The sequence below is a fragment of the Rhamphochromis sp. 'chilingali' genome (genome assembly GCF_963969265.1).
Source record: "Rhamphochromis sp. 'chilingali' genome assembly, chromosome: 5".
NCBI classification, from domain to species: Eukaryota; Metazoa; Chordata; class Actinopteri; order Cichliformes; family Cichlidae; genus Rhamphochromis; species Rhamphochromis sp. 'chilingali'.
In genome coordinates this window covers 18,510,335-18,619,268 of record NC_137932.1, presented here as the reverse complement: position 1 = coordinate 18,619,268, position 108,934 = coordinate 18,510,335, and the positions used below count along the sequence as shown (strand labels likewise).

The 108,934-nt window shown below is 40.1% G+C and overlaps 6 protein-coding genes and 1 pseudogene across 11 annotated transcripts; 3 read left to right on the top strand and 4 right to left on the bottom strand.

Annotated features, from left to right (window-relative positions):
• Window positions 1-2,703: 2,703 nt before the first annotated feature.
• Window positions 2,704-5,443, top strand: LOC308397234 (toll-like receptor 5; annotated as a pseudogene). Its single transcript has 2 exons — window positions 2,704-2,911; window positions 3,566-5,443. The product of its transcript is annotated as a toll-like receptor 5 (transcript).
• A 10,999-nt stretch (window positions 5,444-16,442) lies between these two features.
• kif3ca (kinesin family member 3Ca) lies at window positions 16,443-42,763 on the bottom strand. 2 transcript variants are annotated; one of them, XM_080882280.1, is made up of 10 exons: window positions 42,428-42,763; window positions 40,802-42,220; window positions 23,035-23,136; window positions 22,692-22,814; window positions 20,481-20,599; window positions 19,161-19,277; window positions 18,830-18,938; window positions 17,786-17,931; window positions 17,328-17,411; window positions 16,443-17,232 (listed from the first exon to the last, which is right to left on the bottom strand). In XM_080882280.1, exons 2-10 carry the CDS (start codon window positions 42,209-42,211, stop codon window positions 17,163-17,165), a joined length of 2,280 nt encoding a protein of 759 aa, XP_080738406.1. In that variant the 5' UTR covers window positions 42,212-42,220; window positions 42,428-42,763; the 3' UTR covers window positions 16,443-17,162. The 2 variants fall into 2 exon arrangements, with proteins under 2 accessions (XP_080738406.1, XP_080738405.1); XM_080882279.1 differs by having other exon boundaries at window positions 40,802-42,763.
• A 3,529-nt stretch (window positions 42,764-46,292) lies between these two features.
• rab10 (RAB10, member RAS oncogene family) lies at window positions 46,293-66,649 on the top strand. Its single transcript, XM_080883047.1, has 6 exons — window positions 46,293-47,004; window positions 53,720-53,780; window positions 57,130-57,268; window positions 63,546-63,635; window positions 65,008-65,109; window positions 65,545-66,649. The coding sequence occupies exons 1-6, from the start codon at window positions 46,878-46,880 to the stop codon at window positions 65,629-65,631; spliced, it is 606 nt and encodes a 201-aa protein (XP_080739173.1). The 5' UTR covers window positions 46,293-46,877; the 3' UTR covers window positions 65,632-66,649.
• Window positions 66,650-68,679: 2,030 nt separating this feature from the next.
• lats1 (large tumor suppressor kinase 1) lies at window positions 68,680-80,376 on the bottom strand. The gene is made up of 8 exons (XM_080883714.1): window positions 79,509-80,376; window positions 78,560-79,000; window positions 77,552-77,639; window positions 75,281-76,626; window positions 74,182-74,764; window positions 73,359-73,541; window positions 72,202-72,308; window positions 68,680-72,118 (listed from the first exon to the last, which is right to left on the bottom strand). Exons 2-8 carry the CDS (start codon window positions 78,887-78,889, stop codon window positions 71,609-71,611), a joined length of 3,147 nt encoding a protein of 1,048 aa, XP_080739840.1. The 5' UTR covers window positions 78,890-79,000; window positions 79,509-80,376; the 3' UTR covers window positions 68,680-71,608.
• A 150-nt stretch (window positions 80,377-80,526) lies between these two features.
• nup43 (nucleoporin 43) lies at window positions 80,527-84,728 on the bottom strand. The gene is made up of 8 exons (XM_080883715.1): window positions 84,502-84,728; window positions 84,050-84,172; window positions 83,714-83,791; window positions 82,171-82,333; window positions 81,950-82,085; window positions 81,697-81,848; window positions 81,477-81,593; window positions 80,527-80,963 (listed from the first exon to the last, which is right to left on the bottom strand). The coding sequence occupies exons 1-8, from the start codon at window positions 84,619-84,621 to the stop codon at window positions 80,734-80,736; spliced, it is 1,119 nt and encodes a 372-aa protein (XP_080739841.1). The 5' UTR covers window positions 84,622-84,728; the 3' UTR covers window positions 80,527-80,733.
• An 811-nt stretch (window positions 84,729-85,539) lies between these two features.
• pcmt (protein-L-isoaspartate (D-aspartate) O-methyltransferase) lies at window positions 85,540-94,979 on the top strand. 4 transcript variants are annotated; one of them, XM_080882174.1, is made up of 8 exons: window positions 85,540-85,683; window positions 90,538-90,642; window positions 90,734-90,765; window positions 91,512-91,616; window positions 91,811-91,931; window positions 92,976-93,061; window positions 93,268-93,437; window positions 93,972-94,979. In XM_080882174.1, exons 1-8 carry the CDS (start codon window positions 85,629-85,631, stop codon window positions 93,982-93,984), a joined length of 687 nt encoding a protein of 228 aa, XP_080738300.1. In that variant the 5' UTR covers window positions 85,540-85,628; the 3' UTR covers window positions 93,985-94,979. The 4 variants fall into 4 exon arrangements, with proteins under 4 accessions (XP_080738300.1, XP_080738301.1, XP_080738299.1 ...); XM_080882175.1 differs by having other exon boundaries at window positions 93,268-93,495; XM_080882173.1 differs by having other exon boundaries at window positions 85,586-85,740; window positions 93,268-93,495.
• Window positions 94,980-96,679: 1,700 nt separating this feature from the next.
• lrp11 (low density lipoprotein receptor-related protein 11) lies at window positions 96,680-106,378 on the bottom strand. The gene is made up of 9 exons (XM_080883003.1): window positions 105,604-106,378; window positions 104,674-104,831; window positions 103,001-103,142; window positions 102,727-102,852; window positions 102,075-102,266; window positions 98,574-98,741; window positions 98,438-98,494; window positions 98,257-98,349; window positions 96,680-98,168 (listed from the first exon to the last, which is right to left on the bottom strand). Exons 1-9 carry the CDS (start codon window positions 106,169-106,171, stop codon window positions 98,014-98,016), a joined length of 1,659 nt encoding a protein of 552 aa, XP_080739129.1. The 5' UTR covers window positions 106,172-106,378; the 3' UTR covers window positions 96,680-98,013.
• Between the last annotated feature and the right edge of the window lie 2,556 nt (window positions 106,379-108,934).

The following is a 108,934-nucleotide window of genomic DNA, read 5'->3' as shown; positions in this document are numbered from 1 at the left end:
GTGAATATTTGCTAGTTTCCAAATCTGCTGTGAAATTTAACTGAGATTTGTTCATTTTTTTGGTTTTCCACAGCTGATTAGATAAAGCCATTGGAATAAAGACATTCAGTATGTCCAGGAAGAATACTTGAAATGTCCAGGCAACTTTTTAGTACTGAAAATAATGACTGACACGGCACTGTAGCCTTACAATATTGTTATCATGGATTGTTGTGACCTTCATCGTCAGCTTCTGTGTGTTAATTACTGCTGTAGCATTACTGGCACAATGCCGGGCCACCTCTGTGTCTCTTCCTTTCACGCAACCTTTACTCTCCCAAGGTTGTGAAATTCAACAGCGCTGTGTGATCACACCACACACACGCACACACACACTTATCTACACTGGAGTGTTTCATTAGAGTAGATGATCTTACAATGAAAATTAAAATTTGATCGTATTATGACAGCTACTTGTCTTTCTGATTAAGTAATTACGCACACTCCAGTAAACACCTCTTCTTCCCACACTGAGAGCTGTTGCATTATAAACACCTCTTCACTGATTATGCAGCTAAAATATTGGAAATCATTATTTGACTCTTTACTTTAGAGTGCAAACTGACTTGTTAAGCAGTTTCAGATGGCTTACTCATCACTTTGAGACATACAGTACACCTCTGTGCCGAACTTCCCTAGGTGAGTACCAAAAGGATTAATCAACACGTGACAAAGAAACCAGAAAAGGATTGATGCGTGAAAGAGCAAGAGTGCTGTTGGGAAACTGTGAGAGGAAAGAGAGTAACTCAGTGACATAATGTACAAATTGATTGCATAACAGGAAAAAAAAATAAGAACAAACGTGACTAAAACGGTTTCCTGTTACAGGTACATCCAGATGTGTCCAAATATGTTCAGCACATAAGAGAACTTCACATCTAACATCAACACCTGCAGATGAACTGAGCTATTCATATCTACAGGCTATTAAAAAGCTATCACATCAAAATCTAAATGTGGTGGGAGAGATCAATTCCAGAAGTTCAGAGATAAATATGTTGTAGCAGGCAAAAAGACTGAACACACCTAACAGCAGCATAGCTTAAATAGAGTACAATAGGACAAAAAAAAGCTCAGTTGAAAATAAAAAATAAAAATGAGGCCAAAATGTGCAAAACAGACAGAAGACATAAGAAGTTATACAGATATCTGAAAACATGGACAAGAGAAGTAGAAACAAGAACACTAATAAACTCTAAATAAAGGTTTTTATTTATTTAATGTCACAATAGTTGAATAGCAAACATGTCAATAATAACATTAATTATAATAACAACAAGAAAAAGTAAAAGAATAAAACATTTTAAAAAAAGGTTACGGGCAGTAAAAAGCTTTAAGAGTTCAGAGCAAAGCCACAGCATGATGTCATGTTAAAGTAATCAATGAAATATGAAAAGGATACTGTCAAAAAAGGCCTTTTAAAGGTAAATGCATCTACAACAAGCTAATAACAAATAACTATTGATTGTCTATATACTGTAATGCTAAACCATGCCAATTGCAGACTATTTGGCTACAAAAATATCTACAATGCTGTTCAGGGACACTAATATGTCTATTAGTGCCTACAGTTGAAAGCTTTTTAAAGGCTGTAACATGATTGCACATCCTGAGAATCACTGAGAAAAATCCAAAGCAGAATTCAAGGGGAGCAAACAGAAATCCCAGCCAGAAAGAAAAGAACATGGGAGCCAGGTCAAAAAGCAAAGTCCAAAAGGAAGAATGAATAAATACAGAAATGAGCATAAAGGAAACCCAACAAAAAAAAAAAGCAAAACAAAGATGCAACTTTAGGCTTTTCCCATTTCTCTAATTTGTGCTACCTTGTCTCCTTTGTCCTCCTTCCTCCTGCCTGTGACCTAGAAATCAAACTCACTGTGATTTGTTGTAGGATTTTCAGATCCTAGAAAACATCCAGAGGATGTATAATCTAGGATGCACCCTTTACAGAAGGGTTCTTACCTTCAGTGTGTAAAAGAGGAATATTCAAACTGTAAGACAATGTCATTCATACCCACTGTTACACATGAAGTCATTAAAAACGTTTTTTTAATAAGAGAAAACAATTTATGAAGCATTATATTTAACCGACATCGCTTCACAGTGATGATGCCCCATTCTGGCCTGCTGCCTTGATTCCTTTATGCTTGAATCTCCTTCCTCATGTCTTCCGGGGGCATCTGAAGGAATAAGACATAAGGAAAGGAGCTAAGAGGACTGAAGGACGTGTAGTTGGGAAAAATGACAAAGGCTTTCAGGCAGAACGGAAGGAAAATCCAAAACAAGAGCAGGAAATGACCAAAAGACAAATCGTAAACATGGAGACAGGAGCAAACACAGTAAACACAGACTGGAAACATCACAAAAGCAAAACAGGATCCCAGATCCCAACAGCATCACAAAAACTCAGAGTCACCAAACAACAGTGTAATCAAAACCAGAACCATGGTCTTCAAACATAAACCTTTAGATAATATCATGAAGGCTGATGGTAACTTGCATAATTAAAAACCTGCAACATATGTTTTTGGACCAGTTGTGCAACCTGGTGTACTGGACTAGCCCCAGGACGTAAACAAGGTACTTCCCTTCATGTTGTAAAGCTGGACTTTGCAGAAGAAAATAGGAAATCCCTTTCAGCGTCATGGTTACGCTGTGGGGTCGATGTACCTCCCAGCACATGTCACGCAAACACTCACAGATAAAAACGCTGCGGTAAAGTCTTCTGCAGAATTCAGATTTTTGCTTTCGACAGGCCGCATCGGGGGGTTGTTTTTCATCGAAGACCGAAGATTCAAAGAGGATTTCTTTAAGAAACAGGATGATGTGGACGGTGGGACTTCAGGCGGTTGCCATCTGTGTTTTCCTGCAGGTTAGTAATGTAAACTTATCATACATGTGAATTTTTATATAGTGTGTGAGATGTAAATTATATACAAAGCAGCTCTGAATGTGTGGAGGGAAACTACTCTAACTGAGAGAGGTCAAAAATGATTTACATGTTTTAAAAAGAATAGTTTGTTTTGGGGTTGCTTCTGCTCGTCAGCTTTCATTTGCACTTGATTTATTTCTTTTGTCTGTGGTGCTCAGTGTTATCACTGTATTCTGATATAGTTCAAATCTTTGAGAGGACTCTGAAATTATTCAGATATTAGCGGTAAATTTCTCACAGTAGGAGAATGATACAATTTAGAGTCTAATTTTTGCCATTAAAACAAACATAAAGTCCTTAACAACTACAAAAAAGAATAAATACTTGATAAATACTTAAAGTTTTGAGAAATCCTACTATTATAGATCCAGAATAATTACAGTGATAAAAAAAAATAACATCAATGATAACAATAATAGCAAAACAATAAGAAGAAGTAAAATAAAGGATTTCAAAAACAACAAAGCAACACAGAGATGTATTATGATAACTCATGTGTGGTATGAAAGAGCTTCTGTATCTGTGTTTGTGGAAGCTGACTGATTCACTCTGATGACTGACTGCTTCGACTATATTTCTATGTGCAACTTCCAGGTGCCGGGCTGTTTCCCATCATGCCTCATAAAGGGCTCCATAGCATACTGTGGTTTCCAGAACCTCCGCTCGGTTCCTCCTCTCCCTCCTGACATCACCCATTTGTACCTGGAGATGAACCACATCAGTGAGATCAACTCCACCTCCCTGTCAGGCCTTGAGGAGCTGCAGGTGCTGGACCTCGGACGACAGCATGCACAGCTTGTGATCAGGAACCACGCCTTCAGCAGACAAAAACATCTGAGGAGGCTTTCACTCGACTTTAACGTCGGGCTTCAACTGGAGCCGCAGGCCTTTGATGGGTTGGCAAGTCTACAGATTCTCAACCTGGATTACTGCTCACTTAAAGAATCTATACTTAGGGACAAATATCTAGAACCGCTGCTGTCCCTACAAACTCTGAGCCTCTTTGGTAACGACATAAAAAGACTCCAGCCTTCTCCCTTCTTTGTCAACATGACTCATTTGAAAGACCTAAATCTCAAGCTGAACAAAATTGATAAAATTTGTGAGTCTGATCTTGCTGCCTTTCAGGGAAAAACCTTCACAGTTCTGAACTTAAACTCAGTGTACCTGAGAGAGATGTCCAGCAGTAAGTTTGACTGGAACAAATGTGGGAATCCTTTCAGAGATCTGACCTTTCAGACACTCGATTTGTCAAGCAACGGGTTTGGTGTGGGCCAGTGCACGCAGTTCTTCAAAGCCATCGAGGGGACAAAAATCTCCCATCTGAAAATGTCAGGGCACATGGGCAGAGGATTTTCATTCAACAATCTTCCTGATCCAGATCGCAGCACATTTGAAGGCTTGCACAACAGTTCAGTCCTCTCTTTGGATCTGTCTAAAAGCAGAATATTTGCATTGCAACAGGGGGTGTTTAGTTCACTGAAAGAAGTCACAATCATTGATATATCCCAAAACAAAGTGAATCAAATACACAGAAATGCCTTTGAAGGTCTTCAGGATCATTTAAAAGTGCTCAACCTGTCACACAACCTGCTTGGGGAAATCTATTCTTACACATTTGCTTCTCTGACAAACCTCCAGGTATTAGATTTGTCTCATAATCACATTGGTGCATTGGGTTATCAGTCATTTAGTCGACTTCCCAACCTGAAATTATTATATCTAACAGGAAACTCTCTGAGAGATTTAGGCTTCCCTGCTCCTCTACCAAGTTTAGATTTTCTTTTACTAAATGACAACAAGTTAGCACCCTCATCAGTGAGAAGCATCTCTCAGTTTGCCAGTAACCTCATGCATCTAGACCTTCAGGACAACAGATTAACAGACTTGGAGGATGTCTCCACCATTTTGACCGGTTTAAAACGGCTGAGGCATCTCTTTTATGGAGGAAACAGAATCAGGAGTTGCTCCTTCAGCAGACGAGTCAGTCTGAATAATCTCACAGTTCTTGATCTTCACAGCAGCTCCCTGCAGTCTGTTTGGGCTCAGGGTAAATGTCTCAATCTGTTTGACAATTTTGGGCATGTTGCTGGTCTCAATTTGAGCTTCAATGCGCTGCAGTCGCTCCCTCAAGGTGTTTTCAAGGGCCTCACTTCAGTAAGAGAGATGGACCTCTCGTACAACGCCTTAACATATATCCAGCCTGACGTATTTCCAACAAGTCTAAAAGCACTCTACCTTTCCAACAACTTCATAGCCTCGCCTAACCCTGCCACTTTCCGCTCTCTGAGCTTCCTCGATCTCCGGATGAACCGATTCCACTGCAACGCTGATCTGAAGAGCTTCCTGACTTGGTTGAATGAGACCAACGTGACGCTGCTGAGTCCTGTTGAAGAGCTCAGATGTGAATTTCCTGCTAGTGTCTATAATGTTCCTCTGATAGAGTTTTCTGCTAGGGTCTCACAGCAGTGAAAGCAGCTAAAAAAGAGCAGAAATGTATTTCTCAGCTGAAAAATCATGATGAAATAATCGCTGGAGGAGTGTACCAGTGTCATGTATCATTGATTAAAGTTGTGCATGTGAACTGAATTTGAAACCAACCCAGATGTAATAAAAAAAAAATCCAGTTAAAGCTATGGTCTCTTCTCATGAAAAGCTGGGGGTGAATTCAGGATGTTTAAAAACTCAGGGGCCATTAAGGGGCCGCATAATATTGTGGCATGTTACTTACTTTTTGTTGAGTAAAAGTCCAGACAAGCTCAGTACTGCAATTTTAAGTCTTGTTCTTTTAGCTGCTTCCTTTAGGGGTCGCTGCAGCAGATCACCTGCCAACATCTCGCCCTATGGTCTTCATGCCTTTTGCCTGGAGGTCCATCTTCACCAGTCGTCGTCCAGCATATCCTCCATTCCTCGTCGGCACACGTCCAGAGCATGTCAACCTTACTTCTCTAACTTTGTGTGCAAACTGCTCAACCTGAGCTTTCCTTCTGAAGTACTCATTTCTAAACCTTCCACAAAAGCGATGCATGTTATTCTATGATATCAACAGCAGATGGAGCTCCAGAACAATCACTTGCTGTCCTGTCCAGGACCCCTGTGGATGCTGGAAGAGGCTCTACTTAACTTAAACAAGAAGAGGATCCATATAGGAGACAAACAGATGGATGAACATTCTCCAGTAGATTCAGGCTGATTTGAAGCTGCCAGAAATTCAGGGGGTTTTAAACAGATTCATCCACAACAGCACCCTATGTAGAGGTCGAGGCAAATTAAGTAGTCCATGCAAAATCTGATAGGGGTCAGGGAACGATTAAAGGGATATGAAGTGAATCCTTTAAAAGGAAAAAAAGAAAAGAAAAACAAGCACAAATTTGAGGGAAGAGAGAAAAGACTAATTGCACTTGCTGATCTATTAAACCTTTTTCAGACTGACTCGATCACACAGATATCTGCAAGTACACATTGAACATCATCCACTAAAACTACAAAACTAACCCCAGTTACAAATATGGAGGTAAACATATTTAACATTAATTAGTTGCTTTAAATATTTTGTTTATTAGTCAAGAGCCAACATGTTAGTACTAAATATGTACTTAAGGACATGACGAGGCTGACGATATTCAAAGTTTTTGCACAATCTCCTTTTTCCAAACATTTCTTTTCTGAAACTAAACACCACCTGAGGAAAATGAAGGGGAGTTTAAAGGTACATCCCATACTACAATGTTGTCTCTCCCTGTTGTCTTAATCAGTTTCCTCTTCTGCAATTAATGGCACAGTAACTTAAGACGAGTAAAAATAGAACAAACTTAAACTTTTTAAAAGAAATGTAGACATAATGTGACTTACTGCCACAAAAGGCACAGTGTGTTGTAGCACTGCAACATCTGCTTGGGTGAATCATTTACAGTTTATTCAAATCGACGTCATATTTTGCATGCATGTTGGTGAAGCTGTAAATTTGCACATCAATCGAACGTGCTATCATTGAAAGTGTAATACCGGCTCACTTATAAGCACTTTATAGCCCAACAAAGACTGCAAGAGTATTTGTTTCTTGCATGTATTTTACTTTAGGTAGAGATTTTATATAGCGGTTTTAGAGCTCAAAAGGAGCTGTGTGTCCTTCAAGTAAGTTCAGAAATTTTATGATAAGGCGGCTGGTTTCACTGGCATCTTACAGCAGAGCCAGCCTCAGTTTGGTCATTAACTTCCTAGCTTTTCAGTACAGTATGGTCACCTCTAAAACAACACCAGCAGGTCTTTTCGCTGGTGGGATTTCTTGCACCATTGCAACAGTCAAACGTTTGATTAGTTAAATATAAACATTGAAGCTGCTTCCAGCTTGTTGCTTTAAATATTCACTCTGGTGTGATTATATAACATATAAATTCAACTGATAACCGCTGTGGAAAATAAGTAGGGAAAGAAGTCAACAACAACAATAATGTTCATTTGATTCATTTGTAATGAACGTGTTTTTAACCAAAAACAAGGGAGATCATACAAGCACATCTTGTTCATTTATGAAGTTGCACATCTGGAAAATCCACAAGAAAAGTCCAAATCAACAACCAGAGTCCAAGGGGAACAAACAGAACGGGACCCCCTACCAGAAAAGGACACATGAGCCGAGTCAAAAGGCAAAGTCCAGCAGGAGGAAAACATACACACCAGCAGAGGACTGCAGAACATGCAAGGTATTTCCCCTCATCATGTAAACCTGGATTCTGCAAAAGAAAAAGGGGAATGCCGTTCAGCATTATATTTATCCTGCAGTGACTGATGTAACACCTAACACATGTGAACACCCACAGATAAAAACCCAGCCACAGAATCCTCTGTAGAATTTATCTTTTCACTTTGGACAGGCAACATCATTTTTTTTAACCCAAGAACAAAGATTTAAACTTCTTTTTTTAAGGAACGCGGTGATGTGGACGATGGGCCTTCAGGTGGTTGCCATCTGTGTTTCCCTGCAGGTTTGTAAGCATAAACCTATCATAAACTAGAATGTGTTAGATATAAAGAACTTCTGCAGAGGTGGGAAGTAACAAAGTACAAATACTTAGTTACTGTACTTAAGTAGAATTTTCAGGTATATGTACTTTACCTGAGTAAAGTGACTTGAGTACTTTTGGTTTAACATTTGAGGGGAGTTATTATTTTACTGCGAGCCTTCAAACATCAAACTGATTTGAGCCTGAACTGGAACACATGAAAGTTGATCATGCTTGTGTATTAATCACCACGGGATGGTGCGTAAAAACAGATAGAAGAGGCGAAATAAACATTGTCTATAGTCAGGGTTTAAAGTGGAGGAAGAAGAGAGGTTAGGCTACGTTCACACTGCAGGCGAAAGCGCATCAAATCCGATTTTTTTGACCCTATGCGACCCATATCCGATCATGCTATGACAGTGTGAACGGCGCAAATCCGATATTTTCAAATCCGATCTGGGTCACTTTCGTATGTGGTACTAAATCCGATGTTTTAGAAAGCGACTGCTGTGTGAATGGTCAAGTCGCATTAAATCCGCCTTTTACGTCACCGACACAAGACTGAAGCCAATTATCAGCGCCAGAGAAGCGCCCGAGAAGACATCGCGAACGCTTCCTGGCCATCCAGTGTAGATGTCAGTGAAACTGTTGGGAAGACAACGTGAACATTTTATTTGTACTGTATAATCTGCAGATTCTGACAGAAATCTGCAGCTATCCTTTGAAGCACCGCTCCTCTCTTAAACAGCAATAAGGATCATTATTAGGTTATTTACATTATTATGTAAATAACAAAATAACTTAAAGCAAAAATTGGGAAACGTGAAGTCCGAAGTCTTTTTATTAAGGGCCATCAGTCAAACAATACTGTTGCTCTGGGTCTAAACAGAGCGCGTTGTGTGTGACGTCTTCTTTTGCGCATGCGGGCCGCTTTGAGCGTTCACACTAGAGCGCGTTTGCTGTCGCATTTTATTTGTAGTGTGAACGAGCAGACAAAAAAATCGGATTTGATCAAAAAATCGGAATTGAGCATTAAGACCTGCAGTGTGAACGTAGCCTTAGAGAAGGCTACGTAAAGGTAAGGACTGCTCAATGCTGTTTGATAAACTGGAAATTTAAAGCTTACATGTAAATTCTCATGTTTTTAAATGTGACGTGTATGTATGTTTTTTCATATTATACAAATCAAACTGAGGTAGACTAACTGTGCTATTTAATGGTTGCATGAAAATGCTTAAACAGGTTAGTTAGGTCAGGGCACATGGGCAGAGGATTTTCATTCAACAATCTTTCCTGATCCAGATCGCAGCACATTTGAAGGCTTGCACAACAGTTCAGTCCTCTCTTTGGATCTGTCTAAAAGCAGAATATTTGCATTGCAACAGGGGGTGTTTAGTTCACTGAAAGAAGTCACAATCATTGATATATCCCAAAACAAAGTGAATCAAATACACAGAAATGCCTTTGAAGGTCTTCAGGATCCTTTAAAAGTGCTTACCAGAAATCTTTGCAGTGTGTCTTTAAAAAGAGGAAATTGGGGGAAATGTTACACAAAAAAAGAAGTTATGTGCCTAAAAACCACCTACAGCAAATAAACAGTATCTCTAAAAACAACTGTCCTTAAGAAATAGGGAAAGAAATCCAGAAAAGGCCAGACAAAGGACTTGAGCGCGAGGAGAAAAGGCTGATTTATGCCACAGTAAACAAAAACTGGACTAAAAATCAGTTGGAGCAGGTCTTTTGGTTCAAATTGTCATTTGAAGTTCGATCACAGACTTGTCTCACAGTCTCTTCTGTCCTGTGGTCTTGGACATTAGATGGGCAAAAAAGAGGACAAACTTAGATTCCTGCCACAAAAGTCACCTTTTTGTCGGTCTATACAACAGAAGGAAACTTGGGAGAATCATTTATATATTCACAGTCATATTTTACACGAGCGCTGGTGCTACTGTAAATTTGCAGTCAAATCAAACTTGTTTTCACTAGAACCATTAATTTAAAGGGACTTTCTAACTCATGTGAAGACTGTTTGTTTGTTTGGTTTTTTGCAGGTATTTTATTTTAGCCTGATGTGATATACTGATGTATTTTACATGTAAAAATGAGCTGTGTCCTTTCATGCTAAAGCAGCTGTTTTTGCTGACATCTTACAGCAGAGGGCAGCCTCAGCTCAGTCAATAATCACTGACCTCCATGATGCTTTTCAGTACAGTAAGGCCATGTCTGAAAACACACCAGCAGGTCTTTTCAGTGCTGGGATTTTTGTGCAGCAATGCAGCGATCAGATGTCTGATCGGTTAGATATAAACAGTGAAGCTGCTTCCATCCAGCTAAAAAAAATAAATCAAGGAGTTCACAAGAGATAAAATGAACTCTGCTGCATTAGCGGGTAAATTAGGTCTGGTAACTGCTGAGGCGAGATAAGTAGAGAACGAGGTCAACAAAAATAATGCTCATTTGACTGTAACTGAAGCGTTTTTAGAAACTACACAAAAACACATCATGGTGTAACAGCTAAACCGGGACTCCAAAATGAACGTCAGCAGAGCTCATTCTCTGTTTTCTGTGTTTCCATTTGTTATAATCTGCTTGTAACTGCATAAATTATTGAACCAAATGTGCTTCTACCATCCTAATAAAGCAGCTCTCGCCTCTCTTCATTAAATATTAAAGATCAAGAGCAGGAGGACTGAGGGCAGACTGCTGATAAGACTCAGATTTATAGACCTGTGCATGTGTGCGTGTGTGTCGCGGAATCATATCTAACATGATTGTGTAATTATATATTCATATAAACACTTATATATCATTGGAAGACTTATAACTAAGCAAATCAATAATCTAATTTAGGTTTGAAACATTTAATACATGTGATTTTAATTTAAGATATAAGTGTTCTTTTATGACTTGATAATAATGTAGTACTAGTGAGGTAATAAAGTGTTAACAAGAAGCTAATAAAATGAAAATAGCAAGCTATTACCAGTTAAACACCAAGGTAACAACCAATTACCCATAGTATACTAAAATATTGATAACATATTGGTATTGTAGCTTATTACACATTAATAATCTATTGACTCAAATGACAAGAAGTGTGATGATTACCTGGAAACTTGTGTGCTAGTTTTCGAGTAATAACCAGCAATCAGGGCTGCAAAATTCAAAACTACATGATTCTAATAAATTCTGTAACAGCATTTCTTATAGCTGAAAATCTAGAACTACTAAAACATGTCAGTGATGGCTATTATGGTTTTTTTTTTTTATATCACAGCAAAGGGAATTAAACAGTGTATATGTAGCTGAATGATGCCCTGACTTCAATTCATAGTTCACTAAATACTTATTGACGTGCAAATACAAGATCCGTGGCTATGCAAACCCCATAAGACCAATAAAAGAATCATGGCTGACCTGCCACATGGTCTCTCATGGTTTCTCTGAAAAGTAATTAGAATTTATATTGATAATAACTGAATAAATCTATTCGGCTTAACGTGAAGTTAGAAAACAAACATTGTTGATGTAAAGTTACCCTTACAGGAAGAGTAATCAGGACGATGAAATCAAGTGCGAAATATAGCATTATAACCCGTTGGATTTAATCTATTTGAGCCTACAACATCATCTCAGTCACAAAATGCTAATCTGATAGGCTGGACACAGTTTCACATTGAAAATCTATTAGAAATCTTATATTGTTATTCAATCCTTTTCACAGGATGAAATAAATGATGACGAACCTTTTGCTTGTGATTCTACTTTCCTGTCACCTTTTGTCCTTCCCTCCTCCTTTTCTTCTGCTATCACTTTCTCCTTTCACAATAAAAGCATCAGACATCACAAGCCTTTAATGGCCCATCAAAAGATGAAAACATTTCTCTCACCTTGTTTGCTGTTACAGATTCTCTCCCACAGATACTGTTCTCGGATTTTCACAGTGCTATGTGTCCTCCTCATATTATGTCACTCATTTTAGACAGTATGAGCAAACTATTCTTCATGCAAAGCAAAGGTCAGTATTAAAACCTTCATTTGCCTTTATTTTACTGTTTTATCTCATTTTTGTTTCAGCACTTTTAAAATGGCGTAACTTTTAGCAAATTTTAATATTTTGTGTCCTAACATGACGTGTTAACTGTTTCTACCTTTATGTTGATTGATTAATGCCATCATGTGATAGATTTTTTGCGCAAAGTATGTCTACAAGTAGCTGAAGAACATTTGTTTTCTTTGTTGTGATCAGTTTTCATCTTCAAGAGCACCTTCAGACCTCCTGTACTCACAGCAGGTGTAACACTGTTGGATTCACAGTCCATTCATTTTTGTATTTTAGAGCCGGCGTTCTTCTTGGTGAACTTGTTTGTGTTTTAGTATTGGCTGTCTTAACAAGGCTAATGGCCTCATAACTAATAAGATTAAGTGAGAGCAAATAAAGTGAAATGTTATTGCTCACCTTTGCCCAGAAAAAACACGCATGAAAATGAAACTGCCTAAAACAAATCAATGCTAAATTTATTGATTTGAGGATGAAAATGGATGAGAAGGAGGCTGTGATCTTTTTTTTTATTTCCGTCAATGCCATCTGATCCACCATGTTACATTCATATACATCAACACACAAACCCCCATCGATGCCATCCCCATCCCCTTCACCCTCTACTGGCAGGTTACCATGGAAACAGGCTCAGTATCCACCTCCTCCACAGTTATTCCTCACTTCCTGATTGTCTTTGGATGCCTGCATCCATCCACCCCTCCTCCTCTCTTCCATCCGTGTCCTCGCCTCCCTCCTCCCCGCCCCCACAGCCACAGCTAAAATGTCTATAAATTAGCAGCACTCAGAGGGAAATTGTTTACGTTACGTCATACCTTTGTTCCTACATTATTCAAAAAATCACGCTCATGCTCGCATCGCTGTCTGCCCTAGAAATTAAAACATGATTCATGAGTGTTTTGGGGGCAGGACTGATGCTGCAGATTAAACAGCATACACAAATTAAGATAAGATAAGATAAGATAAGATAAGATAAGATAAGATAAGATAAGATAAGATAAGATAAGATAACCTTTATTAGTCCCACACGTGGGAAATTTGTTTTGTCACAACAGGAAGTGGACAGTGCAAAAGTTATGAGGCAAAAATTAGAATACAAATTAGCATTTAAATGAGGTCTTTCAGAATCATAAACAACATTCTGTGTGAATTTTTTTTCTTAAATCTCTATATTTTTGTTTGTGTTTTGAGCACTTATCTGTAACCAGAAAGAAATTCCAAGTTCTGAACTCAAAATATGGACTGATGTCCCATTTTTTGGAGGCTTGAGGTTGTCTTAGGTACGAAAAATCAAACACTAGCACGAGGAAAATCTCATTGCAGAACTGAGGGACACTGCACCCTCATATGCTAAAGACTTTAAACTTATGATCTAACTCTAACTGCCAGCATAAATTCACCAGGATAGTATTTAGTGATTTCTCTTATATACAGATTTTCTTTTGCATCTTATAGTGCTTCCGCAGTGGCGTCACACCTGTAAGCTACATCCATTTTCCATTTTCAGTTATTGATTGTAAGGAAGATTTATGCTGATCTTCTACCACTTAGCAAAGGACGATACATGTGCAACACGGTCTGAATACCTCAAGGAGTTTTACATTGTAAGGTAAAGACCATACAATGGTAATCTGTGAAGCTCACAGAGATTACTTCCACAAACACAGACCTCATTATTTGTAACCTTGTCCATGTTTAATACGAGCATCCAAATAAATGCACAAAATATTGTATCAGAAGTATCAGCAATAAAGCAGTTGAATGGATTTAACCTCCATTATACAATATGAACACAAGAAGCTTCAGAGCAGTTAAAGTCTATTTTTAGATATTTATATATACACATTAAAAACTGGGTCAGCTGCAGGCTGAGATACTGATAACTAAACATATAAAATGCTCCGTGTGTGTTTCTAAATGGCTTTAACCATTCCAAAAGCATCTGATATTAATTTGTAACTAGAAAATTGTTTCTTTTTGCCATTTCAAACCTTTACGTCTAACATAACTGAGTATTAAAGTGGCATGAGTGTTTACTCTGCTCCCTTAACTAAAACAATTCTAAAACCAGAATGTCAAGTTGTATTCGGCTCCAGTATCCTAAGGCTTCATTTTTGTAAACTAAATATTTCTGGGTTTTGGACTTCTGTTCGTATTTGCAGCCCCAGTGAGAGCTCAAGCATGCATTGAAAATGCCAAGAAATCTCAGGAATGTCCAAGTTTCCATTTGATTTGATGTGTGGAGATGTGCTGCACATTGGTGATATACACTTTACTTTTACACGGGTCAATGACTCTTCTTTGCTGTTGTACACTCACTGAGGGGGTTTAGCTGCGGTTCCTCCTTTCACATCAATAATACATTGATGGTTAGTCAGTCTGGCCCCCTGCTGTTTCCTCCTTTTACCCTTTAGGAAGTAATGAACCCAGTGACACTAAATTGTGCACACCTGACTGCACACAGCCTGCTAAATTTCTTTTTTATTTACTGTACAATTTGATAGAAACCACATGTCAAAGAAGAAGAAAAATGTGTTCAGTGAACATATGTTCGTGTTGATTCCTGGGTACAACAGGTGCTCCATCCTTGAGATGGCAACCTCTGGTTCTCATTTCTTTACTTGATCATGGGTTTAAAGAAGCTGCTGCTGGTGAAGCTCTTTGACAGACGACTGAATGAAGGAATGTTTGACTGAAGCCAGCTTGTGTGGCTTCAGCAGCACATGAGACATGTTTTTGAGTCCAAAAACAACCCGTGTGTCCAAGTTTCCATTGTTTAGAAGAAGCTTAATTTATCATTTTGATTCACAACGACAGGCAGAAGTCAGATTGTTTTTTACTTCCAAGACATTTTCAGACTCAGGGTGTGATTTCTCTGACTTTAGATGAGGAAAAATTTAAACACCGCCTCTTATTTTCACTTTTTAAGTCCCAAAGAAAGTGCCAACCAGGATTTCTAATGGTCACTTCCAAATTCCAGTGACCATTATTGGGTTTAAACCATATGTTGATGTGTCCAGGCCATTCTTGCCGTCTCCTCATTGGTGAAAGTGTTTGTTGTAAATATTGTTTATATATTTTACTCCTTACATATGCTGTTTAAACTGCTGCCTGTAAAATGTTTTTATCGTATAACTGTTGAAGGCAATGTGGCAAATAGTGTCAGTCGACCATAGGAGTTGCACTGTGTTCCACGGATGTTGCTGGAAGTTCGTTTCAACGCAGTTTTCTTTCATATCATATAGCACCAAATCACAACCACAGTTGCCTCCAGGCAAATGCATCCTCCTGTGAGTTTAGGCAGCAGCAGCTGTTTTTATAGGTTCCACCACGTTAAGACTATTTCTTGCACTTTCAGTGAAGCAGTTTTTCTAATAAAATAACCTTTTGTTTGGAAAACTGAAGCTAAATACTGTCACACTGGTGCACATGACCACCAGTATAAATATTCCACGAGGATTAATATAAAATTATTTATATGTATGTAAGTTAAGGTTAATTATTTACTTAACCTTAACTTAATAAACAATTGCTTAAGTTTCATTTTTACTTCATGTCTTCTTAATAAAATGTGTCTTTGTGAGGCACCAGTCTTTTTGAAAAAAGTGCCACCTAAAAAAAACACTAATTCACCTCAGTGGAGGCCAGATTTTAGTCTGCAGTATCAACTGGTTCACCCCATCCTGATGCATGAACTGCATTTTCATAGATGCCAAATGGCACAATGAGATGCATTAGTTGAAAGTTGTTTTGTGTTAAACTATCTTCATGGCAAAGCTTAAACTTACATGGTATTATTTATTTAATGAACTCTACACCGCTCTAAAAAGGTCACATTTTTGACACAAACTATTCATAATTCATGAATCTAATATGAATCCAGGATGATCAGATGTCCCTCTTCATGTGTGACTGCACAGCATTTTTATTTATTGTCCCCTTGTCCTGAGACAATGGCTGACGTTTTGACTCTGCAGAACATGTGCTTTTCTAAATTCTGTGAAGAGAAGGCTTTGTTTTGTATTTAAATAAAGATTAGCCTGTCTTAAGATGTGACCATCAGTGAAAGTTCCAAGTCACCAAAAAGCAACAAGCTTTGTAGATTTTGCTAAATATCATGGAAACTGCCACAAAGAAAATTAAGATGCAGTTTATACTGAGAAATAGAGCGTTTGGCTGTTGTGTTAGAGTTTTGCACAGTATATTTATGTCATCATGGGCAAAAAATTGCAAACAAATTGTTAAAATGGATGCATCTCTACTGAAACACTAAGACTATTACCACACAGAGGAGGCGCTGAAATAACAGAGGATACAGGAGCATATAAAGACTATTATATTAGACCACTTCGGCCTTGTTTAATTCTTATTTACTTGACAAAAGACCTGGAATATTTGCACGTTAATGTAATATATTTGACGTCCTGCCAGCATTGTTTGTCCCAGACAAAACGTCATGTTTGTCCCACATTTAGTTTGCTGGGATCTGGTCACCATCCGCCCATCCGTGTTTGTTTGTTGAATTAAAATCCCAGTAAAATAATTCTGACAGTGTGACATGCCTCGTGTTCTTCATTTTAATTACATTAGTTTTTAAGACATTTCATTTAAATTAGACACTGCAGGGGGACAGATAAATGATGGGAGGCAACAGGAATGACAACGGTCATCATTCAGGTCTTGAGCACCTCGTCTGACCAACAACAGTACACATCGTATATTCTTATTTTTGTGTGTGTACTCATTTCAAAAAGCCAACACTGACATAAACTCTCTGACGATGAAGTCCAACTTCTACATAGAAAACAGACCAAACCTGCTTTGAAAAATCCAGAATACATGAAACCTTCACCTTTAAATCTGCAGTGGTCATGACTAGAAACACAAACAGGCAATCATACGGCGCTTTGTACACAACAGACACACACAAACACACAGACACACACACACAACAGTCTGGGCAGTTCAGCACTGCAGCCAGCTGTTTTCAGAGATGATCTGACATGCAAAAGAGGAAAGGGCTCTGCCGGAGGAGGAACTGGAGGAACTGATTTATACAGAGTTTCTGAGGTTCATATGGTCATGTAGTTTCCTGCCAGAAGATCATTTCCATGAAGTCTGTCAGCTTTCAGCAGAGGTGGTGGTGGTGTGTTTGTGTCCCAGCAGTGGGCCTCACTGAGAAGTCTGTAAGGCGGCCACTGGCCAAAAGAGGAAGTTGATGTTGAGAGATCAAATAAATAATAATAATAATAATAATGGCAATAAAAAAAAGCTCTCTTCATTAAAGCTTTACTGTGCCGCTGCGGGTGTGGCAGTGTGACATGCTGCCAAGGACACATTAGAAGGGGAGGAAGTCATGGATTTTGGAGTCTGACACCTGAAAAAACAAAAAACAAAAGTTGTATAATATATGTATAATATGTACAATCACAGATTATTGAGATTATGCAGCTGAGAAAATGACAGATAAACCATCAGATTAGGGCAAGAGGGTGTGGCTAATCCTGAATAATCCCATTTACTGTAGAGATGCTCTGATGCTAAACCATTTACAGTTCACAGGTCACATGCACAGGCTGAACAGTGGAAGCGGGTTTCAAACACAAATATGACAAAGTATTCTCAGCTCTATTTCCAGATGTAGAAACATCTGAGCAGCAGCAGCAGCAACGTGCAGTAAGTGTATGCCAATAAAGAAAGACAACATCTGTTTTATTTATATGAGAAGAGGCTGCATTAATTTGACCTCACCAAGACTGGGACTTTCGAACGCCTTTCTCCTTGGTGGGCGAGCTGTCCACCGAGGGACTTTGGTTCGGTTCTCCATCCTTTGAGCAATCGACTGAGGCGGTGTTTGGAGGAGTCATGTCCAGCTCCAGAAACATGATGTTCTCAGCCTGAAAACATTATGAAAACATTACCTACAGTTAGTAACACATTATATGGATCAAAGTATTGAAAAAAAGTGTTTTCAGCCCCTTAACAACAGGTGTATAAAATCAAGAAACTAGCCGTTCAATCTGCCTTTATAAACATTTGTTATTGCAAAGAAACTTTGACCATGGTACTTTAATAGGATGCCCCCACTGCAACAAGTCAGTACTTAATTGCAGAGAAAGCTGCTCTGGCATTAACATCAGCACAAAAACTGCTTGCTGGGAGGTTCATTCAATGGCTAAGTAGCTCTCGGTCGCTTTTACTGAATGCTGTGTTACTCTAGTAAAAGCTGAGTCCATTAATTTCATAGCAAATGCTTTAATAAAGTATGGTGCATTTTTATAGTTAAGGGTTTTTTATAAGCAAAGCAACAAAAAAAAAGAAAGTAATGTCATGATCCTGAGATCGTCATGATATTTTTGCCACTTGGATTCTAGTTCCTTCAATTTCCAGTGCCTTAAGATTCCAGTATGTTTTTTATTGTTCATGTTTAGTGTTGGTTTTTATATTTCAATGAGTCTTAAGTCTGACTTTGACCTTGACAGATGGTAAAAATACCATTACTAGGAAATATTCAAAACTATAAGAGTAAATCACGCCTGAAATCTTTAAAACTGAAAAACTGATATTTAGTCTTTCAGGATCCAAAAGGACAAATTAAACAGAATATAAACTGACTGACCTATAATGGAAATAAAAATTTACATAATTAATTAAATAACATTCAGAATAAAGATTTATGAAAAAACAAAAAAAACAAAACCATACTTCTTTACATTAAAATTTAATGATTTATATTTGTGGGCTTGTTTTATGTCCTCAAAAGGATGCCAAGTCATCACACACACAGACACTTACCCTGTATCTGGAATGACCTCCCATTGCTATGGCAACCCTGGCATACTGGCTGATGGGTCGTTTGTATCCGACTGCAGATGCTGGCCTTTTCTTCATCTGCGAGGATTTACTGAACGGAAGAAAAGTCGGGATCAATGAGACACACAAAAACCCAATCTGGAATCAATTCTCAAAACACCAAAAAAGCCAGAAAAAGGAGGATGCCACTCAAACAGCAGCGGAAGAAGATGAAAAGAAGAGATAATCATATGATGCACGGCGCCCAGAGATCTAAACTAAAGCCTGACTAAATTTAAGAGTTTATTCTTTTACATCGAAAACAGACGCTGACCTTTCAGCAGGAACAAGTGACTGGAACTTCCACTGGTCTTCCTCAGGGTCAAAGACCAGCCTGTTCATTATCTTATTCTTCTCCTCGGGCGGGATGAAGTTCTCTATGATCAGATACCTGCGTGTTCACAACACAGAGTGATGCAAGAAGTAATGGTTTATATCATATACAAGTCTGGAGTCATGTGGTTGTAATAGCAAATGCACTATGAGTAAGATTTTAGGGGTTTATTTGTATACTTTTCACATTTTAAACAGAAAAAATGATTTTCTTTGAATTTGTAAAGTCTTTTTTACTCATAAACACTAAACCTCCTGATAAATGAACTCTTGATTAGAAGCTTTTTTATGGGTTTAGCTGTTTCTTCAAATCAACATAACTTAGCTATTTAACTGGCTGCACAAAAACAAGTTTAAAAGAAAAGATTAACAAATATTTTATGGTCTTATTACAATACTATTACAAAGCACTTTCACTGCTTAGAGAAATTTTAAAAAAGGAAAAGAAGAAAGAGCATCTGGCTATCACAGCTGCTAGCAGGGCTCTTTTTGAAAAGCATAATGAGACATGTAGACTTCTGACAATGAAGAAAGGTTTACGCAGCAGGGGAGCAAACAAAAAGAAGAAAAAAACTGTTAACAAAACTGTAAAAGTACTGAGTTTGGCAAAAAAAACAGACCCCTACCTCTGCAAGAACAGATTTCAAGTAAAAGCATTTTTTAACTGCTTACCTTGCAGCCGTACTTTTGCATAGAATAAAAGACAACCGGTAAAAGCCTAACACAATTTTTTATTTAGTGTAAACACTCAGTCTGCAAAGGAAGTAACTATTTAAATGAGGGATGTCACAGTCATTTTACATCAATGGCCACGTACAGCCCATTTTGATGATGAGACGAGTGAAACTGCCATTTCTATCACTCTAAAGATGTTTAATTATACGTTTAATCCCTGAGATATTTTTAACATAAGATAAAGAGGCGCAATTTCTACATGATACATGTATAAAATTACTGTCCTGTAGTTAGGGGTTTTTTTTGATGATGAATGAAAATTTTCTTTTTGTTTTTTAACCAAAATTTTCATATTGCAGAGTAAAAAACAGGAACTTTTCTGTCATTTAATTGTTTATCTATTACTTAACTATTTTGGTGTATTATGAGTGACTGTGAAGTCTGCGGACCAGAATGGGGTCTTTGCCAGGCCAATGCTGGCCCCCTGGCCTTATGTTTGATCTTTAAATGGGGCGTATTGCTTTGAAGAATCCCGTACTGTATGTGGCGATTTTTGAGCACTCTTTGTGATTTGTGGTTGACTCACTTGAACTTGAGCTCTCTGGTGAGCTCGTTCTGAGTTTGCTCGAGCTCCTGTCTGCTCCTCACGTGCTCGTCGTTCACGTCCTTGATCTCTACTTTGATTGCCTGGAGCTTGGCGTACAGCTGGAAGAAACGACAAAGACATGCAAGCGAGAGGAGCAATCAGGCCTGAGGTTCCCAGTGAAGATGGACTGGTCTACAACTTGCTGCAGCTCGGTTGCCCATAGCAACAGCACTGGAGGCGCTGGTGTCTGGTGAACAGGCCAGCCAATGGGAGCTCTCCTCCTCTAATTCCTCCTCCTGGTTCCTCCTGAGATTTCACACTGTTCATTCTTTGACTTCACCCGAGGCTTCAAACATAAAGGCGAATCCTGACTTCAGCTGTGAATCATGACACTGCAGGCTCTGCAGCTCGGACACGCAGAGCAACCCCCCCCCCCCCCCCCCCCCCCCCCCCCAAAAAAAAAGTCAAATCAATAAGAAGCATCTGGGGCAAATCTCAATTTTAGGACAGATTTTCACAGATGCTAGCTTAAAAAATTTAAATACCTTTAAAAACCGCCAGAAATTGGATTTGACAGTTAAATTTAGACTTCAAAGCTGAAGCCTTAATGTTACATTACAGAAAGGTACTCTCACTCTCTTCTTATGCTAAGAAAAATGTGGCTAAAAGTGCTTTTATCACTGAATTCTGGTCCCTGTTGGTTTTGCAGTGTTTCTGTCTTTCCCAGTCTCCATCCTGATTTTTAGTGTTAGCTGTAATATCCCCGGAAGTTTGTTTTTCCTGCTGTTCCTCTAGCCTTTTTGCTTCAGTGCTAACTTGGTTTCACCTTTTATCATTTAGTTTTGTTGACTTATCAGCTTTGGAGTAAAGCTTGCTCTTTGCTTTATGTCATGCACTTGTATGCAGTTGCTTCCACCTCTCTGCTAAACCATGATAATATGTCCTTTTGTCCCTGAAAATCTCTTTAAGCTTGAAATTACTTTGATTTCAGTGAATTGCTTCAGTTAACACAACAAACTGTGACACATGTTCCTAAGGAAAAATGTGTATTCCTCATCCAGTGAATGCTCAGGTCGCTAGCATATTGCTACTGTTTGAACAGCAGTGAGAGCACTGTCCAGCTACTCTCCAAGCTGCAGTTAAATTAAGAACATGGAGAACGTTCACCTTCAAAATAAATGCTGTGCCTCAACGCTACAGCCAGCATTTTTAAAAAGGCAAACCTTTTTACTTTTTCAAGTTTTACTACTGCTGGGTGAGTATCAGCGAGTATTTGTAGACAAACATGAAAAACTACAGGTAACCGTGGCAATCTTTTTTTCTTTTTTTTTACATTAGCTACAATCATTACTCCAACTTAACATTTAACATGATCAACTTCTCAGTTGATCATTAAATAATGACTTTGGAAGGAAAAAAAATTATCATTGGCTATTTTAAGAAATAGAATTCTGCAGTAGTGTTTTTTTTTTTCTTTTCCAGCAAACAAGGTGTCAGTGACATTTTTGTAGTCACTGAGCTTTACGGACTGCCCACTGAGTTTTGAATGCACAGCGTGAAAAACACCCCCTCTTTTCTTCAGACTGACGGCATCATGCAGTGTGAGAGGAGTAGATGGACCCACGTTTGGGAATCAGGGCAGCAAAGATCAGCAAAGGATCATTAGTTACATTGTCGCCCGCACTCGCACAACGGGCCACTCGGTGTTAGTCCTGCTGGTCGCATCCGTGCAGCGAGATAGGGACGCGGAAAGAGAGGGGAAGGATGTAATAGGTTCGGTGTTTGCACTGGTGAGGGAGAGGTTTAGTGAGTTACTGGGGGATTTGAAGTGAAGGAAGACTGAGGTTAGTGCAGAAAGCATGAATACGTAAAAATGGCAGATAGGGAGGGAGGGAGGGAGGGAAAGGGACGGCAGGACAAACCTTGAGGTACTGAAATTTAAGTGTGTGTCCGAACGAAGCGAGTGTCCAAGTCAAGGGGTCATTTGTGATCCAGGTCAAAGGTCAAAGGGAAAGAAGGGGGTAAAGAGGGACATTCTCACATTAGGAACAAAAAGGGAAGGTCTGTAAGTGTGTGCACGTTAAAACACACCTATACTACTATGTCTATTACCTCTTTTGCAAAAGTGTGTGCGAGAGTAGAAATGAGGATATCTACTGTATTTCTACTTGTGTGCATCAGATTTTTTTCTGCATCATCAGGATATTTTACCTTCTTGAGTTTCTTTGTCTTGGCTTCAACCTCCTGCTGCAGAGAAGTGAAAGTCTCTCTCAGTTCCAGCGTCTCTTCATCCTGAATCAACACTTGCTGCTGGATCTCGCGCTCCTTACGCGTCTGAAAGCAGAATGCAAATATCACCCTGTTCCTTTGTGGATTCTCCACAGCTCTGGAGTGTTTTTATCAATTCAGGCTGCAGAAAACACTAATTACTGTAAATGTTAAACAAACTGCTGCAGAAAAGATTTCTCCTAAGGTTTTAAATGTATGCCTGAAGTATGAACTGTGCAGCTGTACTGAGTAAATTAGTGTACTACTGCAAAAAAAAACGCTTTACCTGCTCTGCTATCTCCTGCCGTTTTATCTCCAGCATCTTCTGCTGCTCATTGGTGTGATCTATGATGTTCTTTCCACCGACCAGCAGCTTGCTCTCCATCGCCTGAAAAAACAAACAACATTTTGATTAATATTTCTGAAGCTACTTTATTATATGCTTTATATTCTCCGTCAAATGCCACACATCCTGCAGGGTTCTGTATTTAATGTCACATCAAAAAGTCACTATACAGCTAAAGTTTAAACAAGCAAACTGTTAAAAATGAAAGTGGAAAAACAGTTTTTGCTATTAAACATCATTAGAAAAACATCCTCAATAGTAATAAATAATGTGTATTTATTACTATAAATACAGCAGCGTGGCGGTTAGCACTGTTGCCTCATAGCAAGAAGGTCCTGAGTTCAACACCACCATTTGAAGCCTTTCAGTGTGGAGTTTGCACGTTCTCCCTCTGTTCACGTGGTTTCTCTCCAGGTACTCCAGCTTTCGCCCACAGTTTCCATAGGTTAATCTAAATCATAGGTGTGAATTTGAAGGTAAATGATTCACTGTCTCTATGTGTTGGCTTGGTGACAACTAGTAACCTTTCCAGGGTGTACTTTTCCTCCCTCCCTATGGTGGCTGAAAGTTGCTCAAGCCCCCTGCGACACTGAAGAGGATGGATAAATAATGTGTTCAAAAGGGGTAAGAAGCTTACATTTAAGCAGCATTTAATGTGCCTCTAGATCACTGTTTATACTCAGTAACAGCTAATGCCAACTACTAATTATGTTAATTGCTTGCTGTAAATTGATACTAACTGGATCACAGTAGATCTGTGTTTTCCTTATTATTACTTTTGTGGTGCTCTTTTAACATTTGCCCAAACAATACAACACAAAACAATAGTGTATATTAGCAGGTATAAACCCCGTTATTAATATAAATCAAAGGCTTAATATAGAAATTTCAGCTGACGTCAACCCTTGCTGACAAAAATTGAACGCTAATGGAAAAGAAGAACTAGAGAGTTTTACTTCTTTGCTTTTGAACCTCTGCGAGGTCAAGATAAGTTCATCTGGACATTAAACAATTGGGTCTTTGTGCGTGTTCGTCAGTGCAGACTTTGTGCTGATGAGGCAGACGGACGCTGGCAGCTTAGCATCGACATGACGACACGCGACAACAAGCTGAGCTCTGCTGAAACTCTGCAGAATCACAAACCGTGTCAAAGTAAAGCAGTGCAAAGTTACAGTGTAAAATATGTTGGCACCTTCTTGTTGATTTTCTAAAGGTAATGATGAGCGATAACCACTTTAATGTATTTAGCAAAGACATTCATTGAGATTAACATCTCCTTTTCAGGGGTTACCTGGCCAAGAAAGCACAATAAAGCTGACTTTGACTATCCTCTAGTGCCATTGATGGTTACATGTCCTCCTACAATTGCACACATATTGAGCTTCTCCCAGTCAGACTAACGCTTCTTTTGGAGTCTTGTTTCCAACCCAAACAACCACAGTGACTCGTTTGCAGACCTGTGAAAGCCTTTGAGACAAGAAATAAGGTGAACATGCCAAATCTGTCTTCATTTTAGTTCAATGTTGTGCAAATGCCAGAATGCAATGCAAAGCATGAATGCGTCAGATCTAGTTTTTCAACCACAGATGGATGGACTTGATATTTTGTGCACATACTCATACCCCCATTAGGATTCATTGTAATAGCTCTGTTGATCTCTTAAGCTTTGATCTTAACCAACAATAATTAATAATGCCTGCACACTGCTTTGTTGTAACGTTTGTACAGGGACAGTGTCATGGCCCTGGTATTCTGTAGTTTTTGTTGTTGTTCCTAGTTGATCCAGGAGTCGGTGCTCCCCGGTCTCTGGTGTTATTCTTACTTCAGTGTATTCTTCATGTTGCAGCGTCAGTTATGTCTTTTAGTTACTTCTTATTTTACTTTGAAGGTTTTTTTCTCTTGTGTCTTCTTTTGGTTTTATTTCCTGCTCCTTTCCTTGCCCTCCTTACTTTTATTGCTTTAATTTCTACTTTTTCTTATATGAGAATATGTAAGTTACAAGTATCATGTATGTCTTTACTTGACTGTCCCAAACTCAATATCATTTCGAGCCTCTGATTACAGCTTTTCTAGTTACTGCAGAGATTAAAGGTCTGGAGTCACAGTGATGCAATTTTCAAGTTATGAAAATTGCACATGTTCTTGTCATTATCTGCCTCCTTGCTCTAAAGGACGATTTAAGTAACAAGGAAATACAGGAAGAGAGGAAAACGGAAATAAGCTCCCACAGACAGACAATGCATTGGTCACATTCCAGATTACAAAAAGACAGTGTGTGCATGTGGCAACTCTGTGCAGGCTATATGGTTTTCGCTCTCCAATGGGTTGTATGGGTGAGCACGAAAACACACTCTTACACCCAAGCAGAGGACAGTGGAGTCCTTCAGAGGGGATGCGTCTGCAGCAGGTTTCCACAGAAAGCCTCTTTGTTTTGAGCTGTCTTTGTGTTTGCTGCGTGAATGTGTCCGTGAGCGACCGGTTCGCTGTGCTTTGTGTTCTGTCATATTCTTTCAGCTTCATTAAAGGGCTGATTCATGTCAGGGATTTTCCCTCTCATGCATTCTATGTCTGCCCTCCCTGACAGGCTAGCTGGATCCCTTACACACAGTCTTTACGATGTGAAACGTCGGTGACTTAAACGGCCACTTGACATTTTGGATTTAACTCAAAGTTTGAGTCTGTCTCATTCATCACGCACTAATCTTGTAAAGCAAAATCACGTTTTAGCTTGATTCAAAATTGCAAAAACATTTAAATCTAAATCCAGAACCGTCAAAGTGCTTCCCACGGGTGCTTGCACATTTCATTCATCCGCAGTTCACACTGATATATTACATACTTGCCCAGGCAGCATTTCTCTCCATTAGCAACCCTTCTCCTCTCCCAATAATTACACACTAAGCCTTCTTAACTTTAACAAATACAGCTGGTGGCAACAAATTTTAGAGCCACCTTACTAACAATTAAAAAAATACTGGTGCCAGTGTTCAGTCTCCTAGCAGATGCACCTGTGGTATGGATTTGAAAACTCTGCGTCACCTCATTCTCGAGTTATTGCATTCACAAAGTCAAGACAAAAATAGAAATTACTGTGCTCTGTACAGACACGTGACAAGCACTGATGAAAGTGTTTAATGTGTTCCTCTTTATGCCTGAGCAGAGACTAATCACACGCTGGCCCTCATTCATAAATATTTTTCAGTAAAATCTCCATTTAAAATGGTTCATTATAATCGTCCCTTTAATTGTGCCAGTTGTTTCTAACAGTTTTTAAAATCTCCCAGAAAACTTGAAACTCAGTTTACTGCAGTAACTGACAAAAGAAAAGGAGTAAATTAATGAGACTGGATGGTGAGGGCTGCAGGACTTGAGAGGGTTCAGAAGTTACCGTCAGATAATTAAGTAACAAAAGCTACCTGTTTTCTGCTTATTAGCCCAATACAAGTGAGTTTTTCACACTGGAAGGCACGCTTTACAATTGGGCGCTGGGGGGAGGGGTTTGTGGCAAATTGTTGTCTGCTGATTATAAAAAGCTCCACTGTGAGCCTCAGTGGGTTCATAAAACTGTGTCAAACCCCAATTACACCCACAACATCCAATTAAATTGGAACAATGTTGGTGTATACTGCGCATAAATGCTGGTTAGTCTAAATACAAACAGCAGGCAAACAAGAGTGTAGCTTCTGCACTGATTTCCAGCCTTAAATCAAAATAACATTTAAAGCGCAGAAAAAAATGAGTGTCGCACTGGGACGAGAACAATATTTCCATCAGCTGTTATGATGAAAATGAAGAAAACAGTGCAGCGGCATCCTTTATGTGAACTTAAGAAAGCATTTCTACCAATAAGACCTACAGTGCTGTGAAAAAGTATTTGGTCTCTTCCTGATTTTTTAGTTCTTTTGCATTTTTCTCACATTTAAGTTTCAGATCATCAAACTAACTTTAATACTAGACAGAAATAAATCTAAAATGCAGTTTTTAAATGATTAATGATGAATTCAATGTGGTTAACCACATGTTTTAGTTCAGTTTTACGAGCCACACTCAGGACTGATTACTGCCAGACCTGCTGAATCAAGAAGTCACTTCAATAGAACTTGTCTGACAAAGTAAAGTCAGACAGACATCATGCAACAATCCAGAGAAACTCAAGAACAGATGACAAACAAAGTTACTGACATCTATCAGTCTGGAAAGGGCTACAAAGCCATTTCTAAGGCTTTAGAACTCCAGTAAAAACTGGTGAGAGCCATTATCCACAAATGGAGAAAACAGTGGTGAACGTTCCCAGGAGTGACCGGCCTAAGAAAACCAAAGGTGATGCTGTCTTCACTTTTGTCACAAGCAGGTGACCTGTAGAGACTTGAAAGCAAAACAATCCCGTCATTATCTTCTGACCAAACTTTTCAATCTTTGCAATATACATGTTCAATAAATAAATTCAATACATTTAAACGCTAAGAAAGAAAAGTCATGGTTATGGTTAAAAGGACTTTTAAATCTTCGAGTTAACTTTTCTGATTAAAGCTGATACAAAGAAGGCAGGAAAACAGGAAGAGGTCGTGGGGAGGAGGACGATGACTCAGGGTGGAAGCCAAATGACCTTCACTCAGATGACTGTCGACTCACTGGAGTCATGATTCTGTTTCCAGACATCCAGGCAGATCAAGGTTTCAGTCTCACACACAAAGCCTTTCCATCACTTTAAAGGACATCATTTTGACTTACACTCCTTTTATGATTTATCCAAACCATAATCAATAACAATATGTGCCAAACCTTAGTCACAACCTAACCTTATACTAATCTTGAGTCAAATCTTGGTCCTAAAATTAAATGATGATAAACAAAGATTCCGATTTTTGTCCCTGCAACACGAGTAGTACAAGTAAACACACGCAGCTCAGTTAAGGTTAATGTAAGCATGCTATGTTGGCTAACAAGATACGACTATAAATGACTTTTATCATAAATAGCTAGTGCTAAACAAGGCTTAAGCAAAATATACTGGAGAAACTGAACAGCAGCTCGATACAGTAGACTCTCTTTCAGTACAATTTAATGCTAAACAAGACAAAACATCACTCACGTCTCACTTTAAGCCTTAACATAATTTATACCACAGCAACACTCGGGGAAACAGCAGGTGTGATTGTGTGCAATAAACTTGTAATTTCAGCAGCCAGAAGTTTATAGATAGTGTGATAGTTGCTGCAAGAATGGCAGTCTAACTGCAAAATAACACAGGCACAGGGTGACCTTGCTTTTCTATATGAATATAACCAGAATGCCAGCTAAGTCGAGTCCCCTTTTGCAAAGAGACAAGCTGCACTCATCTGTGCAGACAGACTCAAATTTATTGCATTGTGTTGGCTGCCTGTGTTTATAAACTGGGCAGCAGTAATTAGCAAAGCTTTGCCAATCAACCTGGAAGTGAATGCAGTTAATCCAAGTTGGACTGCAACTGTTTGGAGACAGGTTGCTTTCAATCGCAGTGACAAGCTATCACAGTGCCGATAGCTGGTTGTTTATCTCACAGCAAAATTACCAGAAACTGCAAAGTTTAAAGAAACATTGTGGGAAGCAGCGGAGTCTGCAGGAGGATGCCGAAGAAGAAAACTGAAGCATTTAGAAATGTATTTGAGAGCGCATATGAGTGCCAGCCTGCATACTTATTTATGGATATATGATCTGCCCATAAGTGTCTGCTCAGATTCTTCTGGCTGTGACTGATCCACTTGCTGATGGGAAAGTGAAGAGAATGGGAAGTGTTGCACATTGAGCTGGCTCATCAGCATCAGCCAGCCAATGACAGCGAGGCCGGGGCCCGCTGGGAGCCTGGGCTATAAATATAATGTGACGACAACAGGTCTGTGCAGCAGAAAGACAGAAATCCTAGTGGGCAGACACACACGCAGAAGAAAAGAGAAGTAAAAAGAAGAAGACAATTGAGTATGAAAAACAGCGAGCAGCGTAGGCCGGGACATATCGAAGAATCTGTTTCACATTAGTCCCGGTCGATGCAAAAACCACTTAAACTGCCACGACTTGAAGCCTCAAATCCTATTACAGTTTGACATCCATCCCTCATCAACTGCATCCTTCAAAGACAGGACACAGATTCAGTAAATGCCTTACAATCAGCAGGACATCTGTCTATTTTGCTGGAATACAAACACAAGCAGAAACAAATACAAATTTATTTTGTGATTTGACCTGTCTTTCTGTTTAGGCCATACATTTTCACAATAAAAGACACAGATATTCATATTTGACAATAATTTTCCTCAAAGGTTCCTATTTGTTGATACATATTAATGTAGATGATAAAAAAAAAACACTGTACACTGTCAATCCAAGCTTTTAAATCTATACTTTATCAGGAGAAAAGAGGGTGATGATAAAAATATTTGAGCTGTAAAATTGTGCAGCATGTACCTGCCACCTTATATCAAGAGGAGTACAACAAATTTACTGTGGCATTTCTTTCATGCTCAAACCTGCAGCAGATTTTTGCAGGAAGATTTAAGCAAGACTTCAACATTTTGAGAAAAATGCAGCTGCTTGAAGAAAAGACAGCAAATCAGTCCTGAAAGCGATGTGCTTTGGCCCGAGTTCTTGAGAGCTGGATTACAAATTGGTCTGTCTGTAAAGGGCTTTGGGTCTATTTGTGTGTTTTCAAATGTGCTGTATAAATAAAACTCACTTGACTTATTCCTGCCTAGGGTCAAGATCTCTCTTAAGCTCTAGTTCAGCTTTCTGTAGTTTCTTCTTTAGTAAATCTACTAAAATTATCTAAATAATAAGTTCATTTGCGAGTTTTAGTTACTTTCTGTTACTCTTAACTACGCTAACTGATATCTGGAAAGCAAATATAAAACTTCAAAATGCCTAAAAAGTCTTTAAAGATTTGAGCGTGTGTAGTGATATTTGTACCACTGGGACTAAAGCTTACAAATAAAGAGATTATGTCTCTTCTGGTACATCTATATGAAAGAGAACCATTTATAGTAACACTGTAAACATACTTTAAGTGACCCAAGGGACATTACAGATTATAATGTAGGTACAATCACATGTAGAATCATAAAGAAGCTCACAAAATAGTGTAATTTCTTTATTTTATATTATAACCCCTCATAAATCCTGTTCATTGCTGTGTATTCACCAATATAAGTAAAACTATTTTACATTAAAAACAACAAAACAGAAACATTGAAAAACACTTTTTGGCAGACAACCAGTCACAACGGCGACTACAGTGAGCAAAAAGTAGGTGCAACTGTAAAACAGGTTGCTCCGCAGGCTTGATTTGGGAGTTTTTACCTCCGATGCACCTCCTGACAAAACTCAGTTTTTGGGAAACAAACCAGCAACCTTCCACCTGCCAACCAAGTGTGTTAACCACTAAACTATGCACTGACACTAGCATAAGCTAACTGCTGTCTTTAAAATAAAGCAAATGCATGTAGAGGTACGTTTTGGACTAATTTTGACCCAACATGTCTTTAAGTGCTTAAATTCATTATTTAATATCTATGGAATTCATACAACATCATATTAGCAAAATATTACATTACTTGTACCTCTTAAAATCCAATTTTCACTTTCTGTGCCGTGTGAGATAACATATATTTAATATTTGATGTGTACGTGCAGACATTTCTCTCTCTCGGTGAATGTTTTCTCTAGCGACACACATGCCGCCTTCGCGTAGCCAAACAGACACACATGAAAACAGACATGGACACACACAGTTGGTTCATCAATATTTCAGTGATGCTGCCTTCCATGCTGAAAGATGTAGAGCAGAGATGAGCTTGTGCAGTTATCAGCCTCCTACACACACACACACACACACACACACACACACACACACACACACACACAGGCCTCTGTAAGTCTGTTCAGGCCTTTCCTCTAATTTAACAGGAAGGCAGCTATGCAAACAGGATACGCCATTATTCTATCCATAAAGCTGCATGTGTGGTATCTGTGTGTGTGTGTGTGTTTGTGCGCATGTTTGTAAAATAAATTTTTGATCCCTAAACGGATACTGTGGAAAGCTGATATGCACATACAGTGTGTGCATGCACATGTATGTGTGTATCTATAGTTCCCATGAGGCCGCTGGTATTGTTGGTGACCACGCGCTCTGATTGGCTGAACTTCAGCTGGCAGGATGGAGGACCAAACTTAATGCACATCAATTTCCTGTGATAACAAAGAACAGAGTAGAAAGCTGCAGTGGGATAAATTAGTTCACGCTTATGCGAAATGAGCTACAAAGTATAAGCACGAGGTACGAGTTTCAGTTATTACCCTGCTCCGGGCTAGGTTGTCCTCCACTGTTTCTCACAATGCCTGACGATGCAAAGTCTATTTTAAGTTTCCTACAAAAGGGATCAAAAGATCAAGAGTGCCAACAGAGAAAGAGCCCAGTGTTTCCCAACACAGACTTTATCTGGGCATCTTGCCATGGACAAGTTTTTATTCTTAGATTCCACTTGGTGGATTCACACTCTTGAGATCAGACTGTGCTAATAAAATGTTCTGTTAACACAAGCAAAAACTCCAGTTTGCTCTAAATTTGCAGTTACTGGTGGTGATTTCTTTAATTTCACACATTTACAATGGAGATGTGTGAAATTGTCCAATTTGCAGCGCTGCTTTTCAGAGAAAGCAGCATGCATAAAATTACCAGCTGTACTAGCAGATGAGACAGTCTGCAATAATCACTGCTGTATTAACTTGCTCTGAGGTCTAATCCATCAAAGGGGGAGGTCTGAAACTTACCTTACTGCATGTGTGTTGAGGAAATAAAATATATTTATTTATAGGGGGAAAAGGAAATAGTTTTTGATGAATGTTAGTTTGAAGGTTACTTTGAACATCACATATTGTGAAAGGATGGGTTCATGGGTTAGGATTTTAGTAGGTTTTTTCAGGGAAGACGAGGCTATAGAAAGAACCTAAAGAGAAGGAAAGATTTAAGTTCGCAAGACTTGCAAAACCTTAAATTTCCAATTTGAAGCAAGAAGAAAAAAATATAAACATGAGAGAATCGTGACTCGAGAAGAGCAGCTTAAATGCCCGGTGGGGTGAAACAACAGACAGTATAAAAGGCGGCTGTAGCTTCCTGGTCTGAAAAGTGACCTTCAAGATGGTGATGATGGAAGAATCATCTTCAGCCTTGAAAACAGAACAAACAAATGGTGGCATCAAGGTCTATCTGTAATGCTATCTACAGGCGAGACTGCTTCTTCTGAAGACGAAACAACCTGAACTTTTTTTTAAACATCAATTTAAAGCTGGTTCAGGTAGATTTAATATATTTCAAAAACTAACAGAAACATGAAACCAGAAGGGCAGAAAAAATTACGAGAGCACCGATGAAAGAGGCGGTAGGTAGAGGAGAGACTCTGCAGTTTTGACCCAGAAAACTGGATCTAAGAATAGTTCACATGAGGGTCAATCACAGCAGCCTCCTGAAGAGAAGCTGCTGCATGATGCCATGAAGCTCTCGACAGCAGCTCACTGTTTTATAACAGCATGAATCCAAAGCTGCACTCTGCTTAGGCAGGTAAAAAATATCAGAGTAATGTGAACCTAACTGGAGGTAAAGGGAGAGAAAACAGCCACTTTATTAGACACATTATGACGGTCAAATGTTAGAGGGAAAGGTGATGTATGATAAGAGGACTCAATGAGCGCCTAAGGTCCTGTCCTAGAGACCAGTCTGCAACCAGACTGCATCCTGAACACTTTTATTCCTCATTTTTAATAACATTACACACTGATGATATTTTCTTATTAATGCCAAGCGAGATAACATTAAACTCGAGGCATAAATGATACATTTAGTCATTTGCTATATTTGATATATAATCAAAATTCATTCAATCAAATATGCACATCTGGCTAATTGTTGTGACAAAGCAGCTTAGACACAGAAAGCGATGACTTCCTGTTAAAATGCTAAAGATGCAGCTGTGAGGCACAGGTGCCCGTTCACACTTCAGAGGCTGTTGTACCAAATAAAACAAGCCCATAAAATGTGGGTGAATACTGTTATAAAAACCTTTTTAAGTTAATTCATTTTAAAGAATTTAAACAGTTTTGAAGTTGCCCTACTGGCTAAAAAACTAATTGGGTAACCAGGTCTCTTGGTTAAAGAATAAAGACTAAAAGAGAGGTAAATTAGTGAATGATAATCACATATATATCCAAAAAACACTAATGTAGCAGACACAGGTTCACCTTCACACCCAGCTCTTTACCAGGACAGCGTTAGCCCTGTGATAGAGTGGTGACCAGCCCAATGAAAACAACATGTCTAACTGGATCTGTAGGTTTGTGACTCTGGTCTGGACTTCAGTATTCAGGATTTTTGTGTAATATTCAAGAGCAAAGCTGCATTTGACTGCTTCTTGAATGAAGCTGAATGCTTTTAATTGGAAATCACTCTAGGAAACCTTCACAGGGGACCTTTACGCTTGCTTTTCTACCAGGACATGCAGATGACTTCTCAGAAAAGTCTCTATATAAAAGATACACTAAGGCTGGTGACTCTCATCTTTTCATCTGCCTGTGGATGGGGTTACATGCACCTATTAGGGTAGCTTTATCCTCCCGCGCAATGTGTGGCCTGAACACAAATCGTAAATGGACTTGTACTTATACTGTGCTTTTCTACGCTGTTTGAGGACTCAAAACACTTTCTTACTAACAGCATAATTCACCCAAGTTAAAAAATTCACACAGTCACATTCCATTGCAGGGCAGCTGGGGGTTCTTGCCCCAATACTACAATCAACCCCCCAAAAAACCCTTTAGTGTTGAGAGTGAAGCAAAGAAGACAAGAAGTTTCTTACTTCCAGCATAAAGAGAAAGGTCGGCTATCATAGGCGAGTTTAGACTCTTTTTGGGAGTGCTCAAGCGCCCTTTCCCCCTTTTTTTTCTATTTATGCCTGTTGTTCTTCTAACTAATTGTTGTTTAGTCTCACTGTGCACACCCAGACACACAGCAGAGTCGCTCACCGATGGTGGAAAAACGTTCAGCAAAGAAGATAATCTAGCATCACCACAAATGCAGAGTTAACCTCTAATTTTGCCCATAATTAAACCATGACTGAATAATGAAGTGAAAATAAAATAGATTTATAGACCATTTCTTCCTGATTTCTCGTGGTTTTGACAGATCATAAAGTTGAATATTTTTCTCGTGCCTTTGGCGAGTCTGTCAGTTCAGTCCCACCTCAGCTTTTCTCCCAGCACAAGAGGAAAATGGTGAAAACAAGAGCATGACGTGGACACACATCCTCATATCATGACCTGCAGACCTAACAGGATGTCACACATTAAATATGACCACGTAAATTAAACCTGGCAGCACCTCCAGCAGGGCACAAAAAAGTTCTACAACAGTTGCACCAACGTCACAGCACAATCCACAGATGGAGCGCTGTACCTTGGAGGCCAGTTAGCTAACAGCACCCTGCAGAAGCACCAGCTGACCCAACACAAGGCTGGTTTCTGACCTACTTCTTTTTGTTGTGTGTGTTTTAACTGGGCGGACGAGAGTGTGCGAGGGAGGCAGAGACACAAGCAGAGAGGAACTCTATTGCATTACCATCTCATTTTATCTATAATTGGCTATTCCAGAGCACATTTCCACTGCTCCATCTCTAGTCTGTTGCCTTTTCTCTCTGTCTCTCTGCCTAGTAACCTGTCTCTCATTGAACCGGAGAGCAGAAGGAAAAAAAGAACACTTCAGGCAACCTTCTGCGATTGGCAGGTTAATGTCAGCCTCAGCCAATAAAAAGGAAGCTGGGCCAGGGTACTTAGGTGGGTAAGGAGCAAGGGGATCATATAAAAAAATGCATGATAAATTCTAGTTTCTACAAAATTTAGAGCAACAGAAACATTTGCTATTTATATTTTTTATGATTTTATTTTATTTGTTTTTATTATTTTAAATGAGACTAAATTAGATAAAGAGGTCAACATCATCTATATTTTATCTATGATAGGGAACATTAGAGTTGTGCTCTTGTGCAAATAATACAAAGACTGCTCTGTCTGATGTAGCTACTGGAAACAATAACCATAAACACAACAAACACCACCATATTTATTCTCTATAATAACATCCACTCAGCTGCTTTACAGCTGAAAGAGCTGGTTATTGTCAGTGCCGAATAACATCTTAAGTGTGGAGGAACCCCCGGGGAGACCGAGGACAAACTGGGGAGATTACATCTCTCGGCTCGGCTGACCTGCGAACGCCTCAGCCTCAGCCTCAGCTGGAGAAAATGGATCCACGGATCTTTCCTTGAATCATGACAGATTTTTGTGTTATTGTGGATATTTTCACATTGGCACATTGTGCAATCTGCTCGTGTTTATAGAGACTGTTCAGACCTGATGTCGCAAAAGTCATGCCTTTGGATGAAAATTAACAGGAGTAGCAATAAAAAGCCCATCTGTGGTGTATATTAATGAACTTTAAATTATTGTTTTTTGACCATGCATGAGACATCTGCAAGGGCTGAACTACATCATAAATTAATGTAACCTCATGAGCTCTCAAGCTCAGCGCAGAGAAAAGATTAGACTAACTAGTGGTGTAAAGTCACATAATTTAATTTACTTTTAAATTGAGTCATGAACTGATGGCGTAAAACTTGTCAACAGTGTTCATGTTTCTGCTCATGGTATTAACAAAACCATGTGACCGAGTGGAGCGGTGTCGTTTATATGTTTTTTTGTTTTTTACTATTTTTGGACAACAATGGAGCTCTTTTTTCAGGTTTTATCTACCGCCACAGTTATCTGTTAGATTTTACCATTTGTTGGAGCAAACAAATTACCCTTCATCTTGTTTGCTGTGGGGTATATCAGGTTTCCTTCTTTCTGATGCATCAAAGGCAGGAAATACTTCTTACCCTTAATCATCTTCCTCCCCAAGGGGAGTTTCTCATTCTCATCACTCGGCAACCACCCAGTCACCATCAAGCATACAGAAAGAGCCAATGACAATCTAAACTGTGTACACAGACAGAAAATTTCATACAATTTAGCACTAAACAGATTTCATCTCATGGCTGTTTGGAGAACAGCAAGGAGAAATATGAGAAGCCTCATGCGGAGATTCAAATGAAAGTGCTGTGATCAGCAGACAAATATACATTTGGCTATGTCTCGTGGGACTTCCTACACCTCAGACCTTCAATCACAAACTGCCAAACAGTAGAAACGAGGCAAAAATGAACATGTTTACTCTGCTCGTAAAAGTGGAGTATAAGCACTCTGGCTGTTTCAAGGATTTTTCGTTTTGAGCTTGTGCAGCTGAGTCCATGAAATAAAACTCTGGAAATACATTCTGCTTCAAATTTGCATAAGTGCTGAGATGTTTTCCACATGAAAAAACATTAAAAGATTTCATTAGCAACTCAACAAGATGAAATCTTGGGCTGTATGGATAGGATAATTTATATTAGAACACATTTACACCGTTTCCTTTTTGCTAGCTGTCTTTTGGGCTTGATGTGCAATAATTTGAGTCACTAAACTGCACATCTTGACTGTTTTTGTGCTGTTGGTGCTTTTCATTGCATTGCAATGGATTTACAATAATATGGCTAATTAAGCTAGCCCCACCCTCTTATCCAAGAATGGTTTCACTCCAAAAACTCAGATGGAAATGGCCATAATGTACAGTGATCCTGAGCAACAATAACAGATAATAACGGGACGGAACAGCTGTGGAAGTGACAGAAGCCAAAACATGCGAAGGAATGCACTGAGATGCCTAAAAGAAGCAGACGATCTGTGTTGTGAGGGCAGGGGTGCCTCCAGAATGTTTTCATAGGGGTGGCTATATAGAGGGCACTAAAATGTTGGGGTGTGCTCTTCTGTCTGTGCGTGTGAGCGCACTTGCATATCTTCTGTATATAGTCTATGGTTTACTGGACAATAATACAAACCCTTTGGTTCAAAAAAATCTTTCACTCAATAAGATTTTCTTTAATTTAAGAGCCACCACTGCACGACGATGTTCGGCAGCAACTATTCAAAATTATTGTTTGCCTGTATTCCAATATATTAGCAACTTTTTATGTTTTTTTTTTTTTGCAACAATATGGCTATTGGGTTGTCATATATTGACTTTAGCTGCTTTGCCTACATGGAAGAAATCCACATATAGGTAAAATGGATCAATTTGTCCATGCACATCAGTTTTGTTTGGATTCTTGGGGATAATTATAACCTTTGTAAATCTGTAAAAACCCTTTCTTTCTCTGTTATTACACTTCTCCAATTGCTGCTACCGCTCTTACTGCTCTCTTTCCGCCTACACTGAATATTTTTTAACCCACTGCTGAATGCATCAAGTTAACACCCCTGCTGTGAGAGCTTTTAGAGGATCGCTTGTAGGCTGAGAGAAAGTGGAAACATCAAAAATTCAAACTACACCATTAATATTACTCCTAGAATACACAGAATCTCACAAACTGATAACAGTCGAGAAAGGTTTTTCCTTCAAATGCAAACCTACATCATACTGCCCTTCTATTGCTCGCCTAGAAGAAACACTGAAAATGTCTCTGCCCTCCTCTCGTCTCCTCACTCCATGCCCTCGGGCTGATCAGTAAGCTGATCTGGCAGTGTCTCGTGTTGGATGGTCGAGAGACTGCAGCTAAAGTATTATAGAGCGAGTCATTCAGTCATTCTGCACGAGTGACTTATTGACTGGATATGCCCATGAATCAGAGCAACTAATTAATGCAGCTCTGACTCAGTCTTGATTGCAGGCTGTGTGATGGCGTGTGTGATTATAGCAAAGAGAGAGCTGACATTTTAAGCTTCAGTGGCTCCAGTGCCTGTCGGGACATATGAGAGACATCAGACCAAACTGTGGATACAGGGCGCTATGTGGGAAAACACATCTATGCACAGCTATTAATAGTCCTAAATGAAGATTTAAAGAGATCTGACTGGTTTAATAAGTGTAATCTGAGAAGGAAAAGACTATAGTAACAGCAGCTATAGCTATAGGAGTCTAATCAGCAATATCAGAGCAAATATTTGTAGAAATGTTTGTATTTCAAGTGAAACCATCATACTGGCACATTCTAAATACAGACTGCAGAGTATGAGTACACTAATCTGTGTCTTTGAAGGTCACATTGAGGCGTTAACAAGCTGACTGTGTACTCAGACTACAAAACAGCTTTTACAATGCAGCATACAGAGCAGCAGAGTCCTAGCAGCTCAGTCTCATCACAAAATTGAAATAATCACAAAAAAAAACCCCAACCCGTTTGTATCTGTGCACTGACAGACAATCTGACAGACATTCATTTTTTTGTGACAGTCAGCACTATTTTGAAAGTGTTCATCCATCAGTCTTCTTAACCACCAATCCAACTCAGGGTCATGAAAGGGCCTATTCGAGCTGTCATTGACAGGAAGGCAGCGGGGTACAGTGCTAAGACAGACAGACAACCAGTCACACTCACAACCACCAGTTAACTAAACATGTGTCTTTTGACTGTGGGAGGAAGCAGGAGTACCTGTTTCTGTGTGCAGCACATGTGTTGACACATTAGAGGGTATGCATCACCATTGCAACCGAAAAAATGTAGCTTTGAAAGAGGGTAACAACCGTATTTAAACCCAAACCATGATTGTTTTCTAAACCCAAAACAGTATTTTTATTGCCTAACCAAACTGTAGTCTGCAGTGTATGAGCAGTGAAATGATTCACCACAATACCAACCCTTCCGCATCCAAACCTTTAGCCTTTTAAAAGTATAAAATATTAATTTTAATGACTATTTCATAAACTGCTGTGAGACTGTGCTGGTTCTATACATTGTTCTAAGCAATCAGATTAGCAGTAAATGTTTAAAACAAACCTGAGGATAATAAACACAAACTATGGAAGAGTACAGCAATACAGGAAGCTGATAGTGCAGCAATTAAACAGACTGGGCTTAATTAGGTCCTTTAATTACAAAAAAAAAAAATACAATGACAAATTTATTTGATATTCATGTTTTTATATATTACTCAATTAATCTAATTTAACTCTAATAGAACGCTCAAACCAGTAGCAGTAGTAGTGACGACATTTGTAGAAGAAGAGATGGCCTTCCTGATGCAACGCCAAAGGGAACTGGATCCTTTGCTTGTTAGGCAAAGGTGTAAAATGCTACACTACAGAATCAGAACCAGAATCAGAATATTTTATTGATCCCTAGGGGGAAATTTGGACTACACTAAATTATGTACTATGTACTGAATTATATACTATACTACAGGGCCACTAATAAGAACACTTAGTAAAGGTTAGCAAAGGGGTGTAGAACTCCAGGCCTCGAGAGCCGGCGTTTTAGATCTCACCCTGGGTCAACACACCTGAATCAAATGATTAGTTCATTACCAGACCTTGGAGAACTTAAAGACATGTTGAGGAGGTCATTTAGCCATTTGAATCAGCTGTGTTGGATCAAGGACACATCTAAAACCTGCAGGACACCGGCCCTCAAGGCCAGGAGTTCGACACCTGTGGGTTAGCACATTTACTCCGGTTCTAACTCTGAAGCACAGCTGCAGATGGATGTTTGTTTGGTTAAAACTTTCGGATTAAATTTTAGTGTATGTTAAGGTCAGAGTTTGGCCTTGTGTTATGATATTTGGGATTAGAGAAAGGGTCAAAGGAGACGTGGGCAAAATACGACCCTCAGTCCGAATCAGCCCACGGACCATCTCAATCCAACAACCACAGAGAAAAATCAATCAAATCCAACACTGTGTTAATGAATCTCAAGAAGTGTGTCTCCAGCGAGTCTTTGGATATTCAGGCCTGTAAAACAATCTGTCATGTCCATCAAATTTACCGATTACCACACTTCAGCACCATGTGTGTCATGTTTGACTTTAGATGTCCTTTTTCTGAGAGAGTATGGCCCTCTGAAATACAACGTCAAACCTAAAATAAGCGGATTCTTTTCTTCTATTTTAAAACAAACATTAAGATGACATTCAAAAAGAGGGGTTAACATTTATTCAAATAAATCGTAAAACTGTTAAATCATCGATCAACGCATTTTCTTAACCGCTTATCCACTTAAGAGTCACGGGGACACTGGAGCCTAGCCCAGCTGTTATTGAGGCATACACCCTGGGCAAGTCGCCAGTATACTCTCAGAAATCATCACTGTGCAATATCAAAGAGCTTCTGCTAACATTATCAGGGAGAAAAGATCAATTACATGTATATTTTAACAAAATAGATCTTAAAGTCCAAAATAAATGAATAGAAAGTGTTTTATTAAACGTCTTTTTTGTGATTTGTAATTCTTTAACCACTAACTTTTCCAATAAATTTGTTGTATTTCTATTACTTTTTATTTAATTTAATGCAGAGAATTTCTGCACCAATACAATGCGTAGCACCATCTAACATCATCTGTGGACTTTTGGCATCTCTCCACACTTTCACCATTTGTTTCTAGTTTTTGTTTTCACTGTTTTATCTCCTGCTCTGTTCCTTTATGGCCTCAGAATTTACTATTCGATTTGTCTTTTGTGTGTGTTTGTCTGGAATGAATAAAAGAAGAAAGAAAGCAAATAAGGAACAAAGAAAGACAGGAAGAATTTAACAAAAAGAAGCAAACCACCTGGCTGGACTCACCTTGTACTTGGCGGTCAGCTGTTCTGTGGCTTCCTGTTCCTTCCTCAGATCCACCATCATCCTCTCTTTCTCTCCCAGCAGTTTCTGCTTCTCGTCAGGAATCAAGTCCTGGTCTCCTCTAATGGCCTCCTTCTCCCTCTCTAGCCGCTGCTCCTCCAGCTTCATGTAGTCCTCTCCCTCCTTCTCGACCTCTTCGTCCTCTTCATCCTCAATCTCTTTCTCCTGGTCTCCGTCCCAGCTCTCGTCCTCCACCTGCTCACTCTTCTGTTTGCTCCTCCACTTCCTGTGGTTGAGCTGGGCCCTGAGGCGAGCAATCTCTCTCTGGAACTCCCGCAACAGAGCATCCTTGGGGTCCTCGTTGACTCTGGGCTGGTTCTGGATGTTCTTGGCCCGGTTGGCGTACCGAAGGGTTGTGAGAGTCTCGTCGTAGTGCTGAGGGGCCGGGCCAAGTGTGGCAACCATAACAGTCTTAGCATTCCCGCCCAAAGAGTCCTGTAACAGCCGGGTAAGCTTGGAGTCCCGGTACGGCACATGTCCGCTGCGCCCATCTGCCAAAGCGGAGATAACATTTCCCAGTGCTGACAGGGAAAGGTTGATCTTGGCGGCCTCTTTCAGGCGCTCGCCCTGGACACCGGTCTTGGCCTGCCGCTCGCTGCCAGCCAGGTCCACCAAGTTAAGGCGTCCAACCCGTATATGTTTCCTCCCATCTGGCCCAGGCTGACTGCACTCCACAGTGATCAAAAACAAAGCGTGGGACCTGGACGAATGTTCATTCATGTCTGTTGCCCCAACCGCCCTCGCCTGATTGCCCACATTCATCACCTCCTCGATCTCCTTGATGCTCTTGCAGACACAGGATGTGAGATCTTGAACATACACACCAGTGTCTGGATTTTCTCTGAGCTCCAGGGCTCTAGCATTGCCATGATTGGGGTCAAGAAGATCCCGAACCTCCTCTCGGTAGATCTCGAGGTAGGACGCCCGCACTAGGTATTGCTTGTCAGATTGGGAGCGGGAGATGTGTGTGAAGATATGGTCAAAGGCATTGGGAATCACACCTCGTCTCTCTGGATCCAGCCACGCTCCCTGCATGGTGTATGTCTTCCCAGTTCCTGTCTGCCCATAGGCAAATATGGTGCCATTAAACCCTCCCAGCACTGAATCTATCAGCGGCCGCACGCTCTCGTCATACAGCTCTCGCTGTTTGGAGTTTGCATCATACACTGCATCAAATGTGAATGTTTTCTGGGGCTCGCTTGGTGGTGCACGAGGGTTTCTGAGGATTACTTGTCCCAGCCGTAGGTCCATCTGCACTATTCCCCCTGCAGGCCCATTGGACTCCTCTTTCCGGCTCAAAGGGCGGCATCGAACTACCACCTTCACTGACTCACTGCTCTTGTTCTTTGACATGACTGGCTTCTGTTACTCGTTGCAAACAACAAAAAAGGAAAATGTGTATTATCTAAGTCCACAAAGCCCTCTGAAGTCCTTAATGAGCATATATCCCGTCTGTTAACTGCATGTGTTTCTTTAAATCATTCATTTAAAAAAAATCATTATGGCTTCTTGGTCATATCACAATGGAAAACAGCCACAGTGCCAAATAGCATAGACACAGATATTTACCAATACAGATGATGAATTGCCACTGTGTGTAACAGCCAGTTTCCTTGGCTTATTGTGCGTGAATGAGCCTATAAGCAGACGGACGACCAGCACCTCTCACGCTTTGGATCGACGCTCCATTGCAGTCCTATGAAAAAAGAAAAGATCCAACAACGCCGGTAATGACACAAATCAGTTCAGACATCACACGCATATCGTCCTTGGCGTGCAGCTCCGCCGCAGACCGCTGTCCGCATCCTCCCGTACTCCGCGCAGAGATGCTCCGAGGTGGATTTGCAGCTCTCGGTCCGTCCGGAGAGACAGAGCTTCCTTCTTGCACACCCCCCTCACCCCCACATACACAGTCATTCAACCATCACCACACCCCACATCACTGCGGACTGGAACAAAGAATCATGGGAAATCGAGTTTTGCCTCGCCAAAGACTCGATTCTTGTCCAAGGCTGCCACCAACTCGTTAAATGGTCACGGATGGTTTGTACAGCTGGGAATTGAAACTGGACCGTTTGCGTGTGTGTTTACACAGTGGATGTCCCCATAATTTGAAACATTTTCTTAAAATTATAGTTCATATGTATTATTATAGCCTCACACCGACATTTAGCCCACACAGCTTCCCATTTAAGTGCATTAAGCTTGGGAAAATTTATACATAACCCTCTCATTACACACTGGATGTTGTCATAAAGAAAAGTTCATCTAGCTGTTTATTTTCGAACTATAAAAAAAACAAATAAACATGGGATCTCCTCTAAAATTAAAATAAAGCTTTGGCCCTTGAAGAGTTCTTGGGTACCCAGCAGGAGTCTGTATTTACTGGTTCACTGAAGGGTCAGCTGGGTTATTTCCTGCTTTTGTGTAATTACCTCAGTTACCTCTATTCTCACAATAATAGAGACTGAAAATATTCAAGAAGCCATACTGTCACTACATAAAAACACAATAAAAAGGTGATGTGATCAAACAGGACTGGCGCTGGATACTTTATTGGAAATAGATTTGTTGCAAGAAAAATACAGAGAATATTATTGTAGTTTATTTTTGATTGATTGATTTTGCTCCAAAAGGAAAATAAAAGCACCATCCCTCCTCTAATGATCCATGTATTGTCAAGTCAACACTGTGTGACAGACGCTTTTCTTAAAATCTGGCTTTTGTCCAGTGGTTTTAAAGAAAAACAATAGATGCATCTGTCAAGGGGATTATGCAGAATTTTTCAGAATGCAACATTAACTACAGCAAAGACACTGCAAAGGTCCACAGCTACAGTAAAGACTGGGATCTGTTGGAAAGTGGTTTTCAGTTTTCAGACAGTTTGATAGTGACATCATAAAAAAAATTAACTAAAGAGTATAAAGAATTATGATCGAATCCTGTACAGTATCAATAAAAAATAATTAAAACAGGACCCATATGTGCAGAAATTATCTAAAAAAATAATAAAAAAAATTAATGTGCCAGAAAGGTGACTCTGCGCTGTGTAAGTATAGTCACTAGATCCTCGAGTTATGTCAAAGAAAAAACTATTTCCTTCTAATTTGGATGAATCCAGGAAGTATAACTCATATTTAATTGGCTACACAAGAAACGGAGTAATTTCCCACATTCATGACTCCTCTGTTGAAGGGAGAACCCCAGTTTGTATACAACTGTTGTCCCAAAGCAACAAAAATTTAGGGCAAGGAGGAAAAATGTAAAATGAATCATTTTAAGACTCATCTAAGAGCATTCAAATGCAACACATTAGCGCCCTCTGCTGGATCAAGTGTGTCGTTAAAAGCCACCTAAGTAGGTCGGGAGGATTCACGTGAGTAGTCTTTCCAGGTGTAATGGAGGAGGTGACGCTGTAGTGTAGGTGATTTCTGAGCGATTCTCTGGGAAACTACCGAAGCTTACATTCAACTACTTCCCCCAACCCCTGTGTTCGCTGACAAAAAGGTGAAAATCTCAGCCACATGGGGAATTCAACACACGGTGGGAAAGCTAATGGACACAAATGACTCAACACCTCACTGAGCACTGAGATGTGTTTAATGTGCCCGGGGAAGCAATAATAAGTAAATGTACTGGACTGATGAAAATAACACAGCGAAAATTCCCCGGCTTAGGTGTCACCTTTTATGAGTCACTCACAGCCAAGTGACTCAAGCTCACCACAGACTATCCAGCTATGTGTGAAGTAAATATCTGGATATGATTGCGGGTAATTTGTATTATTTGTATTTTATAAAATGCTAAGCAGGTAATTTAAAAGTATGGTGCGAAATATCAAGAATTTATGGGTTTCTACTGAAATAAATGAGCTTTCTGAAGTTTATTGTTGGACCAAAATAGGTCAACCAAGTAGTTGTTTCAGCCCCAGTGCACAAAAAAATCAAAGTGCTCCAAGCCAAACAGTTTGAGGCCCGAATCAGCTTGCATATCTTCTTCATATAAGCTACAAAATAAATACGTCCCCAATGGACCGTTTTCTTTTTCTTTAATCACAGGCAGAAGGAAGAAATTTGAGAGTTGCTGTTCCTGCGAGGCAAACCCCAAAGGCCCCCCGAAAGAATTTCTATGTTGATTTATTAGAGTGAAAAGATTTCCTAACAGTGGAGGAAGAATGCAGTGATTCATTTAGGATTAAAAAAAATGTTCTAATTGAGCAAGTGACACATAAAGAAAATATGAGATAAATGATTCCCCATTTCCGGACAGGAAAAATCATGGATCCTGTAACTGTGCAGGCATTCGTGGATTTAAGTAAACACAGCATAACAACGTGTGTATTCACTGGATCACTTAAAGTATATAAGCTTTCATTATAGTCCCTATACTTTATCACTTTAATGAATCACTTTGTGACTTATTGACTGCAGGTTTGAGCATGTGTGTCTTTTCTTAATTTTCCATATAGTGGATAACTCTTTTCTTTCCCGTAGGTGTTTGCCTGGGGAAGATCTGTGGTTGGTTGGCTCATAAAAAGTAAAGGGACCGATGAAGCTTTGTTGACTTTGGTCCACTGCAATGTGGCGAGGAACTTTTAACTCCTGGCTTTTCATCTAGCACCACAATGTGGTCATATTTCAGTTTGTTCAGTACTCTGGTGGCATTGTGACAGCTCTCTGTAGCAGACGGAGAGTTGCTGGAGTGGCAGTATAGACTATTTAGCCCTGTTCAAACTTTCTTTTTCTCCGACTTCTTTTTCTCTCTTCATATCTTTCTTCCTCAGTTTGCATCAAGTCTGTACTTGGCAGTGGAAAGCAGGGCATACTCAGCATTCCTAAGGAGTGTCTGAGAGTCAAACAACTCTGACAGGCGGAAGAAGGAAAGAGTCCCTGTCCTTTCTCACAAACACACAAAGCCAACTCTAAAAGGCCCTACAGCAGTTACGTGTACATGCAGACTGTCTTTCGGTGTGTATACTTATTACAAGACTTTAGAGGATCAGTGACCTTGCACTTCACAGAGCAGAGGATGTGGGAAACGCCCGTAACAAGCACAGAAGAACTTACATATGACATCACTTTGCCTGACTCACAGCTGGGATAGTCACCGCACCAACTGCCAGCTTGCCATGAAAGCTGAAACACCCCGGCTACTAGAGATCCGCATGAAACTCGTCGCCATTTTGGTTCACTAGCGGCATTTCACAGTGAGATATGAGCGGCGCTTTGAGCCTAAATGTCAGCGTATGTTACAGAGTAACATTTGCCCTTTCTGTCAGGCTAAGACACGCCCACTTTTTACCGCTACAATGCCTGCTTGGATAGCCATTCAGATTAGGGCGCTTGAAGGAGCAACAGCTGAAATGGCCAATCAGAGCCGTGAATTTTGACAGAAGGGGCGGGAGTAGGCGTGCCAAAAGGTCTAGGGTGTCGCCGCGGTGGCTCCCATTCGAAGGCGACGGCGGTCGTCTGTATTTCGGTCTAATCTCTACAGAAAAAAAAAAGTGAAATTACTTGGAACAGACAGCAGATTCGGCGCACTTTCATGTCTTGATTTTTCCCAGTTTCTTCTCGGTCGAGCTTGTCCCAGGGCTCTGGAATGACGGGGTGTGCCGAGAATCTGAATTAGCTCGCCGTTAGTTTGAAGAAAGAGTGAATCGGGGTAGAGTGCGAGAGAGGAGCCATTTTGTCCCGACTGTGTGGGAGAAAAGAAAGAGTGAAAAAGAGGTATCACACAGAAGGAGATTCTATTTTTGCTCTCATGCTGTAAGGGGGGGTACCACGGTCGGGTTTGGGAATCTAGAACTTCTAGGACGACTCTACAGACACATTATTTTGGGTGGTGTTTAGCCAACTAGCTTGCCAAAGCTAATCAACAAATCCACAGTTTGTTAACTGTTAACAGCCAAGAGGACAGTTGTTGGTCAGGTTGGCCAAGGAGCTGGCTTTAGACTTCACATAGGCGTACTCTAGGGTATCGTTTTTTGTATCTATCGGGGTGAACACAAACTGATTCTTCAATGGCGAAGAAGACGTACGACTTGCTGTTCAAGCTGCTTCTGATCGGCGACTCGGGCGTGGGGAAGACCTGTGTGCTGTTCCGCTTCTCTGACGACGCCTTCAACACAACCTTCATCTCCACCATAGGTAAGAAGATCACGGGCGTTGTAACAGGTGATTTCGTTGACCCTTCTGCATCCACCGGAGGTAGTGTGACAGCTGTGAGGCTCGCCTGCCTCTACCCTGCAGCTGGAGGTTGTATGCAGGACGGATTTGTTGGCGGCTAGTGTGGCATGAGCATGCAGCAGCTCTCTCTAGGGCCTGTACAGGTTAGCTGGAAAGCTAGTTGCGCAGCCTTTATGAGCTCTTACTAAACCATCACTTGCTCATAAACGATTGCGACGTTAATAACAAAACGCTATCATTATATCTTGGTTTGGTTTAACTGGGCAGCAACAATTATAGCCCGTTAAGTCTCCAAATTTGCTGTCAGTTTACTTGACCCAGCGGCTAAGAAGCTAGCAAGGCTAGTAGCACCACAGGGCCGTGCTGCACTAGAAAAATCGCCTGTGCATTTAAGTGACAGGTGTTTACTTCTCAGTATCAGCCTATATAGGTTTATTGCACAGTCCTTGTCAGGAATTACACGTTAAAGGCAACAACTGTATGAGTGTTTTGATTTGAAGCAACAAAAAATACTTGATTGTAAAAGCAAAATTTTACTTGATTATCACAAGTTGAAGGAGTGATTATTCACGGGTTCATGGTTTCATGGATATCAGAATCAGAAAGACTTTATTTATCCCCAAGGGGTAAATAAGATACAACAGAGCAGCATGACGTTGAAGATAAGGACAGGGTTCATGCTTCAGATTGTTGTCACCGCTAATAGTAATGGAGGTGAAGCTGTTTAAGCGACTTGGATATTCTAGCATTGGGAACTTGATTATATGATGTAAGAAATTAACTTTTTAGGTGAAAACTTTGACTATAGTGAATCTAATTGTATAAAAGCAGCTGAAAATTGCATTTTCTTTCTAAAATTAGAAGCGCTTATAGTTTGTATTCTAAGTACTTGAGTAAATATTGTATACTTATTTACTTTGCTCAAGTGCGCCAGTGAGAACCATTAAACAATTCATCATGATGGCATCATCATCCCCTCCCCATCCGTCCTATTCACGCATGCGCCAAACATCACGCTCACATGAGTCAAGTGTCAAACTATGTCAAGTCCCTGCATAACCCAAGTGAAGGCTCCATTTACTCCTCTTGCTTAAGATTAGTGATGAGTAATAATGTAATATAAAACGTGCTTTGCTTGACTGCAATGTGCTGGTGTTATGTGCTCGATTCATGGACTGAGCTTTCTTCTGAAGCCGTGCTCTTTGTCACTACATAGCCGAAAGCACACAACTGGAAAGGGAAAATGTATTCTCACTGGCATCCAGGCTAGATTAGATTTGTTCAGCTAGAGCACTGACCTGTCACTCTGTTGTAACTCTTCATGTCACATGTACTCATTTTATTGTTTTTGTCATTCCTTTAGTTTTGCTTTGACTTGCAGGGTGTTTGTTTTATTACACCCCATGTCGTTTCTCAGCATGCAGTCAATTAGATTTAGGCCTATGTGTTTTATTTGAGTCAAAGCCACCACATCAGATCTGTGTCACTTAAGGGAAGAAATGTGTAGTGTTAGTTGGAAGAAGGGGAAAATTGGTCCAGACTAACAGGTTCTTCAGCACGTAGAGATCGGTAGTGACCTTTGCTCCTTGCATACGTGCTTTCCTGGCAAGATGGGTAGTAAGTCAGTACTTTTATGTTTTTAAATCAGCTACAGGTGCTTTATTTGCTTTGTTAAATATATTCTATATACTCTGTGTACTCTCCTCCATGTGAAGCAGCTGAGGATAATGTGTTAAAATGGTGCTGGAGGTATTCACACCGTAAACACAAGGGATTTTCCTCCAAATTAAAAATAAATGTGGTATCATCATCCAGACTAAAAATCAACAGGGTTGGAATGAAAGTACCGTTCAGTTTATTTATGTGGTGTTTCTTTTACTCAAGCATAAAATACATATTTGTTTATCAAATGGCCATAACTAAATGGGAATGTAAATACAGACTTGATGCTTTAACTGTGTGCAGATGTAGTCATCGCCCCTAAAGGTCCCTTTTGAGGCAGGAAACCCCGAAACATACCCAGTTTCTGTGTAGTCCATAAAAACAGAGTAGCGTTATCTGGCACAGCTTCACCTACTTCTAAGGTGCATGGATAAGAACAAAAAGTCAGAATGTGTTGTCACTCATGAAGGTCTAAGTTCACAAGCCAAAATGCATCAGTCAGATAATAAAGTAGTTCTGTATATTGCAAGTGTTGCTGGAGCTTTAACCTCTGTGTAGTTACGTGGGAACAAATTATGTTGGTTATGAAGGTATTTAAAGTATCAACGTGATCAGTCACAAGTGCTTGAAAAGAAAGTGTTGACAACACTCACTGTGGTCAGTTTAGTTTAGGAAGTGATCGTTTTAGAGTGTTCAGTTTGTTATGATCTGTCAACTTGAAACCTAAGAAGAAATACTTGGAAATCAAGGAACAGAAATGATCTCAAGTTGTTGTTTTTTTGCTGGCTCCTTTGTAGAGTGTCCTCTATAAAACTGCAGCATAGTTCGTGCACTTGAAAGCTCCTGGCTCGTCTCTTGTCTTTGTTCTACATCTGTATTCAAAACAAAGCCGCGTGCAATGTGATAAGCTGTAAAAATTGTATGTAGAACATGTCATCTTTCTCCAGTCACGTAATCTGTATGTAGATTGGTGTATATGGTTATCAAAGCAAATCTGTAAAACTATACTTTTAAGATTATTTCAATCAGTACAGTTAATAATGTTCTAGCGAATTGTATAATTACAAGATACCAATAACTTGTATGTAAAGGTTGAATACATACTGGATACTGTAAAAAATACTGTATTTTTAAGCTTAGAAACCCAGACATTGTTAACAAGAATTTGTTGGGTTTTTTGTTTTTAAAAAGTTGCAGGCAAAATGGGGGGAAAAAAGATAAATCAGTGCTAAGACAGTTAAAAGAAGACAATGGTAGATGGATACCTTTATTTTTAAATAAATAAATAAATACATACATAAATCTTGTCTTGTCTGCAGTGATACATCAAAACTGTGCAGTATAAATGTCTCTGGAATATATATCTATGTAGGCACATTTATACATATCTAATCCAACAAAGACTTGCAAATGTTTAAAGAGTAGGTGTGTAACCAAAACAATGGTTCAGTCTGTGCCTCGGGTTTTATAAGGAAGGTATGAACAACAAGGAAAGCACAATCACTTGAACAAAAATGAAACTGTATTATTCGATTTAGACTCTGTTATTTGCAATTCACTCATCACCTGAACAATCGGTACTGCTTTCACCAGACTAGTATGCTTTATCAGTTTCACATGGATATCACAGTACAGAAAGCCACAATATTAAATTGTGGATGTTTGTATATGATTTCAGTCTCATTTTCAGAACTGTCATGCCTCTAGTCAAGAGGCTAGGTTTGAACATGAAAATGGGGTCCAATGAAACCACTAGCATGTGATAACCCTGCCACAACTGTGAGTGGTTTGAGGTTGGAGATGAGCTTATCAAGCAGAAATACTTTTTAGTATTCACTAGAAACTGTCAGTCTCTTGCTCAGGACCAGTGCCACTGTGGCAGACCTGACATGCTAGCTTTACCTGGTGGCTTATGCACCGCACCTAATTCTTGAAGAAGTTTTACACATTTTTTTTCCTTTTTTTCTCCTTGTACAATATCATCTATTCTCACTGTGCCACACATACTTTACCAGCCTGACCTGTGGTTGTCAGTAGTGCATTCTTCTGTTTTTGTTGTTTAAGTGGTTGGTGGGAGACAACTTTACATTAGATCCACAGCTTTTAACCTATCAGACAGTGGTCAAAAACTATTGAAGGATCTAGTCACCAGGATGTTACTCTCTAGTTTTGGACTTAGTGTTTTGAAGCTTTGTGTTAGTGTTTTGGCTGCCACCATGTTGTTCTTTTAGAACCAGGAGTTAATTAGTTTGATAGCTCAGTTACCTAACATATCAGCTAATGCCTAGCAAGCTTGGTTGGAAAGCTACATGTGTTAACTGTACCTGTGCAACATCTCATTAGCACAAAGAAACGGGCTAATTAAATACTAGAATTTGATTTCTCGCGATCTTTGAAAAATAGTGATGTTTATTTATTTATTTATTTATTTTTAAACCGTATCACTACATTAAGCAACAGATAAAATGGCCTTTCATTTGAGATAATGCTTACAAGATATGCTTCTGTCATGAGGTTGACAGAAGCTTTCCCATAGTAGCTTTATATATAACATCCCAGAGAAGCCATAAAATTTCTCTCGGTTACATTTAGGAAATCCTCCACAAAAGGGGGCCAGATTTACTAGTTAATAAACACCTAAACTACAAAGCTGAAAGGCACAAAACTCCCAACGGCAGAAGCAGGACATGAAACAGGAATGTGTTCTTCCTGTGACACAGGACTCATACCATTGGAGACACAGATTCACAGCTGTTTCTCAAAATACCCCCACTGGGAACCCCCCCCCCCTGCTCTCATCCATCTCTTATTCCTGCTTCCAGCCCGTCTCTCAGCCCCTCTCCCTTACAGATTACACTTATTAAGTGAGTGAATATGCATAGTATCGGCTGAAATCTTTTTCCATTTAATGAATTTTGCACGGAAACTGGCAGAAGCAGACAGTGGCTTTCATACTTGTGGAAGGAATGGTTCCTCTGGTATTAAGAAGAAAGCCGACTATAAACTGCTTGCATCCAGCTCAACATTCACATCTCATGGAAAGTGTCATTCTTTACGGGATAGGTATAACTGTTTTTCCACTGATTGGATAAATGATCCGTGATTGCACAATGCGCATAACTTGTTTCTTTCTCTTTTTTTTCCCTTCACAGAGTAAAAAGAGTGAACCTCTGCGTTTACTCTCCTCAATAGTAACACGTCATCCCTGTTGAGGCTGACTTCAAGAGCTTAACTTTTGTTGTGTAGAAAACTCTCCGTCTTTTACCAGCGTTAAATCCTAGCTTTTCTTTCTGTCCAACTCTATCTTTCTCTCCATGGGATGTGCATAATATTTTGTGACTCAGGCTTTGGCAGGCAATTTCCTCATTATTCTATAAACTTGCCCCACCTAGAGCACAGCTGTTTCTTGGACTTTTTAACCAACCACAACGTCTGACCAAGAGCAGAACTGACAGCTCGGTGTTTAGCAGGAAAACACCACTTGTTGGCTAAAAATGAAACTGATGAGTCACCTACCCTTCACATTTAAAGTATAAGAGGATAATAATCTAGTGTGTTTTACTTTCAAGTGGGAAGTTGATGGTTGAATTGCCTTCTTATGTTTTCTAGCTTTTTCAAAGAGAAAGAAGTTAGTGGTTTGAGTCAAAAAATCCCCTACTTTTATTTAGTTCATTATAGTTTTGAAATGCAGAAATCCTACATATGCCCAGGTGAGGGGTTTAACAGTTACTGTAATATCATGAGTCATTGGCTGTTTGTTGTAGCACAGATTTAAAAGGACATAAATAGGTTATACTAAGTGAAAGAAAAACATGAGGGAAGTTGGCCCCCTGTTTAATAAGTAACCCCTCTACCCTTAACTGTAGCTCTACACCCTTTTTTCCCAAATGATAAAATTCAAATTCCATTGAATGTGAAAAAGAAGCGTCAGTAACTTTCCACTGCTTGACAGTTATTTGTAAATCTTGAAAACATCGACATTGGAAAGATTGCACACTGCAGCACCACAAAACTTCTCCCCCGAGTTCAATCTCCAACCAAAAAGGAAAAAAACAACTTTAGGCTGAAACCTCAGATATTACAAAAACACTTAAAGCACTAGTTTAAAAAAAATCTTATTTGAGATCACCGAAGTTTTACAGTTGTGAGAGTAGTGCCTGAGAGCATGTGAGGGTCCTCCTGGGTTCAAGTGACGTAAATTTGATAATCAAAGCAAAAATATGGTTCAGTTTTCACTTAACTATGGACTTTGGTAGCAGTGCATTCATCTTATATTTTAGTTTTTAACGGTGAATGGCAAATATCCTGTAGGTGTTAGTAATAGTAGCCAAAAGGTGACAATTAAACAAACAAAACAGAAAATATAATGTTTTAAGATGAGAAACAGTACCAGTAAGTACAGTTATTCCACATATGGTTAAAGCAGTATGATGAGCCTATGTTTGCTTACTTATCATAAATTTATAGAAATTTTTCTTTTTTTTTCTATTTCATAATGCAAAATGTAAAAAAACAACCCTGGTGACTGTCCTTCGAGGGGAAGCCCGAAACCTTTTTGGGGTGCACCAGAGTACAAGTTCAGTATTTACTGGCTCATATGGTCTAGTGCGCTTTAGTTGTAGTAGCTTTATTTTTCAACCTTGCTAGGATCAAATGCACTACAAGGTGCAACCTATATGTATGTTATATATATTAAAAAAATACTCACAGCTGTCTGAAAACAAGTATAATTTTGACCTCAGTGACCTGGTTTGTGTGCACCCGTTGTTGCCCAGCTGCTGATCCCAGCTGTCTGCTGAGAATGACACTGCAGAATCAGGAAGAGATAATGCTATTGTTTCTATGATGGCAACAGTTGTTGCTAAACCGCTGCCGTTGATTTATCTGTTTCTGACCTTCACTTTCTCTTTGTCACAGTGCTGGAGCCGTTCATCTCTCTTCTTATTCACGACAGCTTATGTTCTACAACTGATGGATATTGGTTAAGCTGACATGTTTGTTTTTTGTTTTGCAGGAATAGACTTCAAGATCAAAACTGTTGAATTACAAGGAAAGAAGATAAAACTACAGATCTGGTGAGTCAGTTATAGATGTGAGTTTTTGTTTGCATGCCAGTGTTGTGGAGATACGAAAAACACACCAAGCTTGTGAGAATCGTGTTTCAGCGTAGCCTCTTTTGTGAATCATTATGTCATAATGAAACATCTGTTTGACATACCTCCCTTAAGCACTGAAATATGCAGGAACAGGAAATGATCATCAGTCCATTAGGTCTGCTGTAGGGTTATCGTTGTCTGTACCAGATGAGTAATTATTTCTTCTTTCTTTTTTTTCCCACATGAGTAGCGCCCATTGAGTAAGGCCCAAATGCTCAAGGAATGCATAAATCTTCATATTTTGGAGCCTTTAATTGGTTAAGTTTGGCAAAAATTGATTAGATTTGAATTACAAATTGTCTCTAAGTATTACGGAGAGAAACAGGATGAATTAAAAGAAAAAATGCATTTGTACAGCAGATTGTCCATAGTATTTGGTCTAATTCTTATGAGTCTATAGGATGAAAGCATTTGGGATTGGTTAAAAAAACAAATACTGTTCTGTTAATTTTCCTGTGGAATCCTTTTTCTGACTTGGAAATTAAAAAAAAAAAATCCCATAATTAGCTTAATTTGCAAATTGAAGTTGTTGGAGAATCAAGTTCAAGTAATGAAGATAAAAAATGATTAATGTAAGAGAAAGGCATTATTTGTGCTTTTGTAATGAACAGAGTTGCAACTAAAGGTTTTGGTAGTCCAGTTGAGGCAGTCTTTTTTTTTAGGAATGACAGTTCAAGAAGAAATTAACTATAGCAACCAGAATAAAAAGATATGAGACATGAGCAGTTTGGTTTGAAGCTACAAGATGACAAAGAGCCTGTTATTTAAAGGTGACTGATAATGGTGAACGATATGGACATTTTTTTTAGTAACATTGAAAATAAATGAATCAGAGCTTTGTGATGCATAACCTGAAGTAGAAAACATGATAACTACAAAGGTACAAATACATTGTAGCACAATACAAGAAGACAGTTTCAGGTCAATACAGAACCTGTAACGGATATTGCGCTTCTCTGAATACAGTCCGTTCATTCAAAGATAATCTTTTCATGTTATCTCAGAGACGGACACCTGCACAGCCACACCCACTGTTACTCTAGAAAACAAGCACAATGGACAAAAACGTTATTTTGAGTAACTTGTCAGCTTAGGTTCTTGGGATCTTGCAATTGGGAAGTTGGGATCTACTGTCTGGAAATGTAAGTTAAACAGCTGAAATATTAAAAACAAACTATAATAAAAAACTCAAATTATTGAGGTAGTACAGAGAAATTTGATTTGCCACTGGAAGGTGAAACTCTAATTGAATAAAACCATAAATGCAGTACTGAATAGGGGACAAACAATAGTGGGCAAATATTTAATAAAGAAGCTGATTACTGTCAAATTAATGATCGTACTTCGTATTCTTAAACTCAGTGGTTGAAGACATTACTTTATTCGTTGTCAGGATATGTTTTCATTTCTTGAGCAAAGCTTTTGCCCAAAGAAAGGACAAAGAAAGGACGATAGACGGACAATTGAAGAGTAAAAATATGTCTTTCATTATTAAAATGCATCATTTTACTTTTTGGTATTTGTTTGTTAATAAGTGGATAGCGATGAGCGAGTATGAAGTCATGAAAGATATCTTGCAAGACTTTAATAACTTGCACATGCATAAAATTTGTGTCAGATCATGTGCATTTCAGGCTCAGATCAGATTTTCCCTTCATCCTGTCCAAGCACATTGTGTCTTGATTAACACTCGTATCTAGTTAAACACCCTCTTTAAGTGTAGCTCTGATTTGCTTTGGTGCCTGGTGCTCCTGGGCTTCCTCTCTTTCCCTTGTCAGCGGTGATAGATGGATGTTGGCAGAGTTTCCACAGAAAGCAAGAAGTGACTGCTGAGGCTGATGCTAGTGCAGACATGCGAGGAAACCTGCAGTGGATTTAAATGTATTTGTACCTGGGTCAACCCGCCTGCTACGGCTTTGCCGTTTGTTTTTCTTCCAAGAAGTGTTAAAATTAAATAACATTGTTCCTGTAGGCCTTAAAGCAGTATCTTTTTTTTTTCTTCTTCTTTTTCTTTTTGTCTCTGCATCGAGTTTGAAGTGTGCATTAACTAAATATTTTATCATCGAAGTCAGCCTCTGTTGGTGACCAAAAGAATAGCCTCACATAAGCAGGTTCACATGTCTGGCACGCCTTCTACTGAACTGTAACTGGGACAAATAATGAAGTTTTTACGGTTAAGAAGACTGACATAAATAAGTGGCACGAATTCATTTTTAATGCTACATAATAAAGTGCTAATTATCTTTAATCACTCTATATGTGGGGCTTTCTTCAAATCGTATTCAACTAAATGTTTAAATACTCACTTGTTTTGATTGTTTGACTTTGCTGCGTTTGAGCTGAGCAGCACACATACATTAAAATATTCCTTTAGCTTAAAACAGTGAAATTTATATTACTGGCTGATGTGGAAAAACTTTTTATGTTGATGAAACACAGCTGTTGCAGATGGTTTGCTAGATGAGAGGCTGCTTCTTCATCACACTTTCTTGGTTTAAATTGCTGTCATGTTTTTAATCTAGTCTAGCTCATAATCCAGTAACCTCAATGGTTTGGATCGTACTGTTTCAGTTTTGCATTTAGGACCTTTATATTTGTATGGCAGCAATGAGGTATTCAACATTTTAGATAGCTGCTGTTCTAAATTGTAGGCATATCTACAAACTTTATGGCTGATTATTTTAACTTAATCACTAAGAATCTTCTCACAGACACATACATAGAGAGTCTGGTCTCAATGCTTCCCACAACAGACTGACTGATGTCACTGCAAAAATCATAATTACTGTTTTGGTCAAAATTGACATAACAATGAATTAACTTTTCAAATGTTATACAACCTTTTTTTTTTTTTTTCATCAAAAAAATGTTTGGACCTTCCCTCTGGAACTGTATTGTTGGTGAATTTTAGCCCCACATTATACATGAGTGCTTACAAGCCCTTAGGGTTCAGCTTCTCTTAACTAACAAATGTCTTGATTGTCTTTAATCTTATTTGGAGGGATTTTCTTAAATCAGCTTCCTCAGTCTAACAGCAACTCAAAGAAAGAGTCTTCGCTGAGTTTGGACTCTTCAGAGTTATTTGCTTATTTACTCTTCTGTTTTGAACAAAGCATTTGTAGCTGATAAATGTGTGAAATCTCAGCGTATTATGAAGAAATTTAAGCAATTCTTTGGTCAAATTTTATTTGTGAAGCACCTTTCATGCAGGTCACTGCAGTTCAAACCCAAGAAAACACATGCAAATAAAAACATGTTCTCTGTGCAGGGACACAGCAGGGCAGGAACGGTTCCACACCATCACCACCTCCTACTACAGAGGAGCCATGGGCATCATGCTGGTCTATGACATCACCAACGCCAAGAGCTTCGAAAACATCAGCAAATGGCTGCGCAACATTGATGAGGTGAGGCAAATAAACACCAACACAAAGTATCCAAACTCTGTATCATTTTTATTTTTATGGAATGAATCGTTGACACTGATTTTGCATTTATTTCTTTATGTCTTTGGAACAAAAACATGGCGATAAACACTTCACGGGAATGCGGCCAACATGACTAACGGGCTAGTTAAACTGTGTGCAGCGAGCTGTGGAACAGGAGTGTGTGACTAAAATGAATCAGATGAGCCAGTTGTCTGTATGCATCTGTCTCACTGCAGAAGTAGTTGTACAGTTTTACCAAGCAGTACCACAAACAGTCTGACACAACAAGGGCGGGTTTACTTGTTTCAGCCTGTTTTTAACATTATAAAAGCTGAGTAACAGTGAACACATTCAAGGTGAGACAGCTGTAACGTCTTGTTAAGACCACTGGCTGAATAAAAGATGGCTGTATCTGCTGTGAAACCCCGAGCTGATCATTGCCAATGCCATCTTGGTGTTTTGAAACCTGACATGCTGTTACTGAGGTCACAGAGAAGAGGAGCTGAGGGCTATTTTTCCTATAAACTTCTATGTAACCTGAAGTGCTGTTGGAACCACAGGAGTTTCCACCTGCTGGTTATTGAAAAGCGTGCAGGTTTCAGCAGTCTGATTTTTCAGATCTTGATGTTGTGTCCGTCTTTTATGCCGTGTATGGTTAACGGTCTGATTATGGCCTGAATCAGATGACGATGGGTGTTGCTTTGTGCTGGGAAAAAAAACTGGAATCGGGTGCTTGTTTTGTCATCTAGTGGTTTTTGTGGCGATCACAAGCTTATGCCTCATTCCCAGTGACCTTCTCACATGTTGTGATGTAGAGCAGGGCGATATGACCAAAAATATTTATCACGATATACATTTGAAAATCTGCAATAACGATATAATTGACACTAGACAAAATACTTTGCAACTCCTGAACTTTATTAGTGCAAAAAAAAAAAATCAATGTATTTTCACTTAAACAAGCAGCTTTTTAAAGTGCATTAAAGTTATATAAAAAATTAACACTGCAAATGCAAATTCCTTGCTGACAGTTTAACCAAAAGGCATTTCCAGTGGAAACTGGCCGACATATCCTCAGCATAACAATGTATAATATACACAAAACTTAAAAAGAGGTTATATACACACACAACTAGAGATGGCACGATACCACTTTTTTATGTCCGATACCGATATCATAAATTTGGATATCTGCCGATACCGATATGAATCCGATATAGTGTTTTTTAATCAACAAAACTGTTTTTTAAATATCTTGCTGCATTTTGCATAAGTTCATACTCAAGTTTAAAACAACAACTACACTAAAGCTATTCTGTTATACCTGTATGCAAAAAAAAAATATTTCATAGTTCAGCAATACTGATCAATCTAATAAACTTAAACCTACACCATCCTCCCTATTCTGGTATTTTAAAGAGTACTTAGCATAAATATTAAGCAATATATGAATGGAGTTCAATATTCTGCTTGGATGTGGTTGTAACTTTGACACAATCCAAGCCAACTAAACATGGCTGTGGTTCTAAAGACATGCCCCCACAAGCCTCCCACAAGCACTTGCAGTGCAAGACCCCTTCAGAAACCACTCAAGGAACACAAGACAGTGCCACAGGTGATGATCCAGCCTACAAAGGCCAAAGATCCTAGTCTCATCTGTAGGGTGACACCTGATTGAGCCTGATCTACAGAGGTCCTACTGGCAAACCCAGAAGAACTAAAGGATGCCAGTCCAAGATCAACGGTGTCCGCACCTTCCCACATCCTAACTATTTTTCTAGCAGAGAGACTAACCAGTATTATGCAACTGGTTTTAATGCTGTGGCTGCTTAGTATTTGAAATGTCAGTTTAGTTGGAGACAGATGTCAGACTGTTGCAAAGTTCTGTGATTATAAGCCAAACTGCAACATATGGCAACTTTGTCTTCTCTGTGTGCCTCCGCCCTTTCATTTTTTTTTTTTAGGGTCTCTTCCGCTGTTTTTAGTATTGAATACATCTTGTGTCTCACATGATCTCGCTAGTAATTATTGCATTACACGAGTAATCCTGAGGATTCATTCCAGATCAGATTAGACCTGAGAAGTTAATATGACTGTTTGGATATTGGATGTCTCGTGTTAGCTGTCTGCATTATTTTCTGGTGCAATAACACACTGTAGGTGTTTGAATTTAAGCCAGGTGGATTAGATGAGACTGTGTCTCGTATCATTTTTCTCACCCTTACCTTTAGAACCTTCAATTTGGTCAGAGGAAGGAAACGATGCATTTGCCTGTAGTAGCTCTGCCTTTCTAATCCTGCATCTCTGTCTATAGAAGTTCATACACTCCTAATAATGTATTTTCACTTAAACAAGCAGCTTTTTAAAGTGCATTAAAGTTATATAAAAAATTAACAGTGCAAATGCAAATTCCTTGCTGACAGTTTAACCAAAAGGCATTTCCAGTGGAAACTGGCCGACATATCCTCAGCATAACAATGTATAATATACACAAAACTTAAAAAGAGGTTATATACACACACAACTAGAGATGGCACGATACCACTTTTTTATGTCCGATACCGATATCATAAATTTGGATATCTGCCGATACCGATATGAATCCGATAGTGTTTTTTAATCAACAAAACTGTTTTTTAAATATCTTGCTGCATTTTGTATAAGTTCATACTAAAGTTTAAAACAACAACTACACTAAAGCTATTCTGTTATACCTGTATGCAAAAAAAAAAAATTTCATAGTTCAGCAATACTGATCAATCTAATAAACTTAAACCTACACCATCCTCCCTATTCTGGTATTTTAAAGAGTACTTAGCATAAATATTAAGCAACCTAACTAATAGGGTTCCAACTCCCAGCAACAACAAAAATAAATAAATAAAAAATAGGGAACCACCCCTCACGCTCCACCTCATGATGCTTAATCGACGTAATCAACCTTAATTTGATGCAGTGTGAAAAAAAAATGCACAGAAATCAATTATTTTTCAAGAAATATTAAATAGATTCAACATCTTTCTTCAACAAAATTGCAGACTGCACAGATGGTACCTTCCCAAAGGAAAAAGTACTATAGCTTACTAGGGTATATATATTAGACTTAATAGTTACTATATACAGTAATGCACTTCTATTCATTTTACATCAAATTAAAACTTTGGGTGTCAGATAATTATTTATTAAAAGCTAGACATTTTAAATGAGAATAAGAAAGAAAAGTATGTCTTTGAGCCCCCTTTTCCCTGTTAATGCCCTATCGGCCCCCCTGGCTAAACTTTGCTAGATCCGCCCCTGCACAGTTACCAGCGTCAGCTACGTAGAAAAAGATCCTCGAGTAGAAAGTAATATTAAATACATTCTAACAACAGCTGATCAAGCTTAAACGTGCTGCTGTTGTTCAGCCGCTGGTTTCCTCTTTCTGGTGCAAAGTGGGCCAAAAGCAAACTAGAGACACGGACTCGCGACAGAAAAGCCGATCAGCTGATCGTTAAGCAGTTTCATGATTGAAGTAGCAGCAGGAGAGGCAGTCGCTTGTTAAGCTTAACGCAGGAATGCTTTACAAACATTCAGAGATGGACTTACACACTTGCTTTACTTCTCTCGGGATAACTTTGTCGGAGATGAAATGCCGGGTTGCTAGCGAAGCTCCAAATGCTATCCAGACCACCGACAGGTCCCGCATGCCACAGCCGCTCTATCACGTGATGCATACTGCTCCGACGTGCTAACGTTCTGAGGTGAGTTACGGCGTGTTGCAAGTTTTGTGAGGTGCTTTCGTGATATTTAATGGATCGGATTACATTTTTTTATTTTTCTCCGATATCCGATCCAGTAATTTAGGTCAGTATCGGACCGATACGTAATATCGGATCGGTCCATCTCTACACACAACACGGTAATATTATGTTGAAGCACAGTACGTATCACTCCGCGAGCCTCCTGCCTATGATAGCCGTAATGCTCCGACAATCCATCAAGCGGTGCGGGTTCGTAGCTTAGCAAAGTCGTACTGAAACATTTGACAGATTTTCGAGCGCCGTGTACGACATAAAATCGTTTCGAGGTCAGTAAACACAACCAGAATTCATACATAAGACACACGGGATTATAAGGGGCACTGTTGATTTTCAGAAAAATCAAAGGATTGATTTTAAGTGTGCCGTATTTTCCAAAAAACACGGTACTAACGCCGGCCCGCTAGCATGCGCTACCAAAAATAGTGCTTTGTTGTGTATCTGACGGACGAAAGCTAAACCAGTTCCACACCACTGAAGTTGCAGTATTTTTACAAACCAATTCTGGTTCATCCGTTTCATTCAACGATCCAGTTTCGCTCTTCTCATTCTGCGTCGCCGCCATGTGCTTATGTAAACATAGGCACTGCGCATGCGCGTTTTACCCATATTCTATCGCGATATTTCATTTTCCTATCGTTGCCCAACATTATACCGGTATTACCGTGAACGGTATGATATAGCCCAGCCCTATTGTGCTGTCTTTTTTTTTTTTTTTTTTTTTTTTTTAAGGAAATGGCCACAAGTAGCATAATGGATGGACTTTTGTTAACTACTAATGAAAAAGGAGGCCCTTTGCCTTAATCATTTACAGAGCAGTTGTGCTGAGGATTATCATGGCCTGAAGAGGTGAGGATTATGGGAAGGTGGAGGGAGACTGTAACCTAAACTGTGCAAAAGCTTACAAAAAGAACAGTTTTTTAGAATCGGAGTACTGTGAAAATGTTGTTCGTATTTAATTTTTTTTAAGTATCACATTTTGAGCCAAGACAAAGCCTGATCAGGTGCATCCAACTTTAATCCAGCCCCTTCAAGATCTTTCACAGTGGTGTTAAAATATTAGAATTTATTTTGTTTAAATTTCGCTTGTTTATTATTGAATCTGCAGTGCTGTGTTTTGTCAGTATAAACAGCATTCTTCTTGGGTCAGAAAAAGGACTTTGTTTGTGCATCTGTGTTTTATCAGAATAGATGAAGCCACAAGGATGAGACCTAATGTACACTGATCAGCCACAACATTAAAACCACTGATGTATGAATGGAGTTCAATATTCTGCTTGGATGTGGTTGTAACTTTGACACAATCCAAGCCAACTAAACATGGCTGTGGTTCTAAAGACATGCCCCCACAAGCCTCCCACAAGCACTTGCAGTGCAAGACCCCTTCAGAAACCACTCAAGGAACACAAGACAGTGCCACAGGTGATGATCCAGCCTACAAAGGCCAAAGATCCTAGTCTCATCTGTAGGGTGACACCTGATTGAGCCTGATCTACAGAGGTCCTACTGGCAAACCCAGAAGAACTAAAGGATGCCAGTCCAAGATCAACGGTGTCCGCACCTTCCCACATCCTAACTATTTTTCTAGCAGAGAGACTAACCAGTATTATGCAACTGGTTTTAATGCTGTGGCTGCTTAGTATTTGAAATGTCAGTTTAGTTGGAGACAGATGTCAGACTGTTGCAAAGTTCTGTGATTATAAGCCAAACTGCAACATATGGCAACTTTGTCTTCTCTGTGTGCCTCCGCCCTTTCATTTTTTTTTTTTAGTGTCTCTTCCGCTGTTTTTAGTATTGAATACATCTTGTGTCTCACATGATCTCGCTAGTAATTATTGCATTACACGAGTAATCCTGAGGATTCATTCCAGATCAGATTAGACCTGAGAAGTTAATATGACTGTTTGGATATTGGATGTCTCGTGTTAGCTGTCTGCATTATTTTCTGGTGCAATAACACACTGTAGGTGTTTGAATTTAAGCCAGGTGGATTAGATGAGACTGTGTCTCGTATCATTTTTCTCACCCTTACCTTTAGAACCTTCAATTTGGTCAGAGGAAGGAAACGTGATGCATTTGCCTGTAGTAGCTCTGCCTTTCTAATCCTGCATCTCTGTCTATAGAAGTTCATACACTCCTAATAATATCTCAAACTTCAAAAGTGTTATTAGAGACCACTTGTGTTTTACTTTTTTCTCTGAGTATGAACTGGACATGTGTCCTTTTGCAATAATGAAATGCCCCTTATTCTGGAAAATAACTCATTTGTCCACTCGCTCTACCTACTAGTGGTAATTAGACAGCACTAGAAATTGGTTCTTTTAGAAAAGGGCCTGAATCATGGGCTCGATTGGCCAGCTTGGATTATCTAAGCAATAAATCCTTTAAAAAGCTTAATGTAGATGAAGTTTGGCAAATGTGATCTAATAATCTCCTCATTTGTGTTTTATTTTTTTCAGCATGCAAATGAGGACGTTGAGCGAATGCTGCTAGGCAACAAGTGTGACATGGATGACAAGAGGGTCGTACCAAAAGCCAAGGGAGAGCAGGTGAGGTGGTGCGGTCCTGTGCAGCTGGGAAGGGCCATTCGTCAATGAGGTCCTGCAAGGCTGCAGCAACGATTGGTTGATTTGTTGCTGCAGCCTTGCACTTTGAGTTTGCAGCCACTCATAAAGTCTTCTGTAGTTAATTGTGGCTCATTTGTGCCCATCTGACATTTCCATGAGGTTACTTTCTGCTGAAGTTAATAGGAGTTAAATGCCGTGCTAGAACAGGTGATAGTAGCTTTGTTTGTGTATTTACAGCTCAAACGTTCCACTACAATCTGTACCTCTCTACAGAGCTGCTGTTTGTCTTTCTGCACAAACTGAACTTGTTACCATTGTTTAGCATTTTTAGTAATAATAACTAACAGTGGAGAGATGAACTAAAAGGAAAGAAATGAGATGCTTTATTTTCTCATGAACTGTAGTTAAGGTTCCCTTGTGGAAAGACAAAGAAACAATAACCTAGTTTTCTCAGTTTCTTTCGCAGTTCAAATGCCAAAGATTGAATTATTTGTACTAAGTAGGTAAGCAAGCCATTTAAACTATTGTGAAATTTCATTTAGCTTCCAAACATGAGACTAAAACTGTAGGTAAAAAAAATAGTGTTCAGTTGCATTCATTCTTTAAACAGAAAATTGTTGTTGAATATGAAAAAAACCCTCAATAACCTGATATTCTTAGTATAACAGCTTGGTATCTACACTCATTTTAACTGCCCGTATGCCATCACTTCACAATTTTAATGCGGGAAATCAATAAAATTGTAACTTTTTTCCAATAGAAAATAAATCTGTCCATGTGACTGTGTCTTATGTGTCCATAGTTCTTAACTTACTTTCTGACAGATACCACCTGTATCATGTAAAAGTCTGAAATTTATAATAGCCACAATTAAACACTTTTAGACAGTAAAAATAAATTAATACAATCAAACTGTAACAAAATTGATCTAAAAGGAAAAATAAAATAAAAACTATAGCAGCTCAGGGGACACACACGCTCAGAGTTAAACCCCTATTTTGCATTTGTGAGCAGTACTTGGATGTCTGTCAGTTTGGCAGTTGGATATCGAGTTGATTTAGAGTTTAGTTTCTGGATTTAATGTTCAGAGTTCAGCCCAAGTTCATCCTTAACAGAGCTCTAATAAGCCAGAACGAGTGGAAACACCTGTGTGAGACTGCAGGGCCTTTAACAGATTTGGTTTAAAGTACCAAAGCAAACTGGTAGTGACAATATCAGCGCACAAACACACACAGTTCCACTCAGGCAGGTGTGTGCGATACTTGATCTCTGTTCTCCTCAGGAGATCAGCAGCTTTATTTTTGGACTGGACCACATGCACAGTTTCTGACTGGGTTTGTTTTCCTCCCCACAGATTGCGAGGGAGCACGGCATTAGGTTTTTTGAGACGAGCGCTAAGGCCAACATCAACATCGAGAAAGCTTTCCTCACGTTAGCAGAAGACATCCTCAGAAAGGTGTGTGCTCAATGTCTCACGTGGAACATGTGTTCAGTAATTTATTTATTTATTTTTTCCACTAAGGTGTCACCCAGTTATGAAACCTGATGGCAACCATTCATAGCTGTCATTCTCACCCTTTCTTTATTCATACTGAAGCTAAAAAACCGGCATCATGGGAAATATTCCAGTATTTCATTAAATTAATGTTTCAAAGACGGTTTTGGCTTTTATCCCCCTTGAATTACAGGCTGATCCTGATATGTCTGAGTATTTGTTTGATTTTTGGAAACTGGGGAAGCATCTGAACTAGGAAATGGTTAATGATGCCAGCCTTAGTAGGGAGCGATTGTGGACATAAACCAGAGTGGTTGCTTCACATTTTTCCTGGTGCATATTTAATAAGGGGTGTGTGTGTGTGTGTGTGTGTGTGTGTGTGTCTCTCTTTGACAGACGCCTGTAAAAGAGCCCAACAGTGAAAACGTCGACATCAGCAACGGAGGAGGAGTCACAGGCTGGAAGAGCAAGTGCTGCAGTTGAACAACTCCTGTTTCAGTCACACTAACGCACACAAACACACTCAGACACACACAATATCTCTCTCTCTCTCTCTCTCTCTCTCTCTCTCTCTCTCTCACTGCTAACTCTAACTCGCCCTCTAACCTGTCTCATGAGTTTTCTTGCACACTGACACTCTGTCTCTTTATCAGAATAAAAACAATAAACCACTTCATATGTCTAATCCCCTCGTTCCCACTTCTCCACCCAACTATGTTCCTCCACTCTGCATCTAATGATCATTTTTATTTCTGATAAAAAGAGAAATCCAGTCACATTTCTTGTCATTTGTTTTAAAGTTTAAGTAAAAAAAAAAAAAGGAAAAAAATGTGTGGAAAAGACAAGCTCATATTTTTAATATTTCCTTTGCACAGGCTCACCTGGTTGGACACCCTCACACCCCTCCCCCTTTAACCCCACCCACCCACAGCACTCACCTTCAGTCTGAGGAAATCAAAGTTAAAACGAGATTAAATAGGATTAACATTTTGTACATTTAGTGCGGTTTCTGTTGTCTAACCATATTTGGTCATTTACAATTTGTTACCAAGTGACAGAGGCGTGGCTAGCTCCTTTTGTATGTGGGGGTTTATTTTGTCCTGTGCCTTATATGGAAGACAGGGGCGGGGCTGTGTGGTGGGCGGAGCCACATTCATTTAATGAAATTACAGTTTAATGTGTCGGTTCAGGCTCTCTTCATGAAGACACTGAACTGAAGCTGAAGCGTTTGAATTTCTCCTCCAGCCAAAAGAACGGCATTATACAGTATGTCCTGTTTGTTGATATTTTATTTTATCTGTATGATTTATTTCACTTTTTATTTCTTTTTTTGTTTTGTTTTGTTTTTCTTCCTGCATGCAGATTTCTTTGGGTTGGAAACGTTTCTGTAACATTGTGTAACTTTTGCCACTGGGTAACTGTGGGCGGGAGGTACAGAAATTTTCTTTGGAAATTCAAACAATTTTGCAGATCCATTAAAAAATAAGCTTGTTTAAGTTAACTTGTTTGTCCTCAATCATGTGCAGTGTCTAGTTTGATTTTTAAAACCAGCCTGACACTCGAGGTGTGGGAGGTGTGTGTCACCTGAAGATAGCGCCTCAAAGTTCAGAAAATAAGGGTGCGTCTTCTTTATGCATCAAGCAAAAATTAAATTATATGCAACATTCTCTGACTGGAAGAAATTTGTTTAACATTTAAACCTATTTTCTGCACATTCCAGCACATAAAATAAAATAGTTTTTTGTGTTTACACTCACTCTTTCAAATAAATGCAAGTGAAACACAGCAGAAAATAAATAAAATCAAAGACTAGCGGTCCTGTTGCTCTATTTTCACCTGTATAGCAGGAGTGCCGTAGGCGGAGGTTTGCCCTGGTGCAGGTGTGTCGTAGCGGTCAGTGGAAGGATCTGGGAGTTTCACATTCCCGTGGCAGCGTACTGTCGGTGCTTGCTCGGAAGTTTAGGGGTTTTTTCCCTGTAAAAAGAAGTTTTCTTCCCACGCAGTGAACAGCGGACGCTAATGTTTTTGTCACTTTTTATGGAATCAAAGTAAGGTCAGTGCTTCCACCTTTTAAACGCTGCACGCTCATACTCTCTCCTGCACTCATATATTATCCATTGTTGATCTGCACACAGCTGTTGCCACAAACGTCGCACTCGCTTACGTCATTGTCATGAGACACTCGCAAGAAAGTCACGGTTTTAGTAACGCAGTAACGCAGCGTGCTTACGGGAAAGTAACAGTAATCTAATTACAGTTTTTGCAATAGTAATCCCTTACTTTACTCGTTACTCGAAAAAAGTAATCGGATTACAGTAACGCCTTACTTGTACTGCCCATCTCTGCTTAGTAGTACAGAAACCTAGGGTTAACCCTGAAGTTATCTGGATACAACATAGTCCAGGTATCTAATGCTTTGTTGGTTCTGGACAAACGGAGCCAGGTGAAGGAAACCGAGATCTCCACTGATAAGATCTTTGTTCTTGTAGCTGCAACATTTCAACAATGTGAGAGAAACTCTGTTGCAGGATCAAACATAAAACCATTTTCCCCAAATGAATGCATTTAAATTCCAGTGGCAATGTGATGCAGTTTGTGCTGCTGTAGCTTTTACAGCTGGGCTGGGGTTGGTGTTTTTGTACACAGCTGTACAAAGAATGAGAAATGATCCCAACAAGGAATCTAGTTGTAGTCTTGAACAGAGATGAGGTCTGCAAAATCTCACAGGGCCGTCAGTATCCCACATCCCACAGACTCATTAAAGGCCTTATTTTGGGATTATGCTCCACAGGTGGCTTCAACATGCCGAACTACTCAAAACTGTTTACCTTTAACCTGCAAAATTGACTCCACTGTTCAGAAAACTGAGATTTTGGCATCTTACAGGAGGAAAAGGGAGGGTGTTCAGTTTGAGGTACGTCTATCAGCTAGCATGTACGATTCAAGCTGCCACTAACTAGGTGTTTAATGTGTGTGTTGCAGTATGTAAACAAAACCTAAAGTCATATAACTGTACGTCTTGAGACTAGAATGAGAATATGTAACTCTGAACTGGACTGAAACTTTTAACCACATTTAATAGTGTTTGACAATACACTTAAAAATAACTACACTGTTTTAGGTTGGGTATGAGTTATCCACTGTAAGATGAGCCCAGTGATTTGATCTTATATTTAAAATTTTTTAGATTGTCCTATTTTATGGGGACTATTCTTCACTGGAGTTTTATTTTCACATTCTGTAGTGCAGAAAATGAAGAATAAAATAAACCTAAAAATGTTAGATTTCAGCCAAAAAATGTATAAATTTAATTATTTTACTTCACATAGCATTTGTTTTTAGCATATGTTCCCATACACACATGCATACAGTAACTTACTGCTGCATTTTCTTTAGTCACTTCCCTGTTAAACCCAGTTAAGCGCCCTCTGATGGCAACAAATACGAACTTCAACAAATTCAGGGTTGCAAAGTCAGAAAACTGTCTTTTTTTTTTTTATTTATTTTTGAAAGCTCTCAGGTAGGGTCGCCACTGGGATGAAAACTATGTACACTTGTCTTTCTTTTGGGACAGCAAAAAAACATAACTAAAAACATATTTGAGCAGAAAGTTGCTTCAGGTGATTTCAACTTCTGTTCGTCTTGAGAGAAGTCAAATGTTTTAATATTTCAATATATTTTTCCACAGTGCTAAATTATACAGTAGAGCTATTTATGAAAAATGAAAACATTTTTATACATTTTTTAGATTTAAAGGATAACACAGCCATTTGAGCATGCCTGAGGAGCTTCTCTTACAAACCTGTTAGCATGGCTGAAATCTCTTTAGCAAATCACTGAAGATCTGATTAGTGCCTTGCTTTGATAATTCTGTATCTGTAAACTCAGTCACAATGCTGCAGTTTTCTAAGCCTATCAGGATTAACATCTACAAGGTTAGGAATAACACATGGGTGCTTCCTTTAGTAGCAGTGTAACTTTAATATAGGGGAGTCAAACAATGCATAAATTTCTTCTTTTTCCATTCGCTGAATATGTTTTGTCGCTTGGCAATCATGAAAGTCTGCCCTTTCTGGCCGATTCATATGAGAAGGAGGAATTTAAATGCAGCTAAAATTGAAATCTTCCTCTACTTGATGGCGATAACAATACATCACGCTTGGTGTGCTTGTAAAACATGTTTTGTTTTTTTACATTCTTTATTCATCCCGGTTTCCACTGTTCTTAAATTTCCCAACGCAACAAATTTACAGAAAAATAAAATTCTCTCATAAAAGGAAAACAAAACCAGTGCAGAACAACAGTGGTCACCAGTAAGTCCATGATAACTACATTCAGAGATCTTTCCTACACGCAGTGAGAGAAAAGCACCAGAAAAAAGAAAAAAAGAAAAAGGAACTGATATGTGATGAAGAGTCGAACAAAAACTCACCAAAAGATGACCAAGTGCATTTCCCGCTTTTAAAAAAAAAAAAAACCCTGACTTTTCTTAGTGTTGTGATTTTTTCTTTAAAAGTGAGTTATACAAAAAATGAAAATCCACATATTTAGTGCTTTGGTTGACCAATATGAGTGACATTTAAAAAAAAATAAAAATAAAAAGCAGCAGTGGACCCCAACGAGGACCTGCCCAGAGGGCGGGGGTGGGAGGGAGAGGGAAAAAAGATATTTACATCAACTGTATACAACATAATTTATAAATACATTTTAGATATAAATTAGAAAAATAAAAACAAAAATCTACTGTAGTTCAATCATCAACTGCTACTTATTAAATGCCTGTTTGATTATTAACCCCCTTTATATTTAACCAAAAATAAAGGCACAGCAATAATTAGAGCAATATTTCCCCCTGCAACATTTCTAAGAGTCATAACACTAATTTCCCCACTGCAAACATTAAAATATAAATTAAAATGTATTATTTTTTTTAACCACTGAATAAAACTCCCGCACAAACAGCATCTACACTAGCATCACATGTTACAACTTATTAAATAAATTAAGGCTTTAAAAAGGGAGAGAGCGCCCCGATTTTGTTTTATTTTCCTCTTCTTCCTGCTTTCCTTTCCTCTTATGAGATTTATGCAGCATATGTCACACTTTAAAAATGGATGCATTTCTGGAAAACATGCCAGGAGAAGGAGAATGATACTGGAGTAGCTGGCCCAGCTCTGACAAAAATCCACCTACCAGCACCTCTGAAACCCACTGGGTTACAGTTCAGGTCCAGATATGTAGTTATTACTTTAACGGGTTAGAAAAACATTCAAAGTGCAGATTCTCAGCCTTAATTTGAGAGTATTTAAAATAGTATTGGAGGTGGTGTTCAGGAATTACAGATCTTTACTCTGTAACATCGATGACGTCGGGTGTGGATGTTTAATGATGGCGTTAGTCACATTTGTGCACCTGAAAATAGGGCTGCAGTGAGAAAAGAGAAAAAAAAAAGTCTGGCTAATGTTAACTAAAGCTAAAATGGGGCACTTTAAACTTAAAAAAGTTTTCTAACTTTTCATTTTATTGAATTTTCTTTTCACCAGTTACAAAACAAGCAGCTGTTGCTAGGTTAGGATCTAACAAAGCCTTAGACTCAAGTCACTCTTCTTTTATCCAACTGAGTGGCATCCCAAATATGACAAGAACCTACATCAATCAGCCACAACATTAACACCATCTGGTGAAGATGTGTCAAAGTAACGTCCAAACAGAAAAGCATAGTATCAACACCTGACTGGTTTTAATTTTTTGTCCCTGGTTTTGTACCTGGTTAGTGCATTTACCACCTCCCTCAATTCAATAAACGGTATCCCACCATGTAAGCTCTATTGACAGATACCTCGCAGCTATTCTCTTTGTGTGTGGATGCCTATCAGTACTCTGAGGTGCATTCCTGCTTGCGGCCATAACCGGTGCAAATACACCGAAGTAGCCTGTGCTGTACATGAACACAACAGGACATGACACAGACCGTTTACTGCGTGCATCTTAAAGTGTGTGTGTATGTGTGTCTAGAGAGAGAGATCGAGAGAGCGCACTGTGTGAATGTAGGTTGTAGTGTAACAGTGCTTTATAAATAAAGTTGTGTGTCTAGCAAGAACCTCCCTCAGGTAACCAGGGTGCAGTGTGTTAATCCTGAGCCTCAGTGGTGCTGACAGGCAGGTTTTAAGTTTGGACAGAGCTGTTTTTAGAGTTTAAGCTCAGCTAACCGAATGATGGCCAGCTTCCTATGTAGCTCTGTTTGTCATCCTCCGACTCGTGGTAAGAAATCAAAGAATGACATTTCTTAAAGTGTTGAATTGTTCCTTTAGGTTGCGACTGTGGTTTTGTTGTTTGCTTTTAAAATAAACAGTCTGTTAATGTGACCAAACAAACATACTTCCTATGTTTCAAATGTGATGCCACTGAAAACCCCCTGCGTCTACTCATTATGTACAAGCGTGTCATCGGGCCTCGAGTGCTATACGTAGACCAGGTCTCGTCCCTGTAACGCCGAGGAGCTGGCGGCCTCTTGTGCGGCGCCCTCCGAGTCGGCCTCGTCCTCGTAGCCCTCGTACTCGATGGGCTTGGGGCAGCTGTACGGATGGCCGTTGTCGTCAAAGAAGCGCCGGAAGGTAAACTCGTAGAAGGCGTGCTCGGGGTGCTTTCCGTTGCGGAACCAACAGTTTAGCGTGTCGTTATGGCTGTCCTCGTCGTCGCCGTCGCTGCTCCACATTTTATCCGGGTCCACTGGATCGAAGTTGGAGGTGTCCGTGGAGTGGGCGATGGTGGGGATGTATGGTGCCACCTGCTGTCTGAGGTCGCTGGAGAAATCGATGCTTCTGAAGAAAGGATGGGCTTTGATTTCATCCGCGCCGTTCTTACCGAGGCGGTCCTCAGGGCCGCGGCACAGTTTAACGATGAGATCCGATGCCTCTGCGCTGAGCTTGGCCTGCGGGGGAATGTGCAGCGTGCTCTTCCAGTTTATCACCTAGTTCCAAAATTGAAAAACAACATGAAGCAAACAATGACCTGTGTAGATGCTTAGCATTTCACTGCAACTGCCTCGCATACCTTTAGCTGCGTCTCCAGGGGTGTGGTTGCTAAGAAAGGAGGCTGTCCAACAACCATTTCATACAAGATCACTCCTACACTCCACCAATCACAGAGCTGGGTGTATCCTGAAGAGGATTAAAGGAAATTTCACAACAATTTGGGGAGGATTCAGATCTGAAATACAGCTTTTATTTACACACACACACACACACACACACACACACACACACACACACACACACGATTTTTTTTTTTTTGAGAGACACTTTTATTCTACTCAATGTGTAATATAAATGGGGGTGGGAGAGCCAAAATAGTGTTTATTTCTATCCTGTAAAGCAACTTTTCTTTTTGTAACTTAACTCTTTTACTGATGGCTATTCAAAGGCAGCACACCTTTTTTTTTTTTTTAAGCTCTGTGGTTTAATCACTGATCAGCTGTTTAAATAATAATCTGCAGACTAAAACAAGTTAAACTTTACAGAATGAATCATAATTCATTCTGTAAACTTGTGTATAAATACACATAGCATCAAAGGGTGCGGTAGACCTTCTTATTGTCACAGACAGGATGATAAAATATACATTTGTTCTCACCTGTCGTGCAAGTGTTTATTTCCAGCAACTCTGTTACAGTGAGAGCTAATACACAGAACAGCGCATGAATTCATGAGAGAGAAAAGATGACCAGAGAGCTCGACAAAGAGACGGCAGAGGCACTAAAAAAAAAAAACAAACAAAAAAAAAACGCTATGCAGCCGTTACACGTAAACTCACGATGAGACTCCACTTTGTTCAAACAGCAGCTGGAAGTGGCCATTGGTACCCCTCGGCCTCCTGGCAGATGCACCCATGGTGTGAATTTCAAAAGTCCTACATCGGCTTGTTCTCAAGTTATTGCATTCATTTTCAGAAAACTTGACCTCTGACCTCTAACCCCGTGGTCTGGGTCACTGATCTGAAGTCAGCTGAGATTATTAGTAGAAATGCTTGTGGTATCAATTTCAAAATCCTAGGAAACTTCCTTCTGGAGTCATCGAATTCACAAACTTGGGTGACGACAATACCCTATATGTCATCCCTAATAGAGCTATATGTAGCCAACAATAATAGAAGCCTTCAAAAAAAACAAACAAACATTACATCAAAAATGTTGCCTGGATGCTACACTCTACCTGTTCGAAGCAGCACTTCTGGTGCGATATAGTTGGGTGTCCCCACGAGCGAATGGGCCAGACAACGCTGGTGCTGCCGGGCCTTTCTCCTTTCCAGAGGCTTCAGGCGGTCTGTACAGCGGCAGTTGGCTGGATCCTCCCATTCCTTACTGAAGTCCATGCTGTCCTGCCTCACGTGGTCCCCTGAAGAGAGGGTATGTGAACACAGTGATTTTTCTACTTTTTATATGTCAGCAGGTCAGATTGTTTTAGGCTCTGAACAGAAAAATTTTGATGACAATCATTAAAAGAAAGCTGAAAGATGCTATTCAGAACTTTCTGGTTTTCCCCTTTCTTTTAAATGACAGTCTGAGAGCTTAGTTTAAGACATGGGTGGGGGAACTCCCTGCAGGTTTCAGACCTCACCCTGGGTCAACACACCTGAATCAAATGATTAGCTCATTACCAGGCCTCTGGAGAACTTCAAGACATGTTGAGGAGGTAAGTTATCCATTTAAATCAGCTGTGTTCAAGGACACATCTAAAACCTGCAGGACACCAGCACTTGAAGCCTGGATTTCCCCACCCCTGGTTTAACAGGGTTACTTGTACATATGTACTTGGTTAATTTTTTGTCTGTTTTGTTTCAAATGCCTTGGTATTTCTTTGTGAAGCACTTTGTGATGTTTGTCTTGAAATGTGTTATACAAGTAAAAAGTTACTTAAATACATTGGGGCATTATATGAAATGACCGTGATGTTTAATATGACTATATCACTGTAGCAGTATGAATGTGGCATGACATGTCTACTATAAGCATGTAAAATTAAAATAAACTCTCACCGCTCTGGTAATACTTCGAGTCGTGGGTCCAGCGGAAACCAGTGCAAAGACCGAAGTCTGTCAGCTTTATGTGACCGTCTCTGTCTATGAGGATGTTGTCAGGCTTGATGTCTCGGTGGATGAAGCCCATCTTGTGGACGCTCTCCACAGCGCAGGTGAGCTCTGCGATGTAAAACTGAGCCAGCTCTTCTTTAAAGATGCCGAGTCTGATGAGAAGGCTCATCATGTCCCCTCCGGGGATGTACTCCATAACGAAGTACAGGTTGTCCTTATCTTGGAAAGAGTAGTAGAGACGCACTACCCACTCATTGTCGGCCTCTGCCAGAATGTCCCTCTCAGCCTTGACGTGAGCCACCTGGTTTCTCAGGAGCACATCCTTCTTGCGGAGAGTCTTCATGGCGTACAGCGCTCCTGTGTCCTCTTTTCTGGCCAAGCAGACCTCGCCGAAGGCGCCGATGCCGAGGGTCTTGATCCGTTTGAACATGCACTTGTCCATCTTAGCTCGTTTTAACCGAATGTAGTTAGATTCCTTTTGACAGAGCATCATACGCATCTGCTCCTGGGCTTCTGAAGACAAACCCACCTGAACACATGGCAAAAGGAATAGTTATATACAATGAATGAATATAAAATAAATAAACTACGAAAAACTGTAAGCATCAAGAGAAAGGGGACAAAAGAAAATGAAGGAAACCAGTGCAACATATCAAAATGCAATTGTGGTGATTACCAGAGTTAATCATTTTATTCCAAAGCAGAAATTCACAAGCAGTAAAGTGAAGGCTATGGGATAGCATGCATTTTATTCAGCTATAGGAGGCCATCTTGCTTTCATCAGAAGACACATTCAAAACACAAACACCAGATTCCCAATAATGTCACATGCCAGCAGAAATACCTTTACCTTTTAGATCAGCTGTTAGTGACAGCGAGGAGGGAAAAAAAGAAGAAAGAACAGCTGAGAAAAAACAGAACTGCATGAAAAAGATCAGAGACAAAGTCACAGGAGGACAAGAAGAAATAAAAAGTAGGAAAACAGTAAAAAGATGGAAGAATTGAGCAGCAACTGTTGTGAAAATGCTTCCACTGATGTTCTCACCCTTTGCATCTCATTTTCCAGTTGCTTCCTTCTGTGAATCCGCTGCTGGTGGTTCTTCAGGATGTTCTCTATGTGTTGCTCCATGAAGAACTTGAAGGCCTGTGGGGAATACAAATTGACTCTTCCCGACTCCCCTCTCCGCTCTTCGTCTTTCTTGTTGCGTCGGACCGGAACAGGCGATGTAGTGATTTGCTTCCTGTCCTCCTCTCTTGCTGCTCCACCCTCTGGGCTTTCTGATGGTTTTTCCCTCGAGCCGTCCCCCCGGCCGCTGCTCTCCTCATCAGCAGGATCCTCTCTGCCTGCACTGAGCCTGTTGGCCCCTGTGTCATACCCTGGTGGGCTGGGTGCAGCCTGCTGTTGGAGGAGGTGCTTAGGGTAAGGGGGAGGAGGTCCGTGATAGTCAGGTGCTTCAGATACGACCTGCGGGACTGTACCTGCGGGTTCTAGGTAGGCAGGCGCAGCAGGAGGTGGTGCAACGTGCGGTTTCCATGGAGGATGTGTTGGAGCGACAGCAGTGTGCAGTTTGGCTTTCTGAACATGGGTGCTTTTCACCGGCAGAAGAATGGGAGTCGGTATGATGGCAGTGACTGTGGTGGCAGAGGGCTGTGAGCTGGTCGGGTGAGTAGATCGGATGTTCAAAGAATTGGAGCGGACTGGCATATTATGTTGCCATGATGGAGAGCGGTCCTGGTTGCTGCCGTTGCCGGAGGAAGGTTGGGGCTGGCTGGACCTGGACTGAGGAAGACCAGAAAAGTGCAACTCAAGGTTGTGGCTTTTCCGGCTGGGAACCATCATGGACTGAGGGATATTCCCTCCATTGTGGTAAGAAGGCGAGGATGCAGGTCCTCCTGTCTGCTGATCAGTGGGACTGTGCCGGCTACTCTGGTTGACCGGGTACGGAGGAGGGGGATGTCTGCTGCCCCCTGTCACGTAGTCTGGCTGAGAGGAGCCACTCTGAGTCCAGCTAGGGGGAAAGGTGAACTTATTACCCCCAGAGCTTGGCATTATGATGGGCTGGTGGCCCATGGGCACTGGGCTGATCCCACGTTGATTCTGAGGTGCTGCGCTGTACCCATCAGGCCACGGCCCCTGGGGTACTGGAGAAATGCGTGGCACAAGGTAATCCATGTTTCCAGAGTACCGCTTTGTTGATGGGTTGCTGTCCCAGGATGACGCACAAGGCATGCCACCGCGGTTTGGTGGAGGTGTGACCCTCTGGTTGTTTGTAGGGTGGCCCTGTGGGAAGGCAGGAGGCGGTCCAGGGCTGTCGGATCGGTACATCATTCCTTCCTTAGAGCCCTTCCAGCTCGACCTCCTCAGGACAGCCGGCTGGATGTGAGAAGACTCTACAGACAGACACACTAAAGTTAAAGTCAAGCTGAAGGAAGAAAAAAGAAAGGATGACTGAAAACACGAAATTACTTTCAGAATCTCACAGCCTAAATAATTCAAAACAAAAAGGCCATCTAACACTAAACTTTCATAAGAGCAACTGTAAAACTCATCTTCTCAGTTGAAAAGGCAAAATTTTAATGCACACATATACTACTGGTAATATCTATACTGCTTCTGTGTTGTCAGTCCTTTTTTTGATCATACCGTCAGGAAAAGCCACTTCTCTCAGCCCATTTGAGGCATCTGAACCTTGCCTCAGTCACCTAACCAGATACTTTAACAATTTCAACAAATTATTCTGCTGCCTCAGATTCTCTTAGAGTGGATGGTTGACTTCCAAGTGGCTCTTTACCTTGCTTAACTGCGTGCTGCCTTTCTCCCTCAATGAACTCTTATGTCCCCTTTCAATTGATGGGTCACACCTTCAAAATGCCCTCAATTTCATAACTGTGTGAATGAACCTGGGAATCCTTTTGACACAAGTTTTTATAAAGGATTTGTATTAAACATTTGTCAGTGACTCACACGCATCCTTTACTCCAGGGCATGGTGGATAAAGACTTGTAACTTGCATAAAGGAGAACTTTTAGGGTTTGCTTTTTGTAATAACTAGGCAATACAGACGCCCTATAAACTGCTTAGGTTACTAAACAAAGACAATATTTTCATCCTTAAAATGTGTCACAACCACCACTCAGAATAAAAACCAAAAACCTTCCAGTCAACTTTTTCCATTCAGTGATGCAGTGACTCATGCTGTGTGTCAACAGCATAGTTATTTCTTAAAGCAAATGTCCCAAATCCCTCAAACAATACTGAGGCTGGATGGATGATAAAACAGGAGAAGCAACATATAATCCCAGAGGACTGACATACCTGGGGGTTTGAGGCCTGCAGAGCTGGGGTTGGAAACAACCTTACCCATGTAGTCTGTAGCCGGCCCTACACCGTGACTGATGCTTGGCTTAAGAGGGAAAAAGAAATTGGACACAAAAAAATTAGAACTGAGCAATTAAAGAGGAATAAGACACAAATTGGCCTACAGTGACATCTTTAATTCACTGTTTTGTTCTGTCCAAAAGTTGAATAGCAATCTATAAACAAACACAGAAAATCCTCCTGTACTGATACTACAGAGACAAGAACAAAGGCAAAAAAACATAAGAGCAAAGACTTGTGTTGACTGATGATGAGGTGGAACTAAAACCACAGACTGGGAGTAGTTGGAAAGAGAACATGGTGACATATTAGATCTGCATCTAGAGCATTTCCAGAGTAAGTTGTGGAAATGGAATGACTACCATGAAAAAAAAAAGAAAAAAAAAAGTTCTTCATTTCTAACTTGTGCCAAGTCACACAACCGGCAGCATTTTCAGGCGCCTGTCCTTAACTTTGAGTAATCCTACTAACACAAAAACAACAAGCAGACAAACAGAACCAGTCACACAACCTCTTTAACTCCAGGGCTTATTAATTATGGCAAAAATCATAATCACAGGTGCTTTAGTTAATACTGACATCACAAATAGTAGTTTTATGTCAGTTATCTTATTTTAATGGCCTGTGAAAGCCAAAATTGTAGCTTAAATTAACAAATTTACATTAACTATGACATACTTTGACTAAAGCACTACATACCAAATTCATATCTGGATTGCACGCACTTACTCAAAACAAGTTGTAAATGCCAACTGAGAAACAAATTCTTTACCCTGAACTGTACAAGCTTGTAATTCCACTTTGCATGCCTCTCATTTTCTAAATAATTCCACTCAAAACAATCTGTTCCCAGCGATTACCCTCAATTACAGAGACATGCACAGAACGCCATACCTCCACAATCATTCAAAACAACCCCTAACGATATCTAAAAACATTCCTCACCTCCTCGAGCCCTGCAAAACGGGGTTCTCGCTGCAAGCCTGAAGTGTTGGGCTCATTTTTAAAAGGCATGAGGGCCTCGCGGATCTCCTGTAAGGTTTTGTGGTGAGGGTTTTTGGGGTTGTTGCTGCGCCCCAATTGCCTTGAATCCTCTTGGAGCATCTTCCCTTGTGCACCAGTGTCCACTTTAGGTGGGTCTGACGGTTTCGACAGGTTGCGCAGGCTGTTCCGTATTTCCTGCAGCATCTGTTGGCTGTTGCCACTGTAGTTCGTGACGGGAAACGTTTTGGGTCTCCTCTGCCGGTATCCTTCGGGTTTCTCCCCTCTTTTCATGTACGAGCATGTAGGATGACGATGAAGAGGGATGAAGAGGATTTCACCAGTCCAGAGTTGAAGTGATAGCACAGGATCTTGGATGTCTGAGCTCACATCTGCATGCTGCAGCTGGGAAAATATAGAGTGGATGTTATCCTTGAGAATGCGAGTGTAGTACTTTACAGATAAACATAAAATATGGGAATTAGTAGTAGCCAATAGCTGAAACAGAACTGGATCTCGTTGCTTTTTATTTTGTTTACAAGCTAAACTATGGTGTATAAAACTTAAACCTTCAGACGAAACAGTTTTCCATTATAAATCAATAACTCACCCACTTGCTAGCGCTGTTAGCACTGTTCGCTAACAGAGTGCTGCTCTAACGCGAATGATCCTGCGTCAGGTACTAACATAAAATGCCAAATACATCCGACAAATTCGCCATTAAAATCACAACTACCTAACGATCCGTAAGCTTCAGCCATCGTAAGTTTTCTCTGCGTTAAATCCAGCAGCTCAGCAGTGCCTCCGCGGCCTGTGTGCTAAAGGCATCCATTTGCTTCTAGGCTAATTCAACAACAGGATGCGAACTAGCCTGTTAGCTCGAAGCACAACTAACAACAGTTAAACAACTTACCAGAACCCTCAGCTGCCGTTTTTCCGCCACAATTTCCTTCTTTAAATGGGTAAAGACTATTGCTTGACGTTCCTCGGTGACAAGGACGCAGTTTTACTCAAAACGTCTTTGTTGTGTCGTGCTGGCTAGTCGTGTAGGATTCCTGGGATGTCTGAATGACAAGTACAACAGCTCCAAGCTATAAATAAAGCTAACGAAGAATACTTCCGTTTTCCAAAATAAAATTTCGTTAACGTAAAAGAGCTTTTTTTTCTTCAATTGAGTTTAATTTCCCAGTGTATGGAAGTTCGTTTAAACCACTGAAGAAAAAAGCCTGTAAGTCAAAATTTCGCGTTATTATCTTGAAATTTAGATTTAATAACTTGACTTATTGATTACTGACGCCAAATTTCGATACTTATCAATAGATTAAAATTTTTAGATACGCAACTCGAAATTCTGAGATAATCACTCCAAATATCATGGCATTATCTATTTATTTATTATAACTAAGTAATTATTTATCGATTTTGCTTTTTGTTTGTTTCTTTTAGGTTTAGTACGTTTTTATTGGCTTGGGTATTCGTTTGAGGTTTCCTTTTATTTTAGCACAGGGGTACTTGACATGGGAAAGATTTAAGATGGCCTGAAAACCCATTGCAATACACACACAACATTCTGCAAATAAATTTTGGAGCCATGTAAAAATAGTTTTAGTAACCCTTAATTTAGGAGTGTTAAATATAGTGAGCCAGCAAAAGACAACCGAGTCTACTGGACACCTTTGGAAGATGTGAAGGAGGGCATACATTTCGGACTTAACTATATTTTCATAAATTTTAAATACATATTTGAGTAGGAACTTTAACTTTTAAAGCAGGCCTGGAAATAGCCCTGGGAAAACAGTAATCTAGATGCTGAGATAGAGATGAAGTTGATCTTCTAAGAAGGTAATGAAAAGATGAGTGATTAACTTTCAATTTCTGTATTTATTAATAAATGGAAAAGAGAGAAAACAGCTCAAATGAGTCTTGAAACATTTCTATTAAGTATTTTTATTTTATAACTGTATTAAACGTCATCTGTACAAAAACCATTGTTGGGTTGAACTATTCTGCCCGTGATGAAAAAGACAAATAAACAAATAAAGCTAACAGTCCAGTATTTTACACCTCCTGTATGACCCTCAAGCTGACACCAAATGAACATCTTCATCCACATCCACTCTGAGGCACTAACATCGCTTTTAAACCGGGACCTGTCTGTTGACAAAAATAGCCTCTCCATCAGTGCCGCACACGAGACACGGACCGAGCACGTCCAGGCTGTTGACAGACAGCGTCTGGCTGGGCAGCATGTGAGTCGTCTCCAGGCGGCCTTTGCTGGAGTCTCCACTTAGCCAGGCGCTGATCAGGGGCTGCTTTCCTCCGGCTGGAGCCATTGCACTGCGGGAGACCATGCTGCTGTTTCTGCCCCCTAAAAATACAAAAACACTTATTACATTATGAACATAGAGGAATTAATACTATACTATATTTTATTGAGGAATAGTTTCCCAAGGAAATTTACAGGCCAACTTGTTAACTCCTGGCTGATTGAGTGTGAGACAGTGAACAGTACTAGGTGTAACTCTTGCCATTTTTACAGGTGTTCCACAAGGATCTATTCTTGGTCCTCTTTTATTTGCTCTGTACATAAACGACAAAGCAAAATGGGATGTCTACCAGCCTAAAGGTTGATGGTTCAGTCCCTGGCTACTCCAGTTTGCATGCTGAAGTATCCTTGGGCAAGATACCGAACCGTGAATTGCCCCCGATGTACCAATTGGAGTGTGTGTGTGTGCACAAATATTAGACAAGGCGCTTAGGTATAGGAAAAAGGCACATGTATGGATGTGTCTGTGTGATTCAAAAAGTCATTCTGAAGGAAATTAAATTAGTTGGAAAATAGTGTAAAAACAATCATATTTATGCCATAAAACTGACTTGCCTTGTAAGAAGGAAGGCATGTCTGAATGGGAGGATGTCTCCCAGTGCAGCAGCGAGCCATCCTCTGAACATGTGAACAGGTGATCTGGGTTGGTTGGGTGGAAGTGGACCTCCCACACTGTCAGGAAAACCAAAGACATACGTATGAAACCATTATTTACACGCACAACATCTTTTAAATTTCAGTTTTAATACATCTTCCCACAATAAGCCGACTTTACTTTCAGCTGTGTGTGCCTCCATCAGTGAGAAGGGTGTGTTGCCTTGTCTCACATCCCACACACAGAGCATGCCATCCTGGCCTCCTGTGGCCACGATGTGCTGCTGGTTCGGATGTCTGTCCACGCAGTGTAAAGGAACTCGATCCCCTGACCTGGATGAACAGAAACCAACTCATCAGACTTGCTTATAATTGAAATAAACAGGAAGGAGAAAACAAAAAACTTTTAAGAATGCATTTTTTAGAGCTCTTACAGGGACAGAATCTGTGACGGTGAGTTGCTTTGCTGTCTGAAGTCCCACAGTTTGAGCTGACCGATTGAGTTCACCGTCAAAATCTCTGTGGTCCTCAGATAAGTCACCGCATGGATTGTGCTGCTGTCGGCATTCTCTATCAAAGGTTAAACAGTCCAAGAAAGATCTTAGTTTCAACTTGTTTCACACAACTTAAAAATAACTCTGCTTCTTGAGCTCACCGATGACTCGAACCACTCCCTCCTGGTCAGCTCTGAAGACGACGATCCTGCCATCTTCACCCACTGTAACAATCTCCGGGCTGCTGCAGACGACGCCGGTGCAGGGGGCGTTGTCACAGGGATAACGATGTGCTCTCGCCCAGAGCTGAGACACTGAAATGGTCTGTAGGCAAGAGAATTGAAATGAAGTGAATCCAATCCCACTGAGCAGTCTCTCATTCCCCTCCTGAATAAGGCTTCACTAAAACCTATTATAATTTAGTTTGATGACACGGCGGAGGTTCTCACCATATGTAAGGAGTTATAGCTGTACCACTGTAGTTTCTTGGTTGAATCTTTGTGTTTAGTATTTTACACACAAATGTCTGGTTGCATACTTTTATTGTGAAGACGCTGACGAAAGTCTACACTTTGTTATCTCTAGTCAAGGGTTAAGAGTGAGGTCCAGTTCAGTTTACTGGTCTATTCTGGTTCGTTACAACATATTCCTGTTTTGCACAAGACTGACTTTAAAGATCATTACAAAGCAATTATACAACAGTTTTAATTTCCTGATATTTTAGTTTAAATATATTTCGTTTAAAAATAAAAGCTCAGAGTAGAATCACTGCTGCTTTGTGTCGATCTGATCAGGATCATTTCGGAGGTTTTCGCGGCACGCACGACCGGGAGGGGACCCTGGGATAGACCCAAAACCCGCGGGCCGCTTTGTTAGGTACACCTGTTCAAGCGCTCGCTACAACAAAAAGATTTAACCTGCCAGTCGCATGGCTGCAACTCAGTGCATGTATGTAATCATGGTCACGACGACCTCCTGAAGTTCAAACTGATTATCAGAAAGGGAAAGAAAGGTGATTTAAGTTACTTTAACATGGCGTGGTTGTCATGGTGTCAGACAGGCTAGTTTGAATATTTCAGAAACTGCTGGTCTACTGGCATTTTCCTACACAACCATCTCTAGGGTTTAAAGAGTATGGTCTTAAAAAGATAAAATGTCCAGTGAATTACTGTCAGCTGAAGACAGGAAACCGAGGCTACAGTACACATGGGCTCAACAAAACTGGGCAACAGAGGACTGGGAAAAACATCACCTATTCTGATGAGTCTCAATTTTGGCTGCAGCATGCACAAGTTAAGGTCAGAATTTGGTGTAAAGAATGCAAAAGCAGACAGAGCCATCCTTCCTTGTATCAACAGGTCAAGCTGCTGGCTGAGTAATGGTCTCCAAAGTCACCAGATCTCAACTCAATGATACAAGAGAATTAGATCATGGATGGCCAGCTTGGAGTCAGCAAGGTGTGTATTAACAAATAGACTATTAAGTGTATCCCACCTGCACCAGGAGTACCTCAGGATCCACTAAGAGGAACTCAAAAGCACTGGTAGAGAAGAACACATTTGAAATAACATGCTTAGCATGTTTCCTCCACTATCCAATATTGGATCATTTGAAGATGATGGATGGATTGGCTTTCTTCAATCTGGAGAACAAAGGTCATATCAAGCTCAACACGAGGCATCCATAAAACATGACATACAGCACCTGGCTGTTCTGGTGGTGTCGAAAGATGGTGACGGCTCCTGTTGATGATGCTGTGACTATTCTGTCCTGGTCCAAAAACTGCAAATACATGAAGGAAAACGGATCAGCCTTATTGTTGAAGTTGTTAGTCCCACAAATGGGAAGGATAAGACTAAATGTTCTGCAAAAATAAAAAGGTATTTTTATATACATGAGCGTGGTTTTAGTAAGACTAAGACATCACAATAAAAGCCTAAAACAGTGATTTGAGTGCAAAGTAAAAAATAAAACGATTCACAACACCACAGCAGTTTTTAGACCTGGCTAATGAGCTACACATCGCAGTGAGTGGCTTACCTGGAGGTCAAGAACATCTCCATCATGCTTGTGTTCACATAAAAGCTGCGGGTCTCCTTCAAACCCATCTTCCATACCAGTGCTTAAATTACTCCCAATGGACCAAATAGAAATCCTGTTGTCCTGTGTGAGACACATTTGAGCTGGCTAAGTTAAATTTGAACACGTCTTAGTCATTATAGATAACTGGCACGTATCAGTAAGTATCCTACTGTCTCCGTGAATTTGGAAAAATACCTGCCTTACTGTTGGAAAAAAAATGTTCATCTATTACATTTATGTGGAGAAAGATGGCCGATATGTCACATTGTTGTTTATTACATGTCTTAAATTGTACTCTTATCGTCACAGCGTTTACAAGTCAGCCAAAGAGCAAAACACTTAAAATTCCGTTATTTTGCAAAGAAGTTTGGCGGGAGGTCCATTTTTTTTTAAAGTGTCAACATGCCAACCTCGTTGTCCCATGAGCCCGTCGCAAAGATTTCTGGCAGTTGAAGATCCGAATGTGACACTGGCCGCCATTTCGTTTTGCTGATTTTCTGGGATACGTATTTAGCGTTTATACTCTCCATGGAACCAGATTCCTGCGTAAAATTAACGATCAACTACTGATGTTAGCTTAGCAATCATGGGTAAAACCAGAGCAAGGTACGCGCCTGCTGTCAAAGAACTAATTGACCGGAGAACTGCTACTCTTTGTATATCCGGTCTCATAGGGGGCGCTGGCGAGATGTTTCAGAACAAATGGGGCTCTAAGAAGCTCTAAATAAAAATGTAAATTTCGTTGGGTAAGCATTTTTCTTCTGGCAGACTTCATCATATTAGAGAGGATTAAAATGATAATTATGTCTATTGCAATAAAATGTTCTTCTGTAAGTTTTAGGAATTTCAAAGGTCTGTGAGCTACATTGCAGGTAGCTGCCATTTTGACTCCAGGCATGATAGTTTCCCTAAGAAATTCCAAACAGCATTAAAAAATATTTTATTTATTTTGAAAATATTATCGATGCGTATTTGCAAAAAATAGAAAAATATCTCCGCATTATTGTCTGGAAGAAGAGGTACATTCTTATTGTATCTAATTAGCCAATCAGCTCATTTGTGTACAAAGGTTTTATTTCGAAGGGGAAGAGTTGTCTTAGATCATCTCTGGCACCTACTAAGTCGTATGTAACTACGGTAACCCAGTGAGACCAAATTCAGCGTTTCTCACATTGTTTGCTATTTCCCGCCACCTAGCGGCCGCTACCTGTCCTAACTGCGGCAAATCTGCGTTAAGCACAGTGCGGAATGTGGCTTTGCCCTTGCATCAAACACCGTGCTTGGACACATATCTTATAAAACAGATCAACTTTTATGAATTAAAGGGTAGTGCTGTGTGTGTGGTGGGGTGTGTCTGAAAGGGGGACTCGCCGTAAACAAAACAACAAAAAAAATAATAAAAATCAATCGGATGGCCGGTGACGTATCCGCCGCTCCGCCGTCCGCTCTGGAGGTTGTCAGCTTCATCGGCAAAACGGTCGGCGCAGGCGCGGCACTGACAGCTGCTGTCTACTTACTCCGCAAAGTCTGCTTAATAATGGCCTGGAAATCAGGAGGAGCCAGCCACGCAGAGCTCGTCAACAACCTCCGCAGTGAGTCTGCATGTTTTTCTAAAAAAAGCGGCGGCGGTGGCAGCGACGCTTTTGCAGGTGCGTCGCCTGTAAATGGTTTAGTTTGGACGTTTAAGGTTAGCACAGAAGCTGGCTGGTTGCTAAGCTATGTGGTATGTTGTTGTTGACCTAGCAGCAACTCTCTCCACCCCTTTCCCAATTCACGCAAGGTAAAGATGCATCCCTTGCTGCGTTTGCAAATAACCAAGCCAACTCTTAACACTCAAATGACCTCTCCTTTGTTTGCAGTCAAGGGATTTTTGTGCAGCTAGAGCTTTTCGGCGAAGGTAGCTTAGCCTGCTAGCTCTATGTGCGTCATTTGGGACGCTGAAAGCCAAACGGCAGCGGCCCTGCCCACATCCACTAACGGCTGCCCGTGTGTCGTCCACTTTCACGCTGAATTGCAGTGACAGCTATGCATGCAAAAGCTCAGTTCGTATCGGTGGGTGAGTGAAAATGGCAGCTTGCTGTGTCACAGCTGCGGTGGGAGCAGTGACTCAGTGCTACTACGATCGATCCCATCAATCCCACATGGTTCAATCATGCTGTCATGAGGTAGCGCGAAACTTAGTCACTGACAGCTCTGCGCAGGCATGTTTCCCACATGCATTTCTGTAGACCAGAGAGTCCACTTCTGGTATAAGGTTATCTCCCAGGGCTATTTATAAGCTTTGCAGCTCAGCATATCATTACAAGCTTTAAGCTTTTGGCCGAAAGCTCTGTGGTTTGGGCCTTGCAGGGGAAATGTGCTTCACAAAGGAACAGTAAACCAGGGGTTTTCTGACTCCAAACAGTCGTTCTGGGGTTGTTTAATACAAGTTTGTGCATGTTTCTTTTATTTGGTTATTAGTAGCAATATCGTTGAAAAATATTTTTTTAATCACGACCCTGGTAACTTTCCTTTGATGGATGGCCAAAACGTCTTTGGGTTTTTATTTGTAATATGCAGGGAAAAAACGGTAAACACGACTACAACAAAACTGATAACAGGAAAGGGGGAAGCAATTATACCAAGTGTGCAAAACGCGCAGAAGTGCTAAAGTAGCAGCTGAGATATGGTCAGTTTAGAGTGTAGATGAGACAGAAAAAGAGAAAAACCCATGAAACATCAACAAAATAAATAATATAATAGGTACAACAACATTAAAGCAGATAAAATAATAAAACAATTACAAAATAGATTAAATAATGAAGTAAATATTTAAAAAAAGGCCCTGGTTAGATCATAAAATAGAAATAAATCTAGAAAAAGGAACAGACTAATCAGTGAATACAAATAAACTCATGCAGTGCTTAAAAAAAAAAAAAAATCAGCAGAATTGCACCCCTCCCAATCTGTGACCCTGATAAGGATAAGCCAAAGAGGATGGAAAATATTAGTTAAAATAAATGAAGTAAATAACATTAATGTCTATAAAGCATTCTCAGTGAAAAAGCCAGACAGAAAAGGACAATTTGAAGTTTTGAACACTTCCAGCTCCTCTTGTGTCAGTGTTATAAACTAAAAAAAATTTAGGCATGAGCAAATCAAATCCTAGTTAAAGAGACCGAAGCCGGTGCCAACATTTCTGAATCTGTAGGAACACCCCTGACATATTTCTGGGTTCATAAATGAGTCCACACAGCTTTCCATTACTCCATTATCTTTGCTGCAACAATGAAACCATTGTTTTATATATAAAAACACAAACAAACAATAAAATAAAATAAAAACTCAAATGAAAACTGACAAATTCATGAAAGGAAAACCTTTTCACGATTAAAACTACGCCCAATTAAAGGTTCATACTTGGGGGGAAAAAACCCCTACAACCTTTTAAGTAATTTTCTTTTCTTGAACTTTCATTTATTTGTTTTCAGTTGAATTAATTAATGTGAATTAAACTAAAAACGCCACAGGCTGCTGGGCAGTGGATTTGGGCTTTTATGGATGGAAACAAAGGACATAATTACTGCGGAACAGAAGAAGACGCGGTGATTCGTTTATTGCAATTGTCTTGTTTTAATAAGCTTTGGAAGCCAAAATTCTCATTAACATTAAATTTTGCTTACATGCCGAGCTCTAGCTGGACCTTTTCAAGCCTTAACCTCTGCAAAACCAAGCTTGTTGTCAAGAAAAACACCCAAATATTTGTAGCTCGACACCTTGATAAGTGTTGGTGGTGTGACTGTTGACCTTTTCGTAAAAAAATCATGTCTTTTCACTTTTGAAATGATCCAGCTCCTTACCTTCAAGAAGCCTGATGATAACTGAGTCATCAGCTAATTTTTTGTTTCTATAACTGCTGCAGGACTCATTATTGTACATGATGATAAGTTTCATTATTAACAAAAACTTGCACCTGGTGATATTAATATGGCTTTAGTCCATATTAATGGTGTTATGAATTTAACTGGGAACACTTACTGGAAATAGAAGCATAAAAAGCAACAACATATAAAAAGAGTCAGGATTACCTTACCTAACCAAAGTCTATGTACTTGCTTGTTATTTTGGGGTGTTTGCTGTAAAGAAAACGTTCCTTTTAATGATAATTACATCAAATTAACTGAATTAGCCTTAGCATTAAAACCCTTTTTTTAGTGAATCTGTACAAAAAATACATTTTGTATTAGTCTGGTGCAAACTGAAGTCAGCTCAGTGTAAAGTTTTACCTGTGTGGTCATTACTCGCTCCACTTAACTGGACACTGACCCATTTAGACACATGAATGGCTTGAAGTTAACCTGAGTTTGCGTAAGCTGCATTTAAGCAGGTCACACGCAGGACGCATGCTAATTCCTGAGTTCTTCATTGTCTCTGTCCTCCTGGTCAGCGCTCAGGACCGGTCAGAAGGTTATTGGTTTGATGCTGAATGACTCATTCATCTTTAAAGTTCAGCAACTAGTCCTGTGCTCTAGGAAATGTGAAGCATGCCTCTAAGTTGTTCACCTTGTGGGTTTCAATTTTAGAAACAGTGTGAAGTTGGAGTGTTTGCTTGGTGAATAATTAAGGATGGGAGGATCGTGGCTTGAAATGAGCCATTAGATATTAGTTGTAGATGTTCGCCTGGCAGCTTGTTTCTGTGTAATGTATCCTAAAGTGGCTCATGGATCAGAGGGTGAGGGGAGTTGGTGATGACAGCAGAGCCGGCTGTCGTTGGCTTTTTCCTGCCTCTGGCACTCACTGCTAAAGGATCCCGTTAGGAGGGATTATTGTGAAGACGCTTCTTCACGAAGCTTTTTTGTTTGTTTCTTTGGTGGCCTGTCTGTAAGCTTTGGTGTTTCTCTGCTGCACACATACTGGTCAGCACATATGGGTCACAGCCTGTGTTTAGGCTGCAATTTCTGCATTTTCTTCTTTGACAGTAGTCAAAAAAAATGCTTACTTTGATTTTCTTTGCTTTTTTTTCCTTTGGTTTGCAACTTCATCGTCATCATGCACATTCTCATCTTCCTTCATCTTATCTTCCCCGAGAAGAAATGCTCAGTGCGTCATAGGAACTCTCCTTTCAGCTCAAGCTTATTGCAGCATAATTAAGGATTGGTTCAGGCTCCTCTGATCCAGCCCTAACTCTGTTTTGTCAAAAAGGAAAGCTTTAAGTCCAACCTTAAAAGTAAAGAAGGGTGTCTGTCTCTTGAAGCCAAACTGGGAGCTCATATTGGAAGGCTCTGCCTCCCATTCTACTTTCAGAAACCAATGAAGGGGCCAATGAAGACAAGCTGATATGGGAGAAACATGACCTGTCTTTCTGGTCCTGGTTGGCTCTCATGTAACATGGTGTATACTTTACCCCACTTCTTTCTTAAAAACAAGATCCAAGTTGAATTTTACTTAAATTTCACTTAAATTAGTTGAATTTTACTGAAAAATTTTCATAACCAGGGATGGAGATGGAGGGACCTGATTCGCTCAGGCAACACCTAAAAGGAGCAGCTGAAAGCATAAGAAAACATCATCTTACTTTTGCCTTGCAATTGTCACCTGGTTGTACAAACCCCAATGCAGAGGCTTTGGGTCCCACAGTGCGACAACCACAGTTTTCCCTGCTCTGACGTCTGTTTATAGCTAAACGGACGCAGTGAGCTGAGCCTTCACGTTGCACATTTCATCATGTAAACATTAATTTCTGCCTTAAAACACCAAATTAGAAAAATTTTCCCACGATGGCTCCAAACATCCAGACATGTGTGAGTGATCTTGGTGTTGACCAAAATAATTGTAATTTTGCCAGTAATCCTGATTTATTTCTTTACTTTTTTCTCCTGATCATCTTTGGTATATTTTTTGAAAAACACGATCATACATGCCTAATGGGTTGATAAAGCGTGTTTGTCTTCCATATAAACAAGGGTTTTGGCCTTCCCTCAAATTAAAATCACCAGACTGATAAGAATAATTGCTTAATTCACTTAAGCATGAAGCATGTGTTTATGCATCTTAATGGTCAGAAATAACAGAAAATACTCGTATTTCCCTGGAGTAAGGCAACACAGATGTTTTGCTTTAACTTTGTGTGGACTGCTTGTACTTAGATGTGTAGTCACCCCCTTGAAACTTTGTTCTGAGCCAGGAAGAATAATAAATACCTGATAAATTACTATACTTTACTGCAGTGATGCAAAAATATGAAAATCCAGTAGTTTGTTAGAGCAGTCCTGTTCATGATTTGGAAAAATGAGGCTATGTACTAGTAAAAGTAGTTTATTGTTGTGAATTTGCTGTCTCATATCTCTATATTGTGTCCTCCTTCATTCTTTTTGTCTGTCTGATTCTGCTGCGGGATTATGTAATATATATATATATATATATATATATATATATATATATATACCATGTTCTTTTTGCCTCCTCAGAAAATGGCATTATTAAATCTGACAAGGTCTACGAAGTCATGCTTGTCACAGACCGAGCACATTTCACTAGGCTTCACCCTTACATGGACTCGCCGCAGTCAATAGGTACGTCTGCTTGTGTACTCGCTCGCGCATCGCCGCATGGAGATCTGAGATTCAAACTAACCAAACCTACTTCCTGTCTTTTAACCAAAAGGCTATCAAGCGACCATCAGCGCCCCACACATGGTAGGACTTTAAAGACTTTCAGACATTTCTGCTCCCTGTGAATCACAGCTTTGAATGGTTTTGTTGTTGTTATTGTGAAGCTTGGTCCCATTCAGTCATTCCTAATCATCTATTTTTAGTAGATAACAGTAGCAGTTAACCAAATCCTCACAGTTTTGTGCATTTGTGCTCATTGTTGGCATGTTTCAGTCGAGTAATAGAAGCTTAAAGTGGATCCGTTATGTTTTTCCTTATTTGCTGCTGTTGATGGCACGGGAGATGCCCATTAAACATGCCCAGGGTTTTCTTTTGTTTGTTTGTTTTTATTCTACTTTTTGTTCTGGATGATGTCACAGAGAACGATGTTTCCCAGATGTTAGCTTTTTATTGAGGTTTTTGTTCATTTATTTTTATTGTTATTTATTTTTTTGCAGAACTAATCATTTACACCTGTAGTTCCCAGGAAGGTCGCGTGAAACTTTATGGCGTCTGTGGCAGTAAATCATGGCAGCAGCCTCTTATAGCCCTTTTCTATTAGTATCATCTCGACTTGGGAGAGGAGCTAAAACGGCTTGTTTCAGACAGAAGGAATCGTACAAAGCTACAAGAATAATAAATATAGAGCTGAGGATGAGCAGGATAGGTCCACTTTAAGCATGAAAAACTGAAACAAGCCTCACAGATGGCCTGCGCTGGGATTACCGTGTGTTAGCCTGTGCTGTGTGAGTGATGGGTTGAAATGCTATTGTCTCGTTTTGCCTCCCCAGCACGCCTATGCCCTGGAGCTTCTACATGACCAGTTGTATGAGGGAGCGAAGGCTCTGGACGTCGGCTCCGGCAGTGGGATCCTGTCGGTTTGCTTCGCACGAATGGTGAGCCACACACGCGACGGGTAAACACAAACGACTTCTCTTTGGTGGCATTGTTGATTAATTGAGCTGATTGATCCACTAATATGTCAACCAATCGATGAAAATCAATCAGATTGACTGCGTTGAACATTGTGAACGTCGTGATTGAACTGAGCGCGCCCCCCACACTCTCTTCATCCCTCTGCGCTTTACAGGTAGGTCCTAAAGGGAAAGTTATAGGAATCGATCACATCAAAGAGCTGGTAGATGATTCTATAAACAACGTGAAGAAAGATGACCCCAGTTTGATAACATCGGGCCGAGTCAAGCTAATAGGTAAGACATCGCGGATGAAAGCTTTATATCTTTGTTTTTTCAGCAGACGTTTGTGGGTTTTGAGGAAGGGCTGCTGCTTCCTTGATCCGACCGAACAGCAGACAGTTTAATGTTCCCCGGTGGAGAAAAAGGCAGCAGTCAGTAAACAGCGTGCAGCTCTAAATAATTGAGCAGTGAGGACTTTTACCTCCTCTGAAGGGGGGTTCAAGAGCAGTTCAGTGAGGGGATTAATAAGAGCAGTGATGCTTATTTTTTCATTTCTCTGTTTCGTCTTCCATTTCGTAAATCACTTTTTACTGTATGTGATTACAGGTGGTTGTCGGTTTTATTAATAGCAGTGCCTTTGTTGATTTATGTTTTCTTGGTCGCATTCTTTATCAGTTCTCTTTTGGATTCCTAATCGGTTTTCTGTGGTTAGGCCTCTGCAGGTTTTCACCATCAGCGCAGCTGTTTTGCTTTTACTCGGTCTGAAGAAATGGCATGCACATGATTCAGGTTTGCAGAAGCTGCTCTGCCATGAGTCTGATTTCATTGTTTTATGTTGCACAACTGTTGCCAGTTGCCAGCAGCGACTAGTGGAGTCTGATAGATGGGCAGCCTGGATTTCAGACCTTATTCTGAAATCTTTCTGTATTTAGTCTGTTAATAACGGCACATACGGGTAAAACAAAATACTCGCAACTGGGAGATAAAAAGAAGCAGACCAAAAAAAGATTTGTCTGCTGATTGATTAGGTAAAACACAACTAATGATATTTAATGGCAAAGTAAAATTAGAGACACCCTTTGAGTCTATAAATGTAAATAAACAAAAGCAATCTGTGATATGAAAGTAACTCCCAGCCCTAAAATACTGAAATATACTAATATTGAGATGCAGTTTTATCAGCATTACTCGGCTATTTCTGGCTTCTCAGATCAGGTAAATTGTTATAAATGTCAGATGCAGCATTGGCCAAGTAATGTGTCTCGTCCCACCCTGTGAGGACATCCATCAGTGTTTTCAGTGCGACAGCTTGTGACTGACGTTCTGCTGCTGTTTCAGTGGGAGACGGGCGATTGGGCTACACTGAGGAGGCGCCGTATGATGCCATCCACGTTGGCGCAGCTGCACCCACCGTTCCCCAAGCTGTGAGTGTCTCTGAATTCTGCTGAGCACATTGTTACCCTTTACTTTACAACAAAGGCTGGATACCTAAACTGTAAACCTGCTTCATATTTAATTTAGTGTGTTTTTATATCTGATCCAGTATGACTGTATCTAAATAGAATCCCTGGAATGTATTTTTAAAGCTGACTTGCTGTCCACCGCTGCCTCTCCCTTCTGCCTCCCTCAGCTTCTGGACCAGTTGAAGCCCGGCGGGCGGCTGATTCTGCCCGTAGGTCCGGCGGGGGGAAATCAGATGCTGGAGCAATATGACAAGATGGAGGATGGCAGCACCAAAATGAAGCCCTTGATGGGGGTGATTTATGTGCCTTTAACAGACAAAGACAAGCAGTGGTCCAGGTGGAAGTGACTTCCTTGTCCCTCTCCTTCCCCCTCTCTCCTTCTCACAGTGGCAAAGGTGAAATGGTGTGGCTTGGAGCAAGGCAATGGATCACAAGGGGCTGCATTTTGCTGCTTGTTGACATTTTTTTGCTTCTTCCATACCATACCAACTAGCTGCACGTTTCCTTCATCTTCTTTTAACCCCCGTAGCTCTAAATTGGTCTCAATAAAAGCTGCCTGATTAATGCACTCTGCTCTGTTTCAAACATGAGGGAATGAGCTGAAATCACAGCAGGTTGAAGGCACATGATTGGTTTCAGGAGCATGACTGCTTTGCCAATTTGGAAGCTTATTACCCAACTTCAACTCAACTACTTTATCTGATAATCTTTGAAAGATGAAAACAACTTTTCTAATGACGTTTTATCTTAACATGTTGCATGCGGTCTTCTCTTTTAACTCTGTTTGCATGACAGCAAGATTTCTGCTTGTTTTTCTTGCACCTTGCCTCAATTTTTGTGTGTTCTAATATTTAAAATGTGTTTCTCACAGGGATGAACTTTGAAGAGGAACGCAGTCCAGAATCCACCTTTTAAGTTTGAACCTGGAGAAAACTTGGAATGGGTCAGACAGCCCTTGACATTTTGTTCAAAGCATAACAAACGTGCTCTTTTTTTGTTTGTTTGTTTGTTTGTTTAATTCTAACAACGGACTAGAGTTTCACATTTGATGACGGCCCCGAGGGGCTGCGAGGAAAGACTGCTTGACGCTCTGCACAGAAATATCGGAGAGAGATTTATTGTTTTTGTTTTCCAGGTCTGCATCCTTTTTGGTTTGTGTTCGTTTTAACCGCTGGATTTTTAGTTTTTTTCTTTTTTCTTTTTGTGGTTTCACCATTTGATTTGCAGTCAAACATTTTTCACAGCATTACATTTCAGCAGCATCAAAGCTGAATGCAGGAGGAACCCCGGACAACCAAGACGAAGAACGCCTGAGCCTGTTAGATAAATCACCTAGCTACAGTCTCTGTGTGTGTGGATCATAAAAACTGTAGACTTCTCTGCTAAAGTGTCAGCTTTCTTCCCGTGGCATCAGTGTTAAGAACACAAACACACACATAAATTAACACACAAAGCCTGATGTAAACCCCCACCACACACACACACACACACACATCCTGTTTTCATGTGCAGCACGTAAAATAAGTATCGGATCGTACCGAACATACTCCGAAGGGAGCAGAGCACTAATGACACCGACACATACGCACGCACATACAGGCTGTGCTTTCCACTTTGATGTGTTGCTTTCTGCCGCTGGTTTCCATTAACAATTTGTGCAGGCTCCTCTGGTGACTGACACTAAATGGGGAAAGTCACTGCTTTGCCAAAATAAACTCCAACAATATAAAGCAAATGAATGTCTGTTTTCTTGATGGAAAAAAAAAATCATGAAATTAAAAAAAAAAGCACATTTTATTTTGGGTGATCTGAGTGATGGATTATATTTGGCTTTCACAGTTGCTGGAATGGCATAAAAATAAAGAGATGCTTATGTTTTTGTCTGCCTTTTGTTATTGAATCTGTTTTGTACAAGTCTTATTTGCACTTGCTAGACACAGTGTTAGGTACACCTTACTAATCCTGGGTTTTCCTTCAGAGATAACTTAATTCTTTGGATTCAACGAGGTGCTGGAAACACTAATCAAAGATTTTAAACTGATAGCATCGCACGGTCACGCATCCATGGTGTGAATCACCTGTTTCACCACATATCAAAGGTGTTCTATTGGATTAGGAACTGGTGACTATTGAGGACATGCAAATCATGTTCAAGAAACCAGTTTGAGATGATTTGTGACACGGTGTGTTATTCTGCTTGAAGGAGGTGGTTCAAAGGGATGAAGATGATCACAAACCATATTCGGGTATGCTGTGGTGTTTGAATAGAAGAACCTCAATAGAAGAAAACATCTTCAACATCATTACGCCACCACCAGCAGCCTGAAGCTTTGATACGAGGCAGGATAGAGCCATGCTTTCATTCAAATGTGACGGCAGTAATCAAGACTCATCACATCTATTCAATACGATTTATTCATAGAGCGCCAAATCACAACAACAGTTGCCTCAAGGCACTTTATATTGTAAGGTAGACCCTACAATATTACATAAAGCACTGGTGAGCATCAGGTATGCTTTTAGAGTATTCTATTGACTAATTGTGATGAGTCTCTGCCAACTGTAGCATCAGTTTTCTGTTCTTAGCTGACAGTAGTGGCACCCAGAATGGTCTGCTGATATAGTCCATTTGCTTCAATGTGTGATTCAGAGATACCGGGGGTGTAATGAGTGGTTATTGGAGTTGCTATTGCCTTCTTTTCAGGTCAAAGCAGTCTGGCCATTCTCTGATATCACAATGCATTTCTACCCAGAGAATTGCTGCTCACTGGATAGTTTGTTTTTCAGACCATTCTCTAAACCCTAGAGATGGTGGTTTGGGGAAACTCCCAGATCAGCAGTTCCTGAAATACTTGGATGAGCCCATCAGTCACCAGCAAACATGCTACATTCAAAGTCACTTTAATGGCCTTTCTTCCCCGTTGTGATGCTCAGTTTGAACCTCAGAAGTGTTGTCCTGACCACATCAAAATTCCTAAATCCACTGAGTTGCTTGCAGTGATTGGCTGATTTGCAATAAGGAGCAGCTGAACAGGTGTACCTAATAACGGAGCAGATGAGTGAGTAAGTTGGTACTAAATCTAGAATCAGTTCCATGTACAGCCACAATAGAAGACACAAAATGGCTGGGCATACCTCGATAGAAAAAAAAGATTAACAGATTCAGCCTTCAAGTTCTCTTCTCCATCAACAGTCGAGTCACTATACTTGTTGAAATATATGCTGATTCTCTAAAAGAACCAAGGTGGAACTGGCTCGGCACACCATCAGTAAAAAAGACAGGGCTGTGATAGAAATCCAGTTTTCTTCACGCCAAACCCTACACTGCGACAAAGTAATGAAAAGTTGGTTGTAAAGCAAAATGATTTTAAACTATTTTTTCTTGACACAATGGACTAAATGTTTGATTATCAAAATTCCAGAAATACAAGAGGGAGAGACGAATCTCTACAGATATGATGATCATCTCTAAATAAAATCGTTTTGGCAAATCCTGTTGTTAACATATATAACCCCGGTACTTTTTAATTATATAATAAACTTTAATATGTTACATGAAAGACAGCACTTTGGGGGAATACATTTATCAAAATAAATATATATATAGATATATGGAATACACTCCAATTATGTTGCCTTATTAGAGAAAAATACGCAACAAAATCATACAGGACTAGAAATTCACCAAAAGACTTTGCTATAGTTTTATATGATTCTGGCAAACTTTAAAGGAAACATATCATAATTTCCAGCCGCATAATATAACATTTTTGACTTAGCAAGAGTAGCTTCATATGATTCATAGTTCAAAATAATGCTTATTATTTTTATTTGGCATACTTGGCTTTAAAACAGACTATGCTTAAATTCAGGGGACTAAAGGTCAGCAGAAAAGCTCATGAGCAAAGCTTCGAGTGTTTAATTTTTCATTAAAAAAATAATGTTCATTAAACTTCACACTTTACCAAACTCACTCACACCCCACCTACTGTGACTCTATGCTCTACAGTCTGAGAAACACTGCTTTATTTTTCTGTTTATGCAAATATTTTATTACAGGCTGTGTTGAATATTTTGGCTGCCTGACCTTTGGGGACAAATTAAGTACACTCTGTTTTTCTGAATAGCTACAGGCCATAAACAGAAGGTTTGACAGGTGGGTTGGGTTTCTGTCCTCAGACCCATGAATGTCCGTGTGGCTGATGTGACCAAATTTGGAATATCTGCTCTCACTGACATCCTAAAGAACCAGCAGGAAGAAAAAAGGACCTGAAACAGCATTTAACAGAGTCTGAAGCTTTCTCGCTCACATATGCTGACCACATGATTAGACTCTGATTATGTTTGACATGAACATCCACCATTGCAAAAGTGTGTATATGTGTTTATGTACATGAAAAAAATCAGGTCCTATAGGACTGTAACAGGCACTCGATGCTTTTTGTGTCTGCCGTACAGCAATTTAATGGGATTAAAACACACAGCAAAAATATGGCACATTAAAGTCGCACAGAGGCAGAAATAGCGCATGTTTTGTGCAGTAAAATGAACATGTTTGTCTCAAAGTAACCAGTGTTTAATTAATCAGTTGTAATAGATAAGACAAGTGTCTATTTTAGTATCTGTATCAGAAGTAAAGGAGAAACGCTGATATTCCATCAGTGATTTTCTTAGGACATAAGTATGAATTCACAAGCATCTCAGTATGTTCGCTGAATCTATCAGCAGCTGATATACAGTGCCAGTCAGAGGGGATCGGTGTGGAGGTGTTCGGCAACGTTCACGGCAGCAGAGCTTTGGATCTTTCTAACAGGAAACGAGGATAAATTAAGAGACATCGAAGAAATGCAGAGTGCAAATTCAGAACGTCCTGGATCGGGCTCTGATGGTTCTTTTCTCGGGTCTCTGATTGGCTACAGGTACATGCCATTAATGAGGTAATCTGACTCCTCTGTAGTGAGGGGACGCGCTTTCTTCAGTTTGTGGCGGACGAGCCTGAGACGACAGCTGATCATGAGCAGCAGCAGGGCAGTGATGATTAGGCCAAGTGCCAGAGGAAGGATGGCACCTGGAGAAAGAAATGCGCCCCATTCAGAAAAGGTCATCGGATAGAGAGGGAAGAGCCACAAAAAGCAGACAGAAGCTCTGGGTCTCACCTGACTCTGGGACTGGGTGTCCTCCCATGACTGGAAATGGTTTGGAGATGGGGGCGTCACTCACTGCTTGGCTCTGGGTGGCTTTAGGGGAAGCTTAAAAAATAAAACCGCTTAGATGAGAAAACGGCTGACTCACAACACTGAATTATTGACATGTGTTTGATTCTTTGGATGAATATACCTATCTCAGTCTGCTTGGTGACTGGAGGAGCCACACTGGCAGGTCTGAAAGCTGGACCTAAAAGGTGTTCGTACATAATAAAGTCAATCTTACTACAAAATAAATCAATCAAAATGAATGTAAGGTGGGCTCTCACTTTTTTGTATGCATTCACTGACACAGTCCAACTCCTGGAGGAAGTTGTTGTGGTTTCCCTGGCAGCCTCCATACAGGAAGTGTTTGCACTCTCCCACATTTTGGTCGTAGTACCACCGTGGGAAGGTGCCTTTACAGGGTCCCACAACTGGAGCAGCAGCACATGGGTCTAAAGGAACAAGACACGGCCTTTATATTTAACACATTTAAATGATTCTTGCACAGCAATGACACCTGTTCAGAGACAGTAGTAAAAAAGCAATATCCTCTTTAGTGGCCAGCATGGGGAGACTCCTCCGGCTGGCAGAAGACTTCCAGTTGTGTAGAAGTCAGTGGTAACAGTCCTATGTGCCCTTGATCTGTGACCTCAGTAAACAATTTTATGGGCTCAGTCACCAGCTTCAGATCATAATGAATACAACAAAATGAGTTTATTTTGGAATGTATGCTAATTATTAGAGACAGGAAGGCTAACAGTAGTGTCCTCAGTTTCACTGTGCTGATCCCTCATTTGTCACATCGAGTTGAAAAAAATCAACAGCTCAAAGTTGAACACTCAGGTCGAGGCAGGAAGATGAAGTACATATTTAATACAGCCTTTCGTAGCTGGTGTTACAATTTTAATATCAAACTCTTCAACATTTGTCCTACAAATGGATTCAGGTAAATTGATTTTAGCATTGAATAATCAATATTAAATACTATTATGTAATAAAGAGATACTGTTACAGTATTAAACATACTGCCATATTAATAGAATGGCACACCACTCGAATAACCCTGACTTTACATCTTTGGGTGAATTCGGAAACAGCGAAAATGACTGTATCTGACTATTTTCAGTGTATTTTCTACTTAAACAACTTAATACTGACATATTAATAATTAAGCATAGAGGGGCACTACTACTGTTCACTGAGCCTCATCAGAAATGGTCTCAGTGCTAAGGTGGCTGTGAAGAAGCCATTCTTAAGGAAGGGAAACAGGGAGAAAAGGCTGATGTATCCCATATTACACAGAAACTGGGATAAAAGTCAGTGGCAACATTTCTGATGGAGTGATAAATCCAAAATGAAAGTATTTAGATTCAGTCTTTTTACTGCCAATTCAATAAAAGCGTAGCTTGACAGAAAAACACACAATGGAACACCATCAGTTATGACTTGGTCTTCACAGTGCCCGGACCTCAACATCATTGAAGCAGCGTGGGATTATCTTGACAGAGAACAGAACAAAAGAGGGTCAACATCCAAAAAACAGCTTTGGATGTCCTTCATGAAGCTTAGAGAACTACTCCTGAAGACTATTTACAGAAATTACAATAAAGTTTATCTAAGGGAGTTTGAGCTGTGTAGAAGAATAAAGGTACGAACTCTGTTTTGCTTTATATACTGTATTTCCATGTGTGCATGCATTTCTTGTTTTTCTAGCAAAAGATAAAGAAATGAAGGGTGACCAAAAGACTGCTGTTGACAATCTGCAGCTTTTCTATGTTTGATATCGGACATCAAACAAGCTTGGCTGTAGGACTGTTGCTTGGACTTTGTGTCTAAATAAAGAGATAAAGTGATACGGACATCTAAGATTACTTCGAGCCCTTCTACCAGCGACTTAAGATATCATCCAATGTCATCATCCACCTTGAGTGCAAAGGTCAAAGCCCTCTACACAACAGTGGATTAACTATTTTTCCTTTTGACTTTGAGCACTAAACAATGAGGTATCATCTTAGTTTCCTAAGAACTTGGACGTGCATTTGTCAAATGAAGAAAAGACTCCTGAGAATCCACCTTGAGCACAAAATATCTATAGTAAAACAGCAGTGTGGTCAGTGACATTCAGGGATCGGATGGCAGAGCGGACAGAGGAGCTTTGTTCCAGCACTCAGAGTGGATGCAGGCAAAGAGCTGCTTTCCCAGGGACCGCAGAGTGGCCCTGTGGCTTTGCCAGCATTTTGAGCTCCGTGCCATGACTCAGTGGCTGCCTACAGGCTCCATCTGCTTCAGTACCCAGACACACCAAACCCTCTTGGTCTCTTCACAAAGGGGATTCTGCACCAATGACACAAATTCCTGTATCCTACATTTTCATATTCTTCTGTTTCTCCTTTCCTAAACAGACTGCAATGAAGAAATGCTCCAAAGTGTGACTAAAGTGCTTTAAACACAGTTAACATCACCATTTTATATTAATTGCCTAAATCTGTCTAATAATGCGATAGCTGAGTACACTGTAGACATGGGCTTTCATCTATAAAGGTTTTGGCTGCACACTGTCTCAGTCGTGGCGTTGCCTCGTTGGAGGCTGGGACTACGCCATAAAACGACCTCTGTGATAACACATGCCAACCTATTTCTTCAGAAAATAGGTTGTACTTTATATTTCCTCCAAAATAAGCTTTATAGTCCATATGTTTTTTATTTCAGTGTCTAGCCCTGGACAACAAAGGTTGCCTTCCTTTCTGCTGTCCATGCTGCTAAGAATAGCTTCTTTATTTTGCTAAAAAAAAAAAAAGCTTCATTATTGTAAAAATAGAAAGAAAAGAAATAACTATTAGTATTTTGTTGACCCTGCTTGCTTTACAGGTGAACTAATAACTTCAGCATCACTTTTAAGAACAGGCTAGCAGTTGGCCAATCAAACTTGGCTTACATACTGTTTTACTGGAGCCAGACCGCTGGCTGTGACAAACGACTGGCTCTAGTTTTAGTGCAGACGTCCAGCCCAACCAGTATTAATGCTAAATATTCCTGAAACTCTTAACTAATTACTAACATGAACTCTGTACAGATGTTGTGTTAACAGTTGGTTAATTTTTGCTTTAATGGAATTTCTTATGTTGGACTTGCGGCACCATCTTGTGGTTTACAGTGGTTATCATGATGGAGCGAACCCTGTCCCTATTTCAACTTCACTTTATATCTCTGCATCTTGTACAAAGGCTCCTTTTAAATAAGTGTTTTTCCAAGTACCTTGGAGCATGAACACCACCAGAGACGTTATAGGAGAGAGCCAAGGCACTCAAAGAACCCCGAATAGAAATTTATGGGAGAACTACGGCCTTCCTTGAGAGCCAATCAACAGGCAGTCTGGTGATTTATGAGCCAATTGAATTGTACTGAGGCATGTCCGCAAAAGACTTTCACAGTATGTTAACCGTGTGCTGGCAGGCATATCTGAACGTCATAGTAAAGATGTAGGAAAGCATCCTTATCATTGGTCTGGTGGGATGAACCAAGATGTCGATCATGTTGGCACTATGGACTGAGCCATCAATCAAGCCACACTCCTGTGAAACTTTGAGTTGGTGCTGCCGAAGTACAAGTTGTGGGAGAAAACATCTTTTTAAACCTCACTTTAATTTAAGTGCTTTTAAAAAAATCTTATCTGAGTAGTGATTCTATATTTGCTGCTTTTATATCCCCGAGAACATTAAAATGACAATTTTAAGATGCCTTCAGAGTGGTTTTACATGCTTTTACAAGGACTTTGACCTCTCTACCTTGACTGACTGAAGCTTCCTGCTCACTGGCACTTTGAGAAGGAGCCGCCTTGCTTGTGTCTTGCGGTGTGATGGTCTTTCTGGCTCCAGTCGGGAGCATGGAGTCGTCTTCAGCTTTCTTTGTCTGAGCGACAGGCCGCTGAGGGCTGGGCAGGTCCACAGCGTGGGTCACTGACTTTCGGCTGCCATCGACTAGAAAAAAACAAAAGAAGCCATCGCTTAAGGGAAGGTATGTTTATGGATTTTTGCTAGCATTTATATTGATGAAATGACTCAAATAATTTCAGCCTTACAAAAGACTTCTATTATCCACTCATCACATAAATATAATAACAGCTATTTTACTCACTGGTTGTAAATTTGATCTTTTAAGACAGCTGTACATTAGCATAACACATACTTTTTACAGGTTAATTGACCAACGGCTGTCTTTTTAGTCATGCTGGCTTCAGCTGAAACCTGAGTGAGTTCGGGCTTGTTCAGAAGCACACTGCCATATAAGAAAGTGTCGTTCTTGATTTATAAGAGAAAAGAGTTTTGTACTGAAATTAATTAATTTTATCTAGTATGCATAATCATTAAAAACTTTAATAGAAATGAAAATTGGATTCGTCTTCCAGCTCCAACAAAGTGAGTACTAGGTGTTTCCTACAGTTTGGGCAGAAGTCTTCGTCTGAGCGGTCTGGACAGTGCTGCTTCCCATCGCAGGCATAGGTGATGTCAATACAGCAACCGTCATCACACTTAAATTGGTAGTTTGAGCAGTGACCGGTACATACTGTGGGCACAGATAAGAATACAGTAACTACACATCTTCTCTCTTAAATGGTAAAGGAATATGTCACAAGTCACGCACCCTTTAGCGGTAATCAGTGCAGCACAAAGGAAGTTGCAGAACATAGATGGAAGTTTTGGTGATTCATTACCTTCTGCTTGGTGTTTTGGAGCCAGTACGGTGACAGAGATGTTATCGGAGCTCTTCTGTCCCGCCGTGTCAGTGACTGTCATCTGAAACGTGTAGACTCCTTCCTGGAGGCCACTGATCTTCAGCAAACCTGGATGTGTTGACTTTAGAGCACAAACAAAAAATACATCTCTGAAGCAATCAACTTCTAGACTTTTGTTTTGCCAAATTAAAAAAACACCTAGTGAGGACTTCTGTAAAACCGCACTGGGTTTTAAACATGTAGCAGTATATGCATCATGGATCATACATCCATCCTACTTACTTCTCTGACAGACTGGCTCAGCTCCACTGGCACAAGAACAGATACAGGAAATGTTCCATACCACATGCAATCAATCCTAGCAATGCACCACATCTGTGTAGCAGAGAAAATCTACTCTCTCATGCTAACGCTTTATTTTATCTTTGCACAATCACAACACTTACAGTCATACTGACGCCATCTGATCTTTACTATGCTGTTTATATTACATGTTTTTTTTGGCTTCCTACATGTTTTTAGCATTTTGCATTTTTGAATTGGACATATTTTTTGTTGTTAGATCTTACAACATTACATATTAAATGTAATTATTTCACTTTATTGAATTTATTTTTATTTGATTTTGACAAAATTTATTTTCTACTTTAAGCTAATAAGGTCTACGTAAGGTCTATCTATTATCTTATCAATAAAAATCTGTACCAGGGCAGGATATACAATACATATACATAGTAATAAGTGTTGTGTTGTTTCTCCTTAGCCTTGATGATTTTGATTTTGTGTGTTATTTTTAGCTGCAGAGTTTTGTATCTGACATCATTTGATATTTCTGTACTATTGTTATTTTTATGCCATTGTGCTGCAGTCAGAATCACTCCCCCCCCCCCCCCCCCCCCCCCCCCCCCCCAAGCATTAAAAGCAAAATTAGCAGAGCAGAATAACCTATAAAATGCTGAGACTGGACATCTTCTGACAGCATCACCCACTAGTTTATCTTCCAATTGTTTCATTTTCCCCATACCTAGGTTCTTAGATTTCATATTAGAGTATACTGCAGAGATTTTTAGACCAAATAATATTTTCCATAACTTGGCCCATGAGTTTTATATTATATTACATTATATTATATTACTGTTGCCATACATAATTTTTAAGAGTTGTGCAACCTGCTATGAACAGAGAGTTGCTCTGTAATGAGCACTGTGTCAACATGGTTCTGTACTTTCCTGCCAATTGTTTTCATTGGGAGCTATTTTCTGTTAAAGGTAGAAAATACAGAAAATTAGTGGTTTTAATATTTACATAAGAACAGGAAAAGCTGTGCAGGGTGTTTAAAATCTCTTTAATGTTATAACCACAGGACAGTGTCTTGTATTGCTGCTTACCTAAGGGCAGTTTAGAAATAATAAGCTCTTTATTTGTGTTGATCTCTGCACACAAGCCACTCTGTTGACTTAACTAATGAAAATACCCAAACGCATTTAGCTTTCTGGGTATTCATATTGCAAATGAAAACATCAGAGACACCTGAAGGAGAGAACAATAGAGATGTATATATGTGGATCTTTAGTCTAATCCTTTGTCACCGCCATAGTTAGAGGCTTTCATCTACACCTGTATAGACTGTATTGACTAAGGCACATGCTGACCTTCATATTGATGGCTGTGTCTCCTTTAATCAGACTCCACTCATAGCGGCGGATCCCGTGGTCGTCCACGCTGTCACGGCCATCCAGCACAGCCCAATCTGTGGGCAGCTGGATAACCACATCCTGTCCAGCGTCACTGCGAGGAGGCTCATCCACGTCTGCAACATCAAGCACAGGTAGATGGAAAGTGTCCTCTACATGCCTCTTTATTTACTCTCTTCATCCAATTTTCACATTAAATCATGTTTGATTCTATCGCAGGCTAAAACATGATTAGATATTTTTTGTTTTTTATTCACATATATCCTTTTAATTCCATTGCTCACGCCCAAAGCCCCTCACAAAAACATCTGCTTCTATTCTCAGGAGGGCAAGGCTACAAACCTATGAGGCAAATCATTAATCCTCTCTACTGCATTATCTGGATAAGAAGCAGGTGCTAAAGGCTGGTTCTGCTGTTAAAGTCAGTTTCTGTCAGCTGTTACAAAGCTGACAGAAAAGTTTTTATCCTGTTTTAACAGCAGGGTTTCCTGGTGGGATTAAATAAAAAAATACAGTAAAGTGACAGAAAATTACCCAAATAAGGTTTTTGCCACAAACCTGAGGAAAATTAATAAATTACTTTTGGTATCTTAGCTTATAACACCTCATATAGAAGATTACAAAAGCCCATCCAATATGATCATCGGTGATCTAATTATAACATCATAATTCAAGAAATAATTGCTGTCATAACAGGAAAAACATCCTAATGAATAATAACTTTTTCAGCAACCATTAGCAAACATGCTATTTTCTATTGCTCCATCAATTTTACTTAAACATACATGAAGGCATGGACATCCTATCATTTTCTAAATAACCTATCAGTTATAAAACAGTTATAAAACACCAGTAACTAACACTGCGTGTGTCTGCAGGGTCTCCCACCTGCATCATCCTCATCAGGAGCTTCTTCTCCGGGCCTCCGGGCTGAGTCGCTAGATGAAACAGGGAGGTGTCCCTGCGTTGTGTTGGGAGTCCGGCTGTATGTCGTGAAGCCTTTCTGAGCCGAGAAGGCGCACACATTCTTACTCCTGTAGGTGCAGTTAAACAGGTAGCAGCGGAGACTGTCCCCGGGCTGCCTTTGGTCCTCGTGAAGCACCGCAACTGTGCAGTGAGGCTGGGAGCAGCAGGCGTGCACACAGTCCTTCCTGGTGTACACCCTGTCCGGGGCCAGCAGGAAGGTGGCTCCTTGCTCGATGGAGTCCTTGGCCCGGATGATGCGATCCCCCGCGGCACTGAAGTCGCCCACGCAGGAGTCCATCACTTCACCTGTCCTGTAGGTCTGGTCCTGCTGCAGCTGTTTGCGGAATTCCTCCAAGAGCTCCTCCACCCCGGATATTTTGGATTTCAAGTCCGATATAGGCGAAGATCGAGCGTCGATGCTGCCAAAGGTGAGCAGCAGCAGCAGCCCTACACAGGCGAGCAGCAGCCGGGGATGCTGAAGCAGAGCCATGTTGTTGATCACACAGTCAGACGGCGTCTCCCTCTGCCTCCGGCTGGCCTCCCGCTCATGAAACTCCTTCCCGGCACAGACGGCCTTCCTACATTAAATATATCCCTGTTAATATCGTTTAACGCCACTGCTAGGCTGAACAACCAGCTGTAACCGTAGAGCCGCGGAGCTTACAGTTCGTCCTTCGACTGTGCTGGAAATCTGCTGTTGTCATGGTGAGGGGGAGTCGGCGATGGCTGCTGACGTCACGGGGATGAATAAACAGGACGAAAAGCAGCTCACCTGTTAACTGCTCTCATCCACCGGCGGGGGCTGTTTGAGTCAGTGTCGTATATTTTTAATTAATCTATCATGTTAAAATAGTTTTAAAATCTAAAAATCTTTTAAAATCTTAACTAATGATGATTTGAATAAAATAAAAGACATAAAATATAAATAAATTCAACAAATACATGGAAATAAGACTTCCCATCTCTCCTAAACATTGATTAAATCTTTACTATCCCATACTGCAATACCTGCATTTATTTATTTTATATTTTTGCTCATTAAAATTTTAATTGAATTATGAATGTAACTGTTAGATTTTATATTTTCATGAGTTTTTCCTTTGTTGAATTATCAAGTGCTACTAGACTCTCCCTGATATTATTAATAGTGAGTGATAGTAAGTGTAGCCTTGTTATGGATTGTTGGAAATAGTATTTGTATTCTGTACTTAGTCTGTGGGGGGGGGGGGGGGGGGGGGGGATCACACAAGATTTAAGGCCAACTTCAAATTATACCTGTTAACTTTTTAAATATCTTTAATTCTACAGTCTGGTGTTTATTTGCTTTCCTATATTTGCATATCTGTGTATAAACCTAGTTTAATAGGCAGTGCTTGGTAGCAATGTCCCCTTCAAAACTGTTTATTAACATATTACGATGACTACTTTGTACCTTATTGCATAATATTAGATAATTTAATCCAAACCAATGCATTGTGCAATAGAGTTTTGGTATTTTAACTGTTCCTAAAATGAGATCCAAGTGTGCTCCTCAGGGTGCTACTAAGATAAGATAAGATAACCTTTATTAGTCCCACACGTGGGAAATTTGTTTTGTCACAGCAGGAAGTGGACAGTGCAAAAGTTATGAGGCAAAAATTAGAATACAATAAGAATAAATACAGTACACAACTGTACAGAATAGAATAAAATAAAATACTATATACAGTAGAATAAAATAAAATAAATATACAATAAGATAAAAATAGAATACAAATACAAATACTATATACAACTGAGTAAAAATACAACGATGACAGAAAGGATTATTGCACTTAGTATTATTGCATATGTATGGATGTGTGTGCTTGATCAGTTAAAGTCTTTATTCTGGAGTCTGACAGCAGTGGGGAGGAAAGACCTGCGAAATCTCTCCGTCCCACACCGTGGGTGCCGCAGTCTCCCACTGAAGGAGCTGCTCAGTGCTGTCACAGTCTGCTGCATGGGGTGGGAGATGTTGTCCATCAGGGATGACAGCTTAGCCGCCGTTCTCCTGTCACTCACCACCTCCACTGGGTCCAGAGGGCATCCTAGAACAGAGCTGGCCCTTCGGATCACCCTGTTCAGTCTCTTCCTGTCCCCAGCAGAGATGCTGCCGCCCCAGCAGACCACGCCATAAAAGATAGCAGAAGCCACAACAGAGTCATAGAATTTCTTCAGGAGTGGGCCCTCCACTCCAAACGACCTGAGTCTCCGCAGCAGGTACAGCCTGCTCTGCCCTTTCCTGTAGAGGGCGTCTGAGTTATGAGTCCAGTCCAGTCTATTGTTCAGATGAACACCAAGGTACCTGTAGCTGTCCACAGCCTCAATGTCCATACCTTGGATGTTCAGTGGTTACTAGTTACTGTGTTGCTGTTATTTGGAACAAGCTGCCGAAATAGCATTGAAAGAGTTTTATTCTCACAGTCTTACAGTTAACGATGCTCTCCGAGTGTGTGTTAAGTTTTGTTTTCATTTCATTCAAGCTAACAGTAGCCATTGTCGGGCTACAGTTTATTTCTTTTGTTAATCTTTTAATAACATTGAGTTAACATGTAATAAACTATTCTATAAAGATAAAATTGACACTGGCATACGAAGGCCATAAAAACATGCAAAGCTTTGAAAATGATCTCTGTAACATATTAAGTAGTGGAGTAAACATATAATAATGGTGAAATGTAAGGTAAACACAATACGGAAATAAGCAGAGAAATACAGGGAGTAATAATACTAATAATAATAATGGATTGGATTTATACAGCGCTTTTCATGGATCCATAGATTCTGTCCGTGTTTTGATCTGTTCACCATCAACATTGCGTGCAGCAGCAACCACAGCCTCCCAGACACTGTTCAGAGAGGTGTACTGTTTTCCCTCCTTGTAAATCTCACATTTGATGATGGACCACAGGTTCTCAATGGGGTTCAGATCAGGTGAACAAGGAGGCCATGTCATTAGTTTTTCTTCTTTTATACCCTTTCTTGCCAGCCACGCTGTGGAGTACTTGGACGCGTGTGATGGGGCATTGTCCTGCATGAAAATCATGTTTTTCTTGAAGGATGCAGACTTCTTCCTGTACCATTGCTTGAAGAAGGTGTCTTCCAGAAACTGGCAGTAGGACTGGGAGTTGAGCTTGACTCCCAGTCCTACTGCCCGAAAAGGCCCCACAAGCTCATCTTTGATGATACCAGCTCAAACCAGTACTCCACCTCCACCTTGCTGGCGTCTGAG

Coding starts and splice junctions, on each gene's coding strand:
- kif3ca (XM_080882279.1), bottom strand. CDS start 42,211: ATGTCAAAGAACAAGAGCAGTGAGTCAGTGAAGGTGGTAGTTCGATGC. Junction 18,939..19,160: donor TCACTTGTTCCTGCTGAAAG/GTCAGCGTCTGT, acceptor TCTTCCGTTCAG/TAAATCCTCGCAGATGAAGA. Junction 17,412..17,785: donor GTTCGAAAGTCCCAGTCTTG/GTGAGGTCAAAT, acceptor TTGTTTTTTCAG/GTGTCAGACTCCAAAATCCA.
- rab10 (XM_080883047.1), top strand. CDS start 46,878: ATGGCGAAGAAGACGTACGACTTGCTGTTCAAGCTGCTTCTGATCGGC. Junction 47,005..53,719: donor AACCTTCATCTCCACCATAG/GTAAGAAGATCA, acceptor TTTGTTTTGCAG/GAATAGACTTCAAGATCAAA. Junction 63,636..65,007: donor CAAAAGCCAAGGGAGAGCAG/GTGAGGTGGTGC, acceptor TCCTCCCCACAG/ATTGCGAGGGAGCACGGCAT.
- lats1 (XM_080883714.1), bottom strand. CDS start 78,889: ATGAAAAGAGGGGAGAAACCCGAAGGATACCGGCAGAGGAGACCCAAA. Junction 77,640..78,559: donor GTTTTGCAGGGCTCGAGGAG/GTGAGGAATGTT, acceptor TTCCCTCTTAAG/CCAAGCATCAGTCACGGTGT. Junction 72,119..72,201: donor CCCTGGAGACGCAGCTAAAG/GTATGCGAGGCA, acceptor TTTTGGAACTAG/GTGATAAACTGGAAGAGCAC.
- nup43 (XM_080883715.1), bottom strand. CDS start 84,621: ATGGAGAGTATAAACGCTAAATACGTATCCCAGAAAATCAGCAAAACG. Junction 83,792..84,049: donor GAGATGTTCTTGACCTCCAG/GTAAGCCACTCA, acceptor ATGTATTTGCAG/TTTTTGGACCAGGACAGAAT. Junction 80,964..81,476: donor CATGCCTTCCTTCTTACAAG/GCAAGTCAGTTT, acceptor TTGTATTTTTAG/GGGGCAGAAACAGCAGCATG.
- pcmt (XM_080882172.1), top strand. CDS start 85,629: ATGGCCTGGAAATCAGGAGGAGCCAGCCACGCAGAGCTCGTCAACAAC. Junction 90,766..91,511: donor CCATCAGCGCCCCACACATG/GTAGGACTTTAA, acceptor TTGCCTCCCCAG/CACGCCTATGCCCTGGAGCT. Junction 93,062..93,267: donor CACCCACCGTTCCCCAAGCT/GTGAGTGTCTCT, acceptor TGCCTCCCTCAG/CTTCTGGACCAGTTGAAGCC.
- lrp11 (XM_080883003.1), bottom strand. CDS start 106,171: ATGGCTCTGCTTCAGCATCCCCGGCTGCTGCTCGCCTGTGTAGGGCTG. Junction 102,853..103,000: donor TCCAAAACACCAAGCAGAAG/GTAATGAATCAC, acceptor CTGTGCCCACAG/TATGTACCGGTCACTGCTCA. Junction 98,495..98,573: donor CAGTGAATGCATACAAAAAA/GTGAGAGCCCAC, acceptor AACACCTTTTAG/GTCCAGCTTTCAGACCTGCC.